The 129,496-nt window shown below is 43.5% G+C and overlaps 1 protein-coding gene across 3 annotated transcripts; it reads left to right on the top strand.

The window, feature by feature from the left end:
• Positions 1 to 41,671: 41,671 nt before the first annotated feature.
• Positions 41,672 to 126,336, top strand: LOC147425550 (putative MYST-like histone acetyltransferase 1). 3 transcript variants are annotated; one of them, XM_086499639.1, is made up of 14 exons: positions 41,672 to 41,761; positions 41,895 to 41,994; positions 81,563 to 81,631; positions 82,433 to 82,665; positions 82,762 to 82,839; positions 82,927 to 82,961; positions 83,042 to 83,345; positions 124,504 to 124,632; positions 124,727 to 124,823; positions 124,912 to 124,979; positions 125,093 to 125,167; positions 125,276 to 125,346; positions 125,417 to 125,477; positions 126,122 to 126,336. In XM_086499639.1, exons 1-14 carry the CDS (start codon positions 41,696 to 41,698, stop codon positions 126,209 to 126,211), a joined length of 1,476 nt encoding a protein of 491 aa, XP_086355765.1. In that variant the 5' UTR covers positions 41,672 to 41,695; the 3' UTR covers positions 126,212 to 126,336. The 3 variants fall into 3 exon arrangements, with proteins under 3 accessions (XP_086355765.1, XP_086355766.1, XP_086355767.1); XM_086499640.1 differs by having other exon boundaries at positions 41,676 to 41,761; positions 124,727 to 124,820; XM_086499641.1 differs by lacking the exon at positions 41,672 to 41,761 and having other exon boundaries at positions 41,768 to 41,994.
• The last annotated feature ends 3,160 nt before the right edge of the window (positions 126,337 to 129,496 follow it).

Raw genomic sequence — 129,496 nt, 5'->3', positions numbered from 1 at the left:
GCCACCGAAAATATAGCTTAATACCTCCTTTTCTCATGGTGTTTACGGAGCAGGGCTTCTACATTCATGGAGAGCTTTTAGGACTTTCTATAATTAGCTTTCTTCTTGCCCAACACACGGCGCGACTCAACTCTAAGATCCATGTCCCATCGAGAGTGGTCGTAGGCTAGGGGTTTCATATACGCCACAAATTGAGTATCCCTTCAACGTATCATACGCATCCACATGATATTATCTTTTTATGGTTTTCGTAAAAAGATAAGGTATCTTTTCATATGGTTTAAGCAACAAAGTCAGCTTCCACAGGGGAGGTCAAGGTTGTGTTTTGTGGAATTCAGTGTTCTTTCCCTCATTTGCATGCTCTCATAGACAACCTCTCTCTCTCTCTCTCTCTCTCTCTCTCTCTCTCTCTCTCTCTCTCTCTCTCTTCCCCCCCCCCCCCCAAATAGAACTTTGAGGTCTCTTGGGATTATTCTTACAATGTAAAAGTCTCTTCTTCTTCTTCTCTCTCTCTCTCATATTGGATGTCAATTAAGCTTAGTAGGGAGGGTAGAAAGGTTTGAGGGGAGGCACGAAAGTTGCTCATAGTTCACATTAAATTCATGTTGGTAGGGTTGGGATGGAGTAGGGTTGAGGACAATAAATAATGAAGAGGAATGTCATTGAATATTTTTAATAATGTAATACTACACTCCTCATTGTCTAAGTAGCCTAATATCAGACAATGTTATCAACTGATTTCAACTTTAAAAGGCATGTAACTTTCTTAAGGTTGGTTATAGGTGTCAAGTGTTCTACATAATAATAATAGCCAAGTATATGTGCACGTATAGGGAGGCATTATGATTATGCCCCGACCATTTTAGGTTGCGGGTTAGATCTTAGCTCGCTTCTAGCTAAGGACTACCCAATGAATAAATAGAACCTTCTCTTAGGTTGTCTTAAGAATTCTCATCAATAAGATTTCACTTCTCCATGTGCACCACATGTCTATTGTTTGGACCAAGTACTTCCTTTATTTCTAGGTCATATTATACCATCACTTCTCGAGTGATGCACTTGTGAGTTTTACAAGCAACTTTAAGGTTGTTGGGTTTAAATGCTGTTGACATTCTTATCATTTGTATTTTTTTTAGTCATGGGTCAGGCTTGTCAGTCCCCAGGTGCATGGTGAGTGATTTGGTGATCATTGATAAGAGACGCACCACAAACTATATCAAATAAGGATTTAGTGTTGACTGGTTGAGTGTGGGTGTCCATATGTGAACAGAATGACCCACATAAAAGACATTCCAACTTATGTTTTGGGTTCTTCTGGTTTTGTTTTGTTTTCAAAGTTACTCGATAGTTCATCCTCTGCATCTATCTCTACAAGAACACCGTCTTGTGAATCTTGGAATTCTTCCTCTATTTCATCACTTAGATCCCTAATGAAAACCTCATCCACTATGTGTTTGCACTCAATAGTGTCCTTGGAATGAGCTGAACACTTATGACAACTATTCCAAGTTGGCTAGTTAGAGTTAGTTCATATTAGATTATCCCTTCAGATCAAACAAGATTGGAGTGAAATGCAAAGACTATAACTAAAATATAGATTGAACTGGAAACTGAGACTTAACATTGAAATTGGAGACTGGAATTGGAATATATTCAAATTAATGTAAGCAAGTACAACAATGTGAGCCAAAGTCTGCTCTGAGCTTGATTAGAGTTACAAGAGCATAAGAGCTCCAAGATACAAAGCAGTCGTAGTGAAGAGTCCTAGTGATCAAAAGATAGCTCTATAAAACTGAGTAGCGAGCCATATTTATAGCCCTCAAATTAGGCCTTTGACTGAATGTGTATTGTACCAATTGTTTCAATAACTGGACTTACTAATTACTAGCCCAGTCAGTTCAGCCGCCCATCTGAATCTATGTTTGGAGGTTGTTCCCACCATTCACATTTCCTTCCCCCTTTTCTTTGAAATTTGAATAGAGCCCTTCGATTAATCAAGGAGTGTTAGCCCACCGAAGTTTCTTCATTTTGTCAAAAGCCTTCTTGTTTGGAGGCATGTAGAGTACTCTTAGTGATGCATTGGGACCCTCTTAACTTTATTTCTAGATCAAATGGTAGAAAACCTCCTGCTCGAGTTGGTCCTTGCACAATTTTTTCATTCGAAACTCGTGAGGAGTTAGGGCATTCCAGGTTTTCGTATCAGGGTCATACATGATTCTTTTTCCTTTGGTGAGTCTAGCTATGGCCACCTTGTGACAATACGAGACAGCATGGATCCATCCTTTAGGAAGTGGCTAATTGCATTTAACTATAGCTTCAAAGAGGATTTCAGCCACTCCCCAAACTGTGGTTCAGAAGATGCCCTATTTGCCAAATCCTTTTCAGGGAGATCCTGGATGCCTCCACTGTGAGTTGGAGAAGTTGATTAGTGATCTTGATAAGCTGGCGACTCTGCATAGGCCACTGTCCCATCTTCACCTTGAAGTTTTGCAAAGCTCTTAACATATCATCCACTTGGTCTTTGTACAAAGTTTCATCCAAAACTTGATTCCAAGTTGTACCTTCAGTTGTAGCTGTTTCATACCATTCCCTTAGCTCATCCACTATCTTGATATATGTCTGCTGATCAATCGGTTTTTGGGATATGTTGGGTATATAACTAGAAAGAATTTAGAGAGCTCGGTCTCCTTAGCAAGTAAGGCATACATGAGAACTAGAGAATTTGGAACAAAATGATGAAGTTTATCACCATCTGATTCTCGTGTTGTATCATCTTTTTCGAGATGCGAACTAGATGATAGAGGCTTTTTAGATTCTTCTCCTTCTCTTCGAGGGTCAATTTGGTTTGTGGCCCCCTGCTATTGGTGGTTGCATTCTAGCAGGAACTTGACTTTGTCACAATGTGCATGTTAACCAACATTTCCTTAATCTAAATTCTAATATCCTTGATGCATTTGTAAGTTGGCCTATCGCCCAATAGCATTTCCAATTGTAGTCCAAGACTCTTTCAGATTAACTGTGGATGGGTTCTATATGTGAAGATTTACCATGTCATCCTCAATTGTGAGGAACCATTCAAGAACCCTATCACAACTGGGATGAGGTGGTAGTTGGCAGATGTGCTCGTCATGTTATTCGATCGACTTGCAATCTTGAACCATTCTCTGGGCTCCTACAAACAACATTTGGAACCTCTCCAAATCAGTATAGATTGTTTCATCATGGAGAAATTTGTGAATTTGAAGAGCCTTTTGCTACCTCAGCTTCTTGTTTGATGCTAGAATTTCTTTGTGGGTGTTGGAACCTCTTGTTACCTTAACTTCTTGCTTCTGAACCCATAAAGGAACCAAGCTCGCATCTTTTTTTCTGATGGAGTCTCCTGCAGTTTTCTAGTCAAATCCTTAGTCTACTCCACATAGGTTTATACCAACAATTTTCCTTGCTTGATTTTATCCAGTTTTCATAGTATGCCCTCATCACCCCTACTATCTAAATACTCTGAACAAAAATCTTTAATCAATTTATTGTAGGATTAGAGTTGGCAAGCTAGGTAATGGCAGTATCGTTTTGTAGCTGCCCCTTTCAATGTTTGAGGAAAATTCCCCCCATTCATCCTCATCTATGTCCTTGAGTTCAGCATATTGTTGAAAGCTTGGATATGTATATCTGGGTCAGCTTTCTTCCCTCCTTTGAAAACTGAAAATGAGATTTTTAGGTCAGTAGAATGTTCGTGGTTACTAATTATGGTTCTAGGAGCTGGTTTCATGTCTTTAAATCTTCTTTTACTGTAATGGTCTATATCAGCTTTCCAATCATTGTTATCTTTAGTTTCAATCATTGTGATTTCTCCAATCTTCTTTGCTTGTTTATGTCATGTTGATTGATAACTTCGCTTTTTGCCCTCACTTTCCTCAAAATGTTTCTTGCTTCGCTGAGATCCATGAGATCGGGTCCGTCTCTTTGCTTTTTCTGCATGTCTTTGCATGGAATCCCCTGATTCATCAAATATTCCTAGTCCTATAGGAACATTTGTCTCATTCCCAGGTTCACTCTCACTATCAGATCCTCACTATGACTCTTCTTGGATGGGGCTGACACAATCCGGATCATCCATGAATTTGGTAGCTGACCTTCTACCTCGTGTTACTCTTTGAGGTGCTATGATTGATTTTAGATAGCTTTAACACCAATTAGGAGATAGTTTGTATGTCAAGAGCAACTTAGCTCAAGCCATCATGATCGCCAAAATAGAATGAGTTGAACACTTATGACAATCATTCTAGGCTGGTTAGTAAGAGTTAGTTCAGATCAGATTATGACTTCATATCATACAAGACTAGAATGAAATGCAAAGATTGGAACTGAAATATAGACTAATCTGGAAACTAAGACTGAACACTGAAATTGGAGACTAAAATTGGCATTTATTCAGATTAATGTGAGCCAAGTCTCCTTTGATCTTAATTAAAGTTACAAGAGCATAAGAGCTCCAAGATACAAGGCAATCACAATGAAGAGTCCTATTGATCAAAATATAGCTATGTAAATTTGATGAGCCCTATTTATAGCACTCAGACTGGGCTTTCGACTAACTTTCTGATGTAGTTATCGTAGTAATTGGCCTTTGTAATTACTAGCCCAGCCACTTCAGCCATCCATATAAATCTATGTTTCAAGGTTGTTCCCACCATTCACGGTCTTATGTATCTAGGCCCTCGGTCTCTGACCGTGATTCCAAGATATCACTCACCATTTGAAAGGGTACTATATCATAGCCCTCTTTGTCACAGAATCTCGTTGGTGTTACCTCATTCACCAAACATCTAGAGTAGCGCTACAATATCTGATTCTAGCCAAAAGATTTAAACAATTCCTTTGGAAATGTTTCAGGAATATAATCTTTGTCTTCTAATGGTCTCTCTAAGATACAATCTTCCTTAGCCAAGCTCTCACACTCAAAAGCTCCACACATCCAAAGCTGTGCTTTGGTCTATAACCATGCAGATATCTCATGTTCATTGATCATTGCAAAGTCAAATTCCTTTACAGCAGTTCAATTAATAGCTCTGTAGCTATGGTTCTTGACATTGATCCTTGTCATAATTTCCTTGTGCCTTAAGTAGATGTGGTCATGGCCCCAATCTTGTGCCATTTTAAGTTGACGCATGAAAGGTCTCCTCAAAATGACATCAAAGTTGTTGCTCCCAAAATATAACATTGCAAAGATATGCTCATACTATATCCCACATGAGGATACCATAATCTGTTCCAACATACATGCATGTCTCTCAATGTATCCATCTACAAGTTGCAATTCATTCTTGGGTTTTAGAGATCTTGTCTTTTCCATTCTCCCATTTCTCTTTGGCGGCAATGGCCACTCCAACACCGCTATCTAGTATAGCAATTATCTCGATCCCTTTGGCAAGGTGGTATTCCCTTCTTCTCCTTCACAATAATCACCCACCTTGTTTATCAGTAATGGTTTCACCTTTGGCTTGTTTTGTGTTGTTTTACCCATTTGGTTATCTAAGGGAATGTCTTGAAGTGAAATTTTCAATCCCATTTTTCCTAAGTTTTTTCCCATTTCACCCTATAGATGTGGTCTAATCTATAACATCTTTGAGAGAGTTAATGTGCATTGTACCGGAATCGGTATCAGTTCATGTAGGCTTTTGGTGTCCATCATCTTTGGAATCCGCTTCCATTGAGAAGGCCTTCAATTTTGTTTTGTGTTCTCTTATGAAAGCTATCAAAGTCTTCAATGTCTCGGGTTTACTCTCCGTAGGTGCTTCTGTTCCTGCATCATCATATAGAGATTGTATATCTCCAGGGTAGAACCTGTGATCCATGTTGATCTTAGTGAGACAAGTGCAGACGAGGTGTAGACTTAGAAGTTGCATTGCCATCCTTCTTGTTCCTTATCACTTTCCATAAGGCTTGTGGCCATGTCTCTTCCATTTCAGAAATTGGAATCATCACTTGTGACTTAGAGTCATCTGTGGTATTAGCCACTACCCTATTTTCCAATGGCGTTTCTATCTCTAGTCTCATGTGATCACTTGTTTCGTCTCTTTTGTGCTCAATTTCCCCGTCCCCTTTGTGGATTAAAACTTTCTATTTAGGGATTTTCTTTTTATGTTTCAACTGCTCTCTGGCTTGTTGCATATTGGTTTCCAAGACAATCTTCTTTTTTAGCCTCTTTGGTTTCATTTTGCCTTCCATGAATTTCGTTGAGTCCTTACTGACAAACTCTCAAAATCAATTTGAACAACAAACAGTTTGTTTTTTTCCTTGATATGTATGTTTAGGGTAGCTTCTTGAGCTTGAGCTTTTGTCATTGCATTTATTGGAATTATAAGGTCAACTTTTGATCCACTTGAGCATGGAAAAGTCCTGATGATAATCATCATCGCTTTTCCTTTGTTATTAGGATTTTTTTAACGATGTGAAAGAACATGGTCTATTGCACATCCATTCACAAAAACCTTTTTACGTTCACCCTTGTGTAGAAAAACTCTTGCCCAATGGACCTTCACATTCATAGCACTGACCTTTTTGTTGGGATGCTTGTGGAGCCCCCATCAGCTATCCTAACCTAGGAAAATAACCTTTAGGTTTATGATTTTGGTTTGCTATGAATATGAGCGTGTTCTCATCCATTGTATAGTTATTTTTCATTGGTTGCATAACATATGATGGCTCTGCAGCATCATCTGTACTAGTCCAATACGAAGGACCTTTGTCAACAAATTCTTACTCTCAGGTTCTCTCTCGTAGGACTCAACTAACTCTTCGTAGTATGAAGTTGGTGGCAACATTCTCTATGTCACAAGTGTTTCTACCCACTGGGTGTATCTAAAAATAGCTTGATTCTCTTGAGGTAAATGATGTTGTTGGCCCAATACTAGTTGAGGCTTGTCTCCCCTTGGGCTAAGTTGTTTGGTCCTATTTGGTACTTTGATGGTGGTGGCAATGGTTGCACTCCTAGAGGTTTATACGGTCTTTCCCTCGCGTAATTCATGTCATAAAAACACTCATTAGTTTCATGGTTGGTCCATTTATTCTCAATCTCACACCACTTCAAGATTTGTTGCACGTTTATTGTTGCTGGTCTAGGCTAAGTCTTTCACCATGGGGTGGGATGATCCCCTCCAAAAGTGTCACATCTCCTCATGGATTGTTGTTGTACATTCATGTTTGGTCTATTGCTCTAGTTCATCCACCTAGTCACTTCGTCGACCAATTGATCAATGTTGGGTATGTTTAGAGTTTGTATATTTTGCTTTGTTTTGGATTTGCTCGTAGTTGAAGAGGCACTACTAATCACGTTGTGTGAATCTTTCGTCACCTTTCCGTAAGCCTTACAATTGTCAACAAGATACAATGCTTCTCTAGTGATTTGTTTAAATATTGTGCAAACTTTCAAGTGCAGGTCCTTCTAGAGAGTCTCATTTCTCAAGCCCTTTATGAAGAGAACTGACAGTCTCTCATCTTGTGGCAACTCTTTCACAGGACATCTCTCTATGTATTGGTTGAAGTGAAGTGAAGCTTCCTTCATTTCTCATTTCCTCTTTGCTTGAAAGCGTAGATTTGGGACACAATATTATGCTTGATTCCCCTACTAGAGAATCCCTTTAGCAAATTTGCATACAAATTGTTTTATGTTTGGACATCTCTACTTCAAAAGGGTGGAACCATGTCAAGGTTGTTCCTTCCAATGTCAGTCCAAATTCCTTGTTCTAAGTGTGGAAATCTACCAACTGTTCAACTCTCAAAACTTGTTTGAAGAGTGAGACATGAGCATATGGATCTCTTGATCCATTATACTTCTTTGGAAACACGCTTAGCTACCTGGGATGGTCACATTCAACGTGTTTCTATAACCCTTCTCACTACTCTTGACTCTCATGCTAGGATATCTCTAGCCTCATAACCTCCATTAAGAACTCTAGTTGGAGTTCTTTCTGTGGCTCTCTCCTCATGACGCCAATCTCTCACGTCTATCAAGGTAATAGGGTCTCTTGGACTATGCATCATGCTAGGAGCTTCTTCCCCTACATTGGAACCCTCAAACCCAAGGATCCCATCAGCCTAAGCACCAAAAACTACAGTTGACTCATTGAGTTAACCAGTCTTAATATCTTTGGATGCAATCTCCTCATTTTTTGTCTTGTGTTTGATACAGTAGGTTTGTTGGTGCTAGGAGTGATATAATACTAATGGAGTGGTCCTCCAAAATATGCATACCTCTCAAGTTCTCTTTGGTCTACTGTAGAATACCTTCATCCATACTTGTCAAGCATCACTATGTAGGTATCTCTCTGCTCAGTGTTATAAAGACATACAATCTCTTATGATCTGATAACTCTCCAATGTAGGGCTCATTGCATTTGTAATAGTGCATATGATCTCCATTATCATATTTGTACAACCCCACATGGGTGTTTTTCGTGTTGACGTGCTTTGTCTCATTCACTCGCTTTAGTTTGGCATTTGGCTTGTCTAACTTGGGCGGCTTTGTTACTGTATACATGTGGTAGTGATGTGTGTGAACACACTAGGACCGTCGGGGCATTTTTTCCCTCTTTAGGAGTTTTTTCCCCCCGAGCATTGTATATACGCCCATCACTCTAGGGCTATCTATCTTTCCATTGCACACTAAGTAGCACACTCTCTATTGTGTGCCTCGAGCTTCCTTCGTCTTCTCCAAGCTATGTGCGTTTCTCTGCAACACTAATTCCAACAATTGGTATCAGAGCAGGTTACACCCTCTTGAGCTTAGTCGCCAGTTGCTCCATCACATGCCTGCTCGAGGTTTGGTGAGTGTCTGCTCAGATTTTTGATTCGGGCTCATTTTGGCCTCCGTTTCCACTACAGACACGTCTGTACATGCAATTTTGTCATATTGTGCAGAGTTTCTGTAAGTGATGATTATTGTATAACATGTGCCTTACAGTCTTCTACGGTTTGTGCTATATAGCACGTGTTGCTCCCGCTCCGTTTCTCCTATTTTCGGGTAGTTTTCACATCAGGTGCAACATTTACCATGGCTGACAACAACACAGATGTGTTCAAGATGTTTGCTGTTGAGGACAGGTTGGATGGGGACAATTACCCTATGTGGGCTTACATGATGCAACATGTTCTTGTATCGAAGGGCGTCTAGAATATTGTGTAGGGCATTGATGTATGTCCTGGTTCTGAGGATGCAGGCGATGTTGAGAATGTTGCAGGTCTTGCTGCAAGGATTGCTGCTATTAGAGGTTTTTTGCCTACGGGAGAACAAGCTCATTGGGATATATAGGATGCGCGGGCTCATGCATTGATTGCGTTGTCTGTGAAGAGCACCATTGTTCCTCACATCCGTTCAGCAAAATCTGCAAAACAGGCTTGGGATATTTTGGTTGGTCTTTATGCAAGTCGCAATGAGGCTAAAATTGCTTTGCTGCGTAAAGAGCTGGAGTCGAAGATTATGCATGAGGAAGATGATATGGACACTTTCCTTGCTAGTGTCAAGGATAACAATGAGCAACTTATTTCTGCAGGTGAGATGCCTTACCAGATTCTTACCAGACTTTTGCTAGTACCTTGGAGACTTATGACCCAAGGAAATCCAGAAGTTGTCAAGTTTGATGCATTATGCACATTGCTGTTGCAAGAGTCACTTTCCAGGACTAGACAGCGTGCAATTGAACAGGCTTTTATTGCTTCTCAAAGAAAGGGTGGTAACAGCAATGTAGCCACTTCTTATGGTTTTGTTGTGAGTGGCAAAACTTCTGTTCCTAATGCTTCTGCTGGCAGCACTTCGTCTAGCAATTCTGGTGATAAGGGCAAAAAGAAGACACATTGCCATTATTCTAAAGGTAATGATCACTTGATCAAGCAGTGTCCTAAGTTGAATGCCAAAGAGGCTAAGAAGAAAGCGGGTGGTTCCACTGCAAATGCTGGCTCCACTACAAATGCAACCATTGTTGAGTCTTCTGTGAAAGGAGACTGTGATGCTGATGTCGATGCAAAATGGGCTTTTAGCGCAGAGTGCACTTACAATCCTGATGTCCATGATGCATGCTTGTAAGTTCATGCAGATTCACAAGTGTGGTATTGCGATAGTGGTGCTACAAAGCACATTACCTCACATCGTACATTGTTCACCTCTCTCAAGTCTGTCCCTCATGAAAATTCAGTCGCTTGTGCAAACAATGCCTCTTATCCGGTTCAGGGAGTTGGAAAGATTGTGCTTACTGCTGCAAATGGCAACTCCTTCACACTTGTTGATGCACTTTATGCACCTAGGATCAAGAAGAATCTTTTGTCTGTATTTGCACTTGCTAGACTTGGACTTGTAGTCAAATTTGTGGATGAGAGATGTATAGTTCATGATCTCGTTTTGGTGATGAAATTGTTGCATATGGACTTATGTGCCATGGGTTGTATAAGCTCACTTTGTATGACACGTGTGGACAAAATTTTGCAAATGCCGTTGCAGATTCAAGGGTTCTTTCAGATGCAAAACTTTGGAATGCACATTTTGGTCATCTGAATTTTGCCAGTTTGCTGCGTTTGCAGAAATCTCATATGGTTGCTTCTTTGCCGCCTCTTAAAGCACCTGTCAAACATGTTTGTGAAGGCTGTATTTCGGGTAAGATGCAGCGTTCTAAGTTTCCAAAGGATGGTTTAGTTCGGGCCACATGCAGGTTGCAGCTTGTTCATAGTGATGTTTGCGGGCCCATGCAAACTCCGTCCTTGGGAAATTACCTGTACTTCGTGACTTTCATTGATGATTACTCCAGGCATGCATGGGTGTTTCCGCTTAAAGCGAAGTTTGAAGTTTTTATGTGCTTCAAACAATTTCTGGCTATGGCTGAAAATGTCTCGAAATGTACTATGGGCACCCTCCGTTCCAATCGAGGGGGGGAGTATATGTCTCATGAATTCAATGCATTTCTGGCTAGTCGTGGGATAAAACACCAATGTACAGTGCCTTATACACCTCAGCCAAATGGTGTTGTTGAGAGGAAAAACAGGTCACTTACGGAAATGGCACGATGTATGGTCAAAAGTCAAGCTTTGCTTCATTCTTTTTGGCTTGAGGTCACCATGTGTGCCACTTATGTACTAAACAGGTGTCCTATGAAAGCTTTGCAATCTATTACTCCATATGAAGCATGGCATGATAGAAAGCCTTCTATTGAGCACATGTGTGTTTTTGGCTGTTTCGCATATGCTTTGGTGCCACAAACACAACGCAAAAAATTGGATGATAAGGCTGTCAAATGTATTTTTGTTGGTTAAAGTGCTGAAAGCAAAGGTTACAGGTTGTATCATCCGCAAACAAAACGTATTCTGGTTTCACGGGATGTAGTGTTTGTGGAAGATTCTGTTTAGCCCTTGTTGTCATGTACTAGAGACAGTAATGTAAGCTCACAGGAAATTTATGACACTTTGTTCCCTCTTTTCAGTGGTGGAAATACAAATGTAAGTTCCAATGAGGCAAATGTACAACCTACGGGGGTTTCTAAAAATGTTATAGATCAGCCTATTACTGATGTAGATGTACATGATGTACTTGATGAGGAAAGGGTTGAAAATGAGCAGGCTAGAGGTATGCCAAAATGGCTGGTGCACACTTTGCGTGACAGTAAATTGGATGCACCTTTGTCTAGTCGTACTCGTTCAGGCTCTCGCCATGCATCTTATGCATCAGATTGTTATGCTTTGGCTGTGTCTAGCTTACATGATGTTGAGGAGCCTCTGTCTTTTGATGAAGCACAGAATTCAGAAAATTGGATGGCTGCCATGCAATTAGAATATGATGCACTTATAGAAAATGACACATGGACTTTATGTGATTTGCCTCCTGGCAAAAAGGCCATTGGTACGAAGTGGGTTTACAAGTTGAAACGCAACCCGGATGGTGAGATCGATCGCCATAAGGCTCGACTTTTTGCAAAGGGTTATGCACAGCAAAAAGGCATAGATTATGAAGAGACCTTTGCTCCCACTTGTCGAATGACTACTGTGCGTTTTCTATGTGCATTGGCAGCTCATTTTGGTTGGGATGTACATCAATCAGACATTGTTACTGCTTTCTTGAATGGTGTCATATTTGAGGAAGTTTATGTAACGTAGCCTCGTGGTTTTGTCATAAAAGGACAAGAGGACAAAGTGTACAGATGTAAGAAGGCTTTGTATGGGTTGAAGCAATCTTCTCGTGCTTGGTATGAGAAAGCTGACACTCGTTTGGTCAAACAATGATTTCGTAACAGTCCAACAGAAAGCACATTGTATGTGAAGCGTGAGGGTGATGTACTTCTCATTGTGGTTCTTTATGTAGATGATTTGTTGATCACTGGACCAAATGAGAGACATATTGCTGAATTTAAGGCTGATTTGAATGCTACTTTCAAGATGAAAGACCTTGGGCTGTTGCATCATTACTTGGGTATACAGTTTAAGCAGTGTGATGGTGGTATTGCCTTGTGTCAGAAAAGTTACATAGAGACATTGCTATGTAAGTTTGGACTTGAGGATTGCAAACCTATTGCCACTCCTATGGAAACAAGTTTGAAGTTGAGTCTACATGATGATGGCGATCCTGTTGATGTCACTCTTTACCAAGTTGCTGCTGGCTGCCTCATTTATGTATGCAACACGAGGCCAAAAATTCAGTTTGCAGTCTCACATGTCAATAGATTTATGCATAGCCCAAGGTCTAAGCATTGGCAGGTTGTCAAGAGGATTTTCCGCTACCTTAGTGTCACTTTACATCTTGGCTTGTTTTATCCCAAGGGGGGATCATTGCTACCAAATTTACATGCTTTTTTCGACTCAGATTGGGCTTGTTGTTTTGACACGCGAGTGTCCACAAGTGGTTTTTGTTTCATGCTTGGCAGTTCATGTACATCATGGTTAAGCAAGAAGCAACCTACTGTAGCCACTTCGAATTGTGAGGCTAAGTACATGGCAATCTTCACAGCTACGGTTGAGTGTGTATGACTCAGACGCCTTATGGCTGATTTGGGTGTTGGACAGGACACTGTCAACACTATCGACAGTGACAGTCAGAGTGCATTGGCAGTTGCAAGGAACCCAGTTATTCATGCTCGCACAAAGCACATTGAGGTGCATTACCACTATGTCAGGGAGAGGCTCTCAGCAGGAGAGATCAGCTTGTCTTATGTGCCAACACAGGACAACCTTGCAGATCTTTTCACAAAGGCATTGTCTCGTGAGAAGCTTGAAGCTTTCCGCAAAGCTTTGGGCTTACTCCCCTTTGTGGACTGATCATGTCCTCAAGGCATGGCACTTTCCTTTACTCATGTGCCAGCTCTTGTTCGCTGCATCACTCCAGGGGGGATTTGTGACCATATACATGTGGTAGTGATGTGTGTGAACACACTAGGACCGCCGGGGCATTTTTTCCCTCTTTAGGAGGTTTTTTCCCCCGAGCATTGTATATATGCCCATCACTCTAGGGCTATCTATCTTTCCATCGCACACTAAGTGACACACTCTCTATTGTGCGCCTTGAGCTTCCTTCGTCTTCTCCAAGCTGTGTCCGTTTCTCTGCAACCCTAATTCCAACAGGCTTATCCTATGGCCCTACATTCTTTTGTGCATGTCATTCCCCATTTGTCCACATTATAGGGATTTTGCACAATAAGATACATTATTCCCTCATCATCGAAGTATTGATCACCACTATAGTCCAGAGGCACTAGGTCCTTGAACTCACTGTGTCTCTCCTCTAATTTTACGTAGTAGTGATCCACTTGTCCACAATATAGTGATTTTTCAGAATAAGATACATTATTCCTTCATCATTTAAGTATTGCTCACCACTATAGTCCACAGGCACTAGGTCCTTGAACTCACTAAATTTTACGTAGTAGCGATCCATATTATCTTTGTAAATCTTTGCACTTTGATTTTTTTCAAATTGATACTTCGAGTGCAATAGTTTCGTTGTGGGTGTTGGTTGGGATGGTCCCGCTCACCTTATTGAAACTCACGTTATTGAATCCCTCAGCCATATAGTTGTAAGATCTCTTTGATGACAAGTCAAAAAAACTTTCCTCTATGATCGGCTCTAAGGGAGGCAATGGTCCTTGATTGACACTCTCTTCAGTGGAAATATTGCTTACTTGGTCTCCTACGGTGGGGTTACTAATCGGATAGAACTTACTTGATCTCAAATACGTTAAGAAACAATCGCTCTTGCAAAACCCTGACATATTACCTCTTTGGCCGCTTCCAAGTCTTGAACTCGGGAGCACTTCAAGCTGCAATGCTCCAACCTTTGCAATCTGTACAAGAAACACTTGATGGCTATGAGTTTATAGCCGCTTTGTTAATCGAAATTCTTGAATTGATCAAAATATTTGTGCTTTTGACACCAATTATTTTTTAGCTTGCAGAATCCTCTAATGATGTCCAAACTCAGTTTTGAAAAGACCACTATGCTCCTTATGACTAGATCTAGCTATGGTATCACTCTGATCTCAATCTATGAAGGAAAACATGGATCGTGATCCATTACCTTAATGGAAGAATGTGACAAACTTTTCTCATAGCTTGCCCTTAGTACCCCGATACCAAACGTATGCTTTTGGTATGATTTGGACTAGTTTAGGTCAGCTAAAAGTCAAGCACTAGGTTCAAATGGGGTTTTTCGCCTTCGTATGCTTTTGGACCCCCTTTGGTCTCCTTTTTGCATTCCTTTTGCAACTTTGCCTTGGGGATTTTGTTTTTATAGGTCTCTGCCAAAAATCTCAAATAGGGAACAATATGGATCGCGATCCATGTTCAATCACTTTTGGACTTGGAATTTGACCAACTAGTAGATTGTGATGTTTGGAGCCTATACCCCAAATTTTTTTTTATTTGGATTAGTTTTCGTCAGCCAAAGTGAAATCCCAAGTCTGTTTTAGTGGTTTTTGCCTATCTTTTGTTTTAGGCCCCTTTTGGTCACTTTTTTTCAATTTTTTTGGGCAATTTTGACTTTGGGAATATGTTTCTATTGTCTGAACTACCCACTGTTCAATTTTTAGTAAGAATGTCAGATGAGGTACATAAATTGCAATCCATGTTCCACCTCCTTTTGATAGGAAACTTTGTTTGCTTATAGTCTCTACTATCTGGAAGCTATTCCGAAATCTTTTTGGATTTGGATCACAAAAAGTTGAAATCCCCCAAATTTTGGTCATATAGGCCAACTTTGAGTGATTTTTCACAATTTTTGTGATTTGAGTGTGTTTTTGTCTCAATTTGCTTCCAAAATTGGGTTTAGATGAATGAAGTTAGTATTTGTTTATTGGTCTTAGTTTGCCCAATTCTATCTCAAGTGCATGGATTGTGAGCCATGTTCCACCACAGAATCTGCTGAAACTTCTCAATTTGCTTCTAATGAGTTTGTTGAGGCCCTTGAGCACCAACTTTTTGGTTTTGAATCAACTTCTAAGTCTCTACCATCAAATTTTCAAAATCTCACAGTTATGGTCTTTTTTGCCCAAATATGGTTTTCAACCCTTTTTGCGTTGATCTTTTTAGCCCAGTTTGATGGTGATGGTTTCTACTCCCTACTCCTATTTGATGGAAAGAAACTTGAAACAAAAAGGAACAAAACGATGCAAATTAAATTCATAACAAAAAACGAAACTTCACTCTCAAAGCATAGAGAAGATTTGAATAATAAAATGCTTTTGGTATCCCATTCACAACTCTCTTTGCCCCTCAACGATAGAGCTAGCCTGTCCCTTCACTTTAGTCTCTATCAAGCACTAAACCCACATCTAGCTACTTTATCGATAAAGTGTATGGAATAGATGATGCTTCTCTACATAAGGAAGATTCTAAATACGCACTAGGTCACTCACCATCTAAGGATCATTCCCCGATACTGGTGCCAATGTTAGCGGGTTACTGTGATGGGTGTCTATAGCATAGCTATCTAGCACTAACATACTAATGTCAATACTGAAGAAAGTAACTTGAATGGGACATGTAGAATCTTTGACGGTGTCAGCCTCAAGAAGTGACCTTAACAAGCAAACGTACCAACTTAAAAAGCAAATCATCAACTCCCAGATTGGAAATCTTCCTATGTCTTATCTCACCACTCTAGGTCATCACGTCATTTCATCAACTAAACGATCTCAGATAGCAATGAAACTTTAAGGGAAGCTATATTAGGTCTAAGGGACAAGTATAGAATGTTTGGAAGCAATCTGACAAGGTGCCAAAATCATGGTCCATCATGTATCAGGTCACAAAAATTGCAACAAAACATTTCCAACACGTGGGCCTAAGGTCTAATAACACTCTCCTATGGTCAAAATGTCAAAAAATAGTGATTTAAGCACTCAAAAATGAAGATAAGGCTCGATGCAGTCACAAGCCACAATAAAACTTGAAATGCTTACAGTTGAATGAAAGAGCAAGAGACAAGGAACACATTGCAATTTTTGGAATCGAATTTGGATTACCCAATCATGAGAAAAAGTTGATTACAAACTTGAGAAGATTAGCCGCTTCACAGTTCGTACAACAAAGCTCTCTTTTATCAAAAGAACAAAGTCAATGTATGTTGAAACTAAAGCTTTTGACCTTTATACCTCGGGCTTTCAAAATGGCGAACGGTCGGCTACTTTGGGCCATAAGTTAATAATCAAATATTACATCTCAAAGGTTTACAGCTTCGAATCAAATGATATATGCTCGTTTATTAGGTTCCCAAAAAAAAGTAATACATATGGCTTTGGACAGTGTGTCCAACTAGGAGGGTTCCCGTAAGCTACATCGACCAAACATTGACGTGTTGTAGTTAATAAATGTGTTGCTTTTCACTATTGATTTGACTCTAGATGCACTGTTGGCTCTAGATGAGTATTATGCACAAAGCTGGATCATTGACTCAACTGCTAGTTTTCATGTTACTCCACATAGGGAGGGGTCTCCAGTTATGCTCACATACATGTGCCAAAGCTTGGTGAAGCTAGGTTTGGTCAAGCTTGGTGATTCCAACAAACATGTGCCAAAGTTCACTAAAAGATTGGTGTTAGTCGGTTTGCTTGATGACTTGGGCTACACTACTGTCTTTGGAAATGGATCTTGGATGATTTGTAAAGGGAATTTGGTTATCTTGAAAGGTCTAAAGTTTGGCTCATTGTATTCTTTGTATGTCTATATTTTTGAGTTTCCTTCTACATAGTTGTGGCATAGCCGGCTTGGTCATATGTGTCAGAAAAGAATGACACAACTTTAGCCTTTGGACTAGTCACCTGTCTTTAATTATTTTGATTGTAGTTTGTGTGAGCATTGTATATATGGCAAGAAAACTACGCTTACTTCTTTGCCATTAAATAAATAATTAGGGAAACCCTCTAGAGTTGGTACATAGTGATCTATGTGGGCCTATGTCGTCTAGCTATTTAGGGGGGGCACTATATTTCCTAACATTCATAGATGACTTTAATAATAAAGTGGGGGTCTTCCTCTTGAAGAGCACAGACAAACTCTTTACTACTTCCCAAAAATTATTTGCATTGGTTGAGAACAAGTCAGGCAAGAAGCCTAAGGCTTTGCATACTAACAATGGGGGGGAATATGTATCCACGTTGTGGGGCTCAAAGATTTCTATAGAAAATGAGGGAGTGGGCGACAATACATTGCGCCATACACACATGATTAGAATGGTGTAGCAAAGCGTATGAACAAAACCATATAGGAGAGAGTCACAACAATGTTATCTATGGAAAACTTAACGATACAGTTTTGGGGAGAGGTTGTTCTTACAACGGTTTACATTATCAATAGATTTCCTAGTATGCCATTGATTTGTAAGATTCCAGAGGAGATGTGGACTAGAAAAAAGGCAAACTATGGCATTCTTCATGTATTTAGGTGTGAGGCACTCTCACATGTGCCTAAAGATTTAGGCAAAGCGCTAGACCCCAAATCACACAAATGCATCTTCATTGGTTGTGGTGTGGATGGAGATATGGGATACCGTCCCTAGCATCCGGAACCTCAACAAGAAATTTGGAGCTTGCATATTATCTTCAGTGAATAAAAAATGCACAGGAAGTCTCAATTGAGATCGGATCGACAACTCACTCTACCAGTGATGTTCCTACCACTAAAGTGTTCAAAAGAGAGTAGATTTTGACAATCAAGCACAATGAGGAGATTTGCGAGAGTCTCTGGTGCACCTGGGCATTTTCAGCCAAGGTTAGAGTATCTATTAGTCTCTAACTACAGAGATCCAACCTACTACCAAGGCGCTATTTAGATGGAAGATAACGTGAATTGGAAGACAGTTATGAAATTAGCTATTCCACCTATGGCTCCCTTCACATTCCTCGCTCAAGAATTGAAGATCTTTGTAAAGCATGGGGGCAGCAAATGAAGAGTGGATTATCGAAGCCATCAAGGGGTGTTCTCCACACCTCCCACTCATCACCTCTTCAAAGGTGGGACAACACCTCCAACTGCAAGATAAGGAGCACCACCTAGCCAGGTTGCAGCTAGGGTGCAAAAACTCTACCAACTAGCATAACATGTAACGAAAATGTAGCCAATATGATGTACCCACCAACCATACAACATAATCAATCTTTCCAAACAAGAACCATAGAACAACTCATAGCAAGGTCCCCAAGCAAGCACAATTGGATACCATGATTCACTATGGTGGAGAGACCCATGTCTTAGAGATAATGTCCGCAAACATGTGTATGCAACTTAGCTTCGTGTGTGTGTGTGTGTGTGTGTGTGTGTGTGTGTGTGTGTGTGTGTGTGTGTGTGTGTGTGTGAGAGAGAGAGAGAGAGAGAGAGAGAGAGAGAGAGAGAGAGAGAGAGAGCTAAGTCATTTCTCAATATATCACAAATAGGGGGAAAGAGGGAGGAGCTACAAACCCACATACAACTATGTCATGCATGCAATGCCACAAACTAATAAGAGAGTGAACGAGACATATAGATTCAAAGGAAGAGAGACCATACAAAACCTTGAATGCCTATTTTTACAAAGTCCATGCACTTGTACGAGAATCCCTAGCAGAGTGAGAGTACTTAGTGAAGCTAGTGAGATATTGTGTGTCCCTTCAAGAGTGACAAGCACCCTCTTTTATGGGAGCGAAAGGGAGGATTATGGTTAAACTACCATCATACTTGGCTTGTGTAATTATAAGAGGCATATCTAGCCATTACTTTTAAGGACTAAGGTCTAAATTTTGTTTTGATCTTAATATCCGTGTGGCTGCCTTGGGAGTCTCAAGTGATCTCAGAAGTAAGTTGTTCGGTTTCCTAGATAAAGCTTTTGTAATCTTGTTCCAAAAAAATCAATGAAGAAAGAAGGAGTTTTCTTGTCTTGTCTTGGTCTGTGTGTATGTTCCACTATCTTGGTGTTTTTTAATTATGTTTCACCATTGTCAACATTGGCGATCTCGTGGGTTTCTGTTTGTTTGGAGAAGATTAAGAACAGACTACAGGTAGGAACCAAATGAGAGGAGTGCATGTCTGATAGGGTATCAAGAAGGCTAGGGGATGTGTATTTCACGCATTCTATAGCCAAAAAACTAGCAGAAAGGGGAGAGCATGACCATGAATGAGAGGAGTATAACCATCCATTTGATCAACGTGACCCATTTGGATATGAAGGGGATGATGGTGAGCGGACACCAATAGAGTAGCAGGCTAAAGACGACTCACATTCGGAAACTAAGGAGGAGAGATTTTCAAGAGAGCAACTCGCAAGGCACTGTGTCCTCTTTGTTCCAATTGCAGGTGAAGCGGTAGTTGTGATGAGAAGGCAATCGATGTTCAATCCAATAGTTTTAGGAAATTGACCCGTATCAAGGAGTATGGCTATGGCACCAAACCAAACATCAAATCTAAAGGTTGAGTTTGGGCCATTCAAGGGGAAAAAGAATAAAGACCCTGATTGTCATATAGGCGAGTTCGACACAAAGTGGATGGCAAGCGGATACAACCTTCTGTATGGGGATTGAAGGGAAGTTGCAGCATTTACAAGCAACCTTGGAAGGGAAAGCTATGCAGTGGCTCAGCGGGTTTCCAACAAATACTTTTGTAACTTTGGATGCATTAAAGGTTGCATTTTTGGGACGGTTCCGAAGGAAGAAGACACCTAATGAATTGTTGAGGAAGATTAGACTGATAAAGTAGAAGAAGTTGAAGGTGGAGGATTATGACAAAAAATTTAAACCAGTATTGAACATGTTGGAAATAGATGAAAGACCAACCAATGAGATGCTGGTAGGATATTTTATGCGGGGATTAAGAAAGAAGTCAAAGAATGCTGTGGCAAGTTATGATGTGACTGGCATATTTGATAGGTTGATTGACTTGGCAATCAAAGTAGAAAAAAGGTTAAGGCTTATGGGAATAGGGGGATCAGATACAAAATCAGATTGAGGAGAACGAATCGAATTCTGAAACAGATTCAGAGGAAGTCTCTGAGGATGAGGACTCCAAAAAATCAAGGAAGAAGAAAGCAAAGTAGAGAAAGCACGATAAAAAACTTAAAAAAGATCACAATAAATTAAAAAGGAAAAAGGAGGAGATAGTGAAGCTTAGTTCCTTGGTCCAACAATTGAAGAATATGGGGACTCAAGAAGGTAAGGATAACAAACCATTTTGTGAGATTTGTGATAAGCCAGGACATGCAACATCAAATTGCTAGTATAATCCAAAGTTTAGAGGAAATGTACCACAAAGCTCTCAACTAAGAGGCCCTTTGATGAATTGGGTAGATACAAAAATACAGGAGAGAATGCACTAGAATTGGTACCCATAGGATCAGAGGAGGAATTAGGGACCTCAAACCGGCAGAGGAAATTTCCATGGGTATCCACCAAGATGGGATAACATGCCACCATGATATCAACAGGGTAGAGGAAGAGGGGGTTTACCACCATGACTGAGGAGCTGGTCCACCATTGAGGGGGCCTCCCAATTTTAATCCTCTAGTAAGGCAGGAAAATCCACCGACACCACGTGTAAACTTGGTAGTTACAGAGATAATTTCTTGGAAAAGTGTGGCATTGAAGAAATCTTAGCATCCTGTTATTGTTCCACTTGTATAATAGGAAGTGTTAAAGGGCGGCTATGGCAGTGACAAGACCCAAAGCTAAGGTCAAGCCACCATTGAATTGGGAAGATCAGAAAGAGGGTACTGAGAAGCTACATAAAGTTCAGAAAAAGGATGAGCATGTCGTTGCAGAAGATAAGCATGAGGTAGATGAGTTCTTTCAAGAATTTTTGAATGCCCCATTGAATCTCACAATTGAGGCAGCTATTGGATACAACCCCAATGTTCAAGGAAAGGATGATGAGGAAGATAAGCATACTTTAACAAGAGAAGGTAGATATTTAGTCTTATGGATTGGAAGCAGAGGATGTTGATTTTTGGGTACCTACTATTCAAGTGGAGTATCAGAAGAAGAGATATGGGAATGTACTTTTGGATGGAGGTTTTGAGGTAAATATCCTCCCAGAATTATAATACATACTCCATTTCAGTTAAAGATGGCATACCAGCAAAGGATTCAACCTATTGGGTTGCTGAGAGGGCAACAAATTATAATTTTTGGGTTGAATTTTAAAGTTAACTTTGCTGTTTTGAGAATGGTGGATATGGGTGAGGCCTATTCCATGTTACTAGGGAGAACCTTGTTCCAGATTGCGAAGCTGAAGCAGGATTGGGAAACTAATGAGGTGATCTTTAGGAAGGGGAAAAGTCAGTCAAATGTAGCATGAAGGATGAAATCAAAGTGGACAAAAAAGTCAAACCATTATGTGTGTAATCCATCCAATTGATGGTGGATGTTACAAATGATGAAAAGGATCTTTTCCTTCAGTCTAATCCGGATGTGATTCCTATGTTTGAGATTGATGTGGTAGAAATTATGGATAGATATTGTATGGCAAGAAAAATGGATGTGAAATGTTGCCAGAGTGAGAGTGCAAAGAACTTGGTTAAGGAGGGTTTTCATCAGGTCACAAGGAGTAGTGAATAGATCAAGAGCTTAATATTCAAGAATAAAAAATAGATCAAGAGGAAGCAGCAAAGAAGGCAGAAAGCGCTATGGAGTGGATTACTAGACTTCAAGAGGATGATTTGAAAGACTTGAATTTTGGGATTGAGGAAGTACCGGGGATTGTTCACGTAAGTGTCCACATTGATGAAGACTTTAAGAAGCAGTCGTGGGGATTATTGATGGATTTCAAAGATGTTTTTGCTTGGGAGTATTTGGATATGCCATGAATGGATATGAAAATATGCCAACATCGGATTAACCTTAAGAAGGATGTGATTCAACAGTGGTACAAAATGAATCCTAATTATAAAAAGAAAGTTAGGGAGAAATTGGATAAGTTGATGAATGTAGGATTTATAAAACTAGTGGAATCTGTAGAATGGGTATCACCCATTGTGGTGGTGCCCAAAAAGTCTAAAAAACTGAGGATTACAAAAAATTGAATGTTGCCACAATATCAAACCCATTCCCATTACCCTTTATTGATACCCTTTTAGGTGAGGTTGCAGGCAAAGAGATGTATAGCTTTCTAGACGGATATTTTTGTATAATCATATTTAGATGCCTAAGGAGAATATTTTGAAAACAATAGTTATTACAAAATGGGGAGCTTTTGCCTATGAGGTAATGAGCTTTGGACTAAAGAATGGTGCGCAAGAGTATTCAAAGGCAACAAAGAAGACTTTTGAACCGTATCTGATAGATTTATGAAGGTGTTCATGGATGATTTTTTTGTATATGGTAGAAAGTTAGATCATTTGGAGCACTTGAAGAAATTTTTCATCCACTGTCGGATGTCTCAGATGTCTTTGAATCCTTTTATGTGTGCCATTGCAGTGAGAATAGGGAAGTTACTAGGAAATGTGATTTCTACAAAAGGTATTCTATTGATGCTGATAAGATTGAGATAATTTAAAAGGTCCCTTATGCCAAGGAATTTGAAAGAGTTGTAGAGGTTTAATGGGTAGATCAAGTGGCATAGTCAAAATTTACGATACCTAGAGGATATTATGGCACCATTGTCCAACCTAACAAAGAAGGATGTGAATTTTGTTTTGGGACCGGCACATGATAGAGCATTCAAGGTACTAAAAAAGATGTTGGCGGTAGCTCTTATATTGCAACCCCCAAATTAGGATTTTCCTTTTCATGTGTTTGTCGACACATTGGATGTCGCACTAGGGGCAGTCTTAACGCAAGAGGTAAGGCAATGATGGTTCAGACCCTTTTATCATGCAAGTAAGTTACTTTCAGTAGTAGCAGAGAAGAATTACTCGGTGACATAACGTGAAGCCTTGGGAATGGTTTATGCTGTGCAAAAATTTCATCGTTATCTTTTGAGAAATAGAGTAATTTTCCTTGTGGATCATCAAGCTTTGTTGTACCTTATCAAGAAACCTCAACTGGTTGGAAGATTGGCAAGATGGATGCCACTATTACAACAATTTGATTTTCTCGTTATCCATACACCAGGTAGGTTGCATGCTGTGGTGGATTTTTTAAGCGGGATGGAGCATGGTGAGCCACGTGAAGGCATTTTAGATGAGTAAGCTAATGCTCAGATATTCAATGCTCATGTTCAAAGTGAGATTTTCCCCACCCAAGTGCACAATGAGGATGGTATGATCAATTATTGGCTTTCTTAATGCATGGGGTGATTCCACTAGGGTTGAGAGTGTAAAGCACATTTTTTGATTGGGAGATAAGTTAGTGGGCACTCATTGTGTGGCAGAAACCTGTTGAGAAATGATTAAGCAACCTGCATCATGGTTATGTGGAATCTGGATAAGCTCAAGACTCGGGAGAAAAAAAACCTCCAAAATTGAAAGGTCATCTCATAACCTCTACACGTAATGGACTTCACCAATTTCCCTCTACTCTCTCTCTCTCTCTCTCTCTCTCTCACACACACACACACACACACACACACACATTACACGATAACTAGGAACCTGGTTAATATGCTGGTAACTTGCTACTCATGCAGAAATCGGTCGGACATACACTATCAAGCAAAGGCAGCAGTGGAGGAACAATGTGAATACCCCGGAGAATTTTTGGAGAACATCTTATGCCATACTCGTGGAAATTGTTCTGCATATGGTTGTATTCAAATTTCGTTTGGAATAGAACATTCTATTTGGTGCCAAAAAATAAATGGACTCGATGTCTTCTCACGTGAATAGGGCCTAATGGATTCAGGGCACATAACAATTTTAAAGAAATCTCACATGCTAGGAATAAAGTAAATGGTATTACTGCTAAACATAGTCTCTAAGCCGAGGCAGGAGCATGGCTGTCTTTAAGCACCGAAATTGGGTAGAGCTACTGAGGGGCTTATAAGCGCAACGCGAACCACAGCAGGCACCACATCTGCACCATTGCCCAATCGAGCACACACACCACGCCTGCACCATCGCCCATCGAGCACACACACCACACCTGCACCATCGCCCATCCCTCACACACAGGCATCATCGCCCAAAAGCTGGACCGAACCTAAGGAAGTGGAGGAGACTTCACGCATTGACACTCCCTGCAGAGGCATCTCCTAACGCTGAGAGAGGCAATGGCGAATTCACAGGTAGATCCCCACCTTGATCTACTGAGCTTAACACACCATACATACACATATGGTGCATTGTCTTAATGCGAATAGCTGAGGTACAAACGCAGGTATAAGTATGGGGTCAATAAGGATGAATTTGTATGAAAGATTCTTCATAAATTTAGCATATTTAACATCTGGATCATGCTGACCTGCATAGCATAAAAGAGAGCATGCACTAATCCGCATAGAGAAAAAAGGCATAAAACAATTTTCAAAGCATGCAACAGTGTACTGGCCCTTACGCGAGAATTCTGGTCTTTAAAAGCATAAACTGTACTGATCTTTACTGGTGCATGTGATTAAACAAAACTATGGAACTCTGTATATCATTTGCAATAGAGCTTTCGTACTGGGCATGAGCTGATGTGATTAGCTGGAGTACTGATTTATTGAGTATATTCAAGCTAGATGAAATGCCTAATTGAGAAATAGGGAAACTAGGACTTCAGGAACCTACAACAAGAATATTGAGGAGATAATGCATGCTTGATCAACTAATATAATGTCTAAGTACTTAGACCGCTTTTTCAAATTTTTTAAACACACACTTAATCACACAGATGCATGCAGATGAATGTCGTCTGGTTATTGATAACACTCAGTTATGCATACCTGATCATATGCATGTGTACATGAAGTTCTGGAAGAGAATTAATATGGAAGTGGTCGCTTGTCGAGAAAAAATGGTATAATAATTGTGGTTTTTTGAGCGGTTTTTGAATCACATATATTGTTGGACTTAAAGAATCCTTTCACGAATTTACTCTCTGATCCGGAAACATATCATAGTGAATGAGCACGCTGGCTTAGCTGGTCCGAGCGAAAATTTAGGAGTATCTTGGTGGTTACAGACTTAATCTGAATAAGGAAATGCTTTTTGTGGTTGAGATTGGATTATGCTTAACCAATCATTTGCAGGTATTGATAAAGGTAGTTTTTTTTAAAGACATGCATATTAAGGTGTTTTTGGAAGGCAACTGGTTGCTTGTCAAGATAAATGACTGGGTTTGTTTGAGAGCAGGTTTTGAATCACATACAGGAAGATAATTGGAATGTTTGAAACCTTGATACGGTTATGGTTTTTTTGAAAATTGTTTAGAAAAACAAACAAAACTCTGGCAATTTTTTAATATATAAATCGAGTAACAATGATTGCCAATGCTCATGAAATGAATGCTTGTCTGATACAGGAACCAAACAAAGTAAGGCTGACTGCACGAATTAGGGTGAATAGTAACCCAGAGAACATGAAGGCAATTAATAATAAGCTACAAACGTCCAGATTGGAGCTTAAATCACCTACAGTAGAACCCTATAGGACTAGGGAATACTTACCTAGGAAAGCAAAAGCGGTATTTGAACTGACCAATGTAAAAAATCAAAATTCAGGATAATAGTAGGAGGTTGTTCTAGGGGCGTGACAACAATAACAAGTGGCAGAGGTCACTTGGTACCTGTCTACCCATTCATTGTAGCCTATTCTAATAAGCTTTGATGTTTGGATGGTGGCAGGTACCGATCTCTCCTTCACTTACCAGAGGACGTCCTACTCCTCCTGAGTGACATATTGTACTTCATTTTTGAAAAATTAATTCAGTAATTTATGATCATGTTCTCTGAGTGTATAAATATGATTGTATCATGTCTTGAAGTCTACTAGTTGTGTTCAATGGTGCAATTCACTATATAGTTCTGTATAGTTGGAAAAATAACAGTAAACACACACACTAGCATTGCCATTGATGTTATGGTGGCAGTCACCCTCACAGACAACATTGTAGTCATGTAGGAAAAAGTGCAATATATGTACATAAGTGCAGTACTTGTACCCTACCTAAGTGCTAGGGCATAGGCTACGGCTCTTGGGGTCCTGCCACGCTAGGTCTCTCAAACTTTACTGGCTGCAACTGCGGTAGTTTGTGTCGATGGATTTTGTTTGGGGAGAAAATTACATGCTTGATACTGGCGAGAACCAAGCCCTATGTTGCAGGACGATAGCACGTGCACAAATGTGAAAGATGTACTAACTCATGTTGTAGCCTCATGGAAGAAACCTTCACGCCAAGGCAGGTGAAGAATCCTTGATGATAGGACCCTCTCATGGCATTGTCTAGGGCATCGGCTAGATCTGCACTGCAGAATCTAGCTTGACTAATGAGTCCATTTGTGATTACATCCTGAATGCCTTTGCTATGTTGAAAGCAGATATAAAGAGTGTTTTCTCAAGAGATAGAGGGGGCAATGGAGAGGCCATGGGTGAGAAAGGCGACTACTGCTCAGCTATGGATGGAGGAGTAGGAGAAACCCATTCAGTGACTGGAGATGGGGCACTGCATTTTCCAAGAGCAAAGGACGGGTTGCAGGAGTTCCACATAGAGACACCATGTGGTAGGTTTGAATGTTGCGTTGGTTGATTGGGATGAAGTTACATTTATTAGGTGTGAATTGCAACGATGGGCATTTTTGATGATAAATGGAGGTAGCTATGATTACAGCTGATGCTTGCTTTCCATTTTGCTATACAGTTTGAACTAGCGGAGACAGTGAGGGAAACATTGAACCATGATTCATTTAGAGCCTTTGCTACTAAATCAAAAGCAAAGGTTTGGGTTTTATAAGTGTTCTCAATTAGGGTTTTGATTGTAGCTTTCAACAAAGATTCCTTCTTATTGGCAAGAAACCTTACCCGGCCCAAAATTTGAGTGCTAGACTTCCAGTTCTCTCCTAGTCTTGGTCTTCTTCTTCTTCTCCTTCTCCTCTCTCTCTCTCTCTCTCTCTCTCTCTCTCTCTCTCTCCTATACCTGCACTATATCTGTCTATACACAATGTAAGGAGCACACACACCTATGCATGCTCTCCCTGAGGAGGGTTGCTCTCCCCTCACTTTTACAATAGCAAGGTGCAGAAAGGTAGTAAAGACTTACGTTGATATGCCTTCCAATGCGCATGCTGGAGGTGAAACACACACACAGAGAGAGAGAGAGAGAGAGAGAGAGAGAGAGAGAGAGAGAGAGAGAGAGAGAGAGAGATTGAATTATCATCCATGGAGGTTAGAAAGAAAAAAAAACTAAGGAGGGCAAGGGATGGAGGCGCTGGTTTGGGAGTCGAAAACTCTTGGATGAGCGCTTTACCACCTCAATAGACCGCCCAATTACCTTGCGGGCTTCGTGTATCTTCTTGAACTCGCTTGCTTAGAGTTTTAGCTGGTTGGTAGTCAATTCCTTTGCTATCCAAAACTTGATTCCCTTGAGGAGGCGAGATTGGCGTAATAGCTTCATCCATTCCTCCTTTTTCTTGAAGATGATGATGCAATGCTCAAGTGCCACGCGTCTATTTGTGTGTGTCCTAGTCGGTGCACCAAGGTGATGGGAGTCCCCCAATTCTCACTTTGAAGCTGAGAAATTCTCATAGTTTGTGTTCTTGAAACACCGCATGTATTTCGGTGTCGATCTTCTTTGTGATTACATGTGTTACCCCGTGGACTTTCTTTTAAACAATTGTGACCTCGGCGAGGAGGCTTCAACCTCGTGTGCCTTTGCGAGTAGGGTTTGACTCTTTGCTTCTTGCGTGTAATGGAATTGGCCTATTACCTTGTGAGTAGCGGAAATTAGAGAGAGTACTTTTGTGAAATTACTTTGTGAGCATAGCGGGTGAAAATAATTGATCGTAGGAACATAAACATAGCATTTAGTTGACTTGACATAAACAATACTTTTGCAAGAGAGAGAATTTAGAGAACATGACAACAATTTAGGACCGGATTTATGTGGAGCCGGTCCCCCCTCCAATAGGCATTTGTATTATGATTTCTCCCATCAAGAGAGACTTGTTACAATACAATCTTTGTGTTCCTTGTGACCTAGGTGATGCAATGAAGATGAAAAGCTTCATGCATCACGAGCATAAAATAAACTTTGAAGAAAGCATTAACTATCCCAAGACCTCAAACACCTTCAAAAGTGGAGAGAGCTAGCAGGGAATGAGGGTAGGGAAGAGGAAGAAGAAACATTTCAGAGGAGAAAGAATTAGTTCCTCACTTATCATCACTTTTCTTGCTAGCATACATAAGCATAGTAATGAAGATGGAGAATATGACAAGCTTAAGCATTGAAGCATGGCTCTTGGTTGGATTTGCACTCCATAGCCAAGAGTGTTGGTGTAAGCTCTCAACCTCTCTACTTGCTTGGAGAAGGAGAGGGAGCTCTTGCACTTTGCACTTCACACAATGAGAGTGTGTGTGAATGTGTGTGGGAGAGTATACCCCCTAAGAAGGCCCCCTACTTGCTTTGGTCGACCCCCCCTTGTAGCTCATGCTTGAAGCTCATTGGACCCCTCTAGGCCTAGCCAATCACAAGCAAGAGTTATACCGAGCAACAAGGGTAGCCTTGGGACAAGTGTCCCCCTTTCCCCTTTGAGAGAGAGGACTTGATAAATGCTAAAACAATTAATTAATTGTGCTAAATTATCATTGGACCCCTTGAAGGCCAACCAATACACTTTAGGCACACCATGAGGGTAACCTAGCTAGGGGCTTGACATGTGTCCTACTTGCCTCTTGGGCAAGGGGTGCCCTTTGGGGGAGAGGGTGGTCAAGCAACCACCCCCCCTTCTTGCATGGCTCGCCCCCTCCTTGTAGGGATACACTTTGACTTTTGTGCCACCTCAAGCCTCAACCTTGGGCCTAGTTCTCACCACAAGCTTGGCCCTTAAGCTCCTCAAACTTGCGCTGGGTTCTCACCTCAAGCACAACCCTAGCATCTCAAGCATCTCAATCATCAAGCACCTCAAGCATCTCAGTCACCAGGCATGTCAAGCACCTTAAGCTTGAGCCGGGTTCCCACCTCAAGCACAACCCTAGCTTACCTAAGGTCAAAGGAATTTAACGGAGGAGGTCTTCAATGAAGCTAACCCTAAGGTCTTTATGCTCCATTGGTTAGCCTTGCTCTTTGGTAGGCCGTCTCTCATTTGGGCCCCATTACCATTGGCCCCATGTTGAGATAGATCTATAAGCACAAGTCTATATCTAATCCTTGTTCCCGTTTATTCTCCCACATTAAATGATCAGTTTAATATGAGAAAATCATCTGGGTTGGTTAGATATTAGATTTTATGACATTACCTCTCTCTTGAAATCATACTTGTCCTTGAGTATGAGATAGAAGAGATAAAGCCTTAGTCATTAGTCAATCTTACTTAGAGGCGGGTAGAGGATTCCTTTTTACCCTACGACATCTTTCCAAGATGGATGACCAATCCATTTGGTGCTTGGGAGACATAGCTTTCGCAAGCATGTATGCTCTTTAGTCCATTTCATTCTCCCAAAGTAGAGTGACAAATTCTATTTGGTGTTTGAGAGACGTAGTCATCACAAACATGATTCTAAGCATGCATACTATTTAAATTTGTACACAAATAAAAAGAGAACTAGTCTTATAAGACAAAAACATTGGTCATTTAAAAGGAAATTTGTATATGTGCTTACTCTAAGATAGCATTGTAAGCATTAACAAGGTTCATACTATCCTTAAGCTATATTCCTTGCATCCATCAAGCATCTTCAAAAGGAGAATTTTGAACTTAGTAAGATACTGTCGGATAATCTTACCATGTCTTAGTACCTTGTTTTCATGCCGAAGGATAGCTTCAGGTTGTAACACCTCTTCTTGGTCTTCCACTTCGAGAGGGTCTTCAATAATTGATTCACTTGGTGGCTCTCCTTTGTAGGGCTTGAGTAGGCTCACATGAAAAGCATTGTATATGATCCAATGGTTAGGTAGCTTGAGTTGGTAAGCAGTCTCATTGATAGGCTTCAAGATTTGGAAACGACCATAGTACCTTTTTGCTAGCTTAGCATAATACTTTTGATGGCCCGTAGGATTTTTTCCCTACGTTTGCCTTAATCGAGCCTTAGGAAACTTATGTAAGATCCAGTCATTTTGTTTGAATGTTAAGGCCCTTATGTGCTTGTCAGCAACAGCAACAGCTTTTTGCCTTTGTTGAGAGATGGATATAGCCTCCTTAATCTTCTAAAAAGATAAATGTAGGTCATGGCTATACTCATCGGCAGCAAAGATCTTCCCATGTACTTTGAGTATCAAGGGACTTTTAGGTCTTCCCTCAATGATCTCAAAAGGCGCTTTTCCATTAGAAGTATGTACAGTATTATTGTCGGTATACTCTCCAAGAGGTAAGTTCTTTTTCCATTGTGAGCATTGATCTACTTCGGTAACATAAGTCTTTAGTAGATGGAGTATCCTAAGATTGGCTATCTCACTTTGGCTATCCGTTTGTGGATGATAGGCCGAAGAGAAATTCAATCTTGTTCCTAGATTTTCAAAGAGACCTTTTCAGAAATTACTGGTCATTCTAGGATCTCTATCTGACATGATGGATGTTGGTAATCCATGGTGTTTGAAAATTTGAGATATGAAGAGAGTTGCCATTTGTTGTGCCTTAATAGTCTTTTTGACAGGAATAAAGTGTGCTTGCTTGCTAAAACTGTCGACTATTGTCCATATATCCCGTATTCCCATGGATAGACTTGGGTAATCCAAAGATGAAATCCATGGATATACTTTCCCGTGGTGAATTTGGGATAGGCAATGAATGGAGTAATCTAGGTTGCTTCCCTCTATCATACTTGGTCTTTTGGCAAATTACACATTTTGAAACATATTCTTGTATGTCTACTTTCATGGTAGGCCAATAGAAACGTCTCTACTCCTCAAAGAGTAGGTTGAATACCTCTATGCCCCGCATAGGGAGGAGCATGGGATTCATGCATAACTTTCTCACGAAGGGAATGGGTAACACATAGCCTATTGCCGTGGAGAAGATAATCATCCTGCAAGGTGAATGGTTCCTCTTTCTTCCCCAAAGCAAGGGCTGACATTATGTCTCTAAAGTCAGGGTCAGTAGCATACTCATCTATCATAGAGGATAGATCATTGTGAGTAGCTATAGACACCTCATTAACTTTTGGTCGTCATGAAAGTGCATCAGCCACTTGATTGTGCTTACCAGCAATGTGAGCAATATGGAAATTAAATTGCGAAAGAAAATTTGCCCACCTCATTTGTTTGTGGGAAAGCTTGGTTTGTGTCATGGAATACTTCAGACTTTGGTGGTCGGTTCGTAAAATAAATGGACTCCCCAATAAATAGTGCTTCCACGTGTCTAGGGCATGTAGAATAGCTAAAAGCTCTTTTTCATAAAGGCCCAAGACTCGTTCATCGATATTGAGCCTTCGGCTCTCATATGCTATGGCATGCCCTTCTTGGAGAAAAACTGCTCCAAGTTAATCACCACAAGCATCACATTAGACCTCAAATGGCTTTGAGAGATCCGAAAGTATGAGGAATGGTTGGGAGGTAAGCTTCTCCTTGAGCTTGTCAAAAGCATTTTGCTCCTTAGCAATCCATACATACTTAACATTCTTCTTAGTTAAGTCATGTAGTGGTCCTGCTATTTGAGATAATTTTGCTATGAAGTGTCTAGAGTATGCGCACCTAGGTATTGAATCTCTTGGAGGAAAAATTCGCTTTTCTTTTGGTTGAGAAAAAGCTTGTTCTCCCTCAATTCTTGAAAAATCACTTGGAGATGTTGCTTATGTTCCTCCAGAGACTTGGAGTAGATGATGATATCATCAAAGAACACTCCAATGAACTTGTTATAAGGTCTAAAAATTTTCTCCATTAAACGATTGAACGTAGCTGGTGCATTAGTCAAACCAAAAGGCATGACTACATATTCATAAAGACCAAACATTGTGCGAAACGCGATCTTTAGGATATCTTCATCCACTATCCTTATTTCATGATAACCACATTTAAGGTCAATCCTATTGAAGTAGGTAGAGTCTTGTAGCTTATCAAACATATCTTCTACTCGAGGCACGAGAAATCTATTTTTGATAGTGATATGGTTTAGTCCTCGATAGTCCACACACATACGATATGTACCATCTTTCTTTTGCACTAAAAGGACTGGAGAACAAAAGGGAGAGGAGCTAAGCCTCACTATCCCTTTGTCTATCAATTCCTGTACTTCCCTTATGATCTCCTCTTGTTGAGCTTGAGAGACTCAATAAGGAAGCTTGTTAGGCGGTGAGCTTCCTAGAAGGAGCTCAATTTGATGGTCAGCATCCCCTCGTTTTGGAGGTTAGTCCATAGGGATATCATCGATGAACACATCTTGGAATCCTTTTAGAAAATTAGACAAGTCTAACTCTTCTTGATTCCTACCATTTACATTTGATGAAGCATTAGGATCTTTTAGAGTCTCTTTGACAAAAATCATGTAAATATTGAGCTCTTCTTTGATTTATCAAAAGCAGGAGGATTTACAAGTGGAATAGTGCAACCACACTCACTAGCATCTATATACATGTTCTTTCCCATGTACGTGAAGTAGATTTTCCTTCCGGGGAACTTCATATTGGCAGCCATGCGATCAAACCATGGTGCCCCTTGGATAGCATCCTCGTGTTGGAGAGGAGGGATGAAAAAGTCTTCTTTGTCGACATAGCTTTGGACATGAAGCCTCAACTTCCCAATCAAGGGAGTAACGGAGGCTTGCTGTCCATTGAAAGTTGTGTCAACCGTTACAATATCTCCCATCTTGAAAGCTTGAATGTCCAACTTGGTGGCCAACTTCCTTGATATGAAGTTGTGAGTAGAGCCAGGGTCAAACAAGATGAAGGCGTTGTCGAGAAATTTGCGGTCTTGGCAGGAAAGCATCGGGCTTATGGCTGTGAGAGTTTGTGAGAGAACTCAACAAAAACTATATGAAGGAGTTAAACCATAGATGCCATGAAGACTAGGGTTTGGAAAGAAGTACAATCAAAGAAGCCCACCCATTCTCTCTTGCACTCACACGCACAAAGAAAGAACACAAAAGAAAGTGTCAAAATAACACAAAGATGAAAACATCAAGGCTATGGTCATATCGTATCATGGGTAATATGAAAGGGTTAATAGATGAGTTAATGGCATTCAATCTTGGCTGACCAAATATGCTACGAATTGTTCTTTGGAATTGTAGTTTTGTGCTTACCATAATATATATATTTTGTCTAGTGATTGGGATTAATTGTGTGTACAGATCCTCTTGGTTCATAGCAAGATAACTACGCTTACGTCAAAAGAAAAGTTATAGTCTATGAGAGGTAGTATGATGGGATCCGGTGATAGAAGTATTTCATTGAGCCTTTCTTGGCCAAAGAGAAACACTATACGTTGTTGAAAGTGTATTTTACGGCTAATCCATACGTTAATTCTAATAGATCGACAGAGTGAAAGCGATAGAAATTATCATCATGTGGGTTATTCATCTAGGATAGTATGTGAGAAATGTAGATATGAGAGAAGAGAAGAGAGTTTCCCTCCCAAGCCCTATTCTTGCCCGTAGGCAATAAGGATACTACGGGGAGAGATGTACCTGTAGCAAGGAGAACCTAAAATTTTGTAGAGAGGATGAATTACTAAGAGTGAAAGAGATAGATTTGGTTAAGGGGATGAGATTATATATATATATATATATGTTGGATTAGAGATGAAAAAGAAAACAACAAGAAATCAAGAAAACATCAATGTAGAACACATCTTACTTGACAAACCCTTCGACACCATTATTGATGGAGAGAGAAGAAGAGGGGAGAATTCAACGTTGATTGATACGCCAAGTCCAAGACCTTCTTTGATTAGAGTTGATCTTCCAAGGATAGCGTACAAGAATGGCTAGTCTTCCTCTATGAGAAAGTGTAGGCTTGGGCTTATGTTAATGGGGCTAAGTACAATTAGGCATTACTACTCACTCCCTCAAGAATTCCTCTCATCAATGGCTTGAGTGCTTGAGTTCCTTTTCAAGGAAGAAGAGGTCCCCTTTTATAGGTGAAGGGAACCCTTAAGGGTTTACACAAGAAGAGAGGAGCCAGTGTGAATAGGAATTGGAAAAGTTGGAAATGAGCTGTCCCTGCATGATGTGGGCAGACTGGGGTCTAGTATTTTGATCATATCTCCTTAACCGTGGCTCCAAATAAAAAAGTAAAAATATGGGCAGAAACTTCAGCTCATTAGCTACGATTTTCATTTTAAAATCATTTTCCAATTTGGATTGGAACCTTGTGTAAAAAATTCATCAAAATAGGGTCCATTTCTGGCAACCAAAGTCTTCCCGTGGTCCCCTTAGCTTAGACTTTCATTTAATTCCAAAGGACACCTTATGCCATATGAAAGCATGACATTGCTCCTTGACAAAGTTTTGTAATCATGCTTGCAATAATGCATTAAAATAAGTGTATCTTTGAAATCATGCCACCTAGTGTCCCACTAGGATTTGATTCCCTCCTAGTAGCTATTGAAAAAGAAATATAAGAAAAATATGAAAAATACATAGAATATATATATATTGGAGTTTACCCTAGATATAGGATCTAGCTAGGGTGTGAGATGATAATGAGATAGTAGAAATAAAGAATCAATACTTTTTGCCCCAAGTTAAAGAGGCGGAGCTATTGATGCTTTTCCCATAGTATTTTCTGATGGTAAAGTAAGAATAGGTTATCCATGAGAAAAATAATAGGATGAGATAGAAGGCTTATTATTATACTTAAATATGCATATGTACATTATAGAAAATATAATTATTATCTAAAAAATTACAAGATAGATATTATAGCATGCGTTCCCACTATGTATGTGTCACAGCACGACAGCGTCATGCACTCTTACCTTTCCCCAAGCATAGGAAAGTGATGATCCTTTGCAATGAGCATCCTCTTTTGGAGCTTCGATGGTGGAAGTCCTAGGAGTCTCACTATGAGCATTCTTCTTTGGGACAAGAACGATAGCCATGTCCTTGCTCCCCACACTTGAAACACATATGGTCCTTGCAAAAATCTTCAATCTCTTCGGGCGAGAGTTTGTTTTTGCCTTTGTAAACTCCCTTCTCCTTGGACCGATTGTTGTTGTCGTTGTTGGAAGTGCCTTGGGAAGAAATTTGAGCATCGGTTTTCCCCTTTGCATCATTTTTGTCTTTGTTTTCCATGGGCTTGACATTCCGTCTAGCCCCTTGATGGAAATTGATGCGTGAAGCAACCATGGTGTGATGGATTACCTCGGTGGTAGAGCCAGGCCGTTGAGAGTTGATGTATTCGGCCATCTCTTCAGGTAATTGCACATATTTGTTGCTTTTGCTTGGCAAAGTCTATCTTTCGAAAGACAGTAGCATTGAGATGTATATCCCAAAACTTTTCTACATACTTGTGGATAGACTCATGAGAGAGAAGCTTCAAACTACACTTTTTGGTGAGCACTTTGTCCTTTGCATCACTCGTAAGGAATTTCTTCATGATGGAAACTCATAAAGTTTTCCATGTCTTTGGGGCCTCATCGTTGTCACGAAGGCTAGCACTCCATTGACGAGCTGATTTTTGGAAGTGCATAGCTACATGGAGTAACTTGGAGGACTCCGTGAAGCCAACACCTCCAAAGGCCACATCAAATTGCTAGATGAAGGCCAACACTTTGTTGGTAGCACCAAAGGGGCCATCATAGGTGAGAAAAGAGATACTCTTTCCTCGCTCTTTGAACTTCTTTAGCTATTGTGACCTTTGCCATGCAGGGTACGAGTTGAGGTGTCCTCCCCTCTTGTATTATCTAGGAGAATAACCATAGCTTTCATCGAAAGAGGAGGAAGGTGAAGAAGAAGGAGAAGAGGGTGACCACTTTCTTGCCCTTTTCTTCCTTTGTTTCCTCTCTTCCCTTTTGGAATAACGAGGAGAAGGACTGTGTATTGATCTTTTCCTCTTGGGAGGAGTTGGCGATCACCTAGACCACCGTCTTCGTGGAGCCACATCTTCAAAGGAACTTAAAGTTTCGTTGCTTTCTTACTCTTTGGATTTCTCCTCTCGTATAGGGGTCTCTTCAAGAGGCCTCCTAAGCTCTCTCTCCTCTTGGAGAAGAGATAGATCCTATAAGTGTGGAGTTGTTGAGTAACTTCGGCTTGCAAAGCAGGGTTGCCCATAGCTTGCTGCAACCTAGTTACGAGATAATTCACAAACATGGGGGCATCATCATTAGTACCTTCATGTGCAAAATCAAAGCTATCAATGTTCATTCTACTATCTTGGTTATTGTCAGCCATGTTAACAAAATTTGTGTATGTACTTAGTGTATGCTTTGGCAATTCAAAACCTTAATTGCCACTCCTCTTAGCCTTTGACAATCAGCTCTTAAGTATCTACACCCACGGCTCGAAGTGGTTAATTATAAAGAGTAGTGGAGTAAGTCTAACATAGCAAAGTTGCTGAGGGCTATCTCCTTTCGGACTTTTTATGACTCAATAATCGTAAAGCCGTAGACAAGTCTAAAAAGACTCCATTATTAAGTCCAAAGCTCTCGAGGTGTGCACCATATCCCACATAGTGGGCTCAATAAAATCGATAATAGATCCCAGTTCCACTTACCCTAATATAATTAACAAAATCAACCGTTTATAGGCTACTTAAGGACCTCTCTTCTCAAGCAAGAAAAGAGAAACCAAGTGCTCTGATACCAATGTAATGGAATTGACCTATTAACTTGTGAGTAGAAGAAATTAGAGAGAGTACTTTTGTGAAATTACTTTGTGAGCATAGCGGGCAAACATAATTGATGGTAGCAACATAAACATAGCATTTAGTTAACTTGGCATGAAAAATAATTTTGCAAGAGAGAGAATTTAGAGAACATGACAACAATTTAGGACCGGATTTATGTGGATCCGGTCCCCCTCCAATAGGCATTTGTATTATGATTTCTTCCATCAAGAGAGACTTGTTACAATACAATCTTTGTGTTCCTTGTGACCTAGGTGATGCAATGAAGATGGAAAGCTTCATGCATCACGAGCATAACATAAACTTTGAAGAAAGCATTAACTATCCCAAGCTTCAGTCCCAAGACCTCAAACACATTCGAAGGTGGAGAAAGCTATCAAGGAATGAGGGTAGGGAAGAGGAAGAAGAAACATTAGATATGAGAAAGAATTAGTTACTCACTTATCATCACTCTTCTTGCTAGTATACATAATAGCATAGTAATGAAGACGGAGAAGATGACAAGCTTAAGCATTGAAGCATGGCTCTTGGTTGGATTTGCACTCCATAGCCAAGAGTGTTGGTGTAGGCTTTCAACCTTTGTACCTACTTGGACAAGGAGAGGGAGCTCTTGCACTATGCACTTCACACAATGAGTGTGTGTGTGTGGGGGGGAGAGTATACCCCCTAAGCAGGCCCCCTACTTGCTTTGGTCGACCCCCCCCCTTGTAGCTCATGCTTGAAGCTCATTGGACCCCTCCAGGCCTAGCCAATCACAAGCAAGAGTCATACCAAGAAACAAGGGTAGCCTTGGGACAAGTGTCCCCATTTCTCCTTTGAGAGAGAGGGGTTAATAAATGCTAAAACAATTAATTAATTGTGCTAAATTATCATTGGACCCCTTGGAAGGCCAACCAATAGGCTTTAGGCACACCATGAGGGTAACCTAGCTAGGGGCTTGACATGTGTCCTACTTGCCTCTTGGGCAAGGGGTGCCCTTTGGGGGAGAGAGTGGTCAAGCAACCACCCCCCCTTTTTGCATGGCTCACCCCCTCCTTGTAGAGATTCACTTTGACTTTTGTGCCACCTCAAGCCTCAACCTTGGGCCTAGTTCTCACCACAAGCTTGGCCCTTAAGCCCCTCAAACTTGGGCTGGGTTCTCACCTCAAGCACAACCCTAGCATCTCAATCATCAAGCACCTCAAGCATCTCAGTCACCAGGCATGTCAAGCACCTTAAGCTTGAGCCGGGTTCCCACCTCAAGCACAACCCTAACTTACCTAAGATCAAAGGAATTTTAACACTAACTATTGGAGGTCTTCAATGAAGTTAACCCTAAGGTATTTATGCTCCATTGGTTAGTCTTGCTCTTTGATAGACTCTCTCTCATTTGGGCCCCATTACCATTGGCCCCATGTTGAGATAGATCTATAAGCACATGTCTATATCTAACCCTTGTTCCTGTTTATTCTCCCACATGAAATGATTAGTTTAATATGAGAAAATCATTTGGGTTGGTTAGATATTAAATTTTTTAGGCTACACTCGGCTACACGGTGTGAACCCCGACACTCATAGCATTAAAGAGGTGGTCTCTTGACACTGAAATTGATATTATTTTGGCCTCTTGTTGCAAGAGCAACTACTTGATAGACAAGTTTGACTTGTCCCCAATAATCCTCTATGTAGATTGTGGACTTTTTTCAAGTGCATCAATCCCATAGGAAATATTAGGGTCTAACTCATCCTCGCAGTCCACATAAGCAATAGATGACTCACAACCCATTTGACTAATAGAAGTGATTCTGGGATGTGGGGGTTGCGGTCCTAGCACTCGCGGTGGTGATGGTGTTGTATGAACAACATTTTGGGCCCTAGGGACCATGTGTTGTGACAATTGTTCAAGAGGTGGGGCTGACATCAATGCACGCACTCGAGGTGTGTTCATCCACAATAAGGTTGGTGGATTGGCCATTGCACATTTAAATACTATGCAATCCTTGGCTTGATGACCATACCTCCCACATGCATTGAAATTCCCATTAAATTTTACTCTAAACATAGGGCACTCACTTGTACTATGTGGACCAAAGCAAACGGAGTACCATTGTTGCTCCCTTTTGGGATACATATGATTGTTTTCTGGAGCACGATTGTCTCTAAGACTTTCTTTGAGATCTGCTAAGGTCATCTCAAATATCTTTGGCTTTTTAGCAATAGGCTTTATGGTCATTGACTTATGCCTCGATGCTTGCGAGCTAGTTGATTTAGGCTCAACAGACACACTTTCTCCTTGAATCATTAAATTTTCCTCCAATTGGATCGCATTGGTGGTAACTTCTTCCCAAGTGGTGATACCTCTAATGACTAGGCCATTGTAGATATCCTCATGTCGTAGTCCCCTAATGAATCTATTGAGAAATTGATTATTATTGAAGCACTCATTTGGATTACAACGAGAATTCAAATGCTTCAAGCGACTAATAAAGTTGAGAAGCTACACCCCAAAGCACTCCCTTTCGTATGTACTCTTTCAAGAACAGTCTCCTAAGAGTAGGGTAAATCGTTTTCTCTTCCACTCTTAGGGTCCTATACCCTTCCCACTCAAGGTCAGGCTTAAGGCATTACTCTTATGCAGCTCATTGTGTTCTCCTAGGGAATTGCATATTTGTTGAAATACTTCGATATGCTTTCTCACATCCCTGTCTCCACTAAATTTTTGTGTGAGCTTGGTTATTTGTACTGCCTTACTTCTAAGGTCTCTATGAGGTGTGTTACGCATATTTTCAGCAATAGATTGACCGATAGCTTGAGCAAACATTGCCAAGTCATCCAAGTGAGCAGGTATAATGGGGACATGTGCTCTTGGGACTGCATGTGGAATGGGGGTTTGCATCAGGTTAGGAATACAAGTGATCCTCAGGTCTCAAGCTGCTGGGTACTATGTTGTGCCATGTGGTGCCCGAAAGTTCATATATGTGGCCCTAGGCATAGCAAATGTGGGATGGGACATGCTAATGCTAGCTGGTATGGTCTCATTGAAATAAGGGCTTGGATGTTGTGGTCATGTAGCATAAGTTGTTGAAACAATGGGAGGGGTAGGAGCTACATGAGCACAAGGACCCATAGGTGCATATGATTGATACACACTTGTAGGTACTGTTGTAGGCATTGGGCCACCATGTAGTAGTGCTTTACTAATAAATGAGATCCATGGCGTCTTTTTTCATGCCCATCATTGGGGTAGGCATGGTAGCCGTGGTGTCATCAAGAGAAAGATGAGCTAAACTTAGAAAGGGAAAGCTATCGTTTGTGGGCTCAAATTGTACTGAGACCCCTGGCAAAACAACATACGGAGGATCCATGGGACTTATCGAGGGAGTCTCCATTTGTGATAAAGTTGGTTGCTTATCCTTCCCTGTATCCAAGAATCTCATGAGACCCGTTGAAGGCATGTCGATCCCTTTGTTTTGCCTCTCCAGCTCAGTGACCCTATGGATGACATCACAAATTCTTTGTTGTTGCTCTTCTATGCTAGTAGCACCCTATGTGGATTGTAGGACATCTAACCAGCCCACATGATAGGTGTTACCTATGTATAAGTCGACTAAAGTCTCTGTTTGTAGTTCATACTCCCAATTTTCATTTAGAAATGCTCCATCTAAGATTGAGGTGCTAGGGGTGTCCATTGAACTAGATGCAATGTGGCTCTTATGGTTTGACCCTTAGTGGTTGCTAATTCAGGAGCACTCAATTGCTCGACTAGCATGGATGTTGACATAGGGGCCTTCGCCTTTAGCTGTCTCCGTTGCTCTGCTTTGCGTAAGCTTTCGATTTCCTTTTCCCTAGTTGCAAAGATATATCGCTCAACCTCTTGCACTCCGGCAAAGCTTCTACCATCAGATAATATAACCTCGAAGGGAAATAGCTATGAAGAGTCAGAGAGTGCAATGAATGGAGTATCCGCATGCACACCCTCTAGGAACATAGGGTCTACATCGGTCATGGATGGTGAATTTACTTCCCCACCCCTTTCATTTACATCGCTAGCTCCATATTCGGAGCGAGTGGTTCTATTAAAAGTCTCTTTCAAGCGGCTAAGCACGCTCACCCGGACCATGGCATGCATGTCTTGGTTTTGAACTATCGAGATTGGACGTCATGTAAACTTCCATGATGTCCTAGTCAATAGGAAGAGTCACTAGATGCGACATGTGGATCCTCAGTTCGTAATAAAAATAGTGCTATTTTGTTTGTAATAAAAATAACGCTTGCGTAAAAAAAATACAAAGACAAGAGCAAGCTCTCTCTCACACACACACACACACACACACCAACACAGACCGGCCCTTGTTTAAGATGGAAGTGTGTAACGACTACCATCACTTAAGCCCAGCCCGCCATGTCAATTGGACCGCCACGTTTTGGACGGGCGTCCATTTGAAAATGTCGAGCAACTATACTTTCTGTTATATACTAGTTCCCAGTAAAGGCTACCCGGTTATGGCACTCGTGAGTTCTCTTTGCAGATTCTTCTGCAAAATTTCGAAGTCGTAGGGTTCTGTGCAGTTGATATTGTTGCGCGTGTTTACGAGAGAGAGAGAGAGAGAGAGAGAGAGAGAGAGAGAGATTTCTGCACATCCAGGGTGATTCTGATGGTCTTTTGACATTACAAAGTAACTCAAAGATGAAATACAAAATTGGTGCACGCCTACTGTGTCAGTCTTCATGGGATAATCTGTATCGTAAGTTCCCTTGTCCCACATAGAAGTTCTTTAGTCCTATTTCAGATGGCATGAAAGTTGATCGCATGAAGACCAAATTCCGACACTGCAGAACATTTTGCAGCCACATAATTGTTAGCAGAAACATGCATTGTCTTTAGCTTCCGATTAAGTTTATTTTTCTATAGATTGATCACTAACGATTCCAGACTGGACCGTGTTTAGCTCCTGCTTAAGTTTATTTTTATGCAGATTGAACACTACTTATGTCAACCGATTTAGTTGAAGGTTAAAGACTAAAGTCTCGTCTAACTCCTGATTTAGTTTACTTTTATGTAGGTTAAACACTACTTATGTAGTAGAGCGGGAGGAAGAGAGAATATTACCCATGTCTTGTCTCATAGAGAGTGGTGGAAGTTGTCTCCATGAAATGTTTTACTCTGACTCATCAAATAATTGCAAACTTAACAACACAGTTTCATTTGAACTTATCCCACCTTTGGATGACGTAATCAGGATTGCAGTAGTTCGGTCTCAAGTCATGATAGTAGTTCACACGCCATGCATTTCTCCTTCTTGAGAGTAGTGTCCAATCTTTAGAAATGTGTGTCTCAGATTTGGCTTAATGGGTTCTTCAATAGGATCCATAAGCTGGTCCTTGAAAAGCCACTAGTACTCTTCAACTTTTGATGCTAAAAGCAAACACAACACACACATACGCATGTGCATACACAGACACATGCTATGCGCAAAAAGCACATACATGTTGGCATGATAAACACTTAACACGAAAAGAGAGGAAAAATGCTCTAAACTCCCTTCCCCTTGGCACGAGCACATGGGCTCGATGTGCCACATGGACAAGGTACTATGACTCAGAGCCATCTTGTAGACTAGGAAAGCCTAGGGCATTTGTAAGTGGCACCTGTGTGGGATTGTTTACAAGAACAACATATTTGGAAAGATCATCAGTTTACCTATGACCTGTGCATGACGCTCTTTGCATAACCGATTGTACAAGGCGCATTGAGAAACCTGCAGGAATAGTAAGTAGCCTAGGACCATTGTTTCTCATGTTCGTGGTCACATGCTGGCCGATATCTTAGAGCATGATGTATGTGCACACGTGCATCTCTCTCCCAATGTGTTTTTGTGAGTACTTTTGGTGACCTTCCAATTAATGGTGACTTCCCACTCTTTTAAAGTGCGCGCTGATATTGAAATTAGAAGACATAAGGGGTGGACATTGGTAGACTCCAAACTAAATGATGTTATGTTCAATGAAGGCCTATCAATAGATGACTTGGCATTAGGCTCTTTGCTCTTGCTGAGACTGTTATTCTTTCATACACGATACTCCAAGTAACTCCTTTGTAGCGGTAGGAAGTGTCACCAGGAGGTGTATTTTTCCTGTTGTCTTCCGTAAATAAGTACTAGATATTTTTATTTATTTTATTTTTACTTGTTTTCCCCGGAACCCTTGAAAAGGTGCAAGTGGACATTGCATGGCCAGTGTGAAACGGCTGTGGCCGAATAGGTTTCTCACAGCGGGAGTTTGGGTCGGTCAGTCTGGGACTGGTCGGGCCAGTTAGCACTGAATTCTGATGAGTATGGAAGCCTGTGCCCACCAAACGAAATCTGGGCTACTCGGAAAGTCACTTATAACTTTATAAGTGAGTGGGAACTAGAGAATTAACTCAAAGGGGCAAACTGGACACTTGGCAGGAGGAGGTCAGTCTGTAGGACACCTCAGGTGGAGGAGGTGCCCAAGAGAGAGAGGGGGCTGATTTTTCACACATAAGTGAGCTACAGTGTGTGTGTGAGTAGTGGGTGCAGGTCTACAACTTTAATGGAAAGCTTGCCTTCTCCTCTGTCTCATGTAGCGCGATGATTTACTCTCGTGCATCTCTCTCCCTTTTTGGCACATATGGTAAGCCCCACTAGTTGGGCTACTCAGATGAACATGTACAGTTCTGGGGGTTTATGCGCGTTTGCCAAGGCAAGAGCCTTTTGAACAGGAATCGGATTAGCTAATTGCTAATCCCCCACAGGTACGCACAGTTCCATCACGAAAGATTGCGAGTTTGGAGAGTTTTCTCGTGTGAAAACTCGTCCAATTCACAGGGGAGCTGTCCCATTGCGTGCGGGAGCCCTTGGGACACGCGTAGGTGTGTTCGCTCCGCTAAAAACGATCCGAAACAGCGAATTACAGCCTGCTGTGTTTTTCTGCAGGTTTAGGGTTTCGCACCTAAAGTGCAAGGGAACACCGGGGGAGCCTCGTGAGAGTCTTGGGATGCGTGTACAGGCTTTTGGGCACCCGGCAACAGTGAAAAACAGGGAATTACATCCCGCTGAATTTCTGTGACAGCTCACCAAAAAGCTTCCAGATAGTGAGGGAATCCGTCCTTGACAGGTGCTTTTGACCTACAGGGGTTTTTGCGTCGTTATGCTGTCAAAATCAGGTCGAAAACCTGCGTTTTCAGCCCTCGCCAGGTTTGGACAGCTTTGTGAAAGCTTGTGCTAAGTGGTCGGATCGTCTATCTTAATTTGAATAAAGAAATACCGAAAGGGGCGCCAGTCTTTGGGGCCTACAGGGTGTCGATCTCGTGTGCGCGGTGACGTTCTAGTCGCTGGACGCAACTGTGTTCTCTTCCCTTCTCAGTGCTCTGTGTAAAGTTAACAGGTAATTGAAATAGTACCGCCCTCTACGTTGTGCAGGCCGGTTATATGGTTCCATCGACGGGATAGTCACTTTTTCTTCAAAAAGTGCAGCGTGGATTGTTGTGGGTGAAAGCAACACAGAGCTTGTCGTTATGGCAGAGAAGAGAGACCAAGTACCTGAAGAGGGATCTTCCTCACATGGCACGGAGAAAGTTCCTTCAACTCTTCAAGAAGAGGACAGGTTGTTTAGAACTCAACTGCGTTGCTGCATGGACATCTTTCAGCAGTTGGCTAACAACCCCCCAAGGATGTAGGAGTTCTTACAGGCTCCGACACAGGGTTTTCAGCCTCCTACATAGGGCATGACTGAGCCGTTGCAAGAAAAGGAGATTTCCAATGCGGAGAGGACTCATGATGCTCGAGGGAAAGCCCATGTGGTTGAGCAACTAGCGGTGTCCAATGATCCAAAGCAACTTGCTTTTGCTGGACAAGAACCGTTTGTGAATGGTCAATGGAGTAATGAACACGCTATGCGTTAGACCCTTCCATTACCTAATACTTATCTTGGTTATTTTGGAGGTGGTTCAGTGTTTCAAGCTATGGCTCGACCTTCCATAGGTTATATGCCAGGGAATGTGTTCGGGACAATGCAAACAGGCATGGGTAACCCTATGTACGCGAACATGGGTGTCCAACCAGGTTTTCAGGGTGTCTACGGCTAGTTTCGAGTGCCTAAAACACAATTTGGTATGGCTGGTTTTTCGCAGCCATACGTACAAAATGCAGATATGACAGGTAAAACAGTTGATGCGAGTGCTGGAATGAACAATCATGGAGCACCACTGTTACAGGCACCTGTTTATGATAATGTGGCTCCTTTGAGTCAGCTTAAGGATTACAAGGAAGGTGGGCAGGGAGTGAAGTTTGAAACTTTTAGAGGAACTGAGGACCAATTGAAGGCTTTGACCTTCATATAGCAGTTCGATGCAGCTTATGTTGGAGGAAACTTCACGGAATCTTCAAAGATACGCAAGGCTGCCACTTTCTTGATAGGGAATGCGCTTCAATGGTGGACCGCATTGTTGAACCAGGGTCAAGCCCCAACAACGTGGGTCCAATTCAAACAGCTTTTTGCGCCTGCATGGCTTACAAACACTTTTGAAGTGGATGTGATGACAGAATGGCACGAGTTGAATGCTAAACAGTGTGCGAATCTAGAAGAATACAATAAACAATTTTGGGCCGCACTGTTGCCAGTCACCTCTTACAGGTTTGTGCCATTGTCGGAACAAATTGAGAAGTACTGTTGCGGATTTCCCAAGAAAATCAGGCACTACTGCACAAAGACTACTGTCATGAATATGTTTCAGTTGGTAGAGAATGCAACAGTGGCTAGCAATCTGTCGAAAGGAGATTCCGATGGATTTAATAGCCACAAGAAAGGGTCCAAGGGCAAACAGTTTTCAGCCAAGGGCAATGTTGCAGCAAAGCCTTCTGAGCTTCCCACAAAGAAGCCCTCCACCGAAGAAGGTGATACGTCCAAGAAGCAGTCTAAGTCTTCTTCGGGACGAGGACAAGGACAAAAGAGTCATTTTTCTGGCAAAACTTTTGAAGAACGGAAAGCTCTTAGGGAGGCCAAGAAATGCTACATTTGTGAACAGGAAGGACATTTTGCGAATGAATGCCCACAGAAGAAGTCACAGGATAAGGATGACAAGTCAGACCATAAAGGGAAGAAGCCAAAGCCAAGTGCAGGACTTGTTCCAGATTTGGTTGGAGACCAGCCAAACACAGATGCCACAGAGCTGTGCAGAGCTTGGGGCAAAGTTAGAGACCAGACAGTGCTGGTTTTCTTTGATCCAGGAGCCCGTGCAAATTTCATATCACCAGAATTGGCATCAAAGTTGGGCATTCGTGCAAAGGAGATGGGTATGATAGGGGAAGCAGGTTTAGCATGCCCAGGTCATTCAGAGCCCGTTACTCCCATTTTGGGGAAGCTTCGTCTGCACATTCAGAGTTATGTGGATGCGGAAGAGTTTCATATTATGCCACTTGAGGGTTGTGATGTGTTACTGGGTATCCCATGGTGTTAAAGGTTACATGCTATGGTGGATACTTACAACAAAAAGATTACCCTTGTACATAGAGGAAAGACTCATGTCCTTGATGTAAAGCTTAAAGGCGAGTCTGTTCCAGTTGTTTCTGCTTCTGCTATTTCATCTATAATAAAGAATCATCTTTCTGCGTACTTGATCTTTGCAAAAGAAGTACCTCAAGTTGTATCTAATTTGTCTACCTTAGATAAAGACAGGTCAACTTTTTTGAGTGGTTTCAGTGATTGTTTTTCGGACTCTTTACCAGGGGAGTTACCTCCTGAGAGACCTGAGGGTCATACCATAGATCTTGTGCCAGGTTCTAGTCCACAGAATAGACCACCATACAGGGTTAGTGCAGCCCAGCAGAAAGAGATTACGAGTCAGGTCAAGGAGCTTTTAGAGAAGGGGCTGATTCAGCCCAGTTCATCCCCTTTTTGTTCGCCTGTACTCTTAGTGCAGAAGAAGGATGGTTCTTGGCGTATGTGCATTGACTATCGCGCCTTGAATAAGAATACTATCAAGAATAGGTTCCCCATACCGAGGATAGATGACATTCTTGATCGGCTTGAGGGAGCGTCATTGTTTACAAGAATAGACCTAAAGAGTGGGTACCATCAGATACGCATTAGGCCAGAAGATGTCCATAAGACTGCGTTCAGGACAACATTTGGTCTCTATGAGTTTCTTGCTATGCCATTTGGTCTCACAAATGCTCCTGCCACGTTTAATAGAATGATGGACATAATTTTTAGACCACATAGAAACTTCGTGGGTACCTTCTTTGATGACATGATTGTCTATTCGAAGTCTGAAGAGGAGCATAGGGATCACTTGACTGCAGTTTTCAATGAGTTACGTAAGAACAAGCTACTCATTAATGCGAAGAAGAGTGAATTTTTTTTGCAAGAAATTCACTTCCTTGGGCACATTGTTTCAAAGGATGGGGTACGCATGGATCCCGCTAAAGTGGAAGCAATTACATCATGGCCAGACTTGAAGTCCGTACATGACATTCGAAGCTTTCTAGGCTTATGTTCCTACTACAGGAGGTTCATCTGAAATTTTGCTGAGATTGCTTCTCCACTCCATGCACTACAAGGAAAAGGAGTTACTTTCAAGTGGACAGCCAAGGAAATTTTAGCGTTCAAACACTTGAAAGAGAAGCTGACTTCAGATCCGGTAATCATTTTGCCAGATCTTTCAAAACCTTTTGTGGTTTAGTGTGATGCGTGTGGCCATAGTCTTGGTGCAGTTCTAATGCAGAATGGCCGAGTAGTTGCATATGAGAGCAGAATTCTTTTGAAGACTGAAAGGAACTTGCAAGTCTATGAGAAAGAATTGCTGGCAGTAATTCATGCTCTCACTAGTTGGAAACACTATCTGCTAGGGGCTGATTTTGTAGTCCAAACGGATCATCAAACCTTGCGATATTTTCTCACACAGACGAAGTTGTCTTAGAAGCACATGCGATGGGCAAACATCTTGTCAATGTTCCATTTTTAGATTGTGCATGTGCAAGGGAAAAAGAACGTTGTGGTTGATGCGTTGTCACGAAAGCCCCAAATTTCAGCAGTGTCAATTCCGTACCATTGTGAACTAGACGAAATGAAGACACAATATGTTGAAGAATCAGATTTTGCAAGGATCTATGACCAGCTTGTTGATGGGCAACATCATAAGCACTATATGCTTAAGAATGACTTTCTCATGATGCATGGAAAGTTATGCGTTACCAAACAGTTACGGCCAAAGATTTTGATGGAAAGTCATGCTCCACCTTATGCTGGGCATCGTGGAATTGATGCGACAGTGAAAGGGGTTGAGGCATTCTTCTATTGGCCAGCTTTGCGTCAAGATGTTGACACATTTGTAAGATCATGCTTAGTTTGCCAAAAAGTCAAATTTGACAGGCAAAAGCAACCGGGATTGTTGAAGCCATTGCCGATCCCAGATAGGCCATGGGAAAGCATAGCAATGGACTTTATCTTTGATCTTCCAAGGACGCAAATAGGCAATGATGGGATTTGGACTATCATTTGTAGGTTCAGTAAGCAGGCCCATTTCATTCCTGTGAGGAAGAAGATAAAGCCAGAACACATGGTCAAGATATTTATGAGCAATATCTTTAAATATCACGGGACGCCTCAGTCAATTGTCAGTGACAGAGATCCACGTATGACGAGTCTTTTCTGGAAGGCATTGTTTGAGAACATGGGCACTACGCTAAAGTTCTCTTCTTCGTTTCATCCGCAAACCGATGGACAGTCAGAAGAGGCAAATTCTACTGTCTTGGACCTGCTCAAATGTTATGTGTCAGAGCACAAGGCAACTTGGGAACACCATCTTCCATTGGTTGAATATGCTTAGAATAACACTGTGCATACGTCAACAGGTAAGGCACCATTTGAGATAGTGGAAGGAGGGAAGAAAGTCCCGCCCATTTTGCAGACTAAGGACAAGATTTTTGAGGCAGACAAGTATGTGCAAGATATGGATGAAACATACAGGAAGATAAAGATTGCTCTTGAGAAAACTCAGGCTAAGCAAAAGAAAGCTGCTGATCGTCACCGTCGTGAACTTGTATTTTCACTTGGTGATTGGGTGCTTTTGCGCTTTGAAAAGGCCAGGTTAAGGAAAAGGAAAGGCAAGGAACGCTTGTTTCCTAAGCTCAGTATGCGATATTATGGTCCTTTTCAGATTTCAGAAAAGATCAGCGATGTAGCTTACAGGTTGAAGCTACCCGAAGGCTAGAAAATACATAATGCTTTTCATGTCAGCCTTCTAAGATCCTTTGTTGGTGATGTGCTAGAGAATATGCTTGATGAGGAACAACCCGAAGTGGAAGAATTGGATGAAATCCTTGTTCCTGAACAAATATTGGCACATAAAGAAAGAAAGGTTAGAGAAAAGGTTGCAAGACGCTATTTGGTGAAGTTCAAGAACTATCCATCATTGGATGCCAAATGGATGGAAGAGTCTGAATTGCTCGATTCACCTCAGCTATTGCAATTGTATCTTGAAGCCTTTCAGATGGAACCCACAGTGACGATGTAGCCTTTTTGGAGCAAGGCAAGAGCATGGTTCATGATGCTCAAGAGAGTAGTTAAGCAATTGTATCTGCGCTTTCCATACAGAATTTAGCTAGAGAAGTTTGTGCTTCAGAGTACACTAAAAGGCTTCTATGCTTGATATATGTGTCGTAGCCAGGTTGGTGGGATTGTTTAATCGTCCAACGCTACATTTCCGGAAGCATGTATATCTTGGATTCCCATCATAGAATATATGTGATATCAGGAGATACTGCATGTATTATTGGCATGCAAGCGAGGTCGCTTGCAGTATTTCAAAGGTGGGGTGTGTCACCAAGAGGTGTATTTTTTCTGTTGTCTTCCGTAAATAAGTACTAGATATTTTTATTTATTTTATTTTTACTTGTTTTCCCCGGAACCCTTGAAAAGGTGCAAGTGGACATTGCATGGCCAGTGTGAAATGGCTGTGGCCGAATAGGTTTCTCATAGCGGGAGTCTGGGTCGGTCAGTCTGGGACTGGTCGGGCCAGTTAGCACTGAATTCTGATGAGTATGGAAGCCTGTGCCCGCCAAACGAAATCTGGGCCACTCGGAAAGTCACTTACAACTTTAGAAGTGAGTGGGAACTAGAGAATTAACTCGAAGGGGCAAACTGGTCACTTGGCAGGAGGAGGTCAGTCTGTAGGACACCTCAGGTGGAGGAGGCGCCCAAGAGAGAGAGGGGGCTGATTTTTCACACATAAGTGAGCTATAGTGTGTGTGTGAGTAGTGGGTGCAGGTCTACAGCTTTAATGGAAAGCTTGCCTTCTCCTCTGTCTCATGTAGCGCGGTGATTTTCTCTCGTGCATCTCTCTCTCCCTTTTTGGCACATATGGTAATGCCCCACTAGTTGGGCTACTCAGATGAACATGTACAGTTCTGGGGGTTTATGCGCGTTTGCCAAGGCAAGAGCCTTCTGAACAGGAACCGGATTAGCTAATTGCTAATCCTCCACAGGTACGCACAGTTCCATCACGAAAGATTGCGAGTTCGGAGAGTTTTCTCGCGTGAAAACTCGTCCAATTCATAGGGGAACTATCCGATTGCGTGCGGGAGCGCTTGGGACACGCGTAGGCGTGTTCGCTCCGCTAAAAACGATCCGAAATAGCGAATTACAGCCTGCTGTGTTTTTCTGCAGGTTTAGGGTTTCGCACCTAAAGTGCAAGGGAACACCGGGGGAGCCTCGTGAGAGCCTTGGGATGCGTGTACAGGCTTTTGGGCACCCGGCAGCAGTGAAAAACAGGGAATTACATCCCACTGAATTTCTGTGACAGCTCACCAAAAAGCTTCCAGATAGTGAGGGAATCCGTCCTAGACAGGTGCTTTTGACCTACAGGGGTTTTTGCGTCGTTATGTTGCCAAAATCAGGTCGAAAACCTGCGTTTTCAGCCCTCGCCAGGTTTGGACAGCTTTGTGAAAGCTTGTGCTAAGTGGTCGGATCGTCTATGTTAATTTGAATAAAGAAATACCGAAAGGGGCGCCAGTCTTTGGGGCCTACAGGGTGTCGGTCTCGTGTGCGCAGTGACATTCTAGTCGCTGGACGCAACTGTGTTGTCTTCCCTTCTCAGTGCTCTGTGTAAAGTTAACAGGTAATTGAAATAGTACCGCCCTCTACGTTGTGCAGGTGAAACCGGCCTGTTCAATCCAAAAAGGGCGGTAGACTTTACTTTAAACCTTGATTTAGCTTTCACCCATTATTAGTCGTCTATTTTACCTGTACTTTCAAGACACAACAAAGGGGAGAGGGATACAGGCTGCTAGATTGCACCTGTATGAGTAGACAGACACCAGATTGGCCCCTAACTTAGGCGCCCCTTTCGGTATTTCTTTATTGTTCAAAAGAGGGAATAAACGCTGTGGTTCCTACAAGCTGCCCCGCACAAACTCGGCTGAATTTCCTCTGTTCCAGCCCGATTTCGGCAGCATAACTGTACTAGAACCCTTCACGGTCAGTATTCCCACGCATTGACCGACTTTCCCGACGCATACGGGCACTTTGCAAAACCTGGCGAGAATCTGCAGCACGCTGAATTCTCTGTTTTCAGCCCTGAAAATGCGCCAGATCGCCTGTACAGCGGTCCCCTTGCGTCCCCGAACCTCCTGGGGGTATTAGGGTCCGTTTAGGGCCAAAACCCTAAACCTGCAAAAATACACAGCAGGCTGTAATTCACTGTTTCGGGCTCCGTTTCGCGTGCCGGTCGCATCCCTAGCAAGTCCTCGAGCTCCCGCACCTGTAGGGCTACTTGCCCTTTGAATCGGACGAGATTTCTGGCGTGAAACCTCTCCGAATTCACCTGTACCTGCGGGGGGATTAGCCGCTAGCTAATCCAGTACCTGTGCAAGAGGCTCTTGCCTCGGCAATCGCGCATGAACCCACACAACTGTACATTGGTCAAATGAAGAGCCCACTAGAGGGGCATAACATACTGCCAAAGGGGAGAGAGAGGGCAGTGCGTAGCGTGCAGGGCATCACTCCTGGCACCGCACTGTGCATAAGAGGGAAAGCAAGCACTCCATAGCTCTTAACCTGTGACAGAGACTTGCAAAATGAGCCTCCCAACTATAAATCACGTTTTTGCCTTCTCTATAAGTAGTAAACTGGCCTCAAAGTGCCAAGTGTCACTCATTTGTGCATTTTCCCGCTTTAGACCCTCGGGTCTAAAAATATCTCACCTGCAGCCTCTGTTGACTCGGCCACAGAGTAACAAAATGATCCCCATGTCAAACTGCACGTAATGACGCGAAGACATTTTCAGGTCCCAAAATAGCAGTTCCCTAAATTTTAGGAGATGCTGCCATTATATCTTTCTAGGTCATCCGACCCTCTTTGTACACTGTGGCCACATCCAAAACTGAAATGTAGCCTCTGTAGCAAAGGATTCCACTTTGGCTAGTCAATGACCCCACTTGGCTAACCATAGTCCTTGTCCAACCTTAGTGCTCTCTTGCCCTCAGGCCTGGACTCCCTCTGGACAGTTCCACACTAGCTATGCAATGCAGGGCAGTTAGATTTCCCGAGGGGTGTTTCCAAAAAGTGAAAGTAAATAGATAATAAGAAAGAAATCAACAAAAAGGATAGATAGTAGTCACACGCTGGTGACATACCCCCCTCTTGAAATCTCAAACGTCCTCGTTTGCATCTATGTCGTACATGCTTACTGTCAACACTGATGTATTCAACACTTGTCGACACATATACGACACATACATGCTCATTGTCAACCCTGGTGTATTCAACACCTCGTCGACTCATGTATTGCCTGCGTGTGAACCCTGTCCCAATGACATAGTGGTAGCTGCACACTCTGCCATTGCTTTGAGTCACTAACTTTCCAATGACAAAATGGTAGCTGCACATTTTGCCACTGTCTTATAGTACACGTTGGATCCCGTAACACTTTCGAGCATACCCAAACCGACAGTTTAAGAATGCAGTTACACATGTACTCCTGAATAGAAGCAATCATTGTATCCTTGACAAACTGACAAGAAATACTCACTTCTATAGCACTAACCAAACTTTTGGACATTCCATAAGAGCAATTGCCAAACTGACAATCTGTACAGCTCTAACATTCATGTAACAGGTATTTCATTTGAGCTCACTTTAAATACCATGTACATCATTTGTTTCAGAAGCCATTGTCACACTGACAATCCATTTAGCTTTGAAACTCAAGGGGTCAAGGTAGGTTGCAAATCGAAGGCTTCCAGGTAGAGTGATAACACAGTTGGTGACTCTGCAAGTTCACCTTCTTCCATCCACTTAGCATCCATTGGTGGATAGTTTCTGAACTTTACCAAGTAACGCCTAGCAACCTTGCCTTTCACTTTCCTTTCTTTGTGTGCCAAAATCTGTTCAGGGACCAAGATTTCGTCAAGTTCCTCGACTTCCGGCTGATCTTCAGCTGGTATATCTTCTGGCACATCACCCACATAGGGTCTGAGAAGACTCACATGAAACGCATTGTGAATCTTCCAACTGTCAGGCAATTTCAGCCTATATGCAACATCACTGATTATGTCGCACACTTGAAAAGGCCCATAGTAACGCATGCTGAGCTTTGGAAACAGTCTTTCCTTGCCCTTCATCTTCTTTAACCTTGCCTTTTCAAACCGTAGAAGCACCCAATCACCAAGTGAATATACCACTTCACGACGGTGACGATCAGCTGCTTTCTTTTGCTTTGCCTGAGTTCTTTCTAAGGCCACTTTGACCTTCTTGTACATTTCATCCATGTCTTGAACATACTTATCTGCTTCAAATATCTTATCCTTTGTATGCAGTATGGGAGGAATTTTCTTGCCACCTTCAACTATCTCAAAAGGTGCCTTGCCAGTTGATGAATGCACTGTATTATTGTATGCATACTCCACCAATGGCAAATATTGCTCCCATTTTCCTTTATGCTCTGACACATAGCACTTCAGCAGATCTAGGACAGTAGAATTTGCCTCTTCTGACTGCCCATCTGTTTGAGGATGAAATGACGAAGAGAATTTGAGCGTGGTGCCCATATTCTCAAACAAGCCTCTCCAGAACAAACTTGTCATGCGTGGATCACGGTCGCTGACAATCGACTGTGGCATGCCATGATACTTGAAAATATTGCTCATAAACAAGCGTGCCATCTGATCTGGCTTTATCTTCTTCCTGACAGGAATAAAATGAGCCTGTTTGCTGAATCTGCAAATAATGGTCCAAATACCATCATTTCCTGTCTGCGTTCTTGGAAGATCAAAGATAAAATCCATAGCAATACTTTCCCATGGTTTATCTGGAATAGGTAGTGGTTGCAATAACCCTGGTGCCTTTTGCCTGTCAAACTTGACCTTTTGGCATATTAGGCATTCTCGCACAAAGGCATCCACATCCCTTTTCAATGTAGGCCAATAGAAGAATGTCTCAACCGCTTTAACTGTAGCATCAATACCACGATGCCCTGCATACGGTGGGACATGACTCTCTTCCATAACTTTGCGTCGCAATGGCTTTGTGACACACAATCTGCCATGCATCATCATGAACCCATCTTTGAGAAGATAGTGTTCATGACGTTGTCCATCCATTAGCTGCTCGAAGACCCTTGCAAAATCTTCATCATTTGCATACTGTTCTCTCATATCATCAAGTTCATGATGATAAGGAATCGACACAGCTGAAATTTGTGGCTTCCTTGACAAGGCATCAGCCACAACGTTCTTCTTGCCTTCCACATGCACAATCTGAAAATGGAACATGGACAAGATATTTGCCCATCGCATATGCTTCTCAGATAACTTTGTCTGTGTCAAGAAGTATCGCAAGGTCTGATGGTCCGTTTGGACAACAAAGTCTGCACCTAGCAGGTAGTGTTTCCAACTTAAGAGCGCATGAATCACAGCCAGTAACTCTTTCTCATAGACCTGCATGGTCATCTCTGGCCCTTGCAAAATTCTGCTCTCATAGGCTACTACCCTGCCATCTTGCATTAGCACAGCACCAATGCTACTACCGCAGGCATCACACTGGACCACAAATGACTTCCTAAGATCTGGCAACACAATGACTGGATCTGAAGTCATCTTTTCCTTTAAGAGATTAAAAGCTGAAATCTCTTTTTGTGTCCATCTAAAGGTGACTGCCCTCTTTTGAAGAGCATGTAAAGGTGAAGCAATCTCAGCAAAATTTCGGATAAACCTTCTGTAATAGGAGCATAGTCCCAAAAAGCTTCGGACATCATGCACCGTCTTCAAATTTGGCCATGACTTGATCGCTTCAACTTTTGCAGGATCCATTCTGACACCGTCCTTTGAGACAATGTGTCCCAGAAAGTGAATCTCTTCCAGAAAAAACTCACTTTTCTTTGCATTGATGAGCAACCTATGACTGCGTAGCTCTTTGAACACAATGGCCAAGTGATGCCTATGCTCCTCTTCATTCTTTGAGTAGACTATCATGTCATCAAAGAACGTACCAACAAACTGCTGGTGTGGACGGAAAATTCTGTCCATCATCCTATTAAACGTAGCAGGAGCATTTGTGAGACCAAAGGGCATCACTAAAAATTCGTAAAGGCCAAACGTTGTTCTAAAAGCAGTCTTGTGCACATCCTCTGATCTAATGCGGATTTGATGATACCCACTCTTTAGATCTATCCTGCTAAACATAGCTGCTCCTTCTAATTTGTCCATAATATCATCAATTCTAGGTATAGGAAACCTATTCTTGATGGTATTCTTGTTCAGTGCACGGTAGTCGATGCACATACGCCATGAGCCATCCTTTTTCTGCACCAACAACACTGGAGAACAGAATGGAGATGAACTGGGCTGAATCAGCCCCTTTTCTAACAGCTCCTGTACTTGGCCCATTATCTCTTTCTGCTGAGCCGCACTAACCCTGTACGGAGGCTTATTTGGTGGGCTACAGCCTGGCACCAAATCTATCGCATGGTCCTCGGGTCTCTCTGGCGGTAATTGAGACGGTAATGAATCGGAAAAACAGTCACTATACTGTTGTAAAAACATTGACCTTTCTTTATCTAGCACAGATAAATTTGATTCATCACAATCTGACACTTCACGTGCAAAAACCAAGTACGCAGAAAGATGCTTTTTCATTACAGAAGTAATAGCAGAAGCTGATACAGTAGGAATAGACTCCCCTTTAAGCTTTACATCCAGAATGTGAGTCTTTCCCCTGCTCTGTACAGTGATCTTTTTGTTGTAGGCATCCATGATTCCCTGTACACGAAACAACCAAGGAATACCTAACAACACATCACATCCGTCCAGTGGCATGATGTAAAATTCTTCAGCATCTACATAGGACTGGATATGTAGACGCAACTTTCCAATGATGGGTGTCACAGCCTCTGTATGGCCAGGACATGCCAAACCTGCCTCTGCTGTATACCCCATCTCTTCAGGTCTGATTCCCAACTTTGAAGCCAATTCTGGGGAAATGAAGTTGGCTTTGGCACCTGGATCAAAGAAGATAAGCACTGTTTGATCCCTGACCTTTCCCCATGCTCTGCAAAGCTCACTTGCATCCGAATTTGGCTTATCGCCCACCATATCTGGCACTAGACCAGCCATGGGCTTCTTTCCCTTCCTGTCCTCCTTGTCTTCAGAATCAGCTGGCCTTTTCTTTGTAGGACAGTTGTAAGCAATGTGGCCAGGCTGCTCACATATAAAGCATTTGTTCTCTGTCCTCAGGACCTTCTTTTGCTCTTCTGACTTGCGAGGAAAACGTCTTTTCCATTTCTTTGCTGGTCCTTTTTCTGATTCAGCCGTAGCTTTGTCTTTCCCTGCGTTGGCCGACTCCTGAGTCCCTTTAGGAGCCTCATTGGGAACGTGCTTCTTGGCTGAATTTTTCTTGCCTGATCCTGCCTTGACGCCAGTGTTAAATTCACAATCTTCTCCCTTGAGCAAACCATTGCCAGTGTTTGCTACCTCGATGAGCTGCGTCAAAGTAGTGACTTTTGTCTTCGTACAGTACTTTCTCAATCCTTTAGGTAGGCCACAACAGTATTTTTCAATCTGTTCTGTCAATGGCACAAACCTATAGGAAGTTACTGGAAGTAGAGCTTTCCAAAACTTCCGATTGTAATCATCCAGATTTCTGCAAGTGGCAGCATTTAGCTGGTGCCATTCTGTCATGACATCTGCTTCGAAATCATCAGATAACCATGCTGCTGCAAAAATCTGCTTAAAGTAAATCCATGTGGACGGAGCTTGCCCTTGAAGCAATAAAGTTGTCCACCATTGTCCCGCATTCCCTGTCAAGAAAGTGGCTGCCTTGCGGACCTTTGAAGCCTCTGTAAAGTTTCCCCCTGCATAGGCCTTGTCAAACTGCTGGAGGAATGAAAGAGCCTTCTTCCTGTCATCAAACCCTGTAAAGGTCGTGAATGACACTCCTTTGCCACCTTCTTTGTACGGAGTTGGCCTCTCCAGCGGCGTTAAATTGTCATATGGAAGTGACTGAAACATGGGAACACTAATAGGGTTCATCTGTGTTCCTTGGCCGCTATTAACTTGACCTGGAAATGCCATATTTGGCTGCTGATTTGTAATTCCAGCCATACCAAAATTTGCCTGTGGCATCCCGAATTGGCCCTGAGTGCTTTGAAACCCTGGTTGCATACCCATGACACTGTACATGGGGTTAGGCATCATCGTTTGAGCACCCCCAAACACTGTTCCTGGCGTATAAAACTGATTTCCAGGTGCATGACCAGCCATGCTCTGAAATACCGATCCACCTCCAAAATAGCCAGGGTGTACTGAAGGTGGTGGGAAGACCTGTTGCATAGCCTGTAGGTTGCTTCCCTGCCCATTAGAACCAGCTATAGGCTGCTGAAAGGTGGCGGGCTGAATTGGTACAGCTTGAAAGACTGGCATCTCAACCACCTGTTCTTGCACCTTAGGCATACGTTGTGGAGACTGCATGTTCTCCGTCAAGTGTACAGGTGTTTCCATTGACTGTGCGGTATGAATCACCTGTGTTCGAGCCTTAACAGGCTTTTGAATATGATCCAGTGACCCAACTTGCTGAGACGGAACAGGAGGTTGCAGAAAGGCTAAAAACCTTGGGTTCTGCATTACTTGTGTGTCACAAAGCCATTGCGACGCAAAGTTATGGAAGAGAGTCATGTCCCACCGTATGCAGGGCATCGTGGTATCGATGCTACAGTGAAAGCGGTTGAGACATTCTTCTATTGGCCTACATTGAGAAGGGATGTGGATGCCTTTGTGCGAGAATGCCTAATATGCCAAAAGGTCAAGTTTGACAGGCAAAAGGCACCAGGGTTATTGCAACCACTACCTATTCCAGATAAACCATGGGAAAGTATTGCTATGGATTTTATCTTTGATCTTCCGAGAACGCAGACAGGAAATGATGGTATTTGGACCATTATTTGCAGATTCAGCAAACAGGCTCATTTTATTCCTGTCAGGAAGAAGATAAAGCCAGATCAGATGGCACGCTTGTTTATGAGCAATATTTTCAAGTATCATGGCATGCCACAGTCGATTATTAGCGACCGTGATCCACGCATGACTAGTTTGTTCTGGAGAGGCTTGTTTGAGAATATGGGTATCACGCTCAAATTCTCTTCGTCATTTCATCCTCAAACAGATGGGCAGTCAGAAGAGGCAAATTCTACTGTCCTAGATCTGCTGAAGTGCTATGTGTCAGAGCATAAAGGAAAGTGGGAGCAGTATTTGCCATTGGTGGAGTATGCATACAATAATACAGTGCATTCATCAACTGGCAAGGCACCTTTTGAAATAGTTGAAGGTGGCAAGAAAGTTCCTCCCATACTGCATACAAAGGACAAGATATTTGAAGCAGATAAGTATGTTCAAGACATGGATGAAATGTACAAGAAGGTCAAAGTGGCCTTAGAAAGAACTCAGGCAAAGCAAAAGAAAGCAGCTGATCGTCACCGTCGTGAAGTGGTATATTCACTTGGTGATTGGGTGCTTCTACGGTTTGAAAAGGCAAGGTTAAAGAAGATGAAGGGCAAGGAAAGACTGTTTCCAAAGCTCAGCATGCGTTACTATGGGCCTTTTCAAGTGTGCGACATAATCAGTGATGTTGCATATAGGCTGAAATTGCCTGACAGTTGGAAGATTCACAATGCGTTTCATGTGAGTCTTCTCAGACCCTATGTGGGTGATGTGCCAGAAGATATACCAGCTGAACATCAGCCGGAAGTCGAGGAACTTGACGAGATCTTGCTCCCTGAACAGATTTTGGCACACAAAGAAAGGAAAGTGAAAGGCAAGGTTGCTAGGCGTTACTTGGTAAAGTTCAGAAACTATCCACCAATGGATGCTAAGTGGATGGAAGAAGGTGAACTTGCAGAGTCACCAACTGTGTTATCACTTTACCTGGAAGCCTTTGATTTGCAACCTACCTTGACCCCTTGAGTTTCAAAGCTAAATGGATTGTCAGTGTGACAATGGCTTTTGAAACAAATGATGTACATGGTATTTAAAGTGAGCTCAAATCAAATACCTGTTACATGAATGTTAGAGCTGTACAGATTGTCAGTTTGGCAATTGCTCTTATGGAATGTCCAAAAGTTTGGTTAGTGCTATAGAAGTGAGTATTTCTTGTCAGTCTGTCAAGGATACAGTGATTGCTTCTATTAAAGAGTACATGTGTAACTGCATTCTTAAACTGTCGGTTTGGGTATGCTCGAAAGTGTTACGGGATCCAACGTGTACTATAAGACAGTGGCAAAATGTGCAGCTACCATTTTGTCATTGGAAAGTTAGTGACTCAAAGCAATGGCAGAGTGCGAAGCTACCACTATGTCATTGGGACAGGGTTCACACGCAGGCAATACATGAGTCGACGAGGTGTTGAATACACCAGGGTTGACAATGAGCATGTATGTGTCGTATATGTGTCGACATGTGTTGAATACATCAGTGTTGACAGTAAGCATGGACGACATAGATGCAAACGAGGACGTTTGAGATTTCAAGAGGGGGGTATGTCACCAGCGTGTGACTACTATCTATCCTTTTTGTTGATTTCTTTCTTATTATCTATTTACTTTCACTTTTTGGAAACACCCCTCGGGAAATCTAACTGCCCTGCATTGCATAGCTAGTGTGGAACTGTCCAGAGGGAGTCCAGGCCTGAGGGCAAGAGAGCACTAAGGTTGGACAAGGACTATGGTTAGCCAAGTGGGGTCATTGACTAGCCAAAGTGGAATCCTTTGCTACAGAGGCTACATTTCAGTTTTGGATGTGGCCACAGTGTACAAAGAGGGTCGGATGACCTAGAAAGATATAATGGCAGCATCTCCTAAAATTTAGGGAACTGCTATTTTGGGACCTGAAAATGTCTTCGCGTCATTACGTGCAGTTTGACATGGGGATCATTTTGTTACTCTGTGGCCAAGTCAACAGAGGCTGCAGGTGAGATATTTTTAGACCCGAGGGTCTAAAGCGGGAAAATGCACAAATGAGTGACACTTGGCACTCTGAGGCCAGTTTACTACTTATAGAGAAGGCAAAAACGTGATTTATAGCTGGGAGGCTCATTTTGCAAGTCTCTGTCACAGGTTAAGAGCTATGGAGTGCTTGCTTTCCCTCTTATGCACAGTGCGGTGCCAGGAGTGATGCCCTGCACGCTACGCACTGCCCTCTCTCTCCCCTTTGGCAGTATGTTATGCCCCTCTAGTGGGCTTTTCATTTGACCAATGTACAGTTGTGTGGGTTCATGCGCGATTGCCGAGGCAAGAGCCTCTTGCACAGGTACTGGATTAGCTAGCGGCTAATCCCCCCGCAGGTACAGGTGAATTCGGAGAGGTTTCACGCCAGAAATCTCGTCCGATTCAAAGGGCAAGTAGCCCTACAGGTGCGGGAGCTCGAGGACTTGCTAGGGATGCGACCGGCACGCGAAACGGAGCCCGAAACAGTGAATTACAGCCTGCTGTGTATTTTTGCAGGTTTAGGGTTTTGGCCCTAAACGGACCCTAATACCCCCAGGAGGTTCGGGGACGCAAGGGGACCGCTGTACAGGCGATCTGGAGCATTTTCAGGGCTGAAAACAGAGAATTCAGCGTGCTGCAGATTCTCGCCAGGTTTTGCAAAGTGCCCGTATGCGTCGGGAAAGTCAGTCAATGCGTGGGAATACTGACCGTGAAGGGTTCTAGTACAGTTATGCTGCCGAAATCGGGCTGGAACAGTGGAAATTCAGCCGAGTTTGTGCGGGGCAGCTTGTAGGAACCACAGCGTTTATTCCCTCTTTTGAACAATAAAGAAATACCGAAAGGGGCGCCTAAGTTAGGGGCCAATCTGGTGTCTGTCCACTCATACAGGTGCAATCTAGCAGCCTGTATCCCTCTCCCCTTTGATGTGTCTTGAAAGTACAGGTAAAATAGACGACTAATAATGGGTGAAAGCTAAATCAAGGTTTAAAGTAAAGTCTACCGCCCTTTTTGGATTGAACAGGCCGGTTTCATATGTCACCAGCGTGTGACTACTATCTATCCTTTTTGTTGATTTCTTTCTTATTATCTATTTACTTTCACTTTTTGGAAACACCCCTCGGGAAATCTAACTGCCCTGCATTGCATAGCTAGTGTGGAACTATCCAGAGGGAGTCCAGGCCTGAGGGCAAGAGAGCACTAAGGTTGGACAAGGACTATGGTTAGCCAAGTGGGGTCATTGACTAGCCAAAGTGGAATCCTTTGCTACAGAGGCTACATTTCAGTTTTGGATGTGGCCACAGTGTACAAAGAGGGTCGGATGACCTAGAAAGATATAATGGCAGCATCTCCTAAAATTTAGGGAACTGCTATTTTGGGACCTGAAAATGTCTTCGCGTCATTACGTGCAGTTTGACATGGGGATCATTTTGTTACTCTGTGGCCGAGTCAACAGAGGCTGCAGGTGAGATATTTTTAGACCCGAGGGTCTAAAGCGGGAAAATGCACAAATGAGTGACACTTGGCACTTTGAGGCCAGTTTACTACTTATAGAGAAGGCAAAAACGTGATTTATAGTTGGGAGGCTCATTTTGCAAGTCTCTGTCACAGGTTAAGAGCTATGGAGTGCTTGCTTTCCCTCTTATGCACAGTGCGGTGCCAGGAGTGATGCCCTGCACGCTACGCACTGCCCTCTCTCTCCCCTTTGGCAGTATGTTATGCCCCTCTAGTGGGCTCTTCATTTGACCAATGTACAGTTGTGTGGGTTCATGCGCGATTGCCGAGGCAAGAGCCTCTTGCACAGGTACTGGATTAGCTAGCGGCTAATCCCCCCGCAGGTACAGGTGAATTCGGAGAGGTTTCACGCCAGAAATCTCGTCCGATTCAAAGGGCAAGTAGCCCTACAGGTGCGGGAGCTCGAGGACTTGCTAGGGATGCGACCGGCACGCGAAACGGAGCCCGAAACAGTGAATTACAGCCTGCTGTGTATTTTTGCAGGTTTAGGGTTTTGGCCCTAAACGGACCCTAATACCCCCAGGAGGTTCGGGGACGCAAGGGGACCGCTGTACAGGCGATCTGGCGCATTTTCAGGGCTGAAAACAGAGAATTCAGCGTGCTGCAGATTCTCGCCAGGTTTTGCAAAGTGCCCGTATGCGTCGGGAAAGTCGGTCAATGCGTGGGAATACTGACCGTGAAGGGTTCTAGTACAGTTATGCTGCCGAAATCGGGCTGGAACAGAGGAAATTCAGCCGAGTTTGTGCGGGGCAGCTTGTAGGAACCACAGCGTTTATTCCCTCTTTTGAACAATAAAGAAATACCGAAAGGGGCGCCTAAGTTAGGGGCCAATCTGGTGTCTGTCTACTCATACAGGTGCAATCTAGCAGCCTGTATCCCTCTCCCCTTTGTTGTGTCTTGAAAGTACAGGTAAAATAGACGACTAATAATGGGTGAAAGCTAAATCAAGGTTTAAAGTAAAGTCTACCGCCCTTTTTGGATTGAACAGGCCGGTTTCATGGTTCCATTGCCGGGATTTGAACCCGGGTCGTCTGGGTGAAAGCCAGATATCCTATGAAACCGGCCTGTTCAATCCAAAAAGGGCGGTAGACTTTACTTTAAACCTTGATTTAGCTTTCACCCATTATTAGTCGTCTATTTTACCTGTACTTTCAAGACACAACAAAGGGGAGAGGGATACAGGCTGCTAGATTGCACCTGTATGAGTAGACAGACACCAGATTGGCCCCTAACTTAGGCGCCCCTTTCGGTATTTCTTTATTGTTCAAAAGAGGGAATAAACGCTGTGGTTCCTACAAGCTGCCCCGCACAAACTCGGCTGAATTTCCTCTGTTCCAGCCCGATTTCGGCAGCATAACTGTACTAGAACCCTTCACGGTCAGTATTCCCACGCATTGACCGACTTTCCCGACGCATACGGGCACTTTGCAAAACCTGGCGAGAATCTGCAGCACGCTGAATTCTCTGTTTTCAGCCCTGAAAATGCGCCAGATCGCCTGTACAGCGGTCCCCTTGCGTCCCCGAACCTCCTGGGGGTATTAGGGTCCGTTTAGGGCCAAAACCCTAAACCTGCAAAAATACACAGCAGGCTGTAATTCACTGTTTCGGGCTCCGTTTCGCGTGCCGGTCGCATCCCTAGCAAGTCCTCGAGCTCCCGCACCTGTAGGGCTACTTGCCCTTTGAATCGGACGAGATTTCTGGCGTGAAACCTCTCCGAATTCACCTGTACCTGCGGGGGGATTAGCCGCTAGCTAATCCAGTACCTGTGCAAGAGGCTCTTGCCTCGGCAATCGCGCATGAACCCACACAACTGTACATTGGTCAAATGAAGAGCCCACTAGAGGGGCATAACATACTGCCAAAGGGGAGAGAGAGGGCAGTGCGTAGCGTGCAGGGCATCACTCCTGGCACCGCACTGTGCATAAGAGGGAAAGCAAGCACTCCATAGCTCTTAACCTGTGACAGAGACTTGCAAAATGAGCCTCCCAACTATAAATCACGTTTTTGCCTTCTCTATAAGTAGTAAACTGGCCTCAAAGTGCCAAGTGTCACTCATTTGTGCATTTTCCCGCTTTAGACCCTCGGGTCTAAAAATATCTCACCTGCAGCCTCTGTTGACTCGGCCACAGAGTAACAAAATGATCCCCATGTCAAACTGCACGTAATGACGCGAAGACATTTTCAGGTCCCAAAATAGCAGTTCCCTAAATTTTAGGAGATGCTGCCATTATATCTTTCTAGGTCATCCGACCCTCTTTGTACACTGTGGCCACATCCAAAACTGAAATGTAGCCTCTGTAGCAAAGGATTCCACTTTGGCTAGTCAATGACCCCACTTGGCTAACCATAGTCCTTGTCCAACCTTAGTGCTCTCTTGCCCTCAGGCCTGGACTCCCTCTGGACAGTTCCACACTAGCTATGCAATGCAGGGCAGTTAGATTTCCCGAGGGGTGTTTCCAAAAAGTGAAAGTAAATAGATAATAAGAAAGAAATCAACAAAAAGGATAGATAGTAGTCACACGCTGGTGACAGCAGGCCTGGTATAGGAAGGCTAGATTTAGGTAGTACTAGGTTGGAAACAACCATTTATGGGATGAAATGTGATAACTGGGGACCTCTTTTTGTGAAGGTGGTAAGATAATACAACAATACCTCAACTGAACAGAAAACAACAAATTGAACATTAAATAGCACTTCAGTCAAGACACTTAAGAGTTGTGGCGTTCCACTCAGAGACACTTGCCCCTCAATAGGCACCCTTGTGGTATTTCTGTTATTGATGAATTATCACGCTTGCAATTGTTCTCTGTGAATCCACTTACATAATTTGACTGCTAATGGCACTATGGCCTCTAATTTATAGACATTGGGTCCAACAGCCACTTAGATCATCTGCTATTTACAACTGAGGCTAAAAAGCACTCAAAGATTCAATTATTATTATAATTGGCATTGGATGGCTAAAAGAACATAGGTACAAGGAATGGCCATTTTTAGGCTTCCGTTCTTTTGTTCCCATTCCAACTTCCTGTTCTGAATCCCCATTCTGTGTTTTATACGTGAGTATCCATAATAGGGAATGGCAATTCATGCACGATCTGTTCCTTTTGGTTTTTTATTGCTGGTAACTTTGTAAAAGAAGCCGCATATAAAACTCTATGCAAAACTGCGACGTTAGTAGCAGCATGTGGGGAGCAAAAGTCGCGAAGAAAGAGACAATGATACATGAAAGAAAGAAGAGAGATAGATAAATGAAAGATTGGCAAGTCTAGTAACTCCATGTGGCAAACTCTGCGAGACAAAGGACAGAGAGCGTCTAGGCCACATATATCGTGAGCTAGGGTAAGGTCTTGCAAATTTCTCTTTCAAATACGACCGAAAATAAAACCCTCATTTTAAAATTATGAAAATGGAGAAAACAAGCCTGAGATGGGCAAAGTGCTTGTGCAAGCCCTAAATGTGCTTGAGATCCTTGTCAAGCAAGTGTACGAGTGGCCAACCCACAACCTAGGGCAAGCGCAATGCGCATGCGTGACAAGAAGCTTGTAAGCAGGAGGAAAAGGGTTTAGAAGGTGAAAATGATGCTCTTAACACCCCCCCTCAACAATAGATGCAGAAAAGCTGTTGAAGAAGTGTCATATGCACATCTAACCCTATGTGTACGTGGACAAGCTACTTCATGACATGGGTCCAATTCAGTTAGATTAGGAAGTGATCTAGCACTTTTGTGGGTCTGTTCGCAGATCGTGCATGTCCAGACACTTAGAATAGATGCATATCCTCTGGTTGCACACAACATGATCATCAGATTTCCATCAGAACCATGAGGAGCATTTTTACAGTGCATAGACCTATTTTTCCTATTTTTGACATTTTTCACTTATTATTTTAAGTGACTTTTGTTGGGAACTGGGTAGGGCAATTTGACTAAGATTATATATAAGGAAACCCTAGCGCTAGCAATTCTGGCAGAAGGAGGAAGGAGAGCAACATGCACCAAGTGCAACAGGCCCTCTGGAGCAACTTCTCAAGCAAGAACCTGCAAAGCCTGACGTTTTTCAGCAGGAAGCCCAGCATTTTGAAGGCCCCACTTCAGCGTTTTCAGCAGCCACTCCCCTCTCCAATAGCCCCTCACATTAGCGCTTGCAGACTCAGAAACTCCAGCGTTTTTCAAAGGCCTATGTTCAGCGTTTTTGAAGTCTCTGTCCACAGCGTTTTCAGCCCCCTAAGACCAGCGTTTTGGAGCCAGCACACCAGCGTTTTCATAGCTTGACATCAGCAATTCCATAGCCATCATACCAGCGTTTTTCCATGCAGCAAAGATAGCGGTTTTGCAACAGTAAATTCAGCTTTTTCTACAGCAGTAAACCAGCAATTTAAGACCAGCCAACCAGCGTTTTTGGACAACAAGAATCAGCGTTTCCAACTGAATGAAATCAGTGTTTTCAGCAGCGTAAACAGCAGCAGATCTCACACCCCCAACAATTAGTATTTCCGACCATCGTCGTCGTCGTCGTTTCGTCGTCACCGTCTGTTAGGTGCAACGGAATGAATGTTTGCGCTTTGCTCAAGATGAGTGCTCCGAACCGCGCTCAAGGTTCCTTTTGTTCTTATGGAAGGGAGAGCCTTTCGTTCTTAATGAGAGAATGCTATGATCACAAACAAAGTGAATGGACATTGTGCGTGCAAGTGTATGAGACTGAGAGATAGAGAGAGAAGAGAGATATGACACTGGAGACGTTGTAAAACCCTCCTCCGAAGGCCCCACTCGTCGGTGAGAGTGGTTTACTTATGATTGCACAAAGTGGTACAATGTGTATGCAATGGACCGATGCAACTTGGGACTATGCCGATGACGACGACGGTGACGACGACGACGACTTTAGGGCTGAAATCGGTGGTCTTCTATCTACTGAATTTTGGGACTGTTTCGGTGACTGAAAATGACTGTTTTGGCTGTGTTTTTGGGGCTGAAAACGTCTATCTTCTGCAACAAATTAGGGCTGAATCTGCTAATCTTCTATCTGTTGAATTCTGACTCTATGTCGGTGACGATGTCAATGACGACGTTAGCAAAATTGCCCTACCTACTTTTGTTGGAAAGTCACTTAAAAATAATAAGTGAAAATGTTAAAAATAGGGAAAATACTAAATAGGCTAAAATCACAGGAAAATTCCCCTAACTGATTCTAATGGATTGTGATGGGAATACTGATGATCATGCTGTGTGCAACCAGAGGATATGCATCTACACAAAGTGACTGGGCATGCACGGTCTACAAATAGACTCACAAAGTGCCAGATCACTTCTAATCTAGACTGACTGGACTGATTGAACCTTGATCATGCTGTATACAGCTTGTCCATGGACACATAGGGTTGGATGTGTCACGTGACACCGTCGTCTACATACTTAGACTCACATGGCAACAGCATTTTGTACCGGATTGTGCAATCAACAGTAGACCACTCTCGCTATAGAGAGTGGGGCCCTTGGAGGAGGGTTTGACAACTTTCTGGTATCGTATTCTTCTCTCTCTATCTCTATGTCTCAGCACCTTCATTCACAGTGTCTCCCACTTTGTTTGTGATCACTTACTGTCTCTCACCAAAGGAACCGAAGGCTCTTTCTTCCGTAAGTAAAAGGAACTCTTGAGCACAATTTGGAGCACTGATCTTGAGCAAAGTTCAACACTCACTTCCACTGCACCTTACATTGGTATCAAAGCTTTGGCAGTGTTCTGTATCACTCAAGGAAAGAACCACAATTTTTTTTTTTGCTTGTTGCGGTCGCACGTAACCCAAGTTTCTTGGGCGTGTCGATTCCTAATCGTGTTTTTGAAGAGTCCCAAGAAAGAAGGGCTTGTCTAGCCTCCCCTTGTGCCTCTTTTCACTTATTGAGAGCGGACCGTGCACATAGCGGCCGGCCAATCGACGTGAGGTGGGAAAAAGCAACCTTGGTGTGAGCGCAAGGCCGCCAAGGGGTGCGTCCGCAGAAAAGAGCAGAACTCGGGTGAAGAGAAGATCCTTCTCTAACACAGATTGCAAGCTAAAGAAGAATCTCAAGACTCCAGAACTCAAGAACCTCAAGAACCCAAGAACCTCAAGACCCCCAAGAACCCAAGACCCGCAAGAACCCCAGTTCCTTGTGAACTTAAGAACCCAAGACTTCAGTGGATGGTCATCACTTGAAGTGGAATGGATACTTTGCATGAAGGTGATGGGCATGACAGTAGCGAAGAAGAATCTCACCACCAAGGAGGTTTTTCGGACCCTCCCCCTTCCCCATCTACGCCACCGATTGTACCAAATCCTATGGAGGCTTTGGTCAAGTTGATGATGAACATGATGGCACAACAACAAGAAGTGAATCGCGTTGTGATGGCACAACAACAAGAAGCGAAGCTCGTTGCGATGGCACAACAAGAAGCGAATTGCATTGCGATGGCTCAACAAGAAGTGCAGCTAGTTACCTTGGAGCGTGAGCGCCAAGAAAGACAAGCATCCTTACAGGAACGGATGATAAGCGAGCGTGAACAAGCGCGCTTGTTAGGTGCAGCGGAATGATTGTTTACGCTTTGCTCAAGATGAGTGCTCCGAATTGTGCTCAAGGTTCCTTTTAGTTCTATAGAAGGGAGAGCCTTCCGTTCTTAATGAAAAGTGCTATGATCACAAACAAAGTGAATGGACACTGTGCGTGCAAGTGTAGGAGACTGAGAGATACGACACTAGAGACGTTGTAAAACCCTCCTCCGAAGGCCCCACTCTCGTCAGCGAGAGTGGTCTACTTTTTGATTGCACAAAGTGGTACGATGCGTATGCAATGGACTGATGCAACTTGGGACTATGTCGGTGACGACGACGGGGATGACGACGACTACTTAAGGGCTGAATTCTGCGACCTTCTATCTGCTGAAAATCTGCCAAACTTGGGGCTGTTTTGGGGCGACTGAAAGCGCAGGTCTGGCTGCGTTTTTAGTGCTGAAAAACGCTGATGGTGCTGCTGCGATTCAAGGCTGAAAACGCTGAGTATCTGCAATTTCTTCACTTCAGGCTGAAAATGAAAACGCTGGCCTGCTCTTGTAGCGTTAGTGAAAACGCTAGGGCTCTGGGACTGTTGGTGAGGATTGCAAAGCTGAAAACGCCAAGGCTTGAGGTAGGTGATGATGAAGACCAAAAACACTAGGCTGATGGGAGAGGAAATCGCCAAGGGCAAGGGAGGTCTTGATGGTTCTTGCTGAGAAGGTGCCTGTTGAGCGGGGAGCTCCTGCTGCCTCTTCTGCCATTGAGTGCTAACTTGGGTTTGCTTATATACAAACTTAGCAAAATTGCCCTACCTACTTTTGTTGGAAAGTCACTTAAATTAATAAGTGAAAAATGTCAAAAATAGGGAAAATAGGCTAAATGCACTGGAAAAATCCCCTAACTGATTCTAATGGATTCTGATGGGAATACTGATGATCATGCTGTGTGCAACCAGAGGATATGCATCTACACTAAGTGATTGGGCATGCACGGTCTACGAATAGACTCACAAAAGTGCCAGATCACTTCTAATCTAGACTGACTGGACTGACTGAACCCTTGTCGTGTTGTAGCTTGTCCACGGACACATGGGGCTGGATATGTCACGTGACAGCGCTTGGCGGACAAGGAACGAAAAGAAAGAAAAGCAGAAAGAAAGGTAGCTTTGGAGTGTGAGCGCGATGAAGCGCGCTTGGCGGCCGAAGAAAGACGAATGACCTTGGAGGCGGATCATGAGGTGCAGAGAGACCTATGCATGCAAGAGTTGCTCCGACAGGTTCTCACCTCGATGTCTGCGCCAGCCAAAGATGTTGGTAGTTCATCAAGTGGCCCAAGCCGAGATTCGGACTCCAACAACCTAGTCACAGAGAAGATCACGTTCAGTAAGTATAATGGTAAGATGGATGCTACGATTATTTATTCTTGGTTGCATCAATTTATTGCTTATTTTGCGACAACTAAGAAAACAAGAAAGAGCAAGGTTTTGACGACAGCTATGTACCTTGCCGGTGATGCCATTAATCGATACCACGCATGGCAAGAGGCACAGTTGACCGCGCACCTAGAGGAAGCGGAGGATGGCGCGCCCCTTTCTTTCAATTGGGCCGACTTCCAAGACAAGCTCAAGGCGCGGTTTATGCCACCGTAGTACCTCACACTAAACCTAAGCTCACTCCAGATGAAAAGGTAGAACAAGAAATTTTAGGAGGATACATCACGTCGGAAGAGCAAAGCATTTATTCTAAGGAAGGTCGTTGTTTTCATTGTCACATTAACGGTCACATAAAAAGAACATGCCCTAAGCTTGAATCTAAAGACACTAAAGAACCCACAAAACCCACTTCCTCTGTCAATGCAATAAATGAGAACACGAGTGTGACCCAAGTCTCTCATGATTCTCCCATTGATGAGTCTCTCATTAAGTGTTATGGTCAGCGTTTTGTCATATTGTTTTACCCAGGTAGTATGCATGATTTGATTAGTGACTCTCTTGTCGAAAGAGCCTGCTTGGAGGTTCGCAAGACATCTCCTTTCGAGGTTCGTACTATAGGCGGTTCATTCGAAAGTTTGCAGAGGTTGCTTCTCCTTTGCATATCTTGACACAGATAGGAGTCCCTTTCTCGTGGGTACCCACAGAGGTGACTGCCTTTCAGACTTTGAAAGAGAAATTGACTACAGGACCAGTTTTGACTTTGCCGGACTTGCAGAAGTCGTTTGTAGTATATTGTGATACTTGTGGTCCTAGTCTGGATGCGGTCTTAATGCAAGAAGGTCAATGTCATTGCCTACGAGAGCCGATTGTTCTCAAGGCCAGAATTGACAACACAGATTTGTGAGAAAGAGCTTTTCGTGGCTATCCATGCTCTATTTCAGTGGCGACATTACCTACTCGGAGCCGATTTTACGGTTTCACAGATGATGCGAGTTTACGCTACTTCTTGTCACGGAAGCAACTATCGGAAAAAGCAGATGCGGTGGGCAAACATCTTGTCACGATTTACTTCCGGATTGTCCATGTGCAAAGACAAAAGAAATTGGTGGCAAATACTTTGTCCCGAAAGCCATTGGTTCTGGCTATTTCCACGATACATCATGTTATGTCCTGCTCAACAGGAGAGGGGATCTAGCCCAGATGCTGTCGGGATGGGCGTCCAGTGTCCGGGAGGACGTAGTGTGAACTCGGCCAGTGTGGCCGGCCATTATTATAAAAGGGAGGCCAAGGCCTCATTTGCAGTTATCGACCCCCACTGGCAGAGTGCCAGTGGTTAGCCCGCGAGGCTAGGAGTGCGCGAGGTCACCTCGAGGAGGTGAGGCCGGGTGGTATGGGACGCCCGATCTTACAGGACGCCTACGTCCTCGGACGTTGGCCGCAGCACAGGGGAGCTGCCGGATGGTGGCTACGGTCGGGTGGTTCGTCCGACGTGTATCTGTAGGCGGTCCGTGTGGCCGGGAGATCCTATCTCCGCGTTCGTTTCATGGTATCAGAGCCGGCTTGGCTGCATGAAGGACTGTGTGCACACCTACAGACTAGTTTAAGTCGGATAGTCTTTATTTCATGCAATTTTTGATGATATAATTATCTAATCGATTATTTTCTTCTCATGAGTATGTTTGCAGGTGTAAATCAATATTATGGTGCTGATTTTTGATAAAAATCAGCAAATTCGCAGGTGAAACTGTTGAAAATTGGAGGGTTACTCATTGATTTTATTGGTTTTCGATGGAAATCAGTATGTTATTTATTAATTCGCTGATTTTGGATTAAATTCAGCATCCAATATGTTCTTTTTTTAATAAAAAACCTTCTCTGTAACCTCCTCCTCTCTGTGCGAAGCATAGAGAGAGAGAGAGAGAGAGAGAGAGAGAGAGAGAGAGAGAGAGAGAGAGTACCTCTCTCTTGCAAGCAAGGACGAGCAAGGGGTTGCTCGTTTCAGTGGCTTGGTTGCAGTGCTGCAGGAGAGAGCCAACGTTGTCCAGCGTGTGTTTTTTTTCCAACATGCCGCTCAGTTGGCAGCACATCGTGTGCTTAACACACGCACGCACATGATTTCCTAAGCCATGCGCGTGCCTTTTCTCCCTCACTCCACGCGGCAGCTTCAGCACTGGATATTTTTTTAAAAGCCTTGTTGGAGAGTTCTTGCGTTGATTTTTTACGCTACAGGGTTTTTTTAACGCTGGCTCTTTTAATAAGTGACCACTTTGGTTAATTTAAAGTGGCCAGGCCCTTTTAAGTTTGGACTTTTTTTAAAAGGTTTGAAACCTGAATTTATTAGAAAACTCACTTACAGAGACCTGTAAGTTGCAGAGAAATGAGTTTTTAGACTCCTGCTTCTCTCCCCAGCCTGCTCTCTCTCAGCTGCTCGCGCTCCCGCCATCACCTGCTCGTGTTCCGACGCTCACGCCGACGCGTAGAGCTCTTCAAACTTCGACTTTTCGCGATCGAAAAGTGCAGAAAAGGCTCGGTTTTGCATGAATTTTCCAGTTTTTCACGCACTTCGCCATGGATTCCTCCAGCTCAGAGGTGCAGCGTGACGACGCGCCAGGTAACATCCAAATTCCATTCACGCATGCTCTCTATACATGGATTACAACTACTTTCCAGAGTTTCGACCAGCGTGTTACCACTCTGGAAAACGCGAATGTTCAGACGAACCTTCGCTTGGCCTCTCTCGAAGAGGTCGTATAGTGGCTCAGTTCCCGACTTTCTACTCTCGAAAATATGGCTCAGTCGATGACTGCGCGTATTTCCGAGGGGAAAACCCATCTCCAACAATTGCGGATGTAGATTGCTGCTTTTGGGCGTTCGCAGGGTGGTCCGACTACCACAATTCCGTACAAAACTACCAATTTCTCAGGTGAAGAGAAGGAGTGTACGGAACTGGCTGCACTAGTGGACCACATACTTTGATCTCCATGGGGAGCATGATGAATGGAGGTTTCAGACGATTCCTCTCTATCTGCGCAGTAAGGCGCTTACTTGGTGGCGTGACATGACAAAAAAGCCTACGACGTGGGCTGATTTTTGCGTGAAATTCAAGAAGGATTTCGCTAAAATGGACCCTTTGAAAGCTTATGCCAAACTGCAGAGTCTCTCGATGAAAACTTTGTCTTTTGATAAATATACGACAACTTTCAAAGAGGCGCTCACCTTCTACAAGGTGGACTCTACGCACGCCGTGCACATGTACTTACTGGGGTTACATGAAGATTACCTTTGGGCCTTGATCAAGGACAAAGCCCCGACTGATGTCGAGGATGCAGTGGCCAAGGCCAAGACGTTCCATTTGATAAATGGAGCGAATTATGAGAAGAAAAGAATTGCAGACCATCCATCCGGTGAGGGTGCTTCGAGGAAGCGACCCCGATCCCAGCATAAGTCCAAATCACCGTCGAGATCCTCTCAGGAAAAGAAGAAAGCCAGAAATGCTTCAGTTGCTGATGCAGTGAAGAAGGGGGCTTGCTTCGGATGTGGCCAGACGGGTCAACAGATCAAGGATTGCCCTAAGAAGAAAAAGACGTAGAAACCACAAGGCCGTTCTTCGGTTCAAATCCACGAGATCTTAGGTAACTCTGATGTTGTTCAAGTTGAAATCCATCATTTAGCGCACAGTCCATGCACTAATTGTACTTTTAGTCCCAAAGTGTTTGTTAAGCACGATCTTCTCCGTTTCCCCGGAAAGATCAATGGTCACGACGTGACCGTACTCCTTGATAATGGAAACTCACACAATTTTGTGGATGCAAAATTGGTGCAGAAACTGAACCTGCGGACGCAAGACAGTGACCATGAGTATCTCGTGAAGATGGCTCGTGGCGTGGATACGGATGTATTGAATCGGATGGTTCCAGACTTGTTGCTCGAGCTAGCTGATTACAAAGAGAACCTGGATTTCCACATCATGCGCCTAGACGGAGCAGATGTTATTTTAGGGATTCCATGGTTTTATGATAAACAAGACTCATTGTATATAGACTATATACATCACTCTCTTGTTTTTGTTAAGCAGAACATGCCTCATGTATGTGTGTCGCTTTGTAATCAAAAGTCTGTAAATAATGGTTTTGCAATACCAGTTGTTACTGCTTTGGAAATGTATAAAGAAATAAAGTCTTCTGATGTTGACTTTTATCAATGTGTACCATCTGTTTGGTTTGATTCATTAGTGCTTGGTACTTCTGTCACTAAATTTCGTAAAAATGTTTCATGTTCTTCTGTTGAACTTGGGGATTCCGACGAATCCAATCTTATCCGAGAAATCATGACTGATTTCAAGGATGTTTTTTTTGATGATCTACCTCATGGCTTGTCGCCTTCGAGAGGAGTAGATCATGGCATTGAGTTGGGTGGCTGGTAGTCAGCCCTTCTCAAAGCAACCATATCGGTTTACTAAAATTGAGGAGGACGAGATTCAGCGACAGCTGAAGGATTACCTCGACTGGGGTTTTGTTCGGCCTAGCAAATCCCCGTGAGGAGTGCCAGTGCTACTTTCTCGAAAGAAGGATAACACTATGCGCTTCTGCGTGGATTACAAGGGGTTGAATAAACTCATTGTCAAGAACAAGTATCTGCTCCCGCGTATGGACGATCTGATAGATCGGCTCCATGGAGCGTCGTATTTTACGAAGATAGACCTGCGATCAGGCTATCATCAGATACGGATCAAACTGTACGATATTCCTAAGACAGGCGTCCATACGCGTTATGGTCACTACGAGTTTTTGGTCTTGCCTTTACGTTTGACCAATGCTCCGCTACGTTTCAGCAGATGATGAATGATTTGCTGAGACCATTTTTAGGCAACTTCGTTGTTGTATTTCTCGATGATATCTTGATCTACAGCCGAAGTTTGTCTGAGCACCTAGTGCATATACGCACTGTTCTCGAAGTACTGAGAACTGAGAAGCTTTACGCTAAGGCTTCTAAGTGTGAATTCTTTAAGAAAGAGCTTCTGTACTTGGGTCACATCATTACTCTCGATGGAATTCGCGTTGACCCTGAAAAGTTAGATAAAGTGCGAAATTGGCCCATTCTGAAGAATGTACGCCAAGTAAAGTCCTTTTTAGGCTTTACTGGATTCTTTCGCAAGTTTATCAAAGATTACTCTAAAGTTGTTGCTCCGCTTACGCAACTTTTAAAAGGAGGGGTGAAAGGGCCGAAGACTTCAGGTCCTCGTCGTAAAGGTAATCCCCCTTGTGTCTGGAATGAGCGTCTCGACGAGTGCTTTCGGACACTAAAGCACTTGGTGACTACTGCGTCAATATTGCACATTGTGGATCCTAGAAAACCGTTTGTGGTTGAAACGGATGCTAGCAATTATGCTATAGATGGACGTCCTTTTGCGTTTGAAAGTAAGAAGCTTTCTGACGTTGAGATGCATTATCCAACGTACAAAAAGGAGCTTTACGCCGTAGTCCACGCCTTGAGGAAATGGCGGCACTACTTGTATGGCTCTACGTTTGTTGCATGGACAGATCATCATTCCTTGCGCTATATCTGTGATCAGGGTGATCTCAGAGGCTGGAAGGCTAGATGGGTTGAGCTTATGCAAGAGTTTGACTTTGAGATCCGTTATAGAAAAGGATCCAGCAATCGAGTTGCCGATGCGCTCAACAGGATTCCTGAGGTCAATGCCTTGTCTATGGCTGAAATCTCGACGGATTTCTCTCTCTCTCTCCGAGGGCTATGTCGTTCCGATGGCCATTTTGGCAAGATATGGAACGAGGTCGAAGCGGGGCATGACTCGCATACAGGCTTGGGTGGTTCGGAGACCCAAGTGAGTCGTGCTGGAGAGACGAGACAACGACAATATTCCATTAGAGGTGGACTATTGTTTAGAAATGGTAAAGTCAGCGTGCCGGAAATCGATGAGATTCGACAAAGGATTTTGTGCGAATGCCACGATGTTCCTAGCGCTGGGCACCCAGGCATCCAAGGAACTGTGGCTTTGGTCAAGCGATATCTCTATTTGGCCAAGAATGCGTTCTTACATAGAGAGCTATGTGAAGAGATGCGCTCAGTGTCAGGTCAATAAGGCAGAGCGCCTTAGGAAAGCTGGCCTGCTACACCCATTGGAAATTCCAGATGCCAAGTGGCAAAGTATTTACATGGACTTCATCGTTGGTTTCCCAAATACTAGTGGGGGCAATGACGCTATTTGGGTTGTGGTCGATAGACTCACAAAAATGGCGAAGTTTATACCAACGACGTCGATAGTAAAAAGCCATGAGTTGGCGGTTTTATTTGTCGATCAGCTTTATAAGCTATGGTCTTCCAGAGGACATCGTCAGTGATCGAGAGATTAAGTTCACTCGTCGATTTTGGCGAGATGTGTTCGCTCATCTTCAAACGAAGTTGAGTATGTCGTCTTCTGACCATCCCGAGTCTGACGGACAAACGGAGAGGATGAATCAGATGTTAGAGGACATGTTGAGAGCCTATGTCTCTCACAGGCAATCTGATTGGGAAAGGTATCTTCCACAGTTAGAGTTTGCCTATAATAGTAGCAAGCATTCTGCTACTGGATTTAGCCCGTTCATGCTGAAGTATGGATTTGAGCCTAATTCCCCAATTGCTATTGGCTTAGAGAAAGTCAAGGAACGCCAAGCTCGTGATTTCTTGTATGACATGCAGGAAATGCTCGAATTGGCTAAGGATAGTATAATAACGGCTCGTGACCGAGTCACTACTTATGGTAATCAAAAGAGGTCTCCAAGGACTGCAGATGTGGGACAAAAGGTCTATCTGAAGATACCCAAGGATTCCAAGACTATGCGAACAGGAAAGCATTATAAGCTTTCAGCTAGATATTGTGGTCCGTTCTTGATCACAAAGAAAATTAGCCAAGTTGCCTACAAACTGGCTCTTCCTTCGGATGTTAGTGTACATCCCGTGTTTCATGTCAGCCGCCTTAAAGTGAAATTGGTCGAAGATGATGTTGTCGTGCGTATCGAGGAAAATGTATGGCAAGATATGCAAACTGAGTATATTCCTCGAGAACTAGAAGCAGTTTTGGATCATCGTACCCGTCATTCTCGCCAAAAGGCTTATGACAAGTACTTAATTAAATGGAAGGGTCAATCTGAAAGGTTTGCTACTTGGAAACTTGTTAGAGCTTTGAAGGCTCAGTATCCCCACTTTATTGATGAGGACATCAATGCTTCTTAAGGGGGGAAGTACGTTATGTCCCGCTGACAGGAGAGGGTATCTAGCCCAGATGCCGTCGGGATGGACGTCTAGTGTCTGGGCGGACGTAGTGTGAACCCGGCCAGTGTGGCCGGCCATTATTATAAAAGGGAGGCCAAGGCCTCATTTGCAGTTATCGACCCCCACTGGCAGAGTGCCAGTGGTTAGCCCGCGAGGCTAGCAGTGCGCGAGGTCACCTCGAGGAGGTGAGGCCAGGTGGTATGGGACGCCCGGTCTTACAGGTGCACGCCTACGTCCTCGGACGCTGGCCCCAGCACGGGGGAGTTGCCGGATGGTGGCTACGGTCGGGTAGTTCGTTCGAGGTGTATCTGTAGGCGGTCCGTGTGGCCGGGAGATCCTATCTCCGCGTTCATTTCACATCATAGGAACTTCGAGGATATGGTCGGTCAGTACGCCACAGAATAGATTTTGTAGATGTATTCAGTTGAATACCGAAAGGGAAGATAGTAGCGGATTATTCCATTGGGGATGGCTACTTGATGAAGAAAACCATGTTGTGCGTTACACAGTCGTTGAAGGGAAAAGGTTCTAACCGAATGCCACTGTCCGCGTTTTACGGGTCGCCGATGCATTGCTACCACCTTGAAAGAGGTAGAGAGATACTTTTTTTTGGCCGAGACTCAAGAAGGATGTGGACGAGTTTGTGTGCAGTTGCTTGGTATGCCCGAAGGTCAAGTTTGACAGGCATAAAGCACAGGGATTGTTACAGCCTTTTACCCATATCCACCCGCCCTGGGAAAGTATTGCAATGGATTTCATCTCCCGAGAACACAGCGTGGGCACGATTGTTTATTGCCCAGGTCTTCAGATCACATGGCATGCCTGAGACGATTGTCTCCGACAGGACCCCAGGTTCACAAGTTTGTTTTTGACGGCTATTTGGGAGAACATAGGCAGGCGGTTGCAGTTCTCGTTCCACCCCGCAGACTGACGGGCAATCAGAGATTGCTAATTCAGTGGTACTGGCTTTGTTGAAGTCTTCTTGGTTGAAGCAGAAGACTACTTGGGAAAGGTTTTTACCTTTGGTGGAATATGCCTACAGAAACATGTTTGACTCTTTGATGGGGAAGATGCCATTTGAGATTTTTGAATTTGCTACGAAGGTTCTACCCTTCCTTAGCACGAAAGATAAGATTTGATAAGATTTTTCTTTGAAGCCGACAAGTCCACGAGGGACTTGGTCCAGAAGGCTTTGCAGAAATTTCAGGAAAGACAGAAAAAGGCAGCAGATCGCCATTGTCGCGATTTGAAATTGAAGGAGAAGGATTGGGTGCTCTTACATTATGAAAAGGCATGACCGAGAAAGAAAACAAAGGGAAAAGGAGCAGCTTCTTTGTAAGCTTAGCATGACAGTGTGGACCTTTCCAAGTTTTCCGAAAAGATGAATGATATCTCCTTTGGACTGAAGCTGCCAGAATACTTGGAGGATTCACAATGTTTTTCATGTGAGTCTCTTGAAGCCTTTTGAAGGCGATGTGCCTGATGATGAATAACCCGAAATGGACGAAAACGAGCAAATACTCGTTCCAGCACAGACATTGGCATTGAAAGAAAGTAAGAAGGTAAAGCGAACTGACGGTTCGTGGTTAAATTCAAGACCTACTTCACATTGGATGCGAAGCGAATGGAGAAGGAAGACCTAGCAGATATTCCTCGGAATGTGAATCTTTACCTTAAACCTTTTGGTTTAGCATAGTCTATTCCAAATGGAACCCAGAATTCAGCTTGGCCGGAGATCTGGTGCAATGGGTTTGCACAAGAGGGGAGTTACTCCGCTCCTTTGTCAACAGATGCCTCGATTTTTGAATACTAGAGTCACTGATGTCTCTTTGAGCTTCAGGGATACTGAGAGCTGACAGTATTCTGCTGGATGACTTTATGAAATGGAATTCCGGAATATGAAACTAATTCGTTTTTGATTTGTTTTTAAGTGCAGGAATTGATAGACGAAATGACTGAAGCATTTTGGTCTAATTGATCTCAAATAGACATGGTTGCAATAGGGGTTAGTCAATTGGACATCGATGAGGTCCCGACTGGATCTAGATGCGATTGCTAGCTACATTGCCGATAAATCATTGTCTAAGATCCGAGTGAATGTTGAATGTCATGTGATGTCTTGTGATGTCGAGTGATGTCCTGTGATGTCGTGTGATGTGATTGTCGATTGGTACATGTGCTAGATGTGTGTTCCTAGTACATAGGTACTAACAGTCAGTGTTTGCTAAGATGGTTTATGGCCTCTGTCTGTTTTGCAGGCGTAATCGAGGGCGATTACAATGCTTTCAAGAGGGGGGTATGTCACAAAGTGATGATGTGGCTGCCCTAGCTGGAAAACCCTAAACGTAAATGCAGGGAAACCGAAACCCTAATCAGCAGGCTGCGGAATTTCCGGATTACACGTTGACGGCATGACATGTGGAAGCAATACGGACGTCCGGGATTTGCGGCGTGAATTGCGCTGACATGCTGAGCTCTGTAAGACAGCTTTTTGATAGCTTTTGAGCCATGCTTTTTCCACGCAATTGTTGAGAGAGAGAGAGAGAGAGAGAGAGAGAGAGAGAGAGAGAGAGAGAGAGAGAGAGAGAAGCGCCTCTCTGCTTTATTCTAGCAAGAGAGAGAGAAAGAGAAACTATTTTATTTTTGCAAAGCTTTTGAGCTTTTGATTTTCAGCTTTTGGGGCTCTGCTTTTGGCATCCCTTGTACTCTTTAAATAAGTGGGTAGGCCACTCACAACTCAGAGCATCTGGACGTAGAGTCTGAGTGTGAGCGCCTGCCTGCACTCTTGTACTTTGAACTCAGATTAATACAAAAAGAAATACCGAAAGGGGCGCCAATCTCTGGGGCCAATATCTCTAGGCACGGAACTCCGCCGGGCCAGTGTCGAATAAATTGTGAACTGTGAACTGTTTTGAAGTGGTTATTTGGTACTGTCGTGGTAGATTCTTGACTTGGAGTGTCCAAGTCTGTTACATCCGACCTGGGCTTGGATACTGGCGCTAGATTGTGAGAACACTCCCGGGTGCCTACACCTAATAGACATTGGTTTTGCTCGTGCAATGAGAGGGTATGCAACTACTCTAAAGTGCCTGGGCATGCAGGTCGTGCGTACAGGCTCACAAGGGTGCTAGAACACTTCCTAGGTTGTTTCAAACCCAAGAAGTAGGAGTTAGCATGTCCACATGCACAATGCATGTGACAGCTGAATTTGCCTTAGATTCAACCTTTTTGCATTGGTAGGGGAGACGGGGCTGATTGGAGTGCTGTGTTCTTGTCACTGAGAACCCTTGTGTACTTGCCTTTCTCAGCCGGTAGTACTGAGGAGTGTTGCTGATTTTTGGCATGTAGTTGGACAATATCTGGGCCGTGTTTAGAAGACAAGAAGGTGATTTGAGTGCGATGGTTTGTGCCTAGTACCTTTGCAGATTTTCAACCGGAGACATTATTCTGTGGAGCAGAGGGGGACTGATTTTGGATCGATTTCAGCCGGTGTTCCTGCCCTTGCTGAGATTGGAGATCCCTTTTGACGGGGGGTTGCTTGCAGCCTTGAAGCCCAAGCCCGTTTGCACCTGTCTACGGTGGACATTCCCTTGTTGGACTTGTCATCAACTTGATTTGTCAGTGATGGATAGTGGAGAGTCTATTTAGCGGGACACAGACAGAGACATGCAATTCTAAGCTGCATTGGGTTTACATGGTCTTCTTAGGTCGATGTGTTGCTGGAGATGGTTGGATATGGTCTATACCAATGTACCCGTTCTCATGGGAAGGTGATAAGTCTGCAGTAGGGAAGAACCGTGGCACCATTAATAAGAGGCTTTTTGTGTCATGTCCTTCTAGAGGCTCACAAAGTGCCAGGCTAGATCCTAAGCTATACCAAGTAATGACCTGTAGTAGCAAGTGCAATGTGCGCATGACAGTTGGACCATATCAAAGATTGTTTTTCAGTTTTCAGACTGTCAAAATGTGTAAACTTGAATTCTGGATCATTGTAAATGAATTACCAGGTTTTTTGGTCTAGCTTTTTTGTTAAGGAATTGCATTGTCAATCTTGTACTCTGAACATGGCAACTTGTTACTGCAGATAATGCAGAAATCGTGGATCGGCGAGTTGCTAAATCCGGAGAAGAGTTTTACATACATTATGTTGATCGTATGTTTCTATGTCCATGATCTATGCAAATACCGTCAAGATGTGCCTTTTGTCATTTGACTGCATTTGATTGTTGTCTCTGAAGTTGTGTGTGCCGTATGGCTTGTTTTTGTCAAGAGCCTGATCAAACTCTCAAAATGGTAGCTTTGAATTGTTGTAAATTGCGGAGTTAAAATTGCAGCTATGAGGTTTCTGAGCACAAGAACCTCATGTTTCAAATTTGATGTAATGAGATGATTAAGCAATGGCTACGAGCTTAAAAAACTGATTCCCATTCTTAGGTTTAGATTAAGGACTTGTGATTGCCCAACACTTTGCTTAGACATGTTGCTGATTTTCCTGTATTGTGACTAGTTTCATTCTGAACATTAGCAGGAAATTTTGTGCATTTTGTAGTATGCACGTAACAGGAATGCACTTACATTTTTACTTGTGAATCTCACAAGCTGATCATAAAAATCATTATGAATGTGTGACAGCTGGAGCTAGGAAATGTTTTGAATTCTGTCATTGTTACAATGGTAATGCACGATGCAAACTACTGGGTTAGCACAATTGCAACACAGAAGAAAGAAGGAATTTCAGCAACTTAGAGAAGCTAAAGAGCACTTTTTAATCGAGAAAACGTATGTGCAACATATGATCTGTTCATCTGTACGCTATTTTATCATTAGCCCTCTGCTACTTAAAGATGGTTTCTGAGGTTTGCAAGGTTCCTATATAGATATTATTGTTTTGGATTGTAATAAGATAATTGCTACGTCCTCTAAGCTGTATATTCTGGTTGTAATTTGAATGCAGAGAATAAACGGTTGGATGAATGGGTGCACCCTTCTCGTCTGCAAGAGTGTGAAGCTGCTCCTTCCTCCAAGTTAGCTTTGATAGAAAGGCTTACACCACTCATATTACCTTCAGCTCCAGCTTCACTTGCACAAAATGTTGGAGAAAGTTTTCTGGACACCCCAGGTGCATCGGACAGGAAACTCACTAGAAACTTTAAAAGGCGATACGATGAGATACACAATGTGCAAAAGGTACTCTGCATTCTTGTGGTTTGAGTTCACTTTAAAATTGCGGCCTTGTACTCTTACTTGTGGACTTTACAAAGGCTAATTGTTTATGGTTGATAGGGAACAGACGAGCTTCCACCCATTGATAAGACTCTTGAAAAGGAGCATGAAGAGAAAACAAGGGTTAAAAACATTCAGGTCGGTATGCTGGTTGATTTTCTTTTTCAGTTTTTGATTTTGTAGGTCAGGTAAAGTCAGATCTGAGCGAGATCTATGCTATTGCAGGTTGTGGAAATGGGGCCCTTTGAGATTGATACATGGTATAGTAAGAATCATAATGATTGTCTGCTAAACAATTCTGATGTGCATAGCACCTGGCTTTTGACCATTTATTATGCAGGTACTATTCCCCTTATCCAGAGGAGTATTCTCAAGTTCACAAACTCTTTATATGTGAGTTCTGCTTGAAGTACATGAAGAAGAAGAAAAGTTTAGTGAGACATAAAGAGAAATGCCAAGCAAGACATCCTCCTGGAGATGAGATATATCGTACTATATCAACTTCTCAAGGATCGATCAAACTTGAGCAGGCACAGCTAGAGGATCATTCATTTAATGGTCAAGCAGGGTCAGATAAAGCCATGCAAGGGACGTTGCTTTCAGTTTTTGAAGTGGATGGCAAAAGGAATAAGTTGTATTGCCAGGTATTTTTCTATTGAAAAGTAGGACTTGTGCCAGTTTGAGAGGCTTAAGGCATTTCCCAAAACTCAGTGAGCTCACAATAGCTAGACATGTATTTTTTTTTGACAACTAGGACATGTGCCAGTTTGAGAGGCTTAAGGCATTTCTTGAAACTAAGTGAGCTTACAATAGCTAGACACGATACATCACAAATGCTTTTGTAAAAGCAAAAGAAACTCTTTGATTTGCTTGCACAACCACACACTAGTGTGTCAGGGAAGTAGATATAAAGAGATGGATGGATAGATGCATAGAGAGGTCTTCAACATGCCAAAAAGGCATTTGGATCAAATGTTAGGTGCAACGGAAGTATTGATGGTGATAGGTCAGGTTGTACACAGGGTTTTGTAACGGGAGGGCACCACATGTGCCAACTGAAAAGAACAGATTGGAACAAACTTTTAGCACATCAAAACAATTGAACAAAGAGAGAAAGAGAGAGAAATGAATTGAAATGTAATATTAACGTCTTCAAAAGGCCAAAATAGAAATGAAATGAAATGTAATATTAACGTCTTCAAAAGGCCAAAATGACCTATGAGACCAAAAGGTTACATGTGGTGAATCTAATACCAGGTTTGGGTACAAAAAGTACAAAGAACTGAAAAGAAAATAGTGGGTAGGGGTGGGGTGAAAGCTGATACAAGGGGAATACAAAGGGTGAGCTGATACAATGGAGCTCTCTGACAGTCGAGGCATCATATACATATACATCAGTATCCAAAAGGCTATAGAGATTCAATGTCCTCCAAGGTAGGCACTTTGTCGGGATGGCTCCTATGTCGCGCCAGTATAGTATGGATCCTCTATCGCAGTCTGCGTCGATGTTGAGAGGGCCCCCTCATCCGTGGGCAACGGGATGAGAGAGAGAAGAAGAAGAAGAAGAAGAAGAGAGTTTTAACATCATAGGAAACTATCCCAAGAGACCTTAAAGATCTAGCTGACGAGGAGTTGAACTCAAGACGTGTTATTCAAGAGGGAAATGGCATAACCAATCTACCACACTTCGGTGATAGAAAGGTTATACCATTTTCCTCTTTTTATTAGCACACAGACCCACACCCACACACACACCCGAGAAGAAGAGAGTTTTAACGTCGTAGGAAACTATCCCAAGAGACCTTAAAGATCTAGCCGACGAGGAGTTGAACTCAAGACCTGTTATTCAAGAGGGAAATGACATAACCAATCTACCACACTTGGGTGATAGAAAGGTTATACCATTTTCCTCTTTTTATTAGCACACACCCCCACACCTACACACACACCCGAGAGAGAGAGAGAGAGAGAGAGAGAGAGAGAGAGAGAGAGAGAGAGAGAGAGAGAGAGAGAGAGAGAGAGAGAGAGAGAGAGATGAATGAAATGTAATATTAATGTCTTCAAAAGGCAAAATGACCTATGAGACCAAAAGGTTACATGTGGTGAATCTAATACCAGGTCTGGGTACAAAAAGTACAAAGAACTGAAAAGAAAATAGTGGGTAGGGGTGGGGTGAAAGCTGATACAAAGGGAATACAGAGGGGTGAGCTGATACAATGGAGCTCTCTGACAGTAGAGGCATCATGTACATATACATCAGTATCCAAAACGCTAAAGAGGTTCAATGTCCTCCAAGGTAAGCACTCTGTTGGCTCCTATGTCGCGCTAGTATGGTATGGATCCTCTGTCGCAATCTGCGTCGATGTCGAGAGGGCCCCCTCATTCGTGGGCGACGGGACCGCGCCAACTCTATCGCCCTATCAAGCTGTTTGCCGCTGGTGCTGCTATGCTGTGGGGACTGCTCGAACTCTTCTGTCTGTGACTGAAAGAATTCTGTAATCTGCCGCTGTCGCTGGATCTCTCTCATTGTGCCCCTCTTCAAGAGGTCCTCTCTGTGTCTGCGAAACTCTAGTAAGTATAATCCAAGGCATCTTTGATTCTGGTATCTCATGACTCTAGAAAGTGGTCCAAAACCCTCTCTGAATAGACAGTGAAAGCGGCCTCGTATCTCACAGTATACTGGGCAGTGACATATGTAATGTAGCTTTGTCTCAGGCTCTATCTAGCAGAGCTGACAAATCCTAGACTCAACGGATACTACTCTAAATTTGCCTGTCTCGATCTCTAGCTGATGTGAGGATGTGCATATCTGACCAATAGCACATCGTATTCCGTAGGATAGATGAGTATCCATGTATCCTAGTCTAATCACAAAACCATCCTCCGTAAGTTGGAGAAGATGCTCTCTATAGAAAGCCATCTTTGTACATCGACCTCCTTACCCACTTCGTCGTAGTGTTAAACACCATTACCTTGGTCTTACCAAGGTTCACAGACAATCCATTGCCGTGTGCAAATACATGCAATGCATCCAAATGACGTTGCATCCCCTCTGGAGAGTCTGAGATTAGCACAATATCATCAGCACATAATAGCTACGGAATTCATGTCCTTGCAAGCTAAGCACCTCTATCACCTTTTGTCTGTACATAATTTGAAAACTCATCTACATATATCGCAAAGAGAGTTGGAGATAGGGGACAGCCTTGCTTCACCCCAATGGTGGAGTGAACCATGTCGGACATGCCCTAAGTAGTGCGTACCCGCCCTAGCACAGTCCTATATAAAGCTAAGATCCCCCAAATCAGCTTTCTGGGCACCCCGCACCCCCATGTTCTGCAATCTGCGTATGAGTCTGGCTCGTGGCACTATATGAAAGGCTTTGCGGAAATCCACAAAGCTACAATAAATCCTCTTGCCATGGTGTCTACCCTCCTTAATAATGGCTCTGAGTGTCAAAATTGGGTCAAGAGTGGAGAAACCTCTCATGAACCCTGCCTGTCCTGCTGCTCGTATGCCCTCTTACTTTGCCATCCACTCAACTCATGCTCAAGAATTGATGCATATAGCCTAGCTAGAGTGTGACCAACCATGATGGTGCGGTAATTCCTGGGAAGCATAGGATCTCCCGACTTGAAGATAGGCACAATTGTGGACATACTCCAAGTCTCAAGAAAACCCTCTCCATGTCTACCGTGTGGATTCTAAGAGGATCAAGAAGCTTTTGAGATCTAAGCAAATTGCATATCCCTCAATCCCTCAAGATCAAATCCCCCTTTTCAAGGGGGAGAATTCGAACCCAGGCGGACGAACGCATGTACTTGGAATCAGCTAGACTAAACAAGTCCAACGAACGCGGGCGTTGTTGTGAAGATAACCAACTCAATCGCTGATGTGGCTTGCGGGGGCTGTTATGATGGAGGTCATGAGAGCTTCACCAGTTTGCAAGTCCCGTACAAAGGCAACCTTCATGCTTACAAACAAGCGGATAACACAAGTGGAAAGGGAGATGAAGGAATGGAAAGCAGATTTGGAAGGATGGTGGAAGGAGAAGGCCAACCTTCTTCAAATGTTCCTCAACGAAGGCACGCAATGAAAGAAGGAGAAAGGGGACCTGCACGCAGAGATACAAGCACTTAAGGTGGATTCACAAGCACTCAAAGAAGAGGTCTCAGCCCTCAAGGGAGAGCTTGCTGAGAGAGCAAGCAGTGGACTAGGGGAAGGTGAATTCTAGCCCTCGGTGATAGAGGAAATCAAGGTCATTAAGGAGCAGGTACGGATGATCAAAGAAGAAGAGAAACAAAATGTGGCAAAGACGTCCTCGTGGGTGGATGTGATCACGAAGACACAGAAGAAGGCGGATGAGGCTGAGAAATGGATAGAAGTCGTTAAAAATGCGAAAGAGAAAGAAACCACATCTATTCCCACTCCTACAACAAGGTAGGATCCGTACGCACGTACGGATCCGTACGGTACCTTACGTCCGTACAGTACGGTACAGTACCCTACGGATCCGTACTGTACCCAAAAAAAAAAGAAAAAAAAAAGAAAAAGAAAAAAATAAGAAAAAGAAAAAGAAAAAGAAAAAAACGAATTTCCCCTTCGCGTTTTCGGATTTAATTTCGCCTCTGTTTTGGGGGTTTGGCCACCTGGTTATTGAGACAGAGTGAGTTTGGGTAGTATGTACTTTGCAGCAGTTAGTAGTATGTACTTTGCAGCAGTGTAACTGCTAGCATGCTTCGTAGTTTTGTTGAGTCGGGACTTGTGGCTTTCATTGTGGATTATGGTTTATTAGATGTCATTTTTTTGTATGGATTCTATCATGATTCATCTTGGTATTTTGATGAGATTACGGTCTACCATCTATGATTCTGTGTCATTTCAGTACTTTATGAATTGTATTGCCTCTCAAGTTTCAAGTCTCGTTTGTCGAATACTATACAGTGTGCAAATCATGATGAATATGAAGTTCTCTGTAGTTTGAAGTTTGAAGTTTGTTGAAGTATATTTGAGAGAGAACTGAAGCTTTGAATTGTATTTGTTTGTGAATATTGAATGTCGAGAAAGTGGTCATGACTCGCCTTGGATTGTCTATTTATGACAGCCTTGGATAGTAGAACAGTGAGCTAATATCCTAGAAGTGATACTTATGAATTTATTATCAAGTACGGACCGTATTGTAGGTTTTTGACGTTTTCGAAAAAAACCTTACGAATTTTACGTACCTTACCACTCAATCCATTCGGTACTACGTACAGTACGTACCGAACACGTACCGTACCTTACGTACCTTTCCACCTTGTCCAACAATCATCAACATTACTTAGAAGAAGAGCAACGAAGAAAGATTAGAGCTCTGCATGTACGAGTAACTTGTCTAAAAGATTGAGATGATGTGGAAGGGGAAGCCAAAGAACTGTATGATGGGTAGTGAGGCTACTCATACAAAGGCGTGGAGGGTAGGGAAGATGAAACCGGCCTGTTCAATCCAAAAAGGGCGGTAGACTTTACTTTAAACCTTGATAGCTTTCACCCATTATTAGTCGTCTATTTTACCTGTACTTTCAAGACACAACAAAGGGGAGAGGGATACAGGCTGCTAAATTGCACCTGTATGAGTAGACGGACACCAGATTGGCCCCTAACTTAGGCGCCCCTTTCGGTATTTCTTTATTGTTCAAAAGAGGGAATAAACGTTGAGGTTCCCTACAAGCTGCCCCGCACAAACTCGGCTGAATTTCCACTGTTCCAGCCCGATTTCGGCAGCATAACTGTACTAGAACCCTTCACAGTCAGTATTCCCACGCATTGACCGACTTTCCCGACGCATACGGGCACTTTGCAAAACCTGGCGAGAATCTGCAGCACGCTGAATTCTCTGTTTTCAGCCCTGAAAATGCGCCAGATCACCTGTACAGCGGTCCCCTTGCGTCCCCGAACCTCCTGGGGGTATTAGGGTCCGTTTAGGGCCAAAACCCTAAACCTGCAAAAATACACAGCAGGCTGTAATTCACTGTTTCGGGCTCCGTTTCGCGTGCCGGTCGCATCCGTAGCAAGTCCTCGAGCTCCCGCACCTGTAGGGCTACTTGAACTTTGAATCGGACGAGATTTTTGGCGTGAAACCTCTCCGAATTCACCTGTACCTACGGGGGATTAGCCGCTAGCTTATCCAGTACCTGTGCAAGAGGCTCTTGCCTCGGCAATCGCGCATGAATCCACACAACTGTACATTGGTCAAATGAAAAGCCCACTAGAGGGGCATAACATACTGCCAAAGGGGAGAGAGAGGGTAGTGCGTAGCGTGCAGGGCATCACTCCTGGCACCGCACTGTGCATAAGAGGGAAAGCAAGCACTCCATAGCTCTTAACCTGTGACAAAATCTGAAAATGAGGCTCTCCCAGCTTAAAATTCAGCGCCACTTCTTGTTGCATGAGGCAAGTGCACCAGAATGTGCCACTTGGCACATTTACAAGCATTTTCCCGTTTCGGGGTTGCCGCCTAAAAATCTCCCAACCGGTTGCCCAGTTGACTTCACGGCAGAGTAAGAAAATGTTCCCCTTGTCATTCCGGAGGTAATGACGTCAACACATTTTCAGGTCCCAAAATAGCAGTTCCCTAAATTTTAGGAGATGCTGCCATTGTATCTTTCTAGGTCATCCGACCCTCTTTGTACACTGTGGCCACATCCAGAACTGAAATGTAGCCTCTGTAGCAAAGGATTCCACTTTGGCTAGTCAATGACCCCACTTGGCTAACCATAGTCCTTGTCCAACCTTAGTGCTCTCTTGCCCTCAGGCCTGGACTCCCTCTGGACAGTTCCACACTAGCTATGCAATGCAGGGCAGTTAGATTTCCCGAGGGGTGTTTCCAAAAAGTGAAAGTAAATAGATAATAAGAAAGAAATCAACAAAAAGGATAGATAGTAGTCACACGCTGGTGACAGAAGAAGACACAAGGAAATAGGGAGACTTCAAAGGAGAGAGCTCTAATCATGCGTTTTCCATCCATGGAGGCAAAGAAGGACTTCCTGAAAAAGCATCCTACACTAAAGAAAATGGGCATATTCCTTTGGAGATGACCTCACACTCTCACAACTTGCTGATATGAAAGAAGTTATGTCCGAGATAATGACAGCTCGAGAGAAGGGGAAAGTGGCCTTCTGCAGGGATGGACGAGCGGTTATTCTGGAGAGGCGCCTCGCATGACGACACGAGACCAAACTTAGAGTGGCTACATGAAATTGCAATGGATCTTTGCGCCTTGATGTAGGGGCCTTTGAGGATAGTTTCACAGGGAGAGACATCATTCTCTACTCTTAGACGCATCAGGCCCCGGGGCAGTCCATTGCACATGTGAGCGGATACAGATGGGAGACAACTTGTAGACAAGAGACTCGATCAGAGCACAGAGGATGAGGTTCAGGAGGAGTGGCAGTCTTATTCAGGGAGGAGCTACAGCCTCTGATACATATAGCTCGGAGGGATGAGCATGTTAGGTACATGTTGGTGGGACTGAAGGCAGAGACAAGCAGATACCTCTACATCGCTATTTGCTATTTCCCTCCTAGTACGTCAGTATATGCATCATCTAGAGGACAATCCCCCTTCTCTATTTTGGATGATGATATATGGGAGTTTTCCAGGGATGGTGACATTATTATCTTGGGGGATTTCAATTCTAGGACTGCCCATCACTGGACAATATTCTATGATACCTCAGAGGAGTTGATGGGGGAGCTTGATATTATAGAAATGGGCCTGTCTAGATTAACACAAGATAAGGAGCACACTGAGTATGGCAGATACTTGATTGATATGGGGACTACGCATGGAGAGAGAGAGAGAGAGAGAGAGAGAGAGAGAGAGAGAGAGAGAGAGAGAGAGAGAGAGAGAGAGAGAGAGAGAGAGAGAGAGAGAGAGAGAGAGAGAGAAGCCACACTATAGACCCGGAGTGGTGGAGTTACACTCCCAGAGCACTGGCCCCAAAACCTTGGCGCCCCTTTTGGTATTTCTTGATATTGCTTCAAAAAGGTAGAACTGTCGGGGGACTTGGTCTCTACTTTTGTACACACCTGGAATGCTAGAGTGAGCCCCCAAGGCTCATATTTAAAGACCCTTGGCCTAAAAGCATCAAGCATGAAAAGCTAGGACTCCCAAAAGCATGAGGCTCCAATAGCTTCCGTGCTTGGGTTGTTTTTGGAAATCGTAGCAGGTCCGTACAATTGCCACATCGCTTCCACAAATTGCGGGTGTCTGTACTATCAGCCACGTCAATACTTTTTAGTGTTTAGCTTCCTCGGTTGTTGTCGCATACGATCAAGCTGGATTGCTTGATCAAGCAATATAACGTGTCAAGGGTGTATATGGTTTTGTCGCTCATCACCATCCTTTGTGGTGCTTGTGAAGAAATCCCTTAGCTCTCTCTGGGTTGGCGCTTTGTGTGTCGACTTTCTACTCCTCGAGTCTCTTTGAACCGACATATCTCCAGAAGAAAGAGCCCCAAGCATCTTTGGTCCATGAGTCCATGACCCGAGAAAGTGATCCAAGCCCCTCTTTAAAGAGAGAATGAAATCATCCTCGGATCTCATAAAAAGTAGTGCAACAGCATATGTAATGCTCCTCTTATGAGGCACTTGCTGACATATTTGTGAGACATCCGCTTCTCTTGAGGTGCACCTCTGTATCTTCTAGTCTCTATCTTTAGCTGATGTGATGAGGTGTGTATTTGACTAATGGTACTTCTCAAACCATGTGAGAGATGGGTATCTATGTATCTCGGTACCATAATGAATCCATCCTTTGTAGTATGAAGAAAGTGCTCTCAATAGATGGCTATCTTTGTCCCAACTCCTTCGAAGGTGCAAGCCATGTCATCTTGGTACCAATTGAGTGAGATCCTCCCTGATGATCTTGGTAAACTCCGAGTGGCTCAAAGTCCCAGGGGTCAGAAAAGTCAAACAAAGGCAAGGACTCAGCTGAAACGTCTAGAGCGCAGGCTAAGAAGCAGAAAAGGAAGCCTTTTGTGTGCAAGTCGTTCAAGGAAAAGAAAGTTCTAATGGTTGAGAACAACGTTTCATATGCGAGCAGCTTGGTCACTTTGTTACAGATTGTCCACAAAGAAGAAGAGCAGTTGATTTGGATGATAAAGAGAGCCGGAAAGGCAAGAAGCCTCAACCCACGGCGGGTCTAGTGCCATATATGGTGGGTGATAGGCGAAGTTTAGATGCCAGTGAGTTATGCAGAGTGTGGAGTAAATGCAGAGACCAGACAACACTTATCTTCTTTGATACAGGTGCTAAAGCAAACTCTCTCACGAGAGTTGGCCATCAAGCTGGGCATCAAAGTTGAAGAGGTGGGGTACACAACAGAGGTAGGGTTGGCATGTCCTGGCCGCTCAGAGTGTGTTACGCCTTGTCAGGTGACACATCCAACCCTATGTGTCCGTGGACAAGCTACAACACGACAAGGGTTCAGTCAATCCACTCAGTCTAGATTTAGAAGCGATCTGGCACTTTTGTGAGTCTGTTCGCAGACCGTGCATGCCTAGTCACTTAATGTAGATGCATATCCTCTGGTTGCACACAGCATGATCATAAGCATTCCCATCAGAATCCATCAAAATCCTTCAGGGAAATTTTCCAGTGCATTTAGCCTATTTTACCTATTTTTGACATTTTTCACTTATTATTTTTAAGTGACTTTTGTTGGAAAGTAGGTAGGGCAAATTGAGTAAGTTTGTATATAAGCAAATCTAGACTAGCACTATTTGGCAGAAGAGGCAACAAGAGCCAAGCTCAGCAGGCAACTTCTCAAGCAAGACCTTGGCGCTTTCCCCCTCCAAGCAAGAAGAACCTTCCCCCATTGGCGTTTTCCCTCAGCTAGCGTTTTTGCATCAGCAGATCTTCACCGCAAGCAAGCCCTTGCCCTAGCGTTTTGCATCAGCAACCATCGCCAGCAGAAGTCCCTGCGCACCTAGCGTTTTCCAGATTGCACCCTAGCGTCTTGGAGATCCTAGTGTTTGCAGATCTCAGCCTGTACAGATTTCAGCATGCAGCATTTTTCAGCCATGAAGAACCTGCAAGTTCAGCCCCCAAAAGAGTAGCAGATTCAGCCCGGAAAGACCATCATTTTCAGCCTTTAAGAACCTCAGTTTTGAGCCCTAAAACCTGCAGATTTTCAGCGACAAAGACCTACAGAAACAGCCCCCAAATCAGCATTTTTGGATTGCAGCAGATTTCAGCCCATAGCGTTTTTGGACAGCAGATACACAGTTGCAGATTTCAGCCCTTAGGTCGGCCTCGTCATCCCCGTCGTCATCGCCGACATAGCCTAGACTTGCATCTGTCACATGCATTCCCATTGTACTAGATTGTGCAATCATAAGTAGACCACTCTCGCCGACGAGAGTGGGGCCTTCGGAGGAGGGTTTTACAATGTCTCTGGTGTCGTATCTCTCTTCTCTCTCTATCTCTCAGTCTCATATGCTTGCACGCACAGTGTCCATTCACTTTGTTTGTGATCATACCATTCTCTCATTAAGAACGGAAGGCTCTCCCTTCCATAAGAACAAAAGGAACCTTGAGCATAGTTTGGAGCACTCATCTTGAGCAAAGCGCAAACTATCATTCTGTTGCACCTAACACGCCTATCATTGGAAAGCCGCGTCTGCATATCCAGTCATATGTGGACACAGAGGAATTTTACATCATGCCACTAGAGGGATCACTTTTGTAATTAAGAATTATCTTTTTGCGTACTTGATTTTTGCATGTGATGTTTTAGATAATCGTCAATCAAATTTATTTGTGTTAGATAAAGAAAGGTCAACATTTTTCCGAGAATCTAATGATTGTTTTTCGGATTCATTACCGTCTCGGTTGCCGCTGGAGAGGCTTGAGGATTATGCGATAGATTTGATGCCAGGTTGTAGCCCACCAAATAGGCCCCCCTACAGGGTTAGTGCGGCTCAACAGAAAGAGATTATGGGTCAAGTAGAGGAGCTTCTAGAGAAAGGGCTGATTCAACTTAGTTCTTTACCCTTTTGCTTCCCAGTGCTTCTAGTGCAGAAGGAGGGCTCTTGGCGCGTGTGTATTGACTACCGTGTGTTAAATAAGAATACCATCAAGAAGAGGTTTCCTATTCCAAGGATTGATGATATTCTTGACCGACTAGAGAGTTCTGCAATTTTCAGCATGTTAGGTGCAGCGGAATGATTGTTTGCGCTTTGCTCAAGATGAGTGCGCCGAACTGTGCTCAAGGTTCCTTTAAGTTCTTATGGAAGGGAGAGCCTTCCGTCTTAAGGGAAAGTGCTATGATCACGAACAAAGTGAGTGGACACTGTGCGTGCAAGTGTATGAGACTGCGAGATAGAGAGAGAAGAGAGATACGACACCAGAGACGTTGTAAAACCCTCCTCCGAAGGCCCCACTCTCGTCGGCGACAGTGGTCTACATTTGATTGCAGAAAGTGGTACAATGCGTATGCAATGGACTGATGCAACTTGGGACTATGCCGGTGACGACGACGGGGATGACGACGACGACTTTAGGGCTGAAATCTGTGGTCTTCTATCTGCTGAAATTCGGGATTGTTTCGGTGGCTGAAAATGACTGTTTTGGCTGCGTTTTTATGGCTGAAAATGGGGGTTCTTCTGCATCCAACTAGGGCTGAATTATCTGCTGTCCAACAAGGCTGAAAATGCTGCTATTGTGCTACGGAATGGGCTGAAAACCAAAAACGCTGCTGCTTCTCTGGCACTAGTAGAAAACGCTGCCCTGTCTGGTCCTGTTGGCGATCATGGGAAAGACGCCAGGGCTGGGTATGGCGATGCCAAGCAGGAAACGCTAGGCTTGACTGTGGATGGCGAGGATGCAAGGGCTGAAAAACGCCAAGTGCTGGAAATGCCCGGCGACGAAGGAAATTCAAAACGTTGGGGGTACTGCTGGGGTTCTGCTGAGAAGGTGCGTGTTGAGCATGTGCTCCTGCTGCCTCTTCTGCCATTTAGTGCTAACTTGGGTTTGCTTATATATTAACTTAGCAAAATTGCCCTACCTACTTTTGTTGGAAAGTCAGTTCAAAATAATAAGTGAAAATACCAAAAATAGGCTAAATGCACTTGAAAATTCCCCTGACTGAATCTGATGGATTCTGACGGGAATACTGATGATCATGCTGTGTGCAACAGGAGGATATGCATCTCCACTCAGTGACTCGGCATGCACGGTCTACGAATAGACTCACAAAAGTGCCCGATTACTTCTAATCTAGACCTGACTGGACTCACTGAACCTTGTTATGTTGTAGCTTGTCCACGGACACATAGGGTTGGATGTGTCACGTGACATCCCCTCCTTTTCAAAGTGAGGTACTGGTACCGAACTGTATAGCGTTGAGGGAGATTGCCAATAGCATCCGGAATCCTGGAAGGGACTCTTCGCCGGCCCACTCTGATGTGTGGGTCGTGCGGTACTTGAACTTCATAAAGGTCTGCAACGCTTGCTTCTTTGAGCCGCGCCGAAAGCGACTCAAAGTCTTTTGTGGCTTCTTTGATGCTTCAACTTCGTCGAGTATCCTGCTTCTTTCGTCTTCAAGAGTCTCCATGGCTGAAAATTCTTGAAACCATCTCCAACACAAAACCATGAACATACCCATTCCATGTAAAGTGAAGGAAAAAAATCTTGTCTTCGCTAAAGACTGTGTATGCAATGTAGATGAACAAATAGATGGAGTGACAACCCGTTCATCAACCACATGCAAACAATGAGATCGAATCTTTTTTGTTAGATCAAAATCAATCAACTGTGGCACATCACAATGGAAATGCCCATGCTTGGTGCTCATACTATCATGTGATCTTCCGGAAACTGTGTCATGCCAAGGAAGAGACATGGACTGTGACTTCCTTACATACAAACTTTTCAGCTTTTCATGAACAATCCACATACATTCGTGCTCATCCATGAGGGAAACGTGCTCAACATACAATATGTCATGCCTAGGAAAAGGGATCACATAACGATGCTGACTACAATACAGGAAACCTTCATTAATGAAACACTCGAACAATGCGTGCGTATCAATCATGCAAACACACATTACTTCTTGTGATGGTTCTTTTGACCAAGGCTCGAGAGCCAAGATCGGTTCTTCGTGATTGATCGAAGCTACAACGAGGTTAGCTTCGCTAGGAAAAGCATCCACTAACACATCATCCTTGTGAACAATCACATCTTCTTCATGCAAATCATCATGCTGGTTTTTATCATCCAAATCATCATGCAAATCATTATCCTTCAAATCATCATGCTTCTCATAATCATGCAAATCCTGTGTATCATGCTGTGGAGAAAAAGAGACTGAGGGAGGCTCCTTATCCCGAATCCTTTCAACCTTGTCCTGCATATTAGCAATGAGAGATGGAGAAGGAGCAGTGTCCACTCCATGAAAGACAGTAGGAGAATCACTTTTGGGCCTTGGCATTGAGAGTTAAAGTGCTAGCCTCCCAATCAACGAGAGGGTTTAGTTCACAAAACCATTTCATGCTTAAAATCATATCACATTCTGATAGAGAAGAAACAACAAATCTTCTAGTGAAGGCAGTCTGTTGAATTGCAAACAACACATCAAGGCAGTCCTTCGTGATGAGAGCGTCCATACCAGGACGAAAGCCAGAGACCTCGATAGGAGATCTCGGACTAACTTCGAGTCGGGCTCTCTCAACAAGAGAGGGACTGATCACATCATGCATACTACCTGGGTGAAACAATATGACAAAACGGTGCCCCGACGTACGACCATAACATTTAATGAGAGAATCATCAATGGGAGGGTCCTGAGAAACTTTGGGCACAATCGTGTTATCATTCATTTCATTGACAGATGTAGTGGGTGCTGTGGGTCTTTAGATTCATTCGATTCAAGCTTAGGACATGTTCTTTTTATGTGACCCTTAATGTGACAATGAAAACAACGACCTTCCTTAGAATAAGTGCTTTGTTCTTTCGACGTGATGTATCCTCCTACAATTCCTTGTGCTACCTTTTCATTTGGAGTAAGCTTAGGTTTAGCAGTTGTGTTAGCCTTACCCTTAGATTCATTGGAAGAATTCTTTGATGAGATACTGTTGGAAGATTGGTTAGAAGAGTTATCATTCTTACCGTTCTTACTGTTCTGCGGGTTCTGAGAAGTCTGCGAGGTACTGGTGGAAGTCTTGTTCTCCTTAGGGTTTCCCTTGTTGTGCTTCATCTCCTGTGCGAGAGCAATCGCTACCGCCTTGTTGAGATCGATTGGATCGAGTACCTCGACATCGTACTTGATATACTCGTCCAATCCAAAGAGAAAAGCCTCTTTGCGCTCATCATCCGACACGCGTAGTTGGGTACCTACTTCCAAAACACGATTAGAAAAGGACATAACCGGCATACCATTTTGCTTGAGAGCGCGCCAATCGTCCTTCAATCGTGCGAGGTACTGAGGTGGCATAAACCGCGCCTTGAGCTTGTCTTGGAAATCAGCCCAACTAAACGAGAGGGGCGTGAAATCGTCGGCTGCCTCTAGGTGCGCGGCTAGCTGTGCCTCTTGCCATGCGTGGTACCAATTGATGGCATCACCGGCAAGGTATATAGCTGCTGTCAAAACTTTGCTATTTCCTGTCTTCTTAGTTGTCGCAAAATAAGCATTAAATTGATGCAACCAAGAATGAATAACTGTAGCATCCATCTTATCATCATACTTAGTGAAAGTCAACTTTTCTGTAACTGGATGGTTGGAATCCGTGTCGTGGCTTGCGCCACTTGACGAACTCCCACGATCTTTGGGTGGTTCGGTCTTCGAGTCTAGGACTTGGGCAATCAATTCTTGAGTGCGTAGCTCTCGTCGAGCTTCACGCTCGGTCTCCAAAGCCAATCTATGAGCGGCACGATCGGCCTCCAATGCCGCGTTTCTTGCTATCGCTTCCTCCTTCCTTAGTTCTTTTCTTTCTTTTCTTGCGTCGCGCTCGCGTTCTGAAGCAAGGCGCTTGTCTTCCTGTCTATCCATCATGGCCATCATCTGCTTGACCAGTGCCTCCATAGGGTCTGGTGCACTTGGGGACGTAGATGGCGAAGGGGAAGGGTTGAAGAAATCATCTCCGGGTGGGGACGAGTCTTCGTTGCCTCTCTCATGCTCATCACCCGTATGCGAAGTATCCATTCCGCTTCGGGTGACGACCATGCACTATGATCTTGGGGTCTTGAGCTCGCGAGGAACTTGGGTTCTTGAGGGTCTTGAGGTTCTTGAGGTCCTTGTTTCGTGAGAATCTTGGGTTCTTGAGGTTCTTGAGTCTTGAGGGTCTTGGGTTCTTGGGGTTCTTGAGGTTTTCTTTCGCTTGCAAATCGCGGTTGAGAAGGATCTTCTCTTCACCCGAGTTCTACCCTTTTCTGCTGGCGCACCCCTTGGCGGCCTTGCGCTCACACCAAGGTTGCTTTATCCCACCTCACGTCGATTGGCCGGCCGCTAAGTGCACGGTCCGCTCTCAATGAGTGAAAAGAGACACAAGGGGAGGCTGGACAAACCCTTCTTTCTTGGGATTCCTGTCACTCTTCAACAAAACACGATTAGGAATCGCCACGCCCAAGTAAACTTGGGTTCGTGCGACCGCAACAAGCAAAAAAAATTCTTGTGGTTCTTTCCTTGAGTAATGCAAAACACTTCCAAAGCTCTGATACCAATGTAAGGTGCAGCGGAATGATTGTTTGCGCTTTCCTCAAGATGAGTGCTCCGAACTGTGCTCAAGGTTCCTTTTAGTTCTTATGGAAGGGAGAGCCTTCCGTCTTAATGGGAAGTGCTATGATCATGAACAAAGTGAGTGGACACTGTGCGTGCAAGTGTATGAGACTGAGAGATAGAGAGAGAAGAGAGATACGACACCAGAGACGTTGTAAAACCCTCCTCCGAAGGCCCCACTCTCGTCGGCGAGAGTGGTCTACTCTTGATTGTAGAAAGTGGTACAAAGCGTATGCAATGGACTGATGCAACTTGGGACTATGCCGGTGACGACGACGGGGATGACGACGACGACTTTAGGGTTGAAATCTGTGGTCTTCTATCTGCTGAAATTCGGGACTATTTCGGTGGCTGAAAATGACTGTTTTGGCTGCGTTTTTATGGCTGAAAATGGGGGTTCTTCTGCATCCAACTAGGGCTGAATTATCTGCTGTCCAAGAAGGCTGAAAGCGCTGCTGTTCTGCTGCGGAATGGGCTGAAAACCAAAAACGCTGCTGCTTCTCTGGCGTTAGTAGAAAACGTTGCCCTGTCTGATACTGCTGGCGATCATGGGAAAAACGCCAGGGCTGGGTATGGCGATGCCAAGCAGGAAACGCTAGGCTTGACTGTGGATGGCGAGGATGCAAGGGCTGAAAAACGCCAAGTGCTGGAAATGCTTGGCGATGAAGGAAATCCAAAACGTTGGGGGTACTGCTGGGGTTCTGCTGAGAAGGTGCCTGTTGAGCATGTGCTCCTGCTGCCTCTTCTGCCATTTAGTGCTAACTTGTGTTTGCCTATATATTAACTTAGCAAAATTGCCCTACCTACTTTTGTTGGAAAGTCATTAAAAAATAACAAGTGAAAATATCAAAAATAGGGAAAATAGGCTAAATGCACTTGAAAATTCCCCTGACTGAATTTGATGGATTCTGACGAGAATACTGATGATCATGCTGTGTGCAACCAGAGGATATGCACTTACACTAGTGACTGGGCATGCACGGTCTACGAATAGACTCACAAAAGGGCCAGATTAGTTCTAATCTAGACTTGACTGGACTGACTGAACCCTGTTATGCTGTAGCTTGTCCACGGACACATAGGGTTGGATGTGTCACGTGACACAGTAGGATAGACCTTGAGAGTGGATACCAACAGATTTGTGTTAGGCTAGAGGATGTGCACAAGACTATGTTTGGGACGATGTTTGGTCTGTACGAGTTCTTAGTGATGCCGTTTAGTCTTACAAATTCTGCTGCTACGTTTAATAGGATGATGGATCGGATTTTCCGTCAACATCAAAAGTTGGTCGGCACATTCTTTGATGACATGATAGTCTATTCAAAGAATGAAAAGGAGCATATGCATCACTTGACCATTGTCTTTGGAAAGCTACACAATCACATGTTGCTTGTTAATCTTAAGAAAAGTGAGTTCTTCTTGGAAGAGATTCACTTTCTTGGCCACAGTGTCAAAGGATGGTGTCCAAATGGATCTTGCCAAGGTTGAAGCAATCAGGACATGGCCAGATTTGAAGACTGTGCATGATGTCCGTAGCTTCATGGGCTTATGCTCTTACTACAGAAGGTTTATCAGGAACTTTACTGATGTTGCTTCATCCCTTCATGCTCTACAAAAGAAAGAGGTCACGTTCAAGTGGACACAAAAAGAGATTTCAACTTTTAATCTCTTTAAGAAAAAGATGACTTCAGATCCAGTAATTGTCTTACTAGACCTCAGGAAGTCATTTGTGGTCCAGTGTGATGCGTCTGCAAATAGTATTGGGGTAGTGTTAATGCAAGATGGTCGGGTAGTAGCTTACGAGAGCAGACTCTTGCAAGGGCCAGAAAAGACTATGCAAATTTATGAGAAAGAGCTACTGGCCGTGATTCATGCGCTTTCTACTTGGAAGCACTACTTGCTAGGTGCTGATTTGGTTGTCCATACAGATCATTAGACCTTGCGATACTTCTTGACACAGTCTAAGTTATCCGAAAAGCACATGCGATGGACAAACATTCTCTCTATGTTCCACTTTCAGATTGTGCATATGGAAGGCAAGAAGAATGTTGTGGCTGATGCATTATCAAGAAAGCCACAAATTTTAGTTGTGTCAATTCCTAATCATCATGAGCTTGATGACATGAAGGTACAATATGTTATTGATGAAGATTTTGCAAGGATCTTTAAATAGTTGCTAGATGGGCAACGCCATGAGCACTACCTCCTCAAGGATGGTTTTATGATAATGCATGACAGATTATGTTTCACTAGGCCATTGCGACATAAGGTTATGGTAGAAAGCCATGTCTCACCGTATGCAGGGCATCGTGGAATAGATGCGATAGTAAAAGCGATCGAGACATTCTTTTATTGGCCTACTTTGAGGAGAGATGTGGATTCCTTTTTGCGAGCATGCGTGATTTGCCCAAAGGTCAAGTTTGACAGGCAAAAGACACCGGGGTTATTACAGCCACTGCCTATTCCAGATAAGCCATGAGAAAGCATTGCTATGGATTTTATCTTTGATCTTCCCAAGAACGCCGACAGGGAATGATGGCATATGGACCATTATTTGTAGTTTAGCAAGCAGGCCCATTTTATTTGACTCAGGAAGAAGATAAAGTTTGACCAGATGGCACGATTGTTTATATACAACGTGTTCAAGTACCATGGTATGCCACAATCAATTGTCAGTGATCGTGATCCTTGTATGACGAGCCTGTTTTGGAGAGGCTTGTTTGAAAACATGGGCACCACGCTCAAGTTTTCATCCTCATTTCATCCACAAACTGATGGGCATTCAGAAGAGGCTAATTCTATTGTCTTAGATGTGCTAAAATGTTATGCGTCAGATAATAAGGGCAAGTGGGAACAATATCTACCCATGCTTGAGTATGCGTATAACAATACGGTGGATTCGTCAACAGGCAAGGCACCTTTTGAGATTGTTGAGGGTGGCAAAAAGGTTCCTCCCATTTTGCACACAAAGGACAAATTTTTTGAAGCAAATCGTTATGTTGAGAATATGGATGAAATGTATAAGAAAATCAAGCTTGCCTTGGAGAAGACTCAGGCAAAGAAGAAAAGGGCTGCTCATTGGCACTGTCGTGACTTGTTGTTTTCACTTGGTGATTGGGTACTCTTATGGTTTGAAAAGGCAAGGATAAAGAAGATAAAGGGCAAGGAAAGGTTGTTTCCGAAGCTTAGCATTCGTTACTATGGGCCTTTTCAAGTACTTGAGAAGATTAGCGATGTTGCGTATATGTTGAAATTGCATGATACTTGGAAGATTCATAATGTGTTTCACGTGAGTCTTCTAAGACCCTTTGTGGGTGATGTACCAAAAGATATACCAGATGAAGATCAACCAGAAGTTGAGGAACTTGATGAGATCTTGGTACCTGAGCAGATTTTGGCACATAAGGAAAGAAAAGTTAAGGGATAGGTTACAAGGCGCTATTTGGTGAAGTTCAAGAACTTTTTATCTATGGATGCAAAATGGATGGAAGAGTGTGAACTGCAAGAGTCACCAAATGTATTGCAGCTTTACCTTGAGGCCTTTGGGTTACAGCCTACGTATGCCCCAACTCAACGTGCTCAAAGGAGGGGTTATGATGGAGCTAGCACATCAAATGTACGTATGGATTCAATGCAATAGAAGTGGACATTGCTCTACAAATGCTAAAGGTATTATGCTCACTTCTATCATAGATAAAATGACAAAAGTATGAAGGTCTCATTAAATCATTTGTATCTATGTTTCATGACCTTTGATCTCAAGAGTGCATGATCTCTCGGAGGGTAGACTGCCCTCTGAATAGTGGCTTGTATCGGCCTCTAATATGAGCATATGCTCTGCGTCTGCAAACAAAATGTTCCTCACTCTCCACTTTCTCTCTGCATACTCGACAGACTCTCTCCTTGCTGGGAATGTCATAAGCTCGTCTCACCTCGATCTCTAGTCTGTGTGATGACACTCTGAGCTGACCAATCGCCACCTGTGAGCTGTGTGGTATGTAGGTGTCCATATGGCATGGTCGCTGTATGAACCCGTCCTTCAATATGGTAAGAAAAAGATCTTTGTAGTGTGACATCTTCCACTGGAGGGGAGATGTGGTCCAAGTCTGCCTGATATAGAGCTGCCAGAGATCCTGTCGAATCACTATGTTTCTCTCACTACGTGAGAGATGAAGCTGGGGAGAGCCGGTGTCGTACTGGAAAGGTGGCAAACTCTCAGAATCAAGAGCGTGTGCTCCGAACCATGCTCTGTCGTACCCAAACTCTGCTATCTGTATAACTGATTTAAATGCTTGTTGCGTGAGTCTGTCAGTCTCTTACTTTATGGAAAAAGCAGACCGTCTGAAAGAGTGCCTCCACTACCATTTGTGGGGGGGGGGGGGGGGGGGGGGGGGGGGGGGGGGGGTTTGGCAAGCTCTACCCTGATGATATCTCGTGGCACTGTGTGCTTGTCCGAAAAAGGCGAGGATTATATAGACCTGAGGTCTCTCAATCCGTGCCCACTGGCTATCTGTCAATCCGGGTGTCCACACTGTTGTTGCATACATCAGAGCTGGAATGACTAATGTTTTTAATAGCCACCCCTACGTGCGGGGCTCCTGAAAGTGTGCCTGATGGCATCTCCGCTCTAGCATGGCCAATGTTGCATATCCTCGGTTGAGTCTGTCAGTGGCGGCTTGTGCCATGGAGAAGGGTCCCTTTTTGCTAGTGAATGTGACTGCCAGGTAGATGTAGGAGGCGACCACCTCTACGGGTCCTGTTGCTGCTATAAATGTGGTTGCCCGTCCGACTGATCTAGAGGTGTGGAAGATCATGAGCTTGGTCTTCCCAAGGTTTATGTCAGTCCCCTGTCTGTGCAAAACTCATCCAAGGCTCTCAAATGGCTCTGTAGGCCTTATGGTGACTGAAATCAAGACAATGTCATCAACATATAGCATAATGTGGATTGGAGTACCTGCTAGGTCAGCTCTTGCCCCTCCCGCTTGTAGGATGTAGTCGAAGATCTTGTCGATTTGTCCATGTTCAGAGACCGAAAAACTTTGTGGCAAATGCATTGTCTTGTAAGCCCCTCGTCTTGGCTATTTCTGTGATCCATCATAGAAGCTTCGAGGATATGGTTGACCAGTACGCCACCGATCCGGATTTTCCGATGTTTTTACTCGGATACAAAATGGGGAGATAGTGCCAGGATATTCCATAGGGATGGCTACTTGATCAAGAAAACAATGTTGTGTGCTACACAGCCGTTGAAGAAAAAGGTCTCGACAGGTGCCACCGTCCACCATTTACGGTTCACTGCGGCATCGACACCACCTTGAAGGAGGTGGAGTGTTATTTCTTTTGGCCGAGACTCAAGAAGGATGTGGACTGAAGGGGATCGGGGAGCACCACAGACGGAGAGTGAGAGAGAGAAGGAGACACACGACACACAGATATGGGTGGGGAGACTCAAAGAGGCAGCTCCCCCTATACAATATACTCACTACAAGTATAGGGTAACAGTGGGCGGGCGCCCATGACCTGGGCGACCGGTCAAGGCACATAGGCCTTAACCCCAACAACCTCCCACTTAAAGGCCAATGTGCCTTTAAGCAAGATCTACTAGTGTACAGCTAATAGAAGGTGAGATATTCTCTCAACCTATGCCCACTGACTCTCGATGAGCTAGTGCATCCGGCTCTACTGATAGACAAACATCCTGCTACGGAAGCCACACAGAGCTAGCTCCAAGATCTGCAAAGAGTCTACAAGAGCTCATGCACTCCTGCAAGTATCGGTCCAATACCTGCAAACCTCCCCTATGCTCTATGCCGAGATCAGTCATCGAAAAACTAATCAACCCTGCTGCAAATGCTCCCACTGCAGTTGCTATGTCGGGCCTCGAGATCAACATCTCGTACATGAGGACACCGAACGTTGATGCAACCCTGGCAACCTCTGCCACCTCCAACTCAGAACTCAACTCATGGCAATCCTGTCCCCTATCATAGAGACCATGGCACTCTGACTCCGAGCTTTGGAATGACTCCTCGTGCCCACCACATATCACATGTGTACCAAGAGTATCCATTTGTCCTGAATCTGCATCAAGCTCTGGCATAAGCATATCAAGAAATGACTCCACAATAGCCGACATCTCAGCATCCACGTGAGTCATCTCTGTCATCACCTCTGATGACTCATCTTGTTGTGACTCACTAGAGCTGTTCCGCTCTACCGTGCATCCGTAGACGCAACTTGCACAACAAGGTCACTGCTCTGCACTCCATGCAAAGCATCCTGCAACCCACAAGCAAAAGAGACTCGCCTGCTCTCTCGCTGTCTACCTGGCTGCATGATCACAGAGACAACACCGTCTCTCACGTGATCCACATGCAATGGGTAACCTGTACCACTCCTGGCACCTCTCGCAATCACTAGCAAACCCAAATGCATCACAAAATCTCGCTCTCGTAGCGAAATCTGACATCCACAATCTCTAAGCTGACCAATCGAGATCAAACTCACTGTCAAATCTGGTACATAGCGCACATGTCGTAACAAGTAAGATGCACCACTCGGTAATGACAGTCTCACATATCCTGCACCTGCTATCGCATGCACCGATCCATCGGTCAAACGTACACTGCCAAGCATCCCGCTAGAATAGCTACAAAACCATTCACGATGAGATGTGACATGAAACATAGCATCTGCGTCTAGCAACCACTGCAGAGCGAGTGCACTATCCACATGTATAGCATCTCGTGCATAGCTCGAGGTAAAAGTGACATCCCCGTCACTAGTATACTCCGACACTACATGTGCCTCAACTGTCAAAGCAACTGAGTCCATGGCATCACTACATACATCTCTGAGACTGCCATGTCTCCTACGATGTCGCATACGACGAAAACAACGCCGTCTAACGTGTCCAGAATGACCACAATACCAACATGTCACCTGTCGGCGTGCTCGTGAATGTACATGTCTCACACGAGTCCTTGATGACTCAGATCTATCATACATATCATGTAATCTGCGCCAAAGTGCTCTCGAAGTAGTCTCATACATAACAAGAGCATATACAGATTCCGCAAGGTGCAAAGAGAGTGTAGATAGTGCCATCTCCTCTAGCTCCTGCCACTGATCGTCAGACATGTTTGAAGGTCTACCTGCATCACCACTCAATGGTCGATGCAACCCTCGCTGTGTCAATGCATCAAGCATACACTCTCTCCATGCTGCAAAGTCTGACCCATCAAACATGCACATTTCGGAGAGATCATAATCTGAGCGATCACCTGTCTCTGCCATGAGCACAATGTAGCAAACTAGAAAGCAAAACCACCTCACCAACAACACCTGGAAACTGTCTACCAATATGGCCAGAAACACAATGTAAAACCTGTGAGACACACTCCAAAATAGAGCTCCCGCAATGTCAATACAAGCCTCGCCTGCTCTAGTATCACACTGCAATCAAACGCACTACTTACAAGACGCATTCATGACGACCATAACCTTGTGCATAATCTTCACCGAATCAGCCCTGAAATTCAGCCCAAAATTACAAAATTCTCAGCCCTCTTGCATGGCCAAAAACAGTCCGTAATTCAGCCCCACACTACCAACCGTAGCGCATAAAGAATCAGCCCAAAACTTCTCCAAGAAGTTATGACTTGTTCGGTCTGAAGATCACCTGCACACACGCCGTCATAAAGCATACATCTGTGAGCTAATCACCAAGCCCACATTGTGCGGTATCGATGCATACACACGCACAAATATCCCACCTGCAGAGAACACCGCACGCAAATGCTGAGTGCAACCCGCAATCTCTACCTAGATCGCATAAATGATACGCATAAAACTCCTGGGAAAATTTCGCCAGAGTTTCGTCAGTAAAACGGCCACAAAACCAATAACCAAACTGACTGCACGCTCAAAACCATGAGCAACCAAAGCGCATCAAACCGTACTCCAAATGCATGCACCAAATCTCCACACTTTGCATACATCATTGCAAACACCTGCAAATCTAGTACACAAATATCTTCTCTATCTGTGACTGCCAAAAAACATGCTCGAGGCATACATTGCCGAGCTCAAAATGCAATCACATTAGTCTCCTTGAGCATCAAACCACATAAGGCATACATCGTATCCTCCCACCTGTGAGGAAACTTGCAACAAATATCACTCTCACATCTGAGAGCAAACTATGTGTGGAATCCTCGAAACACAATAAACAACTGCTGCTGCAGAAAATTCAGCGTTCAGAATTTTAAAATTCTGATATGACGAGCGCGTCCGGAGCGTGCCAAAACCCTGACCTAGACTCCTGGATCATGTAGATCGGACTTTGTATGACGGAGCTACGCAAAAAACTGTGTTTTAGAGCCCGAAAATGGCAAAAACGAGCTGCACACAGTCTTGAACCTGCTCCTGCTCCACTCTGCATGATGCAATGTCTTCTCAATGCAAGCTCCAACGCAAGAGCTCTGCCACAACAGCATCCAAGCACTCGAATGTCAAGCTCTCCTCCGCCGAGCACTTCTCTAACGAGCTCCATTGAGCTTAAAAGCTCCTCTCACCAAGGAAGCCGCAACCGCCTCCTCGACCAAGCTTGACCACACCAAGCTCCTAAGCTCCAAAGACAATGCTCCTCAAGCTAAAATCTCTCTCCGTGAAACTCCACGATCGAACTCCACCGTCGAGAGCGAGCGAGCTATCGTCTCGAAGCTCTCAAAGCCGTCGTACTCTCCGCGGTCACGATAGCTCTGATACCAATTGAAGGGGATCGGGAAGCACCACAGACGGAGAGTGAGAGAGAGAAGGAGACACGACACAAAGATATGGGTGGGGAGACTCAAAGAGGTAGCTCCCCCTATACAATATACTCACTATAAGTATAGGGTAACAGTGGGCGGGCGCCCATGACCTGGGCGACCGGTCAAGGCACATAGGCCTTAACCCCAACAATGGACGACTTTGTTTGCAGTTGTTTATGCCAGAAGGTCAAGTTTGACATGCATAAGGCACAAGGATAGTATAGCCTTTACCCATTCCCACCTGCCCCTGGGAAAGTATTGCAGGATTTCATCTTTGATCTCCCGAAGACACAGAGTGGGCACAATGGCATTTGGACTGTCATTGACAGATTTAGCAACCAGGCTCACTTCATTCCAGTAAAGAAGACAGTTAAGCCCGATCATTTGGCAAAACTATACGAATATATGGCATGCATGAGTCCATTGTTTTGGACAGAGATCCCCAGTTTACTAGGTTGTTCTGGAGTGGTTGCAGCGCTCGTCCTCGTTCCACCCGTAGACAGATGGGCAATGTGAGATAGCCGATTAAATGGTTTTGGATTGGTTGAAGTCTTATATTTCGGATCAAAAGACTTAATGGGAAAAGTATTTGCCCTTGGTGGAGTTTGCCTACAACAACACACGCGGAAGGCGCCATTTGAAGTATTCGAAGGTGCTAAGAAGGTTCCTAAATTTCTAAGCACCAAAGACAAGATTTGTTTGAAGCAGATTTTTGAAAAAAAAAGTTTAGCAGGCATGTAAGGCCATCTACCAGTTTAGAGGAGGAGCTCGTCCTCTTTTGACAATGACCAAATCAACAAGAAAACCAAGGAGTTCAAGGAAGGGAGTCAGGTCATGAGGTTTCAAACGTGTTCAGGCACCCATCAAGCCCTTGAGTTTGTACAACAGTTTGACGTCGCCTTCTCTAGAGAGTGGTTCTGTGAACATTCGAGGGAGCGAAAGGTGGCACCTTACTTGAAAGGAACGATGCAGGTGTGGTGATCTACTCTGCTATTACGCAGAGAAACACATGCCATGTGGTTAAAATTCTTTTTTTTCTCACGTCAACTTGGATATTATCACGACTTGGTATCCCTTGAAAATGATTGAGAAAGATACATTGGATGCAAGAGATGTCATCACGACTTGGTATCCCTTGAAAATGATTGAGAAAGATACATTGGATGACTACTGTGAGAGGTTTTGGGATACTTGTTTGCTAGTGTCTTCGTTTTGAAAGACTACTTTGAAAGACCAAATTGAGCGGTTTTGATATGATTTGCTAAAGAGAATCAAGACTATGCTTTAAACCAGAAGTCTGACTCCATTCAAAGACTTATGGGACATGACTAAGCAAGGATTTGGAATGCATGCCGGCTCATTGACTTATGCATAGTATCCACCTCAAAAAGACAAGAGTCTGCCAATGAAGAGAATGAATCAAGGGAACCGGATGACAACTTATCACAAGATTCTGGAGAATCAAAGGGTTCCGACGAACTAAGGGAACCAGATGCAAGTTCATCAAAGGATTCCAGAGAAAGAGGAATCATATGATAGTGCGTCTTAGGGTTCCGATGATTGACTTTGACGTGCCAATGGACAGGGGAAGCGAAAGACGCTACCCACAGGTCCCAGGGCACTATGAAAGAAAAGTAAAAGGGAATCAGTTGGTACATCAGAACATTCCCCAGACCCAGGATAAGATTTTTGAAGCCGATGAGTACACGAGGGACTTGGACACTGCTTTTGCCAAGGTCTGGGAGGCTTTAGAGAAATTTGAAGAACGACATAAGAAGGCAGTAGATCGACATCGTCGAGACTTGAAATTGAAGGAAGACGATCCGGTGCTCTTACGTTTTGATAAGGAGGACGCCTAAGGAAACGAAAGGGAAAGGAGCGGCTTTTTCCAAAGCTTACCTTGAGGTATTATGGCCCTTTCCAGATTAAATAAAAGATAAATGATGTCTCCTTAGCATGTTAGCCCTCCTAAAGTGGGCCACTGTGCCATCCCATTATGAATAATGAGATGGTGTCGAGAGCCTAATTTGAGCAAATGATGGCCGTACTCTGTAATGCGAAGTGTGCCTCTGAATCTCTCATGGTGGCCTCCTCCTGTGTGGTGAATAGTGCCACCGGGTCCTCTATGTCGATGTCTCACATGGTTCCGGCATGTCTTGGCGTTGAAGTCTCCCATAAGGAAGACTTCCCCTAGTGTAGAGTACTCCATAATCTCATCTGACAGGCATGTGTATGGGGATGACCTCTCCTTCCCCTCCCCTTCCGTCTCTGTTGTAACAAATCTGGAGCATGAGGGGGCGAAGTAGTAGAGGGCAATGTAGATAATCTTGTCTCGAGATAGCTCAAACGGATCCAAAGGTAATGGGCTTGTGGGTCCCGTGCAACAATCTATATCTTGCACTGGAGTCCTTGTCTGAAGAGTTAGCCAGCCCTCGCGATCCTCATGTGGTGTGCTGGCGGGTGCTCCTTCGATGTGAAGACTTTCATTGAAAGCCCTAGATCCTCGGTAGACTCTGCTGTGGGATCTCTATGTGTCTCTGTCAGGAGAATGAGGTCTCGTCCTCTCATCACCTCCTCAAGCCTCTTTGGATGTGTCCATAGATCCCCGTTGCCATTCCAAACCGCGAGGTGGATCTCCTCATGTGTTGCATGGGCAGCGAGTCCCTGTGCGGATGGTCTTGCGTCAATGATGACCCTACCATCTCGGTATACCGCCTTCTTCCGTTCTTTACGAGCTTCCTTGACTCTAGGCATGCATGCTCTGTCATGGATGCTTGATAGTCAGTCGCTGCCTGCATCATCGCCTATGTAACGCCTACATCATCACTAGAAGGCTCTAGAAGAATCTAGAAGGATCTAGAAGATCCTAGAAGGTTTTAAAAGTATAAAGGAGATTCTGGAAGTTTCTAGAAGCTTGGAGAAGATTCCGGAAGAATCTAGAAGTTACTGGAAAGCTCTAGAAAGTTGAAGAAGAATCAAGAAGGTTCTAGAAGATTCTAACCTCCTCAAGAAGAACCTAGAAAGTTCTAACCTCCTCAAGTAACCTCCTCAAGCACTAGTATAAATAGGGGTCTTGGGCCACAAGCCCCTCAGTCTTGCCAACACCAGTTGTGAGGCTCCTATGAGGAAAGCCCTCTTCTAGTTCTTGTCTTATGTTCAAGTCTTGTCCTTGCAATCAAGCTTTGTCTTGTACTCAAGTCATGTAATCAAAGTCTTGTATCTAGCTCTCTTAATAAAGTATTAAGTCTTGTAATCAAGATTAAGCTTATCATCAAGTCCCAAGTTCTTGTACATTGTGAGCGCCTCCACTTGCTCTCTTCTAGCTCTATACGCGCTCATAACAGTTTGGCAAGACCACCATCTCTTAATCTTCTCAAGCCATCATGGAGCCAACGATGGAAGGTGTCATCAACGCATTGCAAAGCATCCAAGCTTAGTTACAAGAACTTCGCGAGAGTAACGCTCAACTTCAAGTAGGGCAATCCCTAATCTTGGGACCGGCGTTGCAAGATCTTCAATGTAAAATTCAAGAGCTTCAAGAGACAAGCACACATCAAGCACAAGCTACAAGATCTAGCTATTCTCAACAACATAAGAAGGAGCCGAAGGTCAGCATGCTTGAAAAATTTGATGGGACTAGATCAAAGTTTAGAGGTTTTCTCCAACAAGTGCGTCTCTTCATTCGAATGCAACGAGAGCGGTATCCAGATGATGCCTCTCAAGTAGGCCTTATTGGGACCCTCCTCTCGGGTACGGCTCTCTCTTGGTTTGCTCCGTTACTTGAAAAAGAATCGCCTCTTCTTCATGACTTTGAAGCTTTTGTGCGGGAGTTCTCTGCAACCTTTGGGGATACTGATAGAGCAAGGGTTGCTGAAACCAAACTTAGAAATCTCCACCAAGGATCAAGACCTGCATCCGTCTATGCATCCGAATTTCAACAGCTCACTTGTGATCTGACTTGGCATGAGGAATATTTCATCAGCCAATTTCGGTGGGGATTAAAGGATGACGTAAAAGATCTTTTATTGACTATGCCAAAGGTTCACACACTAAGCGAGTTCATCTCTCAAGCAATAGAATGTGATAATCGACTATTTGAGAGGAGACAAGAGAGGCGTCTTGGGACACCATTGTGACCCCAAACAGAAGTGACACATAATAGCTACACACCTCAATAGGGCCATGAATCAAGCATTGAGCCCATGCAAATTGATTCAGCACGGTTTCAACCTATCTCAGCCCAAGAGAAGCAAAGGCGACGCATTAATGGCTTATGTATGTATTGTGGAGAGGAGGGGCACATTGTTTGACAGTGTCCAAGGAAGAGAAGGACGAAGGTTCATGGTGCAATGGCCTCAACGTGTTCGGAAAACATGGACGTCCAACCCCAATAGAGACCGACCGGCTGGACAAAAGACAAGCAAAAAAAGGTCTCTTTCTTCCCGTTGATTCCACTTCAAGTTTTATGCTACCAGTCAAGATCCATATGCCAGGTAGGCACATGGATTGTGAAGTATTACTAGGTTCAGGCGCAACGGCGTGGTTCGTGGACAAAGAATTTGCAAAAGAACAAGGCATACCACTTGTGGAGAAGTCTAATCCAGCAACTGTAGAAGTCATTGATGGTCGTCCCCTCGCTTCAAGGGATGTCAGGTATGAAACTCGCCCCATAGAAGTAACATTGCAGAGCATGTTTCAAGAATAGCGTTCAATATTATACAAAGCCCAAGCAGTCCAATTGTTATTGGGCTACCGTGGCTTGAATTACATAATCCTGACATCGATTGGAGGGCTCGGAGAAGTGAACCACGAAAAGTCCAAAAGAAGAAGGGAAGGCATAATAGGCCTATATATCTTGGAGCCAAGGTCTTCATGCGTGCAGCCAAAAGTATCCAACTTTCCTGATATTTGCAACACCAACCGACACGTCGACAACAAAAATCATGGAGGCATTGCTACGTCAATATCAAGATTACAATGATGTTTTTGAGAAGAAGAATGCAGACCTCTTACCGGAGCATCGACCCTATGATTGTGCTATAGAGCTTCAGGAGGGAACCCAACCCCCTTTTGGCCCAATATACAAGCTATCTCAAGATGAATTGGTAGAATTACGGAAAAATATTGATGAGAATCTTGCTAAGGGGTTCATACGGCAGTCAAAGTCCTAAGCAAGAGCTCCAATACTCTTTGTAAAAAAGAAGGACCGATGTACGTGGATTATAGGAGCCTAAACAAGATCACCGTCAAGAATCGCTATCCCCTTCCCTTGATCCCAGAGCTTCTTGAGCGCCTTGGCAAGGCAAGAATATTTACAAAAATAGATCTTCGTGGTGCTTACAACCTAGTCAGAATCAAAGAAGGTGATGAATGGAAGACAGCCTTTCGGACAAGGTATGGCCACTTTGAATATACCGTCATGCCATTTGGTCTCACAAATGCCCCAGCTGTTTTTCAACATTTAATGAACGATATCTTTCAGGAGTATTTGGATTATTTTGTGGTAATATATTTGGATGATATCTTGATATTTTCCAAGGATCAAGAAGAGCATGAGCACCATGTACAATTAGTGCTTGAAAAGCTTCGTGCATCAGGGTTATATGCAAAGTTGGAGAAGTGCTCTTTTCATCAATCTAAGGTGGAATTTCTTGGTTATGTAATTTCTGAAAAGGGAATCTCCATGGATCCAAAGAAGGTTCAAACCATCCTTGATTGGGAGACACCCACCTCGGTAAGAGATGTTCAATGTTTCCTCGGATTTGCAAATTTTTATCGTATCTTTATATAGGGATACTCCAAGGTGGTTACAACGCTCACAAGGTTGACAGGTCATAATAAGTTTGTCTGGGACTCAGAGGCCGCGAAAGCATTTCAGACTCTCAAGCAAGCTTTCACGACCGCACCCATTTTGATTCACGCAGATCCTACAAAGCCTTTCATCCTAGAAACAGACGCTTCAGATTTTGCCCTTGGCGCTATTCTATCCCAAGTAGGAGAGGATGATCGAGTACATCATGTGGCTTTTCATTCCCGCAAGTTCTCAGCTGTAGAAATCAGTTATGAAATCCATGACAAAGAGCTCTTAGCAATCATCGACTCCTTCGACACTCGGCGTCACCTACTTGAAGGAGCTCCTCATAAGATGAATGTCTATACAGATCACAAGAATTTGGAATACTTCACGGCATCCCGCGTCTTGAATCGTCGCCAAGCCAGGTGGAGTGGTATCCTATCAAGGTTTGATTTTCTTATCTCTTATAGACCTGGCCGTCAACAAGGTAAGCCAGATGCCTTATCAAGAAGATCCTACCTTGCACCTAGAGAAGGCGACGCAGAATTTGATCAACAAGAGTTAGTGATTTTGAAACCTGAGCAGCTTAAGCTAAACGCCACCCTGAGCCAAGCTCCTGAAGATTCTACTTTTCTTTCTAAGGTGAAGACACAACTTGCCAAAGACCCACTTGCTCAGAATATTAGACAACAACTACAAGGACAAGAGGTCAATGAGGACTTTCAAGAAATTGATGGACTAATTTACTATAAGGGTCTTCTCTATATTCCGCCGGGACCAACACGCTTGGATGTACTTCAGCAACGGCATGATCTTCCATTAGCAGGGCATTTTGGGGTTAATAAGACAATTGAGCTTCTCTCCCGTGACTTTTGGTGGCCTCAAATGTGGAAGCTTGTTAAGGAGTATGTAGGCACTTGTGACACTTGCAATAGATCAAAGGCCCCTCGTCATCGTCCTCATGGGTTACTCCATCCCTTGCCCATTCCAAGCAAACCATGGTCATCCATCTCCATGGATTTCATTGTAGAGCTACCCTTGTCACAAGAATTTGACTCCATTTTAGTAGTCGTGGATCGGTTTACAAAAATGACACACTTCATTCCAACCACTAACACCATTTCCAACGAAGGTACGGCCAAACTCTTTCTACAACATATCTATCGTTATCACGGATTACCGGATGACATAGTTTCTGATACGAGGCCCACAATTCATCTCTAGCTTTTGGAAAAGCTTATTCAAGCTACTCGGAGTACAAATCAACCTCTCCTCAGTCAATCACCCACAAAGTGATGGACAAATAGAGAGTAAATCAAGTTTTGGAACAGTATCTCTGCTGTACTATCAATTATCACCAGGATAATTGGGTCGAGCTCCTATCGCTAGCAAAATTCTCCTATAATAATAGTTTTCATGCCTCCACCCGTCACACTCCATTCTTTGCTAATTATGGTCAACATCCCAAACAGGATATCCACAGACACCATCAAGTCAAGAATCCAGCTACTATTCATCTTACACAACAATTATCTGCAATTCACAAAGAACTTACAATTCATATCAAAGAAGCTCAATCCAAGTATAAGGAAAGTGCAGATCTCCATCGCATGCAGCATTCAAAATACAAAGAAGGGGATAAAGTGTGGCTCCTCCGACGTGATCTACGTTCATCTCGTCCCTGTCAAAAGCTTGATTATCGAAGGCTTGGCCCGTTTAAAATTCTCCGTCAAGTCAATCCAGTCACCTGTCGACTCCGATTGCCCTCATCCATGAAAATCCATCCGGTCTTTCATGTCTCAGTCCTAGAACCTTGTCACACATCTAAGATCCTAGGAAGAGCCCTACAACCACCTCCTCCGGTTGAGATTCAAGGACATGACAAATATGAGGTCGAGAAAGTCCTAGATTCTTGAGTTTCGTGTGGCAGGTTACAGTACTTGGTACTTGGGGCTATGATGTCAGTGAACGAACCTGGGAACCAACACACAATCTTCAGCGTGCATCTCTCAAAGTCCAAGAGTTCCATCAATAGTATCCATGGAAGCCCCAAGCAACGAACACCACTGCTGCTCGTGGAACTCGTCGCTAGAGGAGGGGGTAATGTCATGGATGCTTGAGAGTCAGTCGTTGCCTGCATCATCGCCTGTGTCATTGCCTACATCATCACTAGAAGGCTCTAGAAGAATCTAGAAGATCCTAGATGGTTCTAAAAGTATAAAGGAGATTCTGGAAGTTTCTAGAAGCTTGGAGAAGATTCCGGAAGAATCTAGAAGTTTTTGGAAATCTCTAGAAAGTTGAAGAAGAATCAAGAAGGTTCTAGAAGATTCTAACCTCCTCAAGAAGAACGTTCTAACCTCCTCAAGTACTAGTATAAATAGGGGTCTTGGGCCACAAGCCCCTCAGTCTTGCCAACACCAGTTGTGAGGCTCCTATGAGGAAAGCCCTCTTCTAGTTCTTGTCTTATGTTCAAGTCTTGTCCTTGCAATCAAGCCTTGTCTTGTACTCAAGTCATGTAATCAAAGTCTTGTATCTAGCTCTCTTAATAAAGTATTAAGTCTTGTGATCAAGATTAAGCTTATCATCAAGTCCCAAGTTCTTGTACATTGTGAGCGCCTCCACTTGCTCTCTTCTAGCTCTATACGCGCTCATAACATGCTCGGTGGAGTCTTGTTGCATCTTTGTGACGTAGTCGTCAAGGTAGATAGGAGGCCCCTCTAGCCCTCTCAAGATAACCCTCTTTCGGACGAAGGAATATCGAGACTCCTTGGAGGGGAATTGGAGGATGAGGGCTCTTTTTTGTAAGTCTTTACCGGCTCTCCAAGCCTTGGAGAAGGGTAGCTCTTCTTCGTGGTACTTGAGTTTTGTTCATAGGACTTTCCCATCACTCTCCGGTGTGGATCCCTCTTCTTCTTTTATGCCCGTCATGCGTACATTGAGACGTCGGGCTTGGCACATCTTCTCTTCCTCAATGGTTTTGTGTACAATGAGCGCCTCATCCTTTTGGGCTTCCTCCTTCGCCTCTTTTTTGATATTCTTCTTGACTACTTCGACCCATCCCTCTCTGTCTTCGATGCTTGTGGTGAGAGCTTTGGTGATCTCCTCTTGAGGGCTTCCTTGGCTTCCGCTTTGATCTCTCCTTCTCCGAGGGTGAGGGATGCGATAGAAGCCGTGAGAGGTCGATCTACTCCTTCAACGCTTCCTTTTCTTTCTTCCATTCCTCCTTCTCGTTCGCTCTTTCCTCCTCCCACTTCTCCTTCTCCTTCTTCCATGCTTCCTTCTCCTTGGCGAGGCTCTCCGTTTTTTTCTCGAGCTTTACAAGCCTCTTGATGATGGTGGTGATGTAGGCATCGACAATTTTTTTGTTTGTCTTTGATCTTGTCGTCCAATTTGCTGATCTCCTTCCCGACTTCTTCCTTTGTTTTGGCCATCCTTCTCGTGTTCTCCACTCGCTTGTGCGTTCAGCCGGAAGTGTCTCACGGCACTATGGGTGCCATTGTGTAAATGTGTGTGTGTGTGTGTGTTCGGGGGGGGGGGGGATTGTGGGGGTGGGCCACGGAATAGGTAGTAACGGTAGCGGCAACGGGAGCAACAGTGGGTAACCGGGGGGGGGGGGCAAACAACGGGCAAGGTGGTGTGCCGGCGGGTGCACTCAAGGTGGTGTGCACAACTGGTGTGGCTGGTGCGCAGGAGGCAGTCCATAGTCTGTGGAGCAGGGTGTGAGGTAGCAACAGCAGCAGCCAGAGAGAGAGAGAGAGAGAGAGAGAGAGAGAGAGAGAGAGAGAGAGAGAGAGAGAGAGAGAGAGAGAGAGAGAGAGAGAGAGAGAGAGAGAGAGAGAGAGAGAGAGAGAGAGAGAGAGAAATGAAATGATATATTAACGTCTACAAAACGCCAAAATGACCTATGAGACCAAACTGATTACAATGGTGAGTCTAGTACCAAGTCTCGGTACAAACAAAGAAAACTACAAACTAGAAACTGAGATATGAGTGCTACCTACCCCTATGGGTGGCTGGTAAGCTGAGCAATGGTATAATGCCACAAAGGTACAAAATGGGGATAAGTGTCACCATGATACAATATAGCAGTAGCGTGAAGTCTATCCTGATCGACACTCTAGGTGTTGTGCTAGAATCCTGTGGATCCTCTGCCGCAATCTCCGTCGATGCTGCGTGGCTCCCCTCCTCAGTCGTTGAAACGAACTAGGGGAATGGATCTCTAGGCTACAGAAACCGCCTACAGATACGCGTCGGACGAACCACCTGACCATAGTCACCATCTAGTAGCTCCCCCGTGCTGGGGCCAGCGTCCGAGGACGTAGGCGTGCACCTGTAAGACTGAGCGTCCCATACCACCCGGCCTCACCTCCTCGAGGTGACCTCGCGCTCTCCTAGCCTCGCAGGCTAACCACTGACACTCTGCCAGTGGGGGTCGATAACTGCAAATGAGGCCTTGGCCTCCCTTTTATAATAATGGCCGGCCACACTGGCCGTGTTCACACTACGTCCGCAAGGACACTGGACACCCATCCCGACGGCATCTGGGCTAGATCCCCTCTCCTATGAGCGGGACATAACATACTTCCCCCCTTAAGAACCATTGATGTCCTCATCAATGAAGTGGGGATACCGAGCCTTCAAGGCTCTAACAGATTCCCAAGTAGCAAACCTTTCAGATTGACCCTTCCATTTAATTAAGTACTCGTCATAAGCCTTTTGACGTGAATGACGGGTACGATGATCTAAAATTGCTTCTGGTTCTCAAGGAATATACTCAGTTTGCATATCTTGCCATACATTTTCCTCTATAGGCACAACAACGTCGGCTTCGCCCAATTTCACTTTAAGGCGGTTGACATGAAATACTGGATGTACACTAACATCCGAAGGAAGAGCCAGTTTGTAGGCAACTTGGCCAATTTTCTTTGTGATCAAGAACGGACCACAATATCTAGCTGAAAGCTTATAATGGTTTCTTGTTCGCATAGTCCTGGAATCCTTGGGTATCTTCAGATAGACCCATTGTCCCACATCTAGAGTCCTTGGAGATCTCTTTTGATTTAAGGCGGTTGACATGAAATACTGGATGTACACTAACATCCGAAGGAAGAGCCAGTTTGTAGGCAACTTGGCCAATTTTCTTTGTGATCAAGAACGGACCACAATATCTAGCTGAAAGCTTATAATGCTTTCCTGTTCGCATAGTTTTGGAATCCTTGGGTATCTTCAGATAGACCCATTGTCCCACATCTAGAGTCCTTGGAGATCTGTTTTGATTCGCATAAGTAGTGACTCGATCACGAGCCGTTCTTATACTATCATTAGCCAATTCGAGCATTTCCTGCATGTCATACAGGAAATCACGAGCTTGGCGTTCCTTGACTTTGTCGAAGCCAATAGCAATTGGGGATTTAGGCTCAAATCCATACTTCAGCATGAACGGGCTAAATCCAGTAGCAAAATGCTTGCTGCTATTATAGGCAAACTCTAACTGTGGAAGATACCTTTCCCAGTCAGACTGCTCATGAGAGACATAAGCTCTCAACATGTCCTCTAACGTCTGATTCATCCTCTCAGTTTGTCCGTCGGACTCAGGATGGTCAGAAGGCGACATACTCAACTTCGTTTGAAGATGAGTAAACATATCTCGCCAAAATCAGCCAGTGAACTTAGTATCTCGATCACTGACGATATCTTCTGGGAGACCATACAGCTTATAAAGCTGATCGACAAATAAAACTGCCAACTCATGGCTTTTTATTGTCGACTTCGTTGGTATAAACTTCGCCATTTTTGTGAGTCTATCGATCACAACCCAAATAGCGTCATTGCCTCGACTAATATTTGGCAAACCAACGATGAAGTCCATGGAAATACTCTGCCACTTGGCATCTGGGATTTCCAATGGGTGTAGCAGGCCAGCTTTCCTAAGGTGCTTTGCCTTATTGACGTGACACTGAGCGCATCTCTTCACATAGCTCTCTATGTAAGAGCGCATTCTTGGCCAATAGAAATATCGCTTGACCAAAGCCAAAGTTCTCTAGATGCCTGGGTGCCCAACGCTAGGAACATCGTGGCATTCACACAAAATCCTTTGTCGAATCACATCGATTTCCGGCACGCAGACTTTACCATTTCTGAACAATAGTCCACCTCTAATGGAATATTGTCGTTGTCTCGTCTCTCCAGCACGACGCACTTGGGTCTCCGGACCACCCAAACCTGTATGCGAGTCATGCCCCGCTTCGACCTCGTTCCATAACTTACCAAAATAGCCATCGGAACGACATAGCCCTCGGAGAGAGAGATAGAAATGCGTCGAGATTTCAGCCATAGACAGGACATTAACCTCAGGAATCCTGTTGAGCGCATCGGCAACTCGATTGCTGGATCCTTTTCTATAACGGATCTCAAAGTCAAACTCTTGCATAAGCTCAACCCATCTAGCCTTCCGGCCTCTGAGATCACCCTGATCATAGATATAGCGCAAGGAGTGATGATCTGTCCATGCAACAAACGTAGAGCCATACAAGTAGTGCCGCCATTTCCTCAGGGCGTGGACTACGGCGTAAAGCTCCTTTTTGTCGTTGGAAAATGCATCTCAGCGTCAGAAAGCTTCTTACTTTCAAACGCAACAGGACGTCCATCCTGATATAATGCCGCACCAATAGCATAATCACTAGCATCCGTTTCAACCACAAACGGTTTGCTAGGATCCACAATGTGTAATATTGGCGCAGTAGTCACATGTGCTTTAGTGTCCGAAAGCTCTCGTCGAGACGCTCATTCCAGACAACAGGGGAATTACCTTTACGATGAGGACCCGAATTCTTCGACCCTTTCACCCCTCCTTTTAAAAGTTGCGTAAGCGGAGCAACAACTTTTGAGTAATCCTTGATAAACTTGCGAAAGAATCGAGTAAAGCCTAAAAAAGACTTTACTTGGCGTACATTCTTCAGAATGGGCCAATTTCGCACTTTATCCAACTTGTCAGGGTCGACGCGAATTCCGTTGCCAATAATGATGTGACCCAAGTATAGAAGCTCTTTCTTAAAGAATTCACACTTAGAAGCCTTAGCGTAAAGCTTCTCGGTTCCCAGTACTTCGAGAACGGCGTGTATATGTGCTAGGTGCTTAGGCAAACTTCGACTGCAGATCAAGATATCATCGAGAAATACAACAACGAAGTTGCCGAAAAATGGTCTGAGCAGATCATTCATCATCTGCTGAAACGTAGCCGGAGCATTGGTCATGACCACAACGCGTATGGAAACCTGTCTTAGGAATATCTTCCAGGTTGATCCGTATCTGATGATAGCATGATCGCAGGTCTATCTTCGTAAAATACAACGCTCCATGGAACCGATCTATCAGATCATCCATACGCGGGAGCGGATACTTGTTCTTGACAGTGAGTTTATTCAAACCCTTGTAATCCACGCAGAAGCGCATAGTATTATCCTTCTTTCGAGAAAGTAGCACTGGCGCTCCCCACGGGGATTTACTAGGCCGAAACAAAACCCTTGTCGAGATAATCCTTCAGCTGTCGCTGAATCTCGTCCTCCTCAGTTTTACTAAACCGATAGGGTTGCTTTGAGAAGGGCTGACTACTAGCCACCAACTCAATGCCATGATCTACTCCTCTTGAAGGCGGCAAGCCAGGAGGTAGATCATCAGGAAAAACATCCTTGAAATCAGTCATGATTTCTCGGATAAGGTTGGATTCGTCGGAATCCCCAAGTGCAACAGAAGAACATGAAACATTTTTACGAAATTCAGTGACAGAAGTACCAAGCACTAATGAATCAAACCAAACAGATGGTACACATTGATAAAAGTCAACATCAAAAGACTTTATTTTTTTATACATTTCCAAAGCAGTAACAACTGGTATTGCAAAACCATTATTTACAGACTTCGGATTACAAAGTGACACAGATACATGAGGCATGTTCTGCTTAACAAAAACAAGAGAGTGATGTACATAGTCTATATACAATGAGTCTTGTTTATCATAAAACAATGGAATTCCTAAAATAACATATGCTCTGTCCAGGCGCATGATGTGGAAGTCCAGGTTCTCTTTGTAATCAGCCAGCTCGAGCGACAAGTCTGGAACCATGCGATTCCATACATCCGTATCCACGCCACGAGCCATCTTCACGCGATAGTCGTGGTCACTGTCCGTGTCCGCACGCTCAGTTTTTGCACCAATTTTGCATCCACAAAATTGTGTGAGCTTCCATTATCAAGGAAAATGGTCACGTCGTGACCATTGATCTTCTCAGGGAAACAGAGAAGATCGTACTTATCAAACACTTTGGTGCTAAAAGTACAATTAGTGCATGAACTGTGCGCTAAGTGATGGATTTCAACTTGAACAACATCAGAGTTACGTGAGATCTCGTGAATTTAAACCGAAGGACGGCCTTGCGGTTTCTGCGTCTTTTTCTTCTTGGGGCAATCCTTGAGTTGGTGACCTGTCTGGCCACATCCGAAGCAAGCCCCCTTCTTTACTGCATCAGCAACTGAAGCATTTCTGGCTTTCTTCTTCTCCTGAGAAGATCTCGGCGGTGATTTGGACTTATGCTGGAATCGGGGTCGCTTCCTCGAAGCACCCTCACCGGATTGATGGTTTGCAGTTCTTTTCTTTTCATAATTCGCTCCATTTATCAAATGGAACGTCCTGGCCTTTGCCACTGCATCCTCGACGTCAGTCGGGGCTTTATCCTTTATTAAGGCCCAACGGTAGTCCTCATGCAATCCCAACAGATACATGTGCACTGCGTGTGTAGAGTCCACCTTGCAGAAGGTGAGCGTCTCTTTGAAAGCCGTCGTATATTTATCAAAAGACAAACATAAGCTTTCAAAGGGTCCATTTTGGCGAAATCCCTCTTGAATTTCACAAAAAAATCAGCCCACGTCGTAGGCTTCTCTGTCATGTCACGCCACCAGGTAAGCGCCTTACTGTGCAGATAAAGAGGAATCGTCTGAATCCTCCGTTCATCATGCTCCCCATGGAGATCAAAGTATGTGGTCCACTGTTGCAGCCAGTTATTCACGGCCAGTTCCGTACACTCCTCCTCTTCACCTGAGAAATTTGTAGTTTTGTACGGAATTGTGGCAGTCGGACCACCCTACGAACGCCCAAAAGCAGCAATCTGCATCCGCAATTGCTGGAGATGGGTTTCGCCCTCGGAAATACGCACAGTTGTCGACTGAGCCATATTTTCCAGAGTAGAAAGTCGGGAACTGAGCCCCTGTACGATCCCTTCGAGAGAGGCCAAGCGAAGGTTCGTCTGAACGTTCGCGTTTTCCAGAGCGGTAACACGTTGGTCGAAACTCTGGAAAGTGCTTGTAATCCATGTGTAGAGAGCATGCGTGAATAGAATTTGGATGTTACCTGGCGCGTCGTCACGTTGCACATCATAGTTGGAAGAATCCATGGCGAAGTGCGTGAAAAAAACTTGAAGCTTCACGCGAAACCGGGCCTTTTTTACACTTTTCGATCGTGAAAAGTTGAAGTGCGAGGAGCTTCACGTGTCGGCGTGAGCCTCTGAACGCGAGTAGGTGATGGTGGGAGCGCGGGAGCGCGAGCAGGTGGGAGGGAGGAGCGAGGAGCAGTAGAGAGAAGTAGAGAGTTGAAAAAGGAGTTTCTCTGCAGGAAAACGTAGTCTTTGAAAGTGACTTTTAATAATCAGCAGGCTTCATACCCTTTTAAAAAAAAATGCAGAGTGTCCAGGCCCTTCTTTTAAATAAGTCAAGTGCCTTTGGTCAGTTAAATAAAATAGGTCCTTGAGGAGTTAATAAAGCCAGCGCAAGGAAATCAGATGCATAGGAAGAAAAAAATCTTCGAGGGAAGCAAAGCGTGCGACGTGTGGAGAGAGAACTAGCGCGTGGCTGCCCGTGCCCAACACGCAAATTAAACGCCAGTTCGGAGCCAGCGTGAACCAGCGTGGAGTACTCATCCTCTCTCTCTTGTCAACACGTCTCCCTGCTCTCCCCTGCAGATTGCGCAAGTAAAACTCCCCTCACTTCCCTGCAGATTGCGCAAGCAAAGAGAGAGGCAAGACAGTCTCTCTCTCTCTCTCTCTCTCTCTCTCTCTCTCTCTCTCTCTCTCTAAGTTTACAGAGAGTAACGCTTCCTCTTTCTTTGAAAGGTCTGGTTTTAAAAAAAACCCAATAAAAGTGTTAATAGAGTACTGAATTCTGAAAATCATTTATATCCCTGATTTTCACCACAAAATCAGTCAAAGCAGTAAAAATCCAGCGATTTTCAGCACTTCCGCCTGTCAGACTGCTGAATTTTACAAAAAAAATCAACGAGCAACCCATTAAATTTCACCTGCACACGAGCTTATGAGAAGAAAATAATCAGTTAAACAGTTAATTCATCGAAAATTACATAAAACAGTGATTATCCGACTCGAACCTATCCGTAGGTGTGCACACAGTCTCGTGCAGCCAAGCCGGCTCTGATACCATGAAACGAACTAGGGGAATGGATCTCCCGGCTACATAGACCGCCTACAGATACGCGTCGGACGAACCACCCGACCATAGCCACCATTCGGCAGCTCCCCGTGATGGGGCCAGCGTCCGAGGACGTAGGCATGCACCTGTAAGACCGAGCGTCCCATGCCACCCAGCCTCACCTCCTCGAGGTGACCTCGCGCACTCCTAGCCTCGCGGGTTAACCATTGGCACTCTGCCAGTGGGGGTCGATAACTGCAAATGAGGCCTTGGCCTCCCTTTTATAATAATGGCTGGCCACATTGGCCGTGTTCACACTACGTTCGCCCGGACATTGGACGCCCATCCCGACGGTATCTGGGCTAGATCCCCTCTCCTGTGAGCGGGACATAGCAGTCGTGGTCGTCTCGATCTCCCCAACTCTATAGCTCTGTCAATGAGAGTACCACTGGTGTGTGTATGGGTGGGAACCGAGCTCTGTGGTGGTGGTGGCCCCTCTGCCTCTGTGGTACTCGGACTGAAGAAATCTGAGATGCGCATCTGGTACTGTCTCTGTCTATGCCCTCTCAATAGAAAGTCTTTATGTCTTTGTATCTCAAGTAGAAATAATCCGAGACATCTCTGATCCTAATATCTCATGACTCTATCTAACGAGTCAAAACCATCTCTGAATAAGCAGTGAAAGCGTCCCTGTATCTCATAGTAGACTGTGCAGTGACATATGTAGTGAAGCTCTGTCTCTGGCTCTGCATGGCATAACTGACATATCCTACTGTCTGCTGGTATGCCTCTGAATCTACCTGTCTCAATCCCAAGCTGGTGTGAAGATGTGCGTATCTGGCCTATGGTACATCGTAACAGAGAGAGAGAGAGAGAGAGAGAGAGAGAGAGAGAGAGAGAGAGAGAGAGAGAGAGAGAGAGATGGAGATGGATGGATGGATGGTTGGATGGTGGTTGCAGAACTTGTGTCTTCTTGCCAAACTTTTTCTGGACCACAAGACGCTTTACTATGACGTGGATGCATTCTTGTTCTATATCTTGACAGAAGTTAACAACTGTGGCCATCACATTGTCGGGTACTTCTCCAAGGTCCAGTGCTTGAAGTATTATGTCTCCAATGCAACGGTATTAGATCAGCCCCTGGCATCAGATAGATTGATAGTTTATTTATGTTGTCTGACAGGAAAAGAACTCTTTAGAGGACTATAACATGGCTTGCATATTGACTCTTCCCCCTTTTCAAAGGAAGGGCTATGGGCGTTTCTTGATTGCTCTAGGTTGCCTGTATTTCTCTTTCTAACCTTCATTATCAAACATGAAAGCTTCAACGTATGACATTCATGATGATGACTTTCTGAATTATTACAGCTTATGAACTTTCTAAAAAGGAAGGGAAGGTTGGCACTCCGGAACGCCCTCTTTCAGATCTTGGTCAGGTAACCGAGAGTTGCAATATCTGGCGAGGAATAGCAGAGAGAGTTGCAATATCTGGTAAGGAATAGCATGATTTTTAGTGACTGGTCACTCCATGGATTTGTGTCATGTGTAGGTAAGCTTTAAAAGCTATTGGAGCAGAGCACTCTTGGAGGCACTTCGTGATCATGGAGCAAACATGTCAATAAAGGTTGGGACGTATGGCATGCGCTTTTGGGTTATTCTCTTTTTTTTTCTAGGGGAGGAGAGTATACTTTCCTGTGTTCCACCTCATCTGACTTTTTATGTATGCTTGCAGGATCTGAGTTTAATGACAGGCATTCGTAATGAAGATATCATTAACACGCTTCAATCTTTAAATCTGATCAAGTGAGTAGTCAATCTCAAAAATTTGTGAAACCTTGGCTTGCCTTTTCAATTGAACTTAGATTTGAAGCAGGTATTACAAAGGTCAGCATATCATTTCTGTATCTGCAAAAGTGATCGAGGAACACCTTAAGGTGCGTTCATCATGTTTTCCGATAATTCATGGAGTCATTTGGTTTGGAGTACACCAGCCTTTAAGAGCTTGCATTGAAGGGTGTATTTTTTAGTTTACTGAGCTACAATGGTCAATGGTTGTATGAGAGTACATGGTAATGCTATATTGGTAAGGCTGAAATGCGTGTCAGTCCTGCCTCTTTTGCATAGTTGATCAGGGATTGAAACCTGATCTTTGCATAGTCAGGGTCTAGCCACACAAATGCTGGTGGATGGTCGGACAGAAGGAAATAGAGCTTTCAAATCATGCTTATCTTCTCCATGAGATGGGCTCATCATTTTTGAAATAGTGATTATGGAGGCATTCTTGCTTATGCCCATATGAATGTGCATGCATTTGTTTTTTCTACAGTCCCTTTGATATTCCTTCCTGTGTTGCATGTGAATTGTCCTTTTTTTTGTGCACAGGCTTGTGTTGCATGCGTTTTTTTTTTTGGTTTCGACTGAATGCACAGGCACATGATCGCTTATTCTTGACATGAATGTACACCAAAAATGCGCACATGCACACATAGCAGTTTGATGTGGTGTTGAATTTTAAGTTGAAGTTCCTGTTTTTGCAAATTTAAACCACTGTAATGCATGAAATTTTTCATTTTTGCAGACATTCAGTCCTCAGCCATTTTGGGTGATTGATCCTGCTAAACTCTTATGGACTCCATTGGCAAGTCCTTCGACAAGGAGACCAAAATGATTTTTTAATGTTTTTTGCTCAGCCTATATTTAAATTTGAGGCTCCCAATTGTTATGGGATGACCTTACATAAGACAAATGTGAAGCTTAAAAACGTGTAATATATGATAGAAAATGTTCATGGTCTCGCTAGTTTTGTGTGTGTGTGTGTGTGAGAGAGAGAGAGAGAGAGAGAGAGAGAGAGAGAGAGAGAGAGAGAGAGAGGATCTAATGGGACCAAATGAAACATGTCACTTGCTCTATGTTTATTTGGTCAGCGACTCAATGCTTGAGGACGGTGAAATTAAGGTTAGCAGAGAAGAAAGCACTCTTGTAAAATTGGGGGCATTGTGGATGGTGCGTGTGTCAAGAGTGGATTATATTGAATGAATGTCTCATTGATGATTGTGGAGTTTAATGATGCATCATGAAGCAAGCTTATTGCAACCTGTTGTACCATTTTATGGGTCTAAAGTATGGGGTGGTACTTGGAAAGAGTTTGAAAATGTTCAAAACTCAAAGTGAGAATACAAAATTGCATGGGAAGCAAGCAAAAACATTCAAAGGGTGCAGAGAAGCAAAACATTTTCAACTTGGAAGATTGGCAACAAATGTGCCAGAAATATTTGTTGAGAGTCAACGACTTAACATTTATATCTCCTTGGAGGCACATATTTAGAATGCATAATAGGCTCTCTTTCCAGCTTCAAGAAAATACATACCACATTCATGCCATTGTCATCAAGTAGCTCTTTTGTATCCTTGTTGGCTTGTGGAAGGCCATAGGGTTCATTGTGCAAGGTTGTTGCAACATTGAGACTGTTTGATTCTTTGGTTGGATGAGCGTTACATGGCAAGGGTCTTTGTAAAATAACTTTGTTGTCCCTTTTGTTTCCTTACGCAACCTTCTTTAAGAGACAAGTGTCTTTAAGGGATTCAAAAGTCTTGTGAATAGAACGCTTAAACTTTGGAATAGAAAGCTATTCTCCAAGGGAGCATTTACTTTGTTTGCATGCTTGAAAATGACTTAGAGATCAAAACATTAAACAAAATGTTCATAAGAGTTTGATTTTATGATGCAGTCTTCGAGAAAGTCTTTTTGTCTAGGCGGCAAATTTTCTCCTTATACAAATACAAAATAAAAATACTAGTAGAAATTTTTAAATTTGTAAAATATTCGAAACTATTTTCTAGTATATTTTATCGGGTTTTTTCTTCTTTGCTATCCTTTGCAACCGGTTAATCTCGATTTTCAATCGCCTTAAGCCTAAGCTCAGACACACCTTTCTCAAACATTGAGGTATTGATAAACGATTCTCTCATTTGAGGATTTAAAAAAAAAATCATTTCACTAATTTGTTTAATTATTTTTTATGCTTATTTGAAAGCGTTAAAATGTTCTTTTGTTTTGATTTTTAATGTGTGTTTATATTTTACTTTCTTCTTGTTTTATTTTGTTTCAAAATGCTGATGTGCAATGTGCACCATTTATCTTATTATTGGGGTTTCTTTATAATATATAAGCTATTTGCGAGTAAGCGAGTACCGACTAGAAGAAAATAAAAAATGACCTGATTGAGATTTACTTTAAATGTTATTTAAATTTTATAATATTAATGGATCTTTTTATTTCACATGTATATGGACAATACAATTTTATATTAAAATAATACAATTGCAACATTGATTAAGGCGTGCTTTTGATAAATCTTTCCTCCCTCCTTACCTTCAACAAGCCATCGTGAGTCCTCACCTTGTTTCTCCTTGTTTTCTCAAGCAAATTCTTTGTTTTGGAGGCGTCACTGTACAATCAAAACAGTCTTACACAATATGCGCGAAGAGTACTCATCAATATAGACATTACCAATATGAATTTCATCTTGCTCCAATTATCCTTATTTAATTCCAATTCTAATCGTCCTTAGAGAGTTGGTTAGAGCACCCTTGCTTAAAACCCAAAGGTTGCTTGACTTTTTTTTCTCCGAACTTTGCTCTCTCAAAAGCACTGTACATAGCACTCGGCAATTTCTCCGCCTAAAAATTCTTATGAGGAACTACACATAGCCAATCTACCACATGTGGGTGCTAGAAAGACTATTGTTGTTCTCTCTCTCTCTCTCTCTCTCTCTCTCTCTCTCTCTCTCTCTCTCTCTCTCTCTCTTGCGTCGGCTAGATCTTTTTAAGGTCCCTTGGGATAGTTTCCTACGAAGTTAAAACTCTTCTTCTCGTCGGCTAGATCTTTAAGGTCTTTTAAGATAGTTTCCTACAACGTTAAAACTCTCTTCTTCTTCTTCTTCTTCTTACACATATATGCTGGCTCACTATTAATACAAGGTGAGGGCTCACGATGGCCTGTTGAAGGTAAGGGGGGAGGAAAGGTTTATCGAAAGTAGATCTTAATCAGTGTTGTAATTGTATTGTTTTAATATAAAATTGTATTTGTTCATATACACACACAATTACAAACTAGCGGTTCTAAAATGGCTTATTGGTCGATTTGACCCCCACCATTGTCTTCAACGACAAGTTATGCTATAAACGGCCTACCTAATGTCATGTTATTTAAGGACTTGATTTTAAATGCCTCATAAAAAAAGGTAGATTTAATAAGCATAAGTACATAAATATATGTGTGCGTGTGTATTTATGTATGTATGGATATGTGTATATATGTATGTATAGAATTTACTAGAATTATGGAAGGTGAAGCTTTACTTTAGCATTCTAAAAGAATAGAATGCAAGAGAAGTCAAGCCATGTGAGGATGCGAAATGAAATGTGAAATAAAAAGATCCATTTAATATTATAAAATTTAAATAACATTAAAGATAAGTCTCAATGATGCCATTTTTTTCATTTTCTTCTAGTCGGTACCCTCTACTCGCAAATGGCTTATATATTATGAAAGGACCCCAATAATAAGGTAAATGGTACACATTGCACATCAGCATTTTGAAACAAAATAAAACAAAAAGGAAGTAAAATAAAAAGACACATTAAAAATCAAAACAAAAGAATATTTTAATGCTTTCAAATAAGCATAGAAAATAATTAAACAATTTAGTGAAGTGATTTTTTTTGAAATCTTCAAATGAGAGAATTGTTTATCAATACCTCAGTGTTTGAGAAAGCTGTGTCTGAGCTTAAGCTTAAGCCGATTGAAAATCAAGATTAGTCAGTTGCAAAGGATGGTAAAGGAAAAAATACCCGATAAATTACACTAGAAAATAGCTTGAATATTTTGCAAATTTGAAAATTTATACTAGTACTTCTAGTTTGTATTTGTATAAGGAGAAAACTTGCCGCT

Source organism: Adiantum capillus-veneris, chromosome 25, assembly GCF_014529385.1.
Source record: "Adiantum capillus-veneris isolate H3 chromosome 25, ASM1452938v2, whole genome shotgun sequence".
Classification (NCBI taxonomy): Eukaryota; Viridiplantae; Streptophyta; class Polypodiopsida; order Polypodiales; family Pteridaceae; genus Adiantum; species Adiantum capillus-veneris.
This window is presented reverse-complemented; position numbering and strand designations above follow the sequence as displayed.

Excerpts from the sequence above, each read along its gene's own strand:
- LOC147425550 (XM_086499639.1), top strand. The coding sequence starts at position 41,696 with ATGTCGAGCAACTATACTTTCTGTTATATACTAGTTCCCAGTAAAGGC. Across the intron at positions 82,840-82,926 it reads CAAGGGTTAAAAACATTCAG|GTTGTGGAAATGGGGCCCTT; the intron begins GTCGGTATGCTG and ends ATGCTATTGCAG. Across the intron at positions 124,824-124,911 it reads TTTCTTGATTGCTCTAGGTT|CTTATGAACTTTCTAAAAAG; the intron begins GCCTGTATTTCT and ends GAATTATTACAG.